Source organism: Sturnira hondurensis, unplaced genomic scaffold (genome assembly GCF_014824575.4).
Source record: "Sturnira hondurensis isolate 20B ecotype Veracruz unplaced genomic scaffold, ASM1482457v3 Scaffold0004322, whole genome shotgun sequence".
Lineage (NCBI taxonomy): Eukaryota > Metazoa > Chordata > Mammalia > Chiroptera > Phyllostomidae > Sturnira > Sturnira hondurensis.
The window spans coordinates 1845381-1973855 of record NW_028076953.1 but is presented as its reverse complement, the minus strand read 5'-3'; the positions used below and the strand labels follow the sequence as shown (position 1 = coordinate 1973855).

The 128475-nt window shown below is 42.3% G+C and overlaps 1 non-coding gene and 2 pseudogenes across 1 annotated transcript; all 3 read right to left on the bottom strand.

Annotated features, from left to right (window-relative positions):
- Positions 1 to 8540: 8540 nt before the first annotated feature.
- LOC118986570 (small nucleolar RNA SNORA73 family) lies at positions 8541 to 8742 on the bottom strand. Its single transcript, XR_005066410.1, has one exon. It is a non-coding gene; the product is annotated as a small nucleolar RNA SNORA73 family (small nucleolar RNA).
- A 14609-nt stretch (positions 8743 to 23351) lies between these two features.
- LOC118986553 (tubulin alpha-1B chain-like) lies at positions 23352 to 65923 on the bottom strand (annotated as a pseudogene).
- Positions 65924 to 91609: 25686 nt separating this feature from the next.
- Positions 91610 to 115705, bottom strand: LOC118986552 (activated RNA polymerase II transcriptional coactivator p15-like; annotated as a pseudogene).
- Between the last annotated feature and the right edge of the window lie 12770 nt (positions 115706 to 128475).

Here is a 128475-nt window from a genome sequence, read left to right as displayed (position 1 = left end):
CTCTGTTCTGGGCTCAAAATTAAACAAAAGTGAAGCACTTGGAGGATGAGGAGAACGTTCACAATGCCTTTAGAAAGTGGTTAGTTTCCTTCACAGGGAGTCACAAGCTCTGGGTGTGCGTTTGGACTAATGGGGTGGGTTGGGCTTGGCGCAACTGACCCAAATCTCACATGAGACGGAGGAGACGAATAATGGTGATACTAATGGCCACTGTGCCAAGGAGCACTTACGTCACACTTAAAAACCTATGCACGATCCTATTATCCCATCCTTACTACCCGTATTTTCAATTAAGGAAATTAAAGCTTAAGAAATGGCCCCCTTCCCACTATCAGCTGTATCAGACTTGCTGTAGGTTTGACTCGCCCCAAGCCTGGGCTGTTAACCACCACTCTGTGTCCCTTTGTGTCTTCACATCTGTCACTGGGAAAGTGTTCTGTGCGGCGGAGGCGTGGCAGGTTTGTTGTTTTCTTGATGTTCTAAGTGGAGTGCCCCAGCGAGGTCCTGCGGGTATGGGAAGGGCTTACTTAGAGGAAACATATATGAGCACCAAACAAAATCTCTTTTTAATTATTATCATTTTTTCAACTACAGTTTACATTCAGCATTACATTAAGCAAACTCCTATTGCCCAATGCAGTGAGGGAGTGGGCAGATGGCACTGCAGGCTTGGCTTTCTCGGAAGCACAGTAGTTCTCATGGGCCCAGGGGAAAAGCCAGACAGCTGATGTCACGACAGCGGCTCCATTAGAAGTGAGGCAAACCATGGAAATGAGTAGGTGCAGCTTTGGATTCTGACTGCTGCAACGGGCCCACTGGGGAAGAAAAGCTGGTGGAATCAATGAGACCGATTAGGTCGGACAGCAAGCTTTTTGATCCGAATGGATGGAAGGTGAACAGGATGGTGCACACCCATGGTCTCAGAGTCACTCGTGTATTTGAGGAAGGCTAATACTCAGAACCAGGTAAAGGTGTTAAAGGAAATAGAAATTCAGAGTGGAAAGAGTTCTGAGAAAGGAAAGGCCCCCCTCAGCTTGAAGATAACGATGCTCAGGTGGCAGGTACCCACAGTGGGGACGCAGGCCGCCCCACTCCTGTTTACTACCTTGTTTTTTCTGAGTAAGAAGACTGCTCATCAGAGTTGACTGCAAAGGGCGGAACAAGTATCTACCGGAAGGAACAGGAGGTCCAGCTGTTCTAAGATTCCACGTCTGAGTCTTTGCATCCCAAGGAAAGGTAATGTAATGTATTGATTGAGAAAACAGTGTGGAAGTCAGATAGACCTGCAGGCTACTTGGTCTCCTAGAAAGTTACCTAACAGCTCTAAATTTCCATTTTCCATCTCTAAAATTGGCACAGTAGTATTACCTCTTAGGGCCGGGGTGAGAGGTCAGTGTAAAGCACTTTAACGTAGCACCCGGCACAGAGTCAATCGTGCACAGTAGCTATTCAGCTTATCATTATTGTTGTTTTTTTTTAAAGATTTTATTTATTTATCTTTAGAGGGGAAGTGAAGGAGAGAAGGAGAGAAATATCAGTGTACGTTGACATTTGCCTCTCGTGAGTCTCCTGCTGGGAACTGGCCTGCAACCCAGGCCTGTGCCCTGACTGGGAATTGAACCACGATCCTCTGGTTCACAGGCCCGCACTCAGTCCACTGAGCTACACCAGCCAGGGCGTTGCTTATCATTATTGTTGTTATAAACTAAATAGTTGGTATGACATCAGAAATCTTTAAGAAATTGTGAAGCAAGAATAACTAAATAGTCGATAAAAATAGAACTAATTACATTAAACATAGTTTTACCAGTTCCCCAAGTAAACAGCAGTCTCTAAAGACAGTGCGGTTTCAGTAAGAATAAGTCATACCGACCCAAACGCATTTTCCCTTCTCTAGGGAGCTCTTGAGGGAGAATCAGCAGAATTTTATAGACAAAGAGAACCGTGACTTCACCGTGACTATCCCTGTGGAAGAACTGTGGCTGGTATTTATAGGTAAGAGGATTGCTAACTTGTGGAATAATCCGAACAATGCTAGTTAAGAAATTTAAATCCACAGGAAGGTTTCCAGGAGGAAAAACTTAGATTGGTCCCTCAGCCCTAACTGTCCAACATTCTCATCTAATACATTTAACGCTAATGTCTGCGGCATCATGATCAGTGAAAGGATGCCGAGTCACAAAATAAGGGTTCAAAAAAATCTTATGTGGCTGAAACAACAAACCAAACCAAACCATACAAAGTATGCCCACAAAAATCCTAGTCTTTTTTTTTTTTACCTTAGTTCAACACCAAACTTTATAAGCAGAATATGGGGCACATGTCTTAGGAGCTTGTATTTTTTAAAAGGTTTTATTCGAGAGCAAAGGCGGTGTAATTCAACCATGTGGCTCTGCTTCCACCCCTGGAGATGTTTAAGCAGCGAAGAGAACCACCCAACAGGCCCTCACTGAAGGGGTCCCACTGCAGATGAGCCAGGGCTGAGTGACCACTGAGACTATAGGACCATTCGTTTGTCAGAGCCTGGTGACTTGTCTCACAACTGAAACGTGGCCTGAGGATCTAAGAGGTGGTTCAGCAGAGTTCACTGTGATGAAGGTGAGTAAAAAAGATGCATCCTAAAGGAGAGACTGAAAGGCTAGCAGTGGGACCTTCCCTTTTACAGGTCAGAAGTGGAGTGGAGACGTGGCGCCTGCGGAATGCCGCAGGCAGCTCGGCCGTAACTCAGGCTGGCACCCTTCCGCTGCTTGGGCTGGGCGTGGGCCCAGGGGACACATCTCCACCTTGCCTGGGGGCTGGTTTGGGGTGTGAGTAGGGACCAGCAGCAGTGGTGACAGCAAGGAAGAGGCAGGCAGGGCTACCTGCACAGCTCCATCCCGACTTGAGTGGCCATCTGCTTGCCATAGAGTTGAGATGATCTTTCTCTTTCTTCCACTATTCTAAGTGGAGACTGGTTTGCACTTCAGCGTGAGCTGCATTTGACAAGGGGTAGTGTGTTGTTGATGACGAATGACTTCTCTCACCCTGGGGGGCCCTTCTTAAAACTGAATACGTATAAGCATTACTTGGGGATCCATGAAAGTGCAGATCCTGAGTCAGTAGGTCTGAGCTGGAGCCTGAGATTCTGAAATAAGATCTCAGGTGATGATGATGGTGACCCCAAACCCACAGTGTGAAAAGTAAGGAAGTAACAGGTTTAAAATTGCAACAGAATGGATACGGGTTAGTGGTTACTCACTAGAATCACCAAAACACCCACATCTGGGCCTGTAAAACTAAGGTTTGTAATTTATATATACATACATAAATTACAAAACTTTTTAGATACCACTATGTATGTATGAATTCTTATAAGTGTACACATATAATTAAACATAAAAATAACCTGAAGGAGCAAATTTTCATTTAATTTATACATATGAGGTCTCTCCAATAAGTGTCCACCTATATACTATGAAAAATAGAGACATGTATTAAAGAAGATACAAGATATAAGACACATTGTACATAGGGCAATGACACCACAGTCCCCTTCAAACTAGGCACCTTGGGACATCACACAATTCTTCCAGTTGCCATCAGCTGCCCCAGCATATTTTCCTGAATTTCATCAACAGTCTGAAATCTCTTTCCTTTCAAAGGTGGCTTTAGTTTGGGGAAAAGCCAGAAGTCACAGAGTATCAAATCTGAGCTGTAGGGGGCGCTGAGTCACCTGGGTGATTTGATGTTTCACTAAAAAACTCTACATGAGAAATGATGTATAAGCGGGCATGTTGTCATGACGAAGCTGTCAATCACCAGTTGCCCATAGCTGTGGCCTTCTGAATCATCCAAATAGTTTCCATGGAGGAATGTTCAAGCTTCATGCAAAATTTGATGCAGATTTGTTGCTCTATTTGCTCAGTCATTTTGAATGTGATGGCCACACAGTATAAGTGCTCACTCAATTGCATCTACCTGTCCCACTATTACAGTAAAGTCATAATTGTTCACACATGTGCATTTCAGTCACTCTCCTTGGCTGCCAGGTTATATCGATGTCCACAAAATCACTCTTGTTATATTAACAATGGCTGGACTTTTTCCAGCCATTGTTAATGTAATTTATGTTATATTTATCATATTTATATTATATTAATAACATGAAATATAAGTGTCAGAGAAGCTCTGAAATCACTCTCTGCTATTGTTGTAAATACACTCAGTAAATTAGTATCTAATCTACAATTAAAAAAATAAGTCATTCCAAATATGAAAACTTTTGTAGTATTAGACAGTGGTTCCTGTATATAGTATATTAAAAAATAAACCGGTTATACACCTTATGCTCATTAGGAATGATTACTACCAAAAGAAACAGAAAAGAAGTGTTGGTGAGAACGTGGTAAATTGGGGCCCACATGCACTGTTGGTGGGAATGTAAAGTGGTGCAGCCACTATAGAAAACACCATGGCTGTTGTTCAAAAAATTAAAAATAGAACTATTGTATGGTATAGCAATTACACTTCTTGGTACATATGCAAAAGAATTCAAAGCAGACTCTCAAAGAAATATTTGTGTACTCGTGTTTATAACAGCATTTTTCACAGTGGCCAAAAGGTACAGGTAAACTAGGTGCCTGTCGATGGATGAATGAATAAAAGAAATGTGATACACACACATTCATACACACTTATTCAGCCTTAAAAAGAAAGGAAATTATGCATGCTGCAACATGGATGAAACTTGAGGACACCATGCTCAGTGAAATGAACCGGTACTGAAGGACAAATACTGGTTGCACTTACATGAGGTCCCTAAAGGAGTTAAATTCACAGAGATGGACAGTGGAGTGGTGGGTGCCAGGGGCTGGGGGTGGGATGAGGGGTTGCTGTTTAGTGAACACAGAGTTTCGGTGATGCCAGGTGAAAACAGTGCTGTTGAACTGTACACTCAGAAATGGTTAAGATGGCAAATTTTATGTTCTATATATTTGATCACAATTTTAAAAAAGTAAACCAATGTAAAATTTTAAATATACCAAGAGCAACTTTGCACAGGAAGATGGAATCTATTACTATGAGATAGTATGTTTTAAAATTTTTATACTCGTTGTGAGATGCACCATACAGATATGATCTCTATTTTTAAAATGAAAGGCAACCAGGATCGGAGAGCTGAGAAGAGATTCCAGGGCTCCTGGCCCAAGGGCTGGGTGTCACTCCCTTCTGACTTCTCCCTGGCCACGCTTTGCTCCTAGTGCTTTGAGGAGGGTGTGTGTGTAATTTCCGTTATCTACATTAATATTGTGCTTGGATTTTTTGAAGTTATAAACATCTCAGATAGGTTGATGTGGTAGGGATGTTTGCCAAGCTGGTGACAATTTAATGATGGTGCTGTCAACCGGTGTCTTCGATGATCACGCACGTTTATCAGACAGTGCAGTCATTTCCACCAGGCCGGTCTTGTGCCCCAGAGGCCGAGCTGCAGGAGCAGGCTATCACTCGGACAGGCACAACAGGTCCCTGCTACCAAATCAGCAGCGCGGTGCTTTAGAAACCAACGACCCTGCTTCCCATCATTATTTTTCATGAGTGCTTCAGGTTTGTCTTTGTACCCAACAGCAGGAGACAATTATCTCACAATATTCTTTAATTTTTAGCACCTCTTAAATGGTTTTAAATGGTAAATGGATTATTTCTGTTGACCCCAAAGTAGAAGTCTGGGTGGTTTTATAGGGACATTAATAGAAATGGGTAGAATTGATGTTATATGCACACAAAATGCACATACCCTTTTCCTTTTCCATCTAATTATGTTGAAAAAAGAACAACCAGCCAGGAATATCGGAGTGGGTGGGAAAAGGAATACTGTCTACTTATCACATGAATTAAGGTGAGTTTTTCATGTTCCCTTTATGCTGTTTGGTGAGGCCATCAAAGTGGACAAACAGCTCCCAAACGTGGTCTCCTCCCTGTGTAGTGGTTTAAAAGGGAAACTCAGAATTCATAAAAGGAGAAATTCCTCTCCACTTGCCCAGCAGTACCCTCTTCTTCCCCTCCTCAAACAGGACAACCTTAGGGGGCCTGCAGGCTGGACCTGCTTGTTCTTATGGTCTGGCAAAGCCATTCCTGTACTGAGCCTGGATGAAATCAGACCCGGCTGGAGACTGGAGGACGCCACAGCTGCAATGGGAGGAGGCACCGGGGCGGGGGCGGGGAACGAGGGGGGGACAGGAGCGTTTGTTTACTGAGCAGGCAAGGGGGAGAGCTGGCTGGGTGTGAGGAACTGTGTCTCTCTGGCAGCTGAGAACCGTCCTCTTAGAGGTGGCTGCTCGCTTTCAAAACAAAAAGAAGCTTGTAACTGTAAAAGGCTACCAATGGATTTCTTGCTCCCCTACCCATTTAGAGGCGAAACCTATCTATGAGGCTTTATTAAGTGCAAATAAGTCCCCGGGCTGCATCCGAGAAACAGCAGCTGCTGAAGATGTGGTCATTTGCATATAAATGACATGATTTCAGCTCAGAAAAGAATATTGAAAAATATACATGTCGACAATGGAATCCTGATAGGTTCACACGCATTGAGGTCAGAGAGTGTGGTTTTCCAGGCTGCTGTATGCTGATGGCCGCATCATACCAACATACAACGCTATTTCGGTTATATGAGTTTTATCTTCTACGAAATGGAGGGTTTTTATTGTGAATTAATTAAACTTTTTCCCCCCTAAACGTGAGAACATTTAGGTCAATAAGCTAAATGCTCTACAAATGCATCAGCTCCACAACAGCCAAAGTTACCAACTGCAAACTTGGTTGACAAAGAGGGGTGTGTCTCCAGGGCCTCCTGGGGACAAGACTGTGGCACTTTCTCAATTTCAGTCTGCCCCCTGCAGGGTTAGCCTTTTCTTAAAGGGCCAAAGAAAGCTCCACTTTCCATGGTCTAAGGAGTTTCCTAACAGCCTGGCTAAAAGATTAGGGAGGAAATTACTATAGCCCAGAAATTCCCACAGATTTGCCAAGCGCCCACCTTACCCTGTGGCCTGTGGCTTGGACTTCACAGCTGGCCAGCCCAGGCCCTGGGGGGCTCCACCCTGCTTCCTGACAAGTGTCCCCTCCCTGTCTGGAGCAAGGAGATGGGTTCTTCTGAAATCTGCCCCGCATCTTGGCCCTGCATCAGTCGGGGTATTCCTGGCTCCTTCCCCCAAACGGAGCTTGTTTAGAAGCTCTTGTTAGATCTGGCTGCGGGAAGGCCACAGAAACGGTAACACTGGCCTTCACCTTGCCAACCGGTCTGGTTCAGCTCCCTTGGGGAGATCCCTGTAAGTGATCACTTCAGAGTTTCTTGTACAAAAATACTACCTTGTATTCTTTTAAGTAACAGACTCTGTTCATATCAATTCAGCATCAGATCACTGAATTATTTAAGTAAGTCAGGTAACTAATTCTCAACGTATTTTTAAGCCCTACACATTAACACTTTCTGGATGAATAGTCTTTAGTACACACACACTTTTTAAAAGAGATCATTAGAGAGGACTAATAAATAATTAAATAGCTAGCAGCAGAAAAGGAAAATTGAGAAATGCACCATAAATATACGTGTTTTGTAGAGACTTTTTGAGCCTTTAGTGAACATAGAGAATTTTAGAATCCCAATGTCGATTTTCTGATATATTCAATATATTATGGAGATACATATGATACTTTAGGTTTAGTAAAGAATTGAAGCTTTACTATAGTTTATTTTAAAACTATAAATTCTAAAAAGCTTAATCTGCCTTGGTTGGTGTGGCTCAGTGATTTGAGTGCTGGCCTGCAAACCAAAGGGTTGCCCGTTCGATTCCCAGTCAGGGCACATGCCTGGGTTGTGGGCCAGGTCCCAGTATGGGGGGCATGTGAGAGGCAACCACACATTGATGTTTCTCTCCCTCTCTTTCTCCTTCCCGACCCCTTTCTCTAAAAATAAATTTTAAAAAACCTTTTAAATTTTTCAAAAAGCTTAATCCTGGTAATTGATCAAATTCTGCACATAGAAGATCATTATATTATCCAAAGTTTGGAATCCCAGGATTAGAGAAGGATGATTAAACCACCCAGGGAAGGACCCGGGTGAGGCCTGAAGCTTATACAATTTGGAGGCCTCTCTTTAAGAAAAAGAATGATACAAAATTGGGTACAAGGTGAGTATTTATTTAGATTGAGGGAAAAATCCCAACAAATTATAAATTTCTTGAGTGTTTTTTATTATTTTTTAAGATTTCTAGAGACGGGGAAGAAGAAAGAGAGGGAGAGAAACGCCCATGCCTGAGAGATACAACATTGATCGGTTGCCTGTCACTCACACACAACCTGGAGACTGGGCCCGCAACCCTGCAGATGTCCTGACTGGAAATTGAACTGGCGACCTCCGGGTTCTCAGGCCAGCACTCAGTCCACTGAGCCACACCACCCAGGGCTAAAATTAGACAATCTTAAGGGAGAAAAGGCCTGCGCCTAAAGCCAGGTTCTGAATATTTTAGAAACTTTAGGGATAGCACCAGCCGAAACTGCTGTTCTAGAGATGTTTCCTGCAGAGTTTGTCTCAGTCATCGTCCAAAAAACTCTGAGAAGCTGTAGGAATACGCAGGTGCAGACCCAAGGCCTGGCTCTCTCTCCAACACTGTGGAAAGGGACTACATCACCCAAGGGCAGAGTCCCATGCTCCCCTATGCCACCTGGACAGAGCCCGGGGACAGTGGCCTCCCAGGGTATCCACATTGGTTAAATCATAATTTTTTTTAAAACACAAAGGATTACAAGCCTCACAAAAGCCACCCACATAACACGCTTTGATGAACTGGCCACACACCTCTGTAACGCCTTCTACAACTGACCATCTCTTTAGTCTGTCCTCTAACTGGGTTGACAAAAATTTGGTGTTTTTTTTAATATTCCCAGTTAACCAGATTGATACATGGGGATTTTTTTTAAAAGATTTTATTTACTTATCTTAGAGGGGAAGGGAAGGAGAGAGAGAGAGAGAAATATCAATGTATGGTTGCCTCTCGTGCGTCCCCTCCCAGGAACCGAGAACTGGCCTGCAACCCAGGCATGTGCCCCGACTGGGAATCAAACCGCGATCGTGTGGTTCGCAGGTCCACGCTCAATCCACTGAGCTACACCAGCCAGGACAAATTTGGTTTTTATTAATGATGGTTTCAAGAACCCTATTTCATCTCCACAACTGCTATTGGTAAGATCATGTAAAGTTCTGGGACAGTTGTCAAACTGGGGAAAACCTCCATTTCTTTCATGCGTGCGCTGTAACATTCCAGGGAATTTCAAGTTTTCTGTGGAGTGACCGAGCCCACACATCCCATGTCTTCCTAGCACCAGGGTCACAGGGCATGGCGGGCTCTGCGGCAGCGTGCTCTCAAGCACTGTGTTTTGGATCCTTGGAAATGGGGCTTATGAAAGTTTTCCCTATTTCAAGATGGCTAACAGTATCCGTGCTGTGTACAGAACTGACTGCAAAACATTTAATTAATGTATTCTCAGCTCAATTTTTGACACGGATGAAAGGGAAAAGTGTCTTCTTGGAACAAGCCCCCCCACCCCCACCACAACGATTTCTGGCCCTCTCTGTGTTTGGACAGGCTGGTGGTTCTTACACAAGCGGCCGTTGCTGAGTCCCCAGGCCCAGTGTCTGTGATGAGGGCAGGGGTGATGTGCAGGCAGCTGACGGCAGTTGAACAGTTTCCCTTGGGCAGCAGAAGCCCCTTCATGTTTGGGGCGGGGGGATGCTCTCTGTCCACAGTTCAGTTCAGCCAGAGTAGGATTAAAACCAGAAGATGCTACAAGAAATGGAAAGATAAGAGCCTCAAGCAGATGCCAGTCTCTCTGGGGTGTGATTCACTGAACACAACCAATTCTCTAGTGGATCAATGGCCCGCAGCTTCTGGAGGAGCTTTGCTAAAAGCCGCGCATCCCAGAGCTGCCAGAGATGAGACGGACACTCTGTTCTGTCCTAGAAAGAAGATGAAGCTGGTAGTTTAGATTGCTGAAAAACAATTTGAGATAAGCTTGTAGTTCCATAGAAATTAATCCGTTCCTCTAGATAGCACGTAAGCCTGTTGGAAAGCTTCTTCAATTCAAGCAGTTAATAATATATCAAGTCTTGTAGCTTAAGGGATACAATTTTCAAAATTATTGTGCTGAGGGAATCATAAATTCCACCAAGAGGAAGGTTGTAGTTCAGATATTTTATTTTCGATTTCCATCTAGGGTGCATTATGACACTCCACATGAAAGTCAAATCGTCCATGTAAAATGGTTTCCAGGTGATAAGTTTACCCCAAGGGGTCCAGTAGAGTAATACATTCAGAGTTATATCTGACTTTCACAATCTATAAAGACTAGTTATCAATTTTTTGAAAGATTTGATAAGCAGGAACAAAAAAATAGCTATGGATGCTGACATTTGTCTCATTAATGGGAGCAGCATAAGAAGTACAAGCTCCTTCTGGATTTGGCTGTAAATACGCCACTGACATACATTTTGGAAGGTTGCTGTTTTGTGCCGGTGGGAATGTGTTTGTCTAACCTTGCACTGACTATTACAGACATAAGGAAGCTGGGAGATTGCTGTCAGCCACATTCGGCTTTTTAAAACAGGGGCGCCCGCTCTGCCAATATCTGTCAGATTCCAGGCCGCTGCGTGTTAAAAATTATGTTCCATCAACACTGCCTGGCCTCGTGGAAGTTTTATTAGGAAATAATTCTCCTGTTGTGTTTGGGCAAGGGAAAAAAAAGCCCCACTTCACCCAATAGGATTCAAAGGAATAATTAATGTTTCTTCCAGCCTCAGAATAGGAATGGCGTTGACTCCTCTGGTGTTTCACGTGGAATTCCACAACCCCGCCTTGCAAGGGCAAAACTAATAAGCATATTAGGAACAGGCAGGAGGCTCAAGGACTAATTAACCACCAGTTCGAGTGTGGCCTATCATTGCATCATTCTGTGTATTGTAAGGCATTGTTTTCCTAAGTTATTGCCTCATTACCAGTGGAAAGGAATTAGATTCTTTTTTAATTCAGGATGATAAGATTGGTGAGTTTGCTGAAGACACTTATTAAAACAGTAAGAGTAATAACAAAGTGGGTACATTGGCTCTGCTTTGGTTAAATTTTCTAGTTGCAAGTGGATTCCTGGGAGGGTGCTGACTGCCCGCACCGAAGAACTGCTCAGGACTGCCCGCCTCTCCATTTGAGTGCACGAGGCAAAATGCAAGGAGCGGCTCCACTATTCATCTGCGCAGAGTTTACCACTAAACCACTCACCATGCACTCTACGGAGCATGCCCACATCTCTTCCCCGCTCCTCCCTCCCCCATCCCACTTTTCTGGCCTCTTTCTCTCTCCTAAGCTTCAAGGACCCTTCTTTTGTCTTTGCATCTTGTTTCCTGAGCTCATGTCTTCTGCAGCTCACTTCTACCTCTGTGACTTTCTAAACTTTCTCTTGTGGTTTGAGTCTTGGCTCTAATTATTTCTTAGCCAGAACTCAAGTATCAAGGTTGCTGAACCAAGGTCCGGTCTGACTCCACCGACCTAACACTTGGTGCTATAGGGCCATCCTTACTCACTGTGGGTCTGCTCCTGGCTACTGGAGGGCTAGCCTGGCCAGCACCTCACCCCGGAAAATGTGAACAGACCACTGCTGTGTCTCATAATTTAAAGCAGCACCATCCAGCACCCTCTGTGCATTTTTTTGCTCACTTAGCTATATAAATAAGTTTATTTATTTCTTATTACTTGGAAATGACTGAGCAGATTTCACCCGATTTGGAGGCCTGATGCTGCATGTTAACTTCTTCCGATGTTAACTTCAGGAAGACCTGAGGGCCCTCAGATGGGTGGTTCTCAGACTTGAGAGTGCATCAACATCACCTGAAGGGCTCGTAAAACACAGGTTTCTGAGCCCCACTCCCAGAGTTTCCGGTGGAGGAGAGAGTCGACAATTTCCATGTCAGACGAGTTCCCAGGTGAAGCTGATGCTGATGCTGATGTTGCCGGTCTGAGGAACCACACTCTGAGAACCACACTGCCTTAGGTAATCCAAAGCAGGGTGGGTGTTGTGAATTTGCAGGCAGCCAGCTGCATACATGTGCTGCTCAGTGGGCTAATGAGCTACCTGAGGCAGGCTGGGAGGCCAACTAGTTCCACTCAGCTAAAGCCTGCTGTTAGGAGCAAGTGATTATGCGCAACTTGATGCCTGAAAAGAATATCACCAAGGTGAGATGTAAGGCATATTTTTTGTAGGCTTAATGCCTTCTCACACATTGCCTTGTAAATGCAAATAGCTGGAGCACCCTGGCACCGCCAGTGCCTGCCCTTCTTTCCGGCTAAATCACAGTGGCTGATTAATTTAGGATTGGAGTGGGACTTGTGGTCTGAATTATTAGCTCCGAGGTAAAGTGAGACTCATTTACATTGTTCTTTTTTTAAAAAAGGTTTTGTTTATTTATTTTTAGAGAGAGGGGTAGGGAGGGAGAAAGGGAGAGAGAGAAACATCAATGTGCAGTTTCCTTTCACAAATCCTCCACTGGGAACCTGGCCTACAACCCAGGTATGTGTCCTGACTGGGAATTGAACAGGTGACCCTTGTGGTTCGCAGGCTGGCGCTCAGTTCACTGAGCCACATCAGCCAGGGCTCATTTACATTGTTCCTAATTTCCCACAACATACTTAGGTTGAGAAGAAAGCAGTTTTGTAACTATTTGCAAGCCAGAAATTGTGTTCATAAAACATTTAACTGAAGACTGCTTTCTTTAGAGACATCCTAAGCCATGTCTCTAAAATCTAAATCACACGTAGTTAATTGAAATTGAAACCAGCTTTCTAAGACCTGGGCTCAAGGCCCCGACACTCCAGGTACAGGTGGTCCAGGGAACTTGCTCACAGACCCAAAGATGTCAGCTGTTGCTGGGGGCCAGGCTTGTCCTGCCCACATCTCTGTGCTACCTGAGGAGAAATGTGCGGCAGTGAGAGCCCAGGGGGCCCTGGGGGCCAAAGGACAATTTTCAAATTGGTTGTTCCATGTGTTGCTTTGTTGCATGACTACTAAATTTAGGAGGAGCCTGATGCACACACTATTCTGTGTTACTGGCTTCACCAGGGTTGTGGTCTCCAGTGATGAGAGAAGAGAGCAGCCCAGACGGTTCTGACACACATCTAATGGACGTGGCTGGCCTGGGGAGTTAGCGAGTGGCAGCCAGAGAGCATAAGCCCCCGGGATTTCCTGAGATCCTGTGGGGAGGTCACTAGACTTCCCACAAGAACATTTGGCCCACAAGACTTGCCATGCTTTCATTTAAATAGTAAAGAAAAAGGTGACCTAGCAAGGGGACAGCCTATTGACAGACTTTGGGGTAATCTGAGGTTGTGGAAATCAACAAGTTGGCTTGGTTTTGCCTCAGTCTTTTCTCAGGTTTTGCCAATGGTCCAGCAGAGGTAACGCCTGCTTGAGTGTGACTGGTAGGGTAATAACATGGGTGTAATGATTTATAGTTTTAATTTGCACATTTTACCTAAAACATCATATGGTGTGCTTGAGTGTGATATTGTTATGTTACAGAATTACATGCTTATGATTTTGTAATCACGAAGGGGCATTAGAAGGGTCTAGTCAAGGAACATGTATAGAGGACCCATGGACATGGGTAACAGGGTGAGGACAGACCGTGGGGGTGGGGGGCAGGGGAAAGCAAGAGGGGGAAAATTGGGACAACTGTAACTGAATAATAATAAAATAAAATAAGGGGGTGTACTTGTGCCTGTATTTCCGAGGGGCTGCGGGGTGCCTGGCTGTGTGCCAGATGCTGAGCGTGTCGTGATGACGACAAAGTAGGCCCTGTTCTCAGGGAGCTCATTTTCCTCCCACGTCTCCTCTTCCTCCAAAGCCCAGTTCCATCCCGTCTGCATTCCACTTTCACCTCCTTCCTCTGTGCTCTCACCACTGATCCACTCCCAGGGCCCGCAGTACTCACCCGTTTATCAAACAACTGTGGGTCAGGCACTGTTTGGGGGAAGGGGAGCTCAGTAGTGAACAGAAGAAATGAAAATCCATGCCTTCTTGGAGTGGAAGGAGACAGACAACAAATAAGATAAAAATAAAGCAAACATAGTACTTAAAATATTGGTATGTTAGGCAGTGATAAAGGGAGAAAGAAGGAAGAGGGAATGGAGGAGTCTGGTGTGGGGTTTAGATGGGCCTCTTTGAGGAGGTCTGAATGTAGGAAGGAAGGACAAGGGCAAAACCCAGGGGCAGCAAGCTCATTCCTGGCACCATATGGAAGAGCTCAGAGGCTGCTGTGGCTGGAGCAGAGTGTAGGAGAAAGAGCAGGAGATAAGGCCAGAGACTGAGCTGAAAAACCAACTGGGTAGGCCTTGCAGGGCTAAGTTGGGACTTGGCTTTTTCTGTGTAATGTCATAGGAGGGTCTCAAGCTGAGGGTGACCTGGCATGTCTTAGTTTTATCAGGGTCACCCTGGTGAGATGCTGTATGGGGTCACCCTGGTGACCCTAGCAGAGTCACCCTGGCTGCTGTGTGGGGAATGGGCTGAAGGCGAGCAAGAGAAAATAATTTGGAGGCTACTTTGAGTCCTGGTAAGAGGTGATGGTGAGAAGTGGTCAAACCAAAGATAAGTTTTTAAGGTAGAGCCAATCTGATTTGTTGACAGACTATAGGATATAAGAGGAAGAAAGGACCTAGAGAACTTCACTAGACATTTTTCCAAAGAAGATGCACGAATGGCCAGCTGGCAGGTGAAAAGGTGCTCAACGTCACTAATCATCGGGGAAAGGCAAATCAAAACCACAGTGAGATATCATCTCACACCTGTTAGCATATAACTATCACCAAGAAGGCAAGAGATGGGTGTAGATGAGGATGTTGAGAAAAATGAACTGTGCATACTGTTGGTGTATTGGTGGTCATATAAATCGGTACAACCAGTATAGAAAACAGTATGGAATTTCCTCAGGAAATTAAAGATAGACCTCCCACATGATCCAGCAGTCCCGCTTCTGAGTGTATTTACCTGAAGGAAATGAACTCGCTGACTCGAAGAGGCACCTGCACTCCCGTGGGCACTGCGGCAGGATTCACAACAGCCGAGACACAACAAAAACCTGAGCGTCCGTGGACAGATGAGAGCACAAAAGATGGAAGTTTATTCCGTCACAGGAAAGGTAGAAATCCTGCCATTTGCAATAACATGGATGGAACCTGAGGATCTTATGCTAAGTGAAATAGGTCAGGCAAAGTCAAGTACCAATGACCTCATAAAAGAACAAAAACAACCTATAGACACAGAGAGTAGGCTGGTGGTTGCGGGGTGCTGGGGAGTGGGGGAAATGGTGGAGGCGGTCAGGGCACACTTTTCCAGCTGTGAGATGGATTCAGTCCCGGGATCCGAAAATGTACCGCACGGAGGCTGTGTTAGCAACACTGTTTATTGTGCACTTCAAAGTTTCTAAGAGAGTAAATATTAAAAGCCCTTACCACATACACACAAATGGTAATTATGGGAGGGGACAGATGTGTAAACTCACCTTGGTGTGGCAATCATTTCACAATATATACCTGTATCAAGTCATCATGTGGTACAACCTTAAACATACACAATGTCATATTGCAATTATATCTCGATAAATTGCAATATTGAGGGGTGGGGGGAGTTCTTAAGATGCAATAAGTGTTTTGACCTGAGCAATTACAAGAAAGGGCCCCATGTACTGAAACAGAGGAGACTGCAGAAGGATCGGGTGGGAAAGACCAGAAGCTTGATGTTGGACCGGAGTTTGAGAAGCCTGTTAGACACTCACATGGAGATGTCAGGTAGATGTCAGCTAGGTACCTGATACTAGCTCAGAAGTCTGGACTTGAGATGTACATTTAGAAGTAACTATAATGGTTGACCATGAACTTAAGTTGGGAAAAGAGGATATGAGGGGGTTGAGGGACAGTGAAAGGGGTAATGGACCAATGAGTGGGGCATGGGGGCACTACCAAAATAGGGCCACAGGAGAAGCACTGGCCTCAGAAAAGCAAGTTTCAACAAGAAGAGAGGAGCACTCAGAGAGCAGGTGGAGGATACAGGGATTTTACTGATGACTGATGGCGTTTTCAGACAGCACAGGGAAGAGTTTCAAAAGGAAAGCAGAGGTGGGAAATGTGGTCAGAAAATGCAATATACTGAATTGCATGTGCACCAAGTGTCCAGCGATGAGGACTGATCTTTGAGCTCAGAGAAAGACGTAAACAGGGAAAAATGGCATGAGAGGTCCCGGGTGACAGTGTGACTGTGACTGTGCACCTGGGTGCTGGAGGGGCATGCCAGGGAACTTCTCCACCAGACTCCCCGGCTCCCCTCTGCATTCTCTTTGCAGCCTTGGCTCTGGGCTGTGACGGTTTGCTTCACTGCATGTCAGCCTCCTGTCGGGGCTCTTTCTCTGCTGGACAGATTAACAGCAGGCTCCCCCTAGGCTCTGTCTGGAGCTGGGGTTCCTCTTTTGCGCTGCTTTAGAAACACCAATGCTTAGGGTGGGTCCTTCTTTGAACAGGCACTGCGCTCAGCCTTCTTCGAGTTGAGACTTGTTTGGGAGCCCAGGAATCTCCTAGTGTGTGCCCAGAGGGGCTCGTCTTTCACAAACCACCGAATTTCCCCAACGTCTTTATTTCTATTTCTTTTCCCTTATATGCACCCTTTAACCAGCCATAAATGAATCTGGACTTTTAAAAGTAAGTGTTTTAGTATGGTGGTTACTAGAGGGGAAGGAGGGTGGGAGAAGGTTGAAGCGGATAAAGGGCGTCAAATATATGACAATGGAAGGAGACCTGACTTTGGGTGGTGAGCACACGATGTGATATATAGATGATGTATTGCAGGATTGACATTTGAAACACATGATCTCATTAACCAGTGTCATCCCAATAAATTTAATACAACAGAATGAAATAAAAATAAAAGCATGTAGTCACCAAGTTTTTAAAAATCCAGTGTTTTGCATTCCTTATTTTGGATTTTTAGCTGATTTGATTTTATTTTTTCCCATCACCATTTATCATCCCATAACCTCTTCTATCTCCACCCACACCTTTCCCTGCCCCCACCCTGTAATTACCACTCTGTGGTTGTGTCCATGAGTTCTGTCTGTCTGTCTCTCTCCCCTAAACAATTCCTCCTTTAAGTATAAGATTGGTAGCCTCTGTCCCTTGGAAGTATTTATTTTCCAACAGAATCTTGCTGGGGACCTTCTATCTGGGGACGGTGGTCTGGCCACAGCATTTCTCTGGCTTGGAGTTTGTCTGGGTGCCTCTTCCTCACCTCCAACTTGGCACTGGCTCTCCAGGACCCTGTCTATCTTTGAGCAACACCAAATGCAAAAAGAGTCTCCCGGCAGAAGAGAGAAATGGAATGATGGTGTTTGATTTACTACCCACCCAAGAATGAGCACAAAGAGAAAAGGCTCATTGCACAATTGCTGTCAGATCAAAAATACAAGGGCGATTTGAAGGAGAGAGAGAAGAAACCCCTCTGGCGGCCTGGTTATTCTCTCTAAAGATGCAATCTTCTCTAGTTATTTTTTGCAGATGTGCCAATGGTTTTCCCATCAAAGATCCCAGGGCAGAATAAAACTAATCACCATTAAATGTTCATTAACAGTTACCACCAAGTTGGATGAAAGCAAGTGATTGCTGAGTTCTGGTTTTCACACAGAATTTGGTCATCCTCCCTGGCAGGCAGGCAATTGGGCCCGCGCCCTGCTTCTTCCAGGCTCTTCAGCACGTGCTTCTAAAAACGAGGGAGAAATACATCTCCCATGATGCACTGTGCATTAACTGCTTCAGTGTTTTCTCACATTAAACAGGTCCCCTTCTTAAGTATGACAACAATCCAAAGCTTGACACACTTTGGAAAGTCACCCACCCGCTTCCACGTGTGTGTGCCCATGAGCTGTGTGTGTGTGTTCTCCCAGAAGAGAAAAATCAACACTTGCTGTTTGAAGTATCTTGTCTTGCTACTCCTTTAAGAAAATAACCTGGGTAATAGGCAAAGGAGCCGGTTATACTTAGAGGTTTCTTAATATATAATATGAAAATGTATATAAAGTGTAGTTGACAAAGTAGATTAAAACAGAGCTTAAATTGTTTTAATTAACATTTATTGTCTACTATTTTGCAGGCACTTTGGATACAAGAGCTTGCTTAAACGCTATGACAGGCCCCAGTGTTAGGCATCGTTGACCCCATTTCACACGGAAGGTGAGGTAACCTGCTGAAGAATAATGCAGTTAATACGAGATAAAACAGAGGTTTGAACCCAACTCTATCTTATTCTAAAGTCCATATTTATGTCCCTACATCCTGATGACTTTTGAAGAGACCAATTGGCCCGTGTATAAGGTGAAAATGTCCTTTGTCTCTCAAGTAAGCAACAAAAGTTTACTAACTACTGACTAGGTAGGTAGCACTTGGCACATTAAAATGGGATAGAAGTTAATGCTCCTGAGTAACAGCTGAAAGAGTGGCTTGTCTGTTACTATACCAAGCTTGCTTCTCAGGTAGCAAGAGATAAAAACTGTTGATGTCTTTCTGAAGGAGGCAGAAAAGCACTAGGCACGTTCCACACGAGGAAAGAGCGACTTGGGGTACGTATCTGCGCTGAAATAAATGGTCCTATTCCCTGACACTGTGTTGGGCTCCGCTCAGAGGGCAATGCTAGTTGGACTGTATTCTGCCGGGAACACACTTTCCCTGCCCCTCACCAGTGCAAACCCGAGCAGGCGGCAAGGCCTCCAAGGCTCCCAGGTGTGCAGCCCTGCCCTGCGTCTGGGGCCAGTTGTTCCCGTCTTCTCCCCAACAGTTTGAGAGAGCCACCGCCACACCAGTCAGAGCAACTTGCTTTTTCCACAGGGAGTCTTCCTTGGAATATTTTCTCTCCTGCAGAATCTACTAGATTCAATATACCCTCAAAACAGACACTATGTATACATCTATATCTATATATCCATATATATAGATATAGATACAGATATGAATATATATATATATATATATATATATATATATCCTCACTCCTTCATTGTTTCCAATGATATAACTTAATGTGGAAATACTTCTGGCTTAGTATACAACATCTAAATAACTGTACTATATCTATAACTCTATCTACATATCTATACCTATATCTACACACGCCTCTCTCACCAGGCACCAGCCTCCTCTCCTGCTGGGCCTTGCTGGCAAACACTTTGTCTCCACCCACTGGATGCATAAAGGACACTTACTGCCTAGACCCCATTGTTCTGGCAGGGCCCAGCCAAGACCGTGGGGAACCTGAGATGTTTTGTGGTGCCAGATACCTTGCCAAGGCCACTGCCACCGAATGTCTTTGGGCAGCAACCCCAAACAACAAGCCAAAAACACAGGGTGGCAACTCAGAGGCAGAGAAAACACATGCCAAGATCCTAGAATTTGTCCTGTTATTAACCATATTTCCCTGAAAGCAGCCACCAGAGCATTTAAAATTCAAACAAAAGAGGGGCTGTGGACACACAGACCCCACACCTCAAGGTTCTGGAAAAGAGGCCCCAAGAGGAAAATAAAATTTAGGAGGTTGTTGAACCCGCTGTAGAGCTGATCCAGAATTTAAATTGATTCCATAATTTATTGCATTTTAATTAGCAATCACAAGAGACCAAGTATTGTTTACTCTCTTGTTAGGAGCTCGAGCTGCAAATAAATACCAGCGAGTCTTAATAAGGATGAGTTATATTTACTGTTTTCCATTTTACAGTCTTGTTATAATCATCACAAGAAGAGATTCATTTAGTGCTCGTCTGTTCTCGGTGTGACATTTGTTGACCACCAGGGTGACATAAAATCAGAACAAATCCCACTCGCCAAGGAAGAACCCCTCCCCCGGCCCCACGCTGCGCTCACTCCTTCATTGTTTGCAATAATATAATATAATGTGGAAATACTTCTGGCTTAGGTTAGAGGACGTGCGTTCCCATGTGTCATTGTCACCCAAAATGTATCTAATGACTGCGGGCAGTCATTTATTTAGAGCAGAATAAGGCTACAAACAGCAGACAGCCGAGCTAACGTGCACAGCCCCACACGGAAACACCAGCCGCCTCGGATGGTGGGGAAGCCGGGAAGCCCTCTGTCGGCCTCAGAGTGCGCCCTCGGCCGCTCAGGCCGCTCCTCCCAGGGGTCATCGCACTTGTTTTGTTTCATTCTATAGTTTTGTTTGGGGGTTAATAGAATATCAGTTCTCTTTAATGACATTTCCGCAGGGCCAGAGTTTGTGCAGTTTCCAAACAGCTCTTGCTATTTCTCGAGCAGGAAGAACTCTGAACTTGTCCTCGCAGGGCCGGACTCCGTGGGACAATGCGTTTCCCTGCGAGCACTCTGGCCCCGCCTCCTCGCCGGAACGTTGTAAAGTACTTCGTAAATCCCACTGCGTATTACTGCGGTGGTTCCCATGGGCCACCCCAGCTCTGCCGCCGGATTGGGCACCGTGGCTGGCAGTCGAGCCCATCGGCTCACTCTAAGGGACGGTTCATTACATGGGGCAGGAGGACCCGATTCTGAAAGGTCACCTTCAAAAAAGGGATGTTTTGTGTAACCGGAATACACATACCCCGCTGAGGCTTTTCATTCAAAATGGCCTTTTCCCCCCCCTAAAAGTAGATAAAGTAGGTGTCATTGTTTATTTACTCCTTTTTCTTTTTTTTAACCCAGTTTTTCTAGACAACTATAGAGGCACCAATCTGATGCTCAAGTTTTAATTAAACCTTGCTCCCTGTTAAAAAGCTCCTATTGTTCTTTTCATTCCAATAAGATCCTCCCTAGATCTTTAACAAGACCACAAAGGAGCAATAAATCTAAGTAATTGTTCTTATTAGAAAAAGATTATTCTCACAAGAGTGTAACAGTCACCAAAGTAACCAAACCCCTGTCTGCACAGCACTTACAGTATCCTCCTCCTTCCCAAATACAGAAAGGCCTCGTTAGTCACTTTCTTTGAAGCTCAAATTAAATTAGATGGCATTCTGTTTATTTTTCATACCCTTGGCTAACAGAAGGGAATTTTCCCTTTGATGATATCCATCAGGAAACCTCAGGTTCCATTGTACCAAGTTCAGGAAATGGAGATGACTCTTCTTCCCGCCTTCCTCCGCTGATTCTGGCTTCGGCTGTACCAGGCCCCCTGCTAGGCTTCAGCGGTTCAAAGGTGAAGGGCATAGTCCCCCGGATGGGATATTGCCCATTCATCTAATACTTACTAAGCATCTTCCATGTGCAAGTCACTGTAGTAGGGGCTGAGTTTTCAGAGGGGGAGAAAAGCCAGACACAGTCCCTACAGTTTTGGTACTTGAAATGTTGCAGGAATGTAGACATGAAGCCAGTAATTGCATAATTAATTAACTTCAACCACAGCAATAGTTATGAAAGAGAAGAACATGCTTCCAATCACCACATGAGTGCATTCTAGGAAGTTAGAAACAGTCCCCTCAGAATTATCCACTCAGTGTATTACAGTTGATCAGCCCTCCGCTTCCCTATACTAAAAACTGCCACAGGAGCTTTCTCATTTCCCCAGTTCCTAGGTAGGCAGTGTTTCCTGATGTGCTTGGGTTTTCTTGAAAACTCATGTTCTAAACTAGCCTCCCTTGCTTAGAGAAAGCTAACTTAACGTGCATAGAATAGAGATGACAAAGAAGTAGATGGCTAAGCTTTATTTATTTCAGTGTGTACACACGTGTGCATGTATGTGTACACGAGAGCCTGACAAGAAACAGATGCCTGAGGAGTTTGGGGAGGGAGCTTCATGCCAAGAGGGAGAAAATATGGGTTTCCAGCCTTCTTGGCCTCCGCCTTTGTTTTCAGATCTTGAGGACACAGCTTATATCAGCTCAGCTCTTATACACGCTTCATGTTGGGAGTGCTGTGATTTCTTGTTTGGGAATTGCTAATAAAAACTAATAAGTTTGTTGCTTCCAGAGTTGCCAGTAACAGAAATTGTGGGTGCTACTTGCAAAATTAATTCTTGGCACACAAAAGGGAAGCAACCTAGAGCTGTGCTAGATGAGGGTTGAAAGCTTGCCATTAGTAATGGAAAATATCCATCATATGACAGTAGGGAAAACGAGCTGCCTTTCACCCACCCAGCAGATGAAAAAGTTTTCTTGACAAGATCAGCAGTCCGTCTACTGGGAAACCCTGCCTTGCGGTCAGCACTACCTGTGTGGATGCCCATGGGCTGGTCTGGACTGCATCCCAGCAGATGCCGCACTTTAATCACCCGCTATAAGCAGACCCACTTTTGGTGGTAGAGACTCATCAGCCAAGTGGTGAGACTGAAGGGTAAAAGCAATGTGCCAGGGCACTAATTGGCAACAACAAGTAACTGTCAGAGGGACCACATGCTCAAAAGTTTACAGATGAGCACATTCTTTCTCTGCAGGTGGGCTGTAGGTCCGGGCCAGAAGATCGATTGTAGAGCAGAGAGAAGATTAAGGAATCAGAGCCGGAGTGCTGGATGGTGTGAATAGTCAGTGAAATCAAACCGATATAGACTGATGCTTCCCTCTGGCAAGTGGAGCTCAAAGTGTAGAATTCAACTGGCCTCAACCCCCTGCATTTATCTCCACATTACAGAGTGTTTGCCAGTGGGGTCTAGTGGCTCGGGTTGTTGAGTTAGATCCCCTTTAAACTGTGTGGATCTTCCCCAAACAGTGCTTTGCTATTCACAATAAAGAAATTGAAAGAGCAGCCTCCCAAGAGCCTTTTTAAGATATGAAATATAAGGCCACTTCCTCTTTCCCATGGGATAATTGTTTAGGAAAAAATCTTCATCTTAGAGTTGAGTATGTATGGTCAACATTTATAATTAACTTAAGAATCAACGATTGTTTTCCTGAACCATGACCTCTATAGGGTAAGATTCCTTCCCATGGCTTCCTATTGCGTTTGAAAAGCTTGGTTTTGTGGGGGGGTTTTGTTTGTTTGATTTAAGAAACAAGGTAATACAGTATTGTGTAACTAGGGAAAATGGAGGAGAGGGGACCTAAAAATAGTTGAAAAAAGTAAAAGAGAGGGGGAGGAGAGAGGGGACAGAAAGATAGAGGGAGAGAAGAGAGAACAGAAGGGCACTGAAGTCAAATGCACCAGTTTCATCACTTTGGGATCCAGTCCCAATTCCATTGTCTTCAAGATGCTTGGCTTATGCCATCAGCACACGTCCAGATTCCCTCCTCTCTCCAGGCTTCCAGGGCTGACTAGCTGCTCTTCAAGGGGATGTTTCTTCTTTTACACATGTTACGCGTTTGCTGCCTTGCTAGTGGAGATCTCCTTCAAGTGACTTTGCTTCTCCCTGATGTCGACCGTAGTGTTTGGCTCTCGAAGGGCAATCTGAGAGCCCGGTTCTTGGAGAAGTGGGGTGAGGTGGGCGAGTGGCATTCTGAAGTCCAAGTCCACACATAAAGGCGCTATCATCACAGCATATTTTCAATTTTGGCAGGTATCAGAATGCACGTGTGTGGAAACATACACTGACACTTCTCCTTCTGTCGTCTTTACGTTGAAACTGTTCGGAGATCCTCTGAAGTAACAAAGGGAAATGTTTGCATTTTCTCTTAGCTTCATAGGGTTCATTCTTATACCTTTGTCTAGGACAACTTGGTGTAATGGATTTTCAGTGACAATATTTGCAATAATGATCAGAAAACTATCAAGTGCTCTAGATCTAACCATATATCTCCAGCTAAAAAGAGAATGATGTTTTTAAAAGTTAAGATTTACCTGCAATTCAGGATATGCTACACGTTCTGTGCTTATTTATGGGCACCCAGGAAACATAGCGTGGATTAATCGTTCTAACACTTCCCTTCACAGAATTTTTGCTGCATATGTTGTTGAATTTCTTGGGTTATTAGATTTATTTCTTGACCAGCAAAGAGGCTGTCCTCCATTTTTTACCCTGTCCTAATACATAGAGCTTTCCTGGGAAGAAGATGGGCGAGTAAGAACACCTGTGTTATAAGGCCTCCGGTTGAGCCCCGGTCGGGTGGCTCTGTTGGTTGGAGCATCGTCCCACACACCAAAGGTTGCAAGATTGATGCCCGGTCAGGGCATGTATGGGTGGCAACCAACTGATGTTTCTCACATCAGTGTTTCTTTCTCTCTCTCACCCTCTCTTTCCCCATCTAAAATCAAACATATCCTTGGGGGAGAATTTTTTTAAAGTCTCTGGTTTAATGACTATGGATATATAAGAAAAATAGCCTGGTAGGTGGAATAGGAAAATTCCGGAAAGAATTGAAAATGATGTTTTAGTTTTAAAATTGTCCCCAGTGGAAGTGGCTCCCCTACTGTGTATGGTAGAGACTGTTGGTGCTCACTCAGACCCACAGGTGTGTATGCATCTCAGGGCCTGGCCCCTAAAATGCCCAGCAAGATCTTCCATGGTCCCTTGCTTCGCTATCTCCATGCCTGCAGCAAAGGACTCTGATGTGTCAGAGCCATGCACAACATCAGGAGCTGAAACCCCGAACTCATGACTCAGAGTCGTCCAACCAGTGACATTCACATTGGACTGTATGGGAATGAAGAACAACTTTCCTTGTGTTGAGCTGCTGAGATTTCGCAGTTGTCTGGTGCCACACCTGGCCTAGCCTAGCCTGGCTGTGGGAAGCAGGTGAGCCCAGTGAGTAAGATGCTGCCGATACGTCATGGGTTTCATCCTCAGGCACGTCTGCCCTCTTTGTTCTGATGCATGAACATGGGATGCACCTACCACCCAGGACATATTTTTCTCTGGGAATCCGGCCAGCTCACTGTTCTCTAGCACATTTGTAAATAATTTTTTTATTAAATAAATATTTTAGATGGAAGGGCTGATCATCTCTAATATTGCACTTCACGTTAGCTGGGGTCTGCTCAAGGTAGACTCTGTTTTTAAGGCTGGGTCTGAGCCAAGTGTAAGCCAGTGTCTGGTACATATCAGATGCTCTACAAACATTGACTGAGCCTCCAGATCCTAAGGGACATGCAAGAGACAAAGTCAGGACTTTGGACCTGGTAGAAAGTGTAGTGGGCAGGAAGGAGCAGGCGGAGAAGGGAGTGCTGGCAGGGCCATGCTGCTTGCATGGATGGGGAGGGAATGATTGGTGTATGGAGTGGCCCAAGGTACATGTTTAAAAGCCCAGTTAGGTTCACAGCAAAATCAGGCAGACAGTACGGACAGTCCCTCTATGCTCCCTTCTCCCACACATGCATAGACTCCCCATTACCAGCCTCCCCCACCAGAGTGATGCACTTGTTACAATGGGACCTAAATGACCCAACATCATCACCCGAAGTCCATAGTACACATTGCTGTGGACCCTCGATGTGGCACATTCTACAGATTTTGACAAATGAATAATGACACGTGTCCACCATTATAGTATCAAATAGAATAGCTTTGCTGCCCTAAAAGTCAGAAGTACATTTTTACAGTGGGCACAAATAAACAACTTGGTCCACAGCTTTCTCTTAGGAGGCATTTTCCCAGCTCACAGCCAAAAGACCCTGAGAATTCTTCAGATACCCACATGGGAAAGGAAAGCCCACCCAGGTTCCTGGCCATTGTGAATGGAGCCTGTGGCTCCATTCCCAGCATTCTCTGGAGTTTAGCTTGAGAAAATAATAAGAATCCTATAGGATCAGTGATCTCAATCATTTGGACTACAGTAAATCTCTTCTATATTACTGCTCAGCCTCTGAGGATATTATATTGGGTCTCATTTTATTAAAGAATGTTGTGCATACCCAGAAGTCGCTATTTAATTTTTAGCTGCAAGACACAATTTTGAAAAACCATTACCTAGAAAGTGCAATAATCAAACAATGTAATCAGGAATGTTAAACCTTCCTGGAATATTATTTTAAATGCGTGCCAGCTGGAAGCGAGAGTTGACAAGGAAGCATGTGACTCGGTTGGCTAATTTGTCAAAGCATCTGCACTTTCCAACAAGATATATTTGTGAAAATATGGTTCTTCTCTGCATGCTTGTTTTTGAAATGATCCAAAAATGCAAGATCCTTAAACAGAAAGATAGATTTGCATTTTCTATTCCTTCCAGCCTAAGATTTAGGATGAAATCACTGTGAGAGATGCAATTGAATCCTTTCTCAGAGGAGCCAGACGGTCCACATATATCACCAATTGCCTTTCTGGCTGCTCTGTGAGATCAGACTCGTAAATTTTGTGACATATGGAAAATATCAGAAAACCGCAGCATACATACATTTTAAAAGGGCCCAGAAATCAGGACTCACGCTGTTGTGAAACACCTTTGGTAATTCACCCATTCTTTTCCTCACTGGCCCATGCATCTCTGCGGAAAGGGCCAGCTGGGTATTCAGCCAGTGGCTGGTTTTCCCGGGGGTGATTCGGCTGTTTGGGAAGATGTGCCGCCCACCGGAGATCCAGCAAAGCCATGGCTCACGGTGCAGTGCCCGAGAAGGGTGTCCTTCTTTATGACTCTGGGCTTGGGCACATACAACTCCTCCCATCTGTATTACCCTTCTGTCTTGGTGAATTTCCTATCCCGTTCCCACACACTTCCTATTCACCCCTCTCCCAGCACTTGTTTCATCGTACTGTAACTTACATGTCTGTCTTCACTATGGGACATTGAACTTATGGAAGCCGGGGATAAGTGTGCCCACTCGCCTGGGGAGCCTAGGAGAGAGCAGGGAGTGGTCTTAGGTCCCGGCTTCTCTTATTCACGCAAGCTTCGTGGCATAACCTTTCTATGTCTAGTTCCTCATCTATAAAATGGGAATGATAATGGTGCCTCCCTCACAAGATGTGACTATCAAATGATTTATATAAGTAGGTATTATATTTTAAAGGATATCTTGCAATTGATAAATCTTAGCTAACACTATGAGCTCTCAAAAAATGTGAGCTGTCTCCTTATCAGTCAAAACGATGTCATTCCAAATGGCCAACCTGCATTAACTTCCCTCATTCAAGAATTCCGGGGCCTTCTCACCCTGGCAGACCAGCTAAGAAGCTGGGAAGAAAACACATTAGAAATCTCTGCAAAAGTGAACATTTCTTCCCAGGGAGAGGGAAACGGGGAGAGGGCAGACCACAGGTACCTTGCCTGCTTCACTCAGAGCAAACTGCAGCTGTCCCTGACCATCCAATCCGGCTCCCTGGAGAGGGAGGCTCCACCCCTCCGTCACCTCAGATCAGTGGGACCAGCTCTCTTCTGTCCCTCCAATGCTCCTCCAGTGAAGGAGCACACCATTAGGCTGGAAGGGACCCTAGAAGATCGCTCAGGTCAGTGGGTGGGTTGGGATTCCTGGGAAGAAAGAAATGCAACTGAGGAAGTTCTGTTTCTGAGGGGGAAAGACACTACGTGCCTTCTGAGGCCAAATGCAGAGCAGAAAATGGACCCCTGTGCTGTTGAGGAATTGACAATATATTCCAACCATTCTATAAACACTCCTTGAGCATCTACTACAGCCCCATGCCATGGAGAATGTTACAGTTTAGTAGAGGGAGGCACATGGTGAGCAGGTCATCGCAGCGTGATGTAGTTGGAGCCGTGCTGTCAGCGCTTATGGGGTGCTGTAAACGCAGAGGGTGAGGGTACCGGACAGCAGGGGGGCAACTGAGGAGGGTGCTTTGGAAGAGTTGGTGATGCTCGAGCTATCTTTCAAAGGGGAAAAAGGAGTAGCTCAGGGATGAATGGAAAGAAGCTCCCATCAGAGTGAAGAGAATGAACAAGCAGGGGCTAAAGTGTCTGCTTCCAAACAGTGGGGGCAGCCAAGGCCTGAGAGATGGGACCCAGAGTGGGCAGGACCTCGTGTGCGGAGGTAAGGACTTGAGCTTGGAGAATGGGAGCCATCAATAGGATGCTGAGCAGAGGAGCTATACAAATCAAATGTGGCATCTAGAGAAGCCACTGAGGGGCTGCTGGGTGGAGGACAGATGGATGCAGGCAGGCCTGGAGGGGCTTGTCCTGTTAAACTTCCTCAATGTTATCAGATGCTTTTCCTTGGTTCCTTGGTGAGCAGTAGGACCTCCCGGAGACCTAGGGCACCAGTGTCACACAGACAGTCCACGTGTGGCTAACAAACACCATACCGTGTTAACTGTTCTTAATCACCCCGGTATTCCCCACACTCCCACAGAGCCCATTGTACTACAGGAGAAACTGGATTGCTCTCCAGAGGCAGGAAGCTTAGGCTGCAGGAATGAGCCCAGCTCCACCTCCCCGGTCACACTGTTTGCTTTAGGAACGGGCAAGTGATTCCCTTCAGGCTGCTGAGACCCAAGGCAGAATTTCTGGGGGATTCAGAAGAGAAATGTGCAGGTATGAGGCCAGAACACGAGGGACAGCCACCCTAGGACACAGCTGGACAGCAGAGAGCATCAGAAAAACGGACCCAAGGCTTTTTGATTACAGGGTCAAACCAGATCAGACCAGATCTAAGGCATGTATCCCTCTCCCCAGAGCAAACATCTGAACTTTTCAGTTACACCAGCCAAAAAATTCCCTTTGTTTATAAACTTTTCTTGTCTTGGTCTCAAAAGCTCAGAGAGCAGGGGCAATAATCTAGGGCACAGTGGCCAGAACTGTTATAAAATATAAAAAAAATCATGAGGAGGTTTTCCAGACACCATCTTAGAACACTTAAAAACTTTTAAATTAAAACCATTTTGCAAAGCTCCCTGCTCACTGGGCCTTGCCTCCCAAAGCCACTCTACTCCGGGTTCCACTAAAGCAGTGGTGTGCCGCCACCTGCTGGTCACCAAGCAGAATGTGCCCAGAAAGTAAATTTAGTGTTAAGATGGAAAAGGCCTTTAGGATCAGCGTGTGAAATAGAAAACAGAAATTCATCCTATGCTAACATATATTTTTGAGCTGTTTGAATTTGGGTTAGCATATGTTATTTTTATAATAAGAAAAAATACATATACTCACTTTGGGAAATGATTATACTTCGCTGTTTTCACCAACACCTGCCGTTTCCTTGCAAAACAACAAACTACAGCAATGACACCACAATAAAAACCCTTCCTATTTTCTCTTTCTATGCACATCTGAAAATACACACACGCATGCACACACACACGCACACACACACACACACACACGCTGCCCCTACTAACTCTGCCTGGAGCAGCTGCCCCTTCATTATTCCTGCTTCCAGGGCAGTCAGCTGGCCCATTCTGTCCAGCCTGTTAGGTCTTCTAGGCAGAAGTCAGACCCCAGTCCAGTGTCTCTCTATTCAAGAAACACTCACCAAGGCTCCAAGTATTCTCCTTAGAGTGTCTCCCTGTGTTGGAAACACAGAGCAGCCACAGACCCCAGCCCCCACCCCCAATTCTAGGAGGGATGGGACTTGAGAGCAGCTCAATCAAAAAGTTCTTTTCTTTTTCCTAGTGGTTAAGGAATTTAGGAGAAGTTCTTGACACTACTTCGAAATTTCTGCACAGTGGTCCCTTTGGAATTTAACATCCACTATATTCATGCCTCAACCAAAACTAAGATGGTAAGAACCGCTTCACAAAGGCTGTTGTGAACTCCCTCGTGGCCTCCCTTTGAGGTGGCCCTGAGCAGGACCCGGAGACTAGCAGCAGCCTCAGCCCACCGGCAGGTGGCATCCCAGTCAGCCCTATTGCCAGGGCTCTACCTAAGATCCAGCTGGTTGTCCACCGCCACCTTCCCCACAACCCTCCCTCTCCTACAGCCCCCCTCCAGCCTGCCAACAGATCCACTCAGATGTTACCTGGGCTTTGGCTTCAATTCTCCAGTAAGTCGTGAGGCTCACAGAGGCCTTGAAATTGCTCTGCTCCTATAGACCACACCCTTCCCCAGAGATGTTTCCGTTACTCAGACCCCAAGCCCCACCACCTGGCAGGGGTGACTTGGTGGGGCACTGTCCTCATGGGCTTCCACAGCTATCTTCAGCTCCGCATTATAGCACCTGACTTACCACGTCCTCTGTAACGAGCCGGAATTTCCTAGGTCCATTAGGACTTGGCACCCTGGACAGTTGATCACCCTTGTAGAAGTTCACTATGGCCAAACTAGTTTTTTCCTGGCCCCTTTCTAGCTGATCCAGGAGCCTCTTTTTCTCTTGAGGCAGTGGGGAGTCCGCTCCCCCATATCCCTAATACACGCGCATTTATCGCCTGGAGCCTGCAAGGGCAAATATGATCTGGGCCCATTCAGCCTCATGCCTTACCCCTCTTTCCCCACTGAGGGCGCTGACATTCCTCTTTCCTCAAAGAGATACGTTCCAAGTTGCAGAAAACCATTCTCACACCTGCCTCAGGGCCTTTGTTCTGTCATTCCCTCTGCCTTCTGCACTCCAGCTCGTGTCCAAGCCTATCTTTGCAATCAGGTCTCAGCTCAAATGTCACGTCCTGACTATTCTCTCTAGACTGGACTGTCAACCACCATCACAGTTGGTGCTCCTCCCCTATTTTCTTCAAATACTTGACACTCTCTGAAATTGTCTTACATACTTTTTAGTCACTTGTGTATTATCTAGACAGATAATAAACTATACCCAGGATATAAAGCTCCATGAGGATAGAGACCGTGTCTATCTTGTTCACTGCAAAATCCTCAATGCCTAAAACAGAGCAGGGCATTAATGGGGACTCAATCAGTACTTGTTCATGAGTGAGTGAGTGAAGTGTGCCCCAGGCCACCTGGCCTGAATGTCATATCCTCAGCACCTTCAGTTCAGTTCATCTGCATAAAACATTGCTACATCATCTGAATCCAATTACCTTTCTTAGTCTCTGCCCTGTGCTTATTGGTAGAAACTCTGGTTGCCCTTGGAAACCAACCTTTCCACTATTTCAAGAGTCTTCAGCTTGAACCTGCTCAGCTGCCAGCTGGTACCTGACATTTTCTCTAGTCCAGTTCTGCATGTGGTGTCTGATGCTCAGGTTGCTGAGGCCCGCAGGCCCCTGAAGGTACCCAGGCCTTGCCACAGCTGCCATCCCCCTCAGATGTGCACCCATGTCAGGTGATGTTGGCCCCCGTGGTGTCACAACTCTGGGCACTGAGAGCTCAATGCCATGGGCAGGCCCCCCTCCCCTGCCTTGTGCTAAGCAAAGTGTCTTCCCCAGCTTATCCACCTCTCATCCTTTAGGTGTCAGCATTAATGACTGCTGTGGGCTAAACGTTATGCCCACCCCGCCCTCCCCCAATTTATGTGTTGAAATTCCACCTCCCAAAGTGACGGTGTTGGTAGGTGGGGCCTTTGGAAGGTGATTAGGTCATGAAGGTGGGGCAACCTCACGGATGGGGGTAGTGCTCTTAGAAACCTGCCCTGGGTGGAAAGCGCCGTCCCACAGAGCTCCCTGGCCCTTTCTGCCATCTGAGGATGGGACAAGGAGTCTGCCACCTGTGGAGGGCTCTCGCCCAGCCTTCAGAACTGTGAGCAATAAATTTCTGTTTGTAAGCCACCCAGTCTGTGGTATTTTGTTATAGCAGCTCAAATGGACTAAAACAATGACCTCTGTGAAACAGCCCCTGTGTTGGCAGGCATGTTCAACTGCACTGGGGGTGTTGCTCCTTCACCTTGACCCTGAGCTCCTCTTGCTCAGCCTCCTCACTGCTCCTGCCTCCTGATCCCCACATTGATCTCTGCTGGCTGGTTCTACCAGGGCCCTTGGAATCTCTCTGTTGTAGGGGGGATGAAGGGCACCTGTGTCCAAAATCAGGCTTCTCCAATCACAAGCACCATGAGATCTAAGGCAAGCAACCAAACCTCCCCCAGCCTCTTCTGTAAAATGAGGTTGATGACAGCCCCACAGGGGAGCCATGAGGCTCAAATGTGGTAGACAGCGCACATCGTATACCCACTCAGGGGCCCAGCGTGGAGGTGGCCTCTTGTCAGCGATCATCAACACAAACACCTCGGCTGCGCCCTACACGTCTCTCATGTCCGGATGGAAGCTCCCTTTGAAGACAGCTTCTTTTCCTCACCTTTCTATTACCAGCACTTAGAAGCATGCTTGATACACAGTTGGTGCTCAAATGTTGTTTTTTAATTGTATTGATTTTATATAGGAGAGGAAGATGGGGATAGAGAGATTGAGAGAGACAAAGATTGATTTGTTGTTCCACTTATTTAAGCATTCATTGGTTGCTTCTTGTATGCGCTCTGACTGGGAATTGAACCCACAACCTTGGCATATTGAGACCACTGAGCTACTTGGTGAGGGCTCAAGTGTTTGTTGAATTGAAGAATTTGATAGCACAAAGTTCTTTCCCCTCATTTGGACTTTATGTTTTTTAAGGATAAAAATACTGTGTTGGTTTGGGTTTTTCTTTTCTTTCTTTTTTTTTTTTTACAGCATGACTTATTTATTGTGGTACAATACACATAACCATTAAATTTACCATTTTAACTGCTTTTAACGTGCAGTCAGTGGCATTAAGTACACTCAGACGGTTGTGCAACCACGTGGTATTTCTTTTAAAATTCCTAACAGCAGCAGGCAACCAGGGCTAGCAGCAGAGCCTACACAGACTTAGCGGATGTGAATCGAGACCCTCCACCAGCATGTGGGCCTTGTTCAGGGGACATGGGGACTGTCCACGCAGCTCAGCACTGCTCCTCAACACAGTGGGTCAGTAGGTGCTCAATTAATGTAAAAAGAGCCACCAAGAGACGTTGCAAGCTGGCAGGAAAACAGGACAGGGCCTTAAGACATGTTGTTTGGGGCCCATGACAGTTTTTGTCTGGTTGGGTTTTAGTGTTTAACAAATGGTTTTGAATAAGCCGCGATCCCACACACACAAATGCATGTCGTGGAGTGAAAGACTGGCCACTTTGGACCTGCGCTGTGGGGTGACAGTACCCTGCTTTTGCTGAGTCACGCTGTCCCTGTGGGCGGCGTGTGTGCTCTCCAGGCCACAGTCATCCCTTCCATCGCTTCCCTGGACCTTAGGCATTTGCGTTTTGAACCCTGCATTGGAGTCAGATGAACTGGGCTTGCCATCCTCCTCAACCTCCTAGTCAGTCAGTCAGCCCTTTGAGCCTCCACATCCTCAGGTGGGAAAAACAGCAGTGTCTTCATGGGCTTTCTGTGGAGAGTTATAAACAACACGCACGCGAGTGTGCAAGAAAATGTCACAGCTGCTATATAAACACTCACCCTATGCCACTGGCCTGCTGCTCCGTCCTTCGCGTGCTTGCGCGGAGGAGTATGGATTCGTCTGCGGTTTGGCGCATGCAGGTTTTGTACATCAAATACCGGCCTGGAGAGACACCAGCATCTGGTCAGCACATGGCAGCTGACAGCTACACCCATCGCCTGTCACTCTTCTTAGGGCCATCGCAAAGGCTCTGCCTGTGCATGGGGCAGTCAATAGCAAGTCACCCAGGCACAGGCTGCCGCCAGCACCTTCCATCTGAGGGCCCTTCCCGGTGCTGGACAGCAGCCGAACGGGCCTTTGGCTCCACATTGCACACCAGAGCAGAGATAAACTACAAATGTGCCACATTTAAAATCTGCTCCTAGGACTTTTTTTTTTTTTTTTGAATCCTCACCTGAGGACACACTTTTAGAGAAAGAGCAAGGGAGATAGGAAGTGAGAAAGGGAAACGTTTATGCTAAACAGAAATAACAACTGGTTGCCTCCCCATCCACCTGGACCTGGGATCAAACCCACAACCCAAGCACGGGCCCTGGCCAGAATCGAACCCCTGACCCTTCAGTCACCGGATGACATTCCAACTGCTGAAGCACAACAGCCTGGGCTAGGACCCGAGTGTTGGCGTTAGAGTGCCTCCCATGTCCCCCTGCTTCCCCTCTCTTCAGAGGTGACACAGTTTCTGTCATCACTTTTCAGCTGCAGAGGCTGGAAGAAATCAGGGCTCTTTCCTAGTCCTTTTTACAAACTCCTCTCTCACAATTCACCTCAAAACTCAGGTCAACTGTATTTCATCTTGATACTAAAAAAGAGTTCAAGAGAGGCAATAAATAGAAAGGTAAGTCAGGTGATACGGTTTTGAAATGAAACAAGTTTGTAGAGTAACTGGTTCCAGATTGCCTTACAGTCTTGCTTGGCAGGTAGAGATTTATTCCCGATAGTGAACCAGATGTCACACTTGCTCTTCTAAGGCATTTGCTTTTATCTCCAGCAGTTCCTGATGGAATAGATAGAGAGAAAAAAGTAGAGCCTTGTTTAAACAGGGAGTAGTGTGTTTGCATCCTGACACCAGAGAGGATCTGACCATCTGAGAGCTTCCAATCTAGGTCTCAACAGCTTTCAAAAATCAAACATGTCAAAACAAAACAAAACAATATAAAACCCGAGTAAAAAACAGAAAGCACAGAGAGGCAGTCACACACTTGCAATCACGTGTAAGGCAAAAAGTGCCCGTGACATAAAAACCACCTGCCGCTTTGGTCCCGTGAGAAGAGCAGGGCCTCCCAACGTCGGCTCCTGGTTGTAAGGAAGACAACCAGTCGCTTGACAACGTTTCGTTGTCACCGTGAACCCAGAACTCCTGAGACTCCTTCCAGCGGGAGTGGCAGCCTGCTGCCCTTACAGCCCCTAGCAGCGTCCTGCCCTGGGCTTTTTCTGCCCCTTCCTCCTCTCCGCGGCGCAGTCCTGCTCGGCCTTGGTGAGTCAGCAAATGTAAGTGCTCAGGCTCTTGGGTGAGTCATACAAACCCACTGCAAACTGGTCTTTTTAAAAAATCACAGTCCTCAACGAAAACCCCAGCAGCACTGATCCGTGGACCTTCTCTCCAGACCTCTGTCGTTAACAGCCCGTGGTGGTTAAGGGCCCCCAGCCCCAGGTCCCAGTGTCTCTTAGCTCAAAATCTTGAGAGATGGTTTGCTGTGGCATGGCTCACATGTCCATTCTGTTCCAGGCAGCTCTGGCCAGGTGGAAAGGTCTCATGTGAACCTGGGTGTCAAGGCTCATCCCGAAGTTGGAGGAGTGCTGGTGGAGTAGGTCATGGGCTGGCAGATGCCCTGGGAGGAATCTGCCACGTCTGGGGACTTGGCTTTGATTTGTGGTTGTGGCCTGGGTAGAGGAAGTTCCGTGGAGAGTGACTGGCAGAGAAAGACATTACCGTACTTTGCTATGTATAATGCGTACCCACATTTTTGTGTGCATTATACATGGGATTATTATACCCACTTTTATGCCTATGGTATGTAATCATTATACCCATGTATAATGCACATCCTTATTTTTCCCTAAAAAAATTTGGGCCAAAAGGTGTGCGTTATACATGGCAAAGTATGTTTATGGGGAATGAGAGATTGCATGATAAACAGAGGGGCTGTCATGGGGGCAGGTTATATTACTTTTCTATTATTTTTTTTTAATGGAAGGAGACTTCCTTTTTTAAAAATATTTTATTTATTTATTTTTAGAGAGAGGGGAAGGGAAGGAGAAAGAGTAGGAGAGAAACACCAATGTGTGGTTGCCTCTCAAGTGTCCCCTACTGGGGACCTGGCCTGCAACCCAGGCGTGTGCCCTGACTGGGAATCAAACTGGCGACCCTTTGCTTCATAGGCCTGTGCTCAATCCACTGAGCTACACCAGCCAGGGAAGTTTTCTATTATTGAGATGACAAATTACCACAAAATTCGAGCCTTAAAACAGCACAAATATGTTTTCTTACAGTTCCGCACTGAAGAAGTCTGACAGATGCCACTGGGCTGTGAGTGAGGAATCAGCAGGGTCTTTCTGGAGGCTCTCAGGGAGCATCTGTGTCCCGCAGCCTTTCAAGGCCGGGCAAGTTCACACAGGATTCGGGCAGACAGAGGAAAATTCGTGGAGCTGTGGGGATGCCTGGCATGCCTTTATTCAGGGGTGGGGCGATCCCCACACCCCGCAAGTTGCGTGTCCCGCTGTGAAAAGTTCTGATTCCCTTATATATCAAATGTGCACAAAGCCAGCAGCGTGCTAAGAGATTACAAAACAGAGCGTGATTCTGTGCGTGCGGGCCGAGACTCACGGTTACATGAATACTGCTAAGTTATGGTTGCCCTGACATCTGGGTGAGGGAGACTGACTGACTCCATTTTCCCACAATCTGTTACTTTATCTTTTCTGGCTTCGGAGGCCACCAGTACTTTCTTGACTCGTCACACCTTCCTCCAGGTTCACAGCCAGCAGTATCGCCCTTCCTGGCGCCTCTTCTGTTGGTCACAACTCTCTCAATGACCACAAAAGGGGAAGGTTCTCCATTTTACGGGTCCTGTGACTAGATTGGGCCCAACTGCATAATCCAGGGTGGTCTCCCTACCTCATGGGTCCTAACTTTAATTTTGTCTGCAGAGTGCCTTGTTTTGGGTTGGACTGTGTCCCTCCCACCCCGTATTCACATGTTGAAGTCCTAACTAAACCGCAGAATGTAGACTGACTTAGAAATAGGGTAACTGCAGATGTAATCATGTAAGTCCTTAAGATGGGCCTTAACCCAATATAACTGAAGTCCTCATTAAAAGGGGGAAAGACACAGACACGTGTAAAAGGAGAGTGATATCAAGATACAGAGGGAGAAGATAGCCATCCACAAGCTAAGGAGGGAAGCCTGGAATATATCTTTCCCGTACATCCCACAAAGCTTGTTGCTCACAAACACCCTGAAAGTAAGTGAGCAGACGCAAAGCATTTGGTCTTTGCATGGGAACAGGGGACAGCTTCGGGCACACTGGCATTTATAAACCACAATGTGAAGGTGCTGGCATTTATTGCCATTTTTGAGGGGGAGACATTGTGTTTGCAGAATCCAGTAAACTAGACGTTGTTAGCTACTTAATTAGAACAAGAAAAGCATGGGATGTTAGCATTTTGATGTTAGCAAAATGTCAGAGCAGGAGTTTTCTACTGTATCCATCCCCCCGCCCCCCACCCAAGAACAGTGACTCTGACAACCACCTGGGGATGGGAGTGGCAGCCTGAGGGTTCAGTGAGAACTTCTGGGACACTGATGAAGAAAACAAGTCTGAGATTGGACACATTGAAGAGGATGAGGACCAGTTTAACCTCACTAGTTCACCCCTCCCCCAAGGTAGCACAGCTCAATGACAAGAGAGACCTTCTAGGTCTTTGATTGCTTTCCTGGGGGAGGGGGAGAGTGTTGAGTGAGCACCTGGCTCCCCGCAGCTGTGCAGAACACTGCCAGAGAGACCCACTTCTTTCTCGCCCTGCCTGGAATGCCCAGGTGTGCTGCGCCACTATGGGATGGAAAGGAGTTGGGAGAACAGACAGGCCTCTTGGAGGGCCTCAAGGGACACGGAGCCTACTAACTGCTTTGTGGATCCATCAGAAAGGCCCCCAACAAGATGCTAGATGTGCCTCACCTCCACCCGTGGCTAGTGCCCTGTGTGCCCCAAGAGTGGCGAGTGCAAACCTCTGCAGACGGCTAGTGCACACGGGCAAAAAGCTGCAGGGCTGGGTGAGAGCACACTCCCTCAAGCATTCAACGCCACCCTAAGGAAAACAAACAGGAGGCTGTTGGCACTTGGCCTGGCTTTAAAGAATCAAGAAAAGTGTACAATCTGAAGAATTCCCCCTAAAGAGGGAACGAGAAATGGGGAGCAAGGGAGTTCACAGCAAAGGTCTGAGAAAGCCTCAGAATCCCTAGTGGGACTGACAGATGGTCCTTCTCTCCCAAAGCCAAGCAGTGAAGACTGGAGGAGGCATCTCTGTCTTCAAATACAAGGACAGCAATGCAGGCTTCAAGGCACGTGAAAATGAAGGAAACACAACGTCACCAAAGGAACACAATAATTTTCCAGTAGCTGATCCCAAAGAAATGGAGACCTGCGGTCCTGAGTGTTCTCAGCACACACACAACAAGGCCAGTCCATGAGGAATGGACGTGTTTGTTTAACCTGACTGTGGTAATCGCTTCACAGAGTACACGTGTGTCAGCTCATCATGTGGTACACTTTAACTACATACAATTTTATTTGTATGTAGTTATACCTCAGAAAGCTATTATTCCATTATACCTCAGAAAGCTGAAAAATGTTATCAAAATCTTGAAATTGCAAAATCTGAGTAACTGGTTTTAAATATTCACCATATCTTCTCTGTTTTGTGTGTTTACAAAAATAAAATGTGGAATGTACTGAGCGGTGAGAGATGAGGTGGGAAAAGCAGGCTGGGCCCATCTGGAGTCGGCTTAAATGCTAGTGAGGAATTTGGACTGTATAAGTAATGGGGAACCACCGAGAGCAGGTGAATGACACTATCAACATGCAGGAAGCAAGCAGTTCCCAACCTTTACTGCTACAGGGAGAGAGACGTGGAGAAGCCAGGCGGGAGTGGTGGGGGGAGCAGGGGCAGGTTAGAGATACACTTGCAGCCGAAAGAGCCCATGAGTGCTGTGTTACCCTCCACTGTGAGGGAAGTTGACTCTCCCGTGCTACAGTGAGCAAGTGGCCCTTATAGCCCTGCGGACCCACCCCGCTGCCCACACTTGGACGAGGCTGACCTCACAAGGTCCCTCTCTCCTGTGGTCCCTGGGGCTGCTGGCGGGTTTAGGCCAAATGCTGGAGAGCAGAAACTGATGTAAAAGAATTGTCAGTAAGACATGAAAAAACATACATTAGCCAGAAAAGTAAATCTACAAGTAATAATAAAACAGCAGATTCATGTTCCCAGCCGCCTGCCTCCCCGCACCCCACCCCCCCAAAATAAGTGTTCAGATCGCTCCCTCCCTCCACCACCACTTTAAGCACATTCTTATCCTCTTGTATTTGGACCATGCAGCACTCCTACTTGGTTCCCTGTTTTTAGTCTCTTTCTTCTTGCTTTTCATCCTCTAGCTGCTGCACTGTCATCAGGAAACAGAAAAGTAAAACACAGACATGTGCAGAGACACGTACACGCAGATATGATCGTGTCACTCACCAGCTTAGGCTTGAAAGCACTCAGTGGCTTCCCATTGCTTGTAAAGCTCGAGTTTCTACCGTGTGATCCGGAGCCCGCTCCAGGTGGGCCCGGCCTTCTCTTCTCAGCTCAACTCCCAGTGCCTCTCACATCGGAAAAATGGAGACAACTGTGTTGAAAAACAATAAAAAATAAAGGTAAAAACAAAAAAGGAGTCTATTCCACCATTCTCGAAGTACGGCCCCTGAGCACTGGAGTTAGCCCTCTGGGATGCTTGTGAAAACCCCAGTCGCGAGTCTGAGTGTTTCAACAAGCTTTGCAGCCGTTTTGACGCACACATTGCCCGGGGCTGCTCACCCGGAGTCACGGGGCTCTTCCTCTGTCTCACGTGCCCTTTTCCTTTTCCACTCCGTTCGAGACCTTGTTCACATAGCATCTCCTCCTCATGCGCCAAATAAATTGCCCCCCTATATCCGTTTCCTTAGTACTCTATACAGACTCTCATGATACAGCTTCATTTTACAGATGCTTGCTGCAGACCCATCTGTTGGGTTATGAATTTCTTGCCATTAGGAATCACATCCTAGTCACCTTCCCCACCCTCCCTCCCAAGTGACTAAACAGTTTCTCTCTTTCTACAATGAGAAATGTGCAACTGACCATGTTTCCCGCTCCTCTTAGCCACCTAATGTGCTTAGAGTCAAATTCAGGCTCAGGCATCACAACGATAAAGGCTGCCATTGGCCGTGTGACTGTGTCCTCTTTTCTTCCTCAATGTGACTTGTTTCATTTTACATTTTCCTTGTCCAGAATATTAAAAACCTTTACTTGGCCATTCTGTTTTATATGTTTCTGCTACAAGCTGCCTCAGATCATTTCTGGAACAAGGTGAGAGAGATAAATTCATTATTTATCTCAGTATTCCTACCACTCAGGACAGTGTCTGGCAGACAGAAAATACTCATTAACTGTTTGTTAAATTTAATCAAAAGAAGGAAGTTATGTGACAGCTATTGACAGCTATTTTACTCATCACTCAGAAGACTTTAGTTACTTCCGTTTTTTTTTTAAGATTTTATTTATTTATTTATATTTAGAGGGGAAGGAGAGAGGGAGAGAAACATCAATGTATGGTTGCCTTTTGTGCGTCCCCTGCTGGTAGTTAGCCTGCAAGGAACCAGCCTGCAACCCAGGCATGTGCCCTGACTGGGAATCGAACCATGATCACCTGGTTCACAGGTCCGGGCTCAATCCACTGAGCTACGCCAGCCAGGGCTAGTTACTTCTGGTTTTGATCACAGTGTCCAAGAACTAGAGCTGCTAGAAGAATGCCTGATGGATAAGTGCCTGTTACTGCACAAACTTCACTTGGTTTCAGCTACATAATTGTCTTAATTTTCCACCTTGACTCCTGTGCAAGCCATCTTAGGGACTTGGGCTACTCATGAACTTCATAATCTGTGATTAATCTTTTTTTAAAACAAGATTTTAAAAATCTTTTAAATTAAAAAAAAAACCTTTTAAATAAAAAAGAAAGATTAATCAATGTGTGGTTGCCTCTCATGCACCCTCTACTGGGGACCTGGCCTGCAACCCAGGCATGTGCCCCAACTGGGAATCAAATCAGCGACCCTCTGGTTCACAGGCTCATGCTCAATCCACTGAACTACACCAGTCAGGCTATGATTAATCTTAAAAGATGGTGAACAGGTAGATTTCTGCCAAGAACTGAGGAGGGGAACAAGGATAATGCATTCAGGTGAGCAGGGAGAGCAGTGTTCAAATGAGACTGCACAAGGCTGGCACCAAGGACAGAACACGGGGAGGAAGGGATGTCACACAGGGAGGCAGCAGCAGACCAAGCGCCAAAGCCCAAAGGTAGAAGCAAGACTTCTGTCTGCTGAAGACACAGCATTGTAACGTCTCCGTGTGATGCCGGAAAGACGAGTGTGTTTGGGCACATGGTTAAAGATGGCAACAGCAAACCACTGCAAAATAAAACTGCAAAAAGTTAAGAGAAAATCTTGAGAAAGGGAAAAAATTTACTTTTATACTCATTCTTCTTCAATTTACATCTAATATTTCCTCAAGAAAAGCCATCTTTTCCATCCCTATGTATTATACCTGAAGAAATAACAGCAGCACCCAAGTCTCTTTCAACTGGAGATATTTTTTCCTAGGAAACACATGAGCATGTGTAGTCTTGACTTTCAGTTGTCACCTCAGCTTTCTAAACAAGTTCCTCATGCTTCCAGTTAGCTATTCTCAAAGCATCACTGGAATTTTTTTTCCTTTGAAGAAAAATAAAGTGATGCTAAGCTACCAATTGTTACATATAACCAACTACATGTAAAACCACATGTATAATTTAAATTTTCTTCCAACATGTTTGTTTCAATCAAAAATATCAATTCGGCCCTGGCTGGTGTAGCTCAGTACATTGAGCACAGACCTTCGAGCCAAAGGATCACAGTTCAATTCCCAGTCGGGGCACATGCCTGGGTTGCAGGCCAGTTCCCAGCAGGGGATGCACAAGAGGCAACCATACATTGATGTTTCTCTTCGTCTCTCCTTCCCTTCCCCTCTAAAGATAGATAAAAAAGCCCTGGCTGGCGTAGCTCAGTGGATTGAGTGCGGGCCTGCGAACCAGAGGATCGAGGTTCGATTCCCAGTCAGGGCACATGCCTGGGTTGCAGGCTGGTTCCTTGCAGGCTAACTACCAGCAGGGGACGCACAAAAGGCAACCATACATTGATATTTGTCTCCCTCTCTCCTTCCCCTCTAAAGATAAATAAATAAATAAAATGTTTAAAAAAAAGTTAAAAAAAATAAAGATAGATAAAAAAATCTTTTTAAAAAAATCAATTCATGTGTTTTCTCCATGATAACCTAGAGAATATGGGATAATCTTTGAACAACATAAAACAGGTGTTAATATTAAATAGATTAAAGTAGAAAGTTTGTAGGAATGGATTTGTTCACTTTTCATGTTACATACGATGTGACAAAAATCCTGGTCTGTTAAAACAAAATACGGCTCTTTCCCCCAAAAGAAATTAACAGAGGAACTGCCACTTACAGCTTGGTGTATCTAGTCCATTTGGCCAATATCTGGCATATCTGTTGTCCAAGGTCTGTGGGCTCTTAGTACTGACTGAGAGTTTGGTCTGGGCCTCAGAAGGTTCTGTGTCAGTGACAGGGCAGTCACTGAGCCAGCAGAGGCAAGTAGGCCTGGTTCTCCTGTGATGTGAGGACCAAGTGGCAGGTTATGTGAGAATGAGATCAGGGTCAGAGGTTATGTGCCAGCCCCCCTATGGCAGAGGGCCCTTGGTCAGCTGCAGTTGACAAGAGTCAACTGGAGAGTCAAGCGAATCTCCAGTTTGTCATCCCCAATCATAGCCCATGGACCAATACACCCTAACTTGCAGGCCTGGCCTTCCCACACTGTGAACCCAGTTAGTGTCTCAGTTTTCTTTGAACCTTTCTGCAATCCCCCAATTCCTGAAATCTTAGAACTGCTTCTGTTTCCTTTGTAACACTCTAGTTCCCTTTCTGGGACCTCAGCTCCTTTAACAGAAGTCCTGACACCTCGTCAGAGTTCAGCCAGTCCCCACTCACCCCCAACCCCAGGCCAACACAGAGCCTGCACCCTGACTTGTTGAAAAATTCTTAAGTGATAGAGCCAGGACTCAAATCCAGGACTGAAAAAGGACAAAAACTGACTCTCTATTGCTAACAATGAATTACAGACAAAGAAACCATAGAAGCAAGCTACAATCTTAAAGCCGTTTCATTGACATGGTTTGGTGTATTGTACATGTTCATGTACCGCTCCAAATACCTGTAGCCCTACCTTTTCCTCCAGCCACTGAAGAAACAACCAGTTCTGTGCAGGCTTTAATCAGCTTCATGCACAAGCAGCCTGGCAGTGTCTTACTTCAGCCTGTGTCTCGTCCTCTCACTTCCCTCTTCACGGCTTCTCTGAGGTTACACCGTGGCACAGCATCCCCACATGGACAGCCCAAAACGCAGAGGAGTTATCACCTGAGGCCACTGGCCACTAGGAGCAGATAAGAACCGATAAAATAAGTGTTTCCTTCTTTCATCCCCCATGGACATTCTGAAATGTGTTTCATATAGATCCTCAGAAAGTTCCTCAGAGTCAAGTCCTAGATGCCCATGCTGTGGTCATTTCAACAACACATGCTTATGTTGGATTTCCTTTCATCCTGTTGCTTTTCCCTTACTGCTACCCCTGGGACTACATTCCCACGTAGACTACCTGTGCTCCCGAGACAGACTGCCTTTGCCTCAGGCTCTGCTTTTAGAGGAGCCCAAGCAGGTGGACAGAGGAGGGACCTTTTCACAAGAAAGCCAATCCAACCACTCACATATTACTCTCTGCTAGTGACCACAGTGATTTTTCTCTCCAATTCTCTTTGATGGTTTTCATCCCGGGCACGTGATGGCACCCCCAAACCTCCTCCCTTTTCAAAAGTCACTACTGATTGAAATGTCCTGAAGAGATTAGGATGAAGATCTGACCATAGCTGAGTGCAGCCAGAAGTCTTGATCCAAAGCCATAGCAAGGGCAGGGCTTCCACGAGGCAGAAAAACCATGTGAATCTAGACAGAAGATAAAAGCTTTTCCCACTAGGAAGATAAAATCAGTGTTCTGGGAAGAAGATGGCCAAACACCTTTGCTTATCACACCAATGCAGGCATCTGGATTGGGGCTGCTGATCTATCTCCACGACTCTGTCCCCGCAGCAGTCAAGGGTCCAGACCCCTTGTTTCCTTAAACCTTCGCTCCTTTCGATCAATGTTGCCTCTTCCACATCTACACTGTCAGTGGGGAGGTCCATGCCCTCACTGTTGGCCTGAAGAAGTTCTGAGGGAAATCAGAAGGATGCAGCAAATCAAGAGAAGCCCCACTGCAGCCACACTTAGCACCGTGCCTCGGCAGCAGAGGCGAGCAGTCAACGCCCCTGAGAGCCCTGCTTGAAGTCCTTCCATCTTCGTGAGCACAGGCAGAACTGAGGAGTGCGCCTCCCCCTTTCCCAGCCCTGAAATGGGACGTATTCATTTGCCCAGATGTTTATTTAGAGCTGATTTTATATGGAGACTTTCTGCTAAAATAAGCTTTACCTTTTCAATTATTTTCATTCTGGTGATGCTTATTTGCTTTTAGATGCCATTCTTTATTCTCTTACTCTTATTTAGATGCAATCATTTATTCTCATGGTACTTATAATACATTGCACAAAGAAATGCCACTTCCTCTTTTTGCTAAATCTAATAATATTCTAATGATTACCTACTAGTATCCTAAACCTCGGTAGCAATAATGATCTCAATGGCCATTATCCTGCAGGCTCAGTCCCAGGACTATAGCCCTCTAGGGCCCATGGAGCTGATATGAGAGATGATTAAATCTCTTTGATGATCTCTCTTTTGTGTGTCAACCGTTATTTGTGGTCCAAATACTCAATACCTATTGCACACATATGTATGACTTTTTAGAATTATTTGTACATGCTGCTGTGATTAGTAAAATGCAAACCTATAGATTTACTTTTTAGCTGAACAAATATAGTGGTGAGGCTAGTCTTTAAAAATACTTTAAATCGAAGTCCTAGTGCCCCCAAATATTGGGCGATCCGTGTCATGGAAAGAAGTCCCAAGACAGGAGCCACAAAGACTCGGGCTCCTGTCCTAGCTCAGCTGTCGAAGGGCTCTGAAGGCTGAAGCAAGGCACTGCCCTTGGTAAACCTCAGTTTCTTCATCCGCGAGAAGATTACCAAGCCAACATCACGGAACTGTTATAAGAAATATAAATTGGATTGTGTTGTTCTTTCTCAAGCTTTTAAAAATATGTCTTCCCCCAAAGGCTTTGAGTCAAAAGTTATGTTGGTATCCAGGATTTTGTATTTAAAAGATCTTTAGTTATTATCCTGGCCAGGTAGTTCAGATGGTTAGAGCATCATCCTAATATGCTAAGGTTGTGGGTTTGATCCCCAGTCAGGACACATATAAGAATCAACCAATAAATACATAAATAAGTGGAAAAACAAATAGATGTTTCTATTTCTCTTTCTTTCCCCCTTCCTCTCTCTCTAATCAATAAATTAAAAAATTAAAAAGATCTTTAGCTAATTCTGATATAAACTACTTTTGACATATTCTGCAAACTAATAAAATATAAGTTAAATTCTTTGGAGTTATAAACTGCTATGAAAATAGAAAATATTATTACTAATAAGTAAGTAGGAAAACTTGAAAAATCTTATGAAACTAATATTTAAGGATTAGTCTCCCAGCAAAAGACCCTGTAGTGCCCTGACCAGTAGGCTGTGTTCGAGATAAGTATTTCTGCACCCCAGTTCTGTGTTCTTTGTCCAAGTGGGTAGAGAGGAAAAAATGGCTATGTTAGAATCAAGCACAGAGACAGGGAAAAACCACACCAAAGCACATCATAATCAAATTTCTGTAAACCAGTGATTAAGAGACAATATTAAAAGTAGCCAGAGATGTACAGTGGGAAGAGGGGTTGGGAAAAAAACTAAATGTAGAGGAACAAAAATAATAATTATAGCAGACTTCTCATCAGAAGTCTTTAATGGATTAGAGCAAGCCAGAAGACCAGGGAGCTTTAATGTACTAAAATAAAAACTATCAACCTAGTAATCTATACCCAGAAAGATTGTTTATCTGAAGAAAAAAAGGTGGGGTTTTTCTCCAGAGAAATGAAACTATTAGAACTAACTTTTAGCAAGGGTGTAGGATACAAGGTCAACAAACATAAATCAACTATTTTTCTCTTAGCAATAAACTATCAATAATTAAAACTAACAAAAAATGGCATTTAGCATGTCATCAAAATGATGAAACACTCAGATACAAATTTAACAGACTACATGCAAGATGAAATAAATAAAAACTATGTATCACTGTTGAGATAAATTTTAAAAAACACTTAAATAAATGGAGAACTATAGCACATTAATGGATTAAAAGACATAATATTGCACATTCTGCCCAAATTAATCTATGGCTTTAATATAATCTCATTCAAAAGGTCATTATCTGTGTCCTGGCTGGGTTACTCAGTTAGTTAGAGCATTGTCTGGATATGCCAGGGTCACCCATTTGATCCCTGGTAAAGGCCAATAAAGAATCAATCAATGAATGTATAAATAAGGAGAACAACAAAATTAATGTTTCTCTCTCTCTCCTACTTCCTCTCTCTCTAAAATCAATAAATAAAAAATTTTCAAAATACGATTGTCCTCTTCTGTAGAAAGTAACAAACTGATTCTTATTCATTTAAAAATACAAAGATTTATAATAGCCAAAACAATTTTGAAAAAGAACAAAGTTGAAAGATTTCATTACCTGTTTTTAAAATTTATGACGAAGCTACAATTATCAAGAAAATATGGTATTGGCATAAAAACAGACATACAGATGCCTTGGCCAGATAGCTCAGTTCGTTAGAGCATTGTCCTGATGTGCCAAGGTTGTGGGTTTGATCCTGGTCAGGGCACATACAATAATCAACCAATGAATGCATGAATAAGTGGAACAACAAATAGACGTTTCTCTCTTCCTCTCTGTTTTTAAAATCAATAAATAATTTTTTAAATACACATACAGATCCAGAGGAGAGTGGGGAGGGGAGTAATGGGGGAAAGAAGAGGAAGGGTCAAGTCAAGGGACATGTATAAAGAACCCACGAGCAAGGACATTGGGCAGGGGGAGGATTGAATGTGGGAGGTGCGGGTGGGTAGGGCAGGGGAGAGTAATGCGGGAAATGGGGACAACTGTAACTAAACAACAATAAAAATAAAAATAAAAATAAAAATAAAAAATACACATACAGATCTATGCAATAGAACAAATAGTCTAGAAATAGACATATAAATACAGGGTCAACTGATTTCTGATGGATGTACCAACACTACTCAATAAGAAAAAGATGATCTTTTTAATAAATGGTACTGAAACAACTGGATAGCCATACCATGTAAAAAAAGATAAAAGACTTTGATCCTATACAACATAAAAAACCTTGAAATGGATAACAGACCTAAATGTAAGAAGTAAAATTATAAAAATTCTAGGAAACATAAATAGAAAACATAAGATAAAATCTTAATTTGGGTTTGTAAAATACTTATTAAATATGACTCAAAAAGCACAGAATATAACAGGAAAAATCAATACTTTGGACTTCACCAAAATTAAAAATGTTTGCTTTTCAAACAGCAAGAAAATGGAAAGGCAAGTCATAGACTAAGAGAACTATTTGAAATACATATGTCCAACAAAAAGTATCTATTATATGAATACATAAAGAACTACAGTAGTATCAGTCTACTTGAAGTTCCCAAACAAAACACCGTACATTGGGTGGTTTCAACAACCAAAATTCATTTTCTCACATTTAGAGGCTAGAAGCCCAAGACTGAGGTGCAAACATGGTGGGTTTTGGTGAGGGTGCTCTTCCTGGCTTGCAGATGGTATAGTCTTCCCGTGTCTTCTCCCAGCAGAGAGCGATACTAAGCTCTCTGGTGTATCTTCTTATAAGGGCACTAATTCCATCATAAGGGCGCCACCTAAATGACCCTGTCAAACCTAATTACTTTCCAAAGCCCCATATCCAAATACTATTGCATCGGGAGTGAAGGTTTCAACACATGAACTTTGTGGGGGGCACAATTCAGCTCCTATCAAGTAGGAAGACAATGTAATTAAAAATGGGGGAAAGATTTGAACATTCACTCCAGCAAGAAGATAAAGAGATGGCAAATGAGGACCTGATGAGATGTTCTACATCATATTATGACTAACGTTAGACACAAATACACACTCACTACACTGACTGTAATTTTTTTAGAGACAATACCAAATGCTGGAAGATGTGGAGAAACTGGAACACTCATACATTACTGGTAGGAATGTAAAATGACACAGCCAATTTGGAAAACAGGCAGTTTCTCAAAATGTTAAGCATCAACTTACCCTGTGGGCCAGCAGTTTCACCCCTAGTTGTCTACCGAAGAGAAACGAAAAGAGGCCCACCCAGAGACTCATTCGTTAATGTTCAGAGCAGTGTTCTTCATAGTGGCCCCAAACTAGAAACAACCAAATGTTCCTGAACTTGTGAATGGATAAACAAATTGTGGTATAGGTATTCATACATTTAAATACCATTTAGCAATCACAAGGAACAGGCTACTGATAAATGAAAAACATGAGTGAGTGTCAAAAGCATTATGTTAAATGAAAGAAATGAGGTACAACAGACAACATATGTTTAATTCTAATTACATGAACTCCTTGAAAGAGAAAACGTGATAGAAGGGTGTTGCCAGGGGCTAGGGAGTGTTGACAGACTTTTCTGGGGTAATGAGAATCTTCTATACCACGATTGTGGTGACTGATTACTTACATGACTATGTTTGTGAGAAGTTATCAGATTACACAGTTACATTTTATTTTATGTAAATTATACATCAATAAGTCTGGCAGAAGGAGGAGGAGAAAGCGGGAAGGAGCAGGGGCCCTGTCACCGCCACCACCCCTGAGTAGGAGAGTTGCCTTTGAGTTCAAGACTTTCTACAAACCTGTGGCAATGAAAACAATGTGGCATTGGTGCAAAGAGACCTGGAGATCAGAGAAACATTGCCTGGCTACCAGGAACTCATTCCCACGGTGCCTGTGAACCATGGTGGACATATTAAGGACCACTGAGCACTATGTGTTCATTTCTTTTCTCTTTTTTTAAAAATATATTTTATTGATTATACCATTACAGTTGTTCTATTCCCCCCTTCATTCCCCTCCACCCGCACCCTCCCTCCCCCACTATTCTCCCCCCCCTTAGTTTATAACCACGTGTCTCAATTTCTTTAGATTCTATATTTCCCCCACTATTCTCGCCCTCCCCCTATCTATTTTCTACCTACCATCTATGCTATTTTCTGTACCTTCTCCCCCCTTCTCCTCCTCCCACTCCCCTGTTGCTAACCCTCCATGTGTTCTTCATTTCTATGGTTCCACTCCTGATCTAGCTGTCCTCTTGGTTTGCTTTTGTTTTAGGTGTGGTTGTTAATAACTGTGTGTTTGCTGTCCTTTCACTGTTCATATTTTTCATCTTCTTTTTCTTATATAAGTCCCTTTAGCATTTCATATAATAAGGGCTTGGTGATGATGAACTCCTTGAACTTGACCTTATCTGAGAAGCACTTTATCTGTCCTTCCATTCTAAATGAAAGTTTTGCTGGATAAAGCAATCTTGGCTGTAGGTCTTTGGATTTCATGACTTGGAATACTTCTTTCCAGCCCCTTCTTGCCTGTAAGGTCTCTTTTGAGAAATCCGCTGACAGTCTGATGGGTACTCCTTTGTAGGTGACTGTCCCCTTATCCCTTGCTGCTTCTAGGATTCTCTCCTTCATTTTAGTCTTGGCTAATGTAATTATGATGTGCCTTGGTGTGTTCCTTCTTGGGTCCAACTTCTTTGGCACTCTCTGAGCTTCCTGGATTTCCTGGAAGTCTATTTCCTTTGCCAGACTGGGGAAGTTCTCCTTTATTATTTGTTCAAATACATTTTCCACTCGTGGCTGTTTCTTTCCCCCTTCTGGTACCCCTATAATCCGGATGTTGGAATGTTTAAAGATGTCCTGGAGGTTCCTAAGCCTCTCCTCATTTTTTTGAATTCTCATTTCTTCATTCCCTTCTGGTTGGATGTTTTGTTCTTCCTTCCGGTCCATTCCATTGAGTTGAGTCCCAGTTTCCTTTCCATCACTATTGGTTTCCTGGACATCTTCCTTCATTTCAATTAGTTTAGCCTTCATATGTTCCTCCAATTTGTGACTGTACTCTACCAATTCTGTGAGCATCCTGATAAATAGTGTCTTAAATTGGGCTTCTGAGAGGCTGGCAATCTGTTGGTCGCTTAGAGTTATTGGCTCTGGGACTTTGAGTTCCTCTTGCGCCCTCTTTTGGGCTGTTCGTGCCTGTTAAGTAGCAGGATCGTAGCCCTAGGTTTTCACCAGAGCAGGGCAACACAGTCGCTGGGTTGTGACGTTGTATGTGGGGGCGGGGTCAAAGAGGGACATTGGCTTCCCTCCGCTGCCTGCTGCCGCGACCCCCACCAGCACTGCAGCCATCACCATCACCAGGCCCACACGCCTCGCTCCACAGCATGCGAGTGTGCCACCGCTGTCAGCCCTCCACCACTGGGTTCGCCCCCTGGAGCCTGCGTGGTCCGTCTCACTGCACAGGAATGTGCGACCTTGGTCAGTCTGCCCCGCACCCCGACTAGTTCTGGGCTGCCTGCTCTCCTAGGTCTGTCCTGCCCCACCCAGCTCCGCTGCTGGCTCCACCTCTCTTACCGTCCTCGTTGAACGGGTTCGTAGCTGTCGGACTTCCATATAATTCCGTTTTCTGGTCTCTGGGTGTGTCTTAGTTCTCCAAAACTTTTGTTGTATCCAAACTTGGTTGTGGGAGAAGGCACAGTGTTTCCACCTATGCCTCCATCTTGGCGGAAATCTTTTCTCTTTTTAAAATGGAGAATAGGAGACCTAACCATCATACTACCAACGGAGTCAAAGGTCAACAAACTCTTCTTGGCTAGAAAGACACACAGATGACAGTGACTATTTTGTTTACCATGCAAGGGTCCTGCCTGTCTAGAGCTGATAGGGTGGAGTATACGATGTGCAGACTGATCCTGAGAAGGAAGCCAATTCGCAGGGATGCAGAGCTAAGAAATGGAGGGAGGGACAGTTTCTTCTGTCAAATTAGTCATATTGAGCTTCTGGATCTAGATATACCTGAAACCATGTCTCCTTAGACTGCCTAATTATTTGAACTAATAAATTTCCCTTTCTGTCTAATCAGGTTTAGACAGAAAGGGGAATTTGGTGTCTGTTTCTCGTAACAGAGAGGCCTGAATAATGTATGTATGTACTCCAAGGTGGTATTAGAGGAGACTGGCTTATTCACATACTGGGTGGTTTCTCTCAGGCAGGTCTTTTAAAAGCTCTGAGCCCAGGTTTCTCATCTCTTAGTAGAAGTGGTTGGATAGGAGCAACAGTTTCTGAGAAGAGCTGCATGGAAGTGAGGCACCAGGGGTCCCTCAGTGGGAAATGACACAGAAGCACGCGGGGGACCCCAGCTGCTGCCTCAACTAAACCAGGAGTAACCTGCCTTTTAAAATTCTGTTTTACATATTAGAATTACACATGAAATTTGATTTGAACAAAAATAATTTCCTTTGTTAAAAAAGGCTCCGTGATTTCTTCCAATTCCAGAAATTCTAATAATCTCTGTTGATTTCTGAGAAGCAGTGTGACATTGGCCATTGCATTACAGCACATCAGACTGCCTGGTGACCAAATCCAGCTCCACCCCTTACTAACAGTGTGACTTTGAGCAAGTTTCTCTGTTGGTTGGTTTCTTCATCAGTAAAATAAGAGGACGATAGTGCCTGCTTCACAGGGCAGTTATGAGGGTTAATTGACAGTATATGTGAAACCCAGCAGTGTCTGACCCCTGGTATGTATGTGCTCAATAGCTGCTCGCTATGGGGGTGATGATGATAGGCCTGGAAGAGCTCAGTAAATCTGGTTTGCTTTTGTCCATTCCCTTAAGGAGCGAGCTGGGGAAAAAATCAGGTCACCAGCTTGTTCCCTGTAACTGTGTCAGTGTGTTGGAGGAAGTGAAAACTTTGGTCTCTGTTTTTTGTTTTCAGAATATAATCATTCTTTCAACTAATGACTAGTCCAAATGTTCATTTTGTGTGTGTGGTTTAAATTAAACTTTTCCTGATTATATAAATAGTACATATGCAATGATAAAACTTTGAAAATTAATTTAAAAATATGATAGCACCTGTAATCTTACTACCAAAATATAAATGTTATTAACATTTTGATTATTGAATGTTTCAGTTTGGAGTGTTTTCTTCTGGACTTTCTTTTATAACACTAAAAAGAATATATAAATTCATACAAAAAACTTTATAAATATATGTGTATGTTTGTATGTTTAGTTTTATGTCCTTCTTTTCACAAATAAGGTTATATTGTAAGTAACACTCCCTGACATTAAATATTCTTTGAAAACAACATTTATATGACCTCTTAGTAATTTGTTATTGTATGGCTCTACCATGATTTATTTGACAAGTTCCCTATAATTGGACTTTTAGTTTTTAGTTTAGATCCAGTATATAAATAATTCTGTACAAACATCCTCTTATATCAATCTTGAAATATACCTGACAAGGATCCTATACCTTGAGAAATCTCTGAGCCACCAAAATATGACCATTTATAAGGCTTCTGATACATATTATAAAATAGTCTTCCAGCAAGCTTTCACCAAGTTAAACATTGACCAGCATTATGGTAAATATCTGTAAAAAGCAATTGTTAGAAATTATAAATGCTGGTTTTCATTACAAGAACTACCTTGGGAAAACAAACTATTGAATGTATTGCCTTTGTTTGAGAAATTTGACTAAATTTAAAGTTTACAAAACTAGGCTTTAAAGGCCCAATACAGAACACATATTTCTTTCTAGAGCCCTTAAAGTTTACAAAATTCATTGTAAAAATCATTCCAACCACAAAGTGAAAAATCCTTCACATCACACAGTGATTCAGAGTCTTTTTAAGCTATAATATTTACTAACCAGAAGACAAAGAAGTTACTGTTGTTGTGGTCATCATTTTGATGGAACTATTACCCAGACCTTTCACGCCGTGCTTCGTGAAGGGGCAACATCCGATCAGGTAAATAGTACAGTGAAAGGGATTCCCCACATCACACTAATGCCAACTTCACTCGGGCCCTTGAACAATTAATTAATGCTCTCTGGGTTAGATTAGTGGCCCGTGGTTCATTAAACATGAACATTGGAATTTAAATGTGAAAGACAATATGAAAATATTCCTTACACGTTTTTCATTCAAGCCCTGGAAACTTTAAGTAGGAAAATGTTCCAAGGGGCACTGCCGTGACTAGAATACTGAGTTGTGGAAAGCAAGATGGCATCATCTAGAATTTAAAATAGTTTTCTCTAAAGGCCTCACAATGTCACTTCCCTAGAGCTACAGCTGTACTCTGACTGACATTCTACTTCTCCATGAGACCCGAACGTGCAGCTCATGTGATCGGTTCTCCTTTTTCTCAGTCAGTCTGAGCAGTATTAACTGCATTTGTAACCTGAAAGAAACTAACAGAGAAATGCATCTTGTCCAAATGCCAGCACGACAAACAGATTGCTAATAATCTTTACTCTACTATTTCAACTCTGCCATCCTCCCTCATCCTTCTTGCTAGTCACAGTGTTCTTTGGACCACCATTGTCTGGACCACCTTGACCTTTGGGACCTGGATTGATTATGTCCTCTAGAAGAGTCTTCATCCCTGTGCAGCCTGGTAGGTTTCACTCATCCAATCAGATTTCCCCACACATCTCCAGTCAGAGATGCTAAGACCAAGATTCACACTTTGTTAGGCTGTATTGGTTCTAAGAAATATAAATCTCTTCAAGTTACTTCAAGTAGCAGGGGTTTGTGATGAACATGTCTGATACAGGGCGGGTCACAGACAGGCAAAGAATCTCAAGGAAACCGAGGAGCAGCTCCTATTCAAGATCCAAGACAGGCCTAGGGTACAAGTGGTTTATCCCCTCTTCAGTTATAAAAGTCAAAGATCTCCATTCTGGTGTTCTGTTGTTATGGTGACTTCTGCTCTCACAGGCCCTGTGACTCTTTGTGTTAGCTCATTTCTCCCCCTGGCTCTCTGCACCTACACCAGTCTGTGCCATCTCATTCAAACGTACTTGAAGTCGTTTCCTGGGTGGGGCTTTTCAGAAGACCATAACAGAAGCAAGGATCCATGCCCTGGAAGGCTGCTTTTGGCAGATTCCCCAGCCTGCTCCAGTCCAGTGGCCACTTTTGCTTCAACCCCAGCCTAAGTCTCTGCAGTTGCCCTTAACAGGGGAGAAAGGGCAAGTTGGGCATCTTGCTAGATATGTCTGACACACCAAATTCCTCACTTTGAACCTAGGAATATTACTCTTGTGGATAAAAGATCTAGTATCATAGTGCTAATTTGCTTCCTCTGTTGTAAAGGAGAGGACTGATTCTCATCTACCAAGCACTGTCCTGGAGCTGTATCAGAGAGAGATTTTTTGAAAATTTGTCTTACCTATTGCTAGGACAACAAACTGTCACCCAGTGCCCATCATTCCCTAGCCTGTAAATGAGGCTTGTCCACTTACACAGGAAGCCCATGCAAAGCAGCCTTTAGGCTACAACACCACTGTCAACTCTTCAGCCACTCTGACCCTTGAGTACCTTTGATACCTGGTGCCTTGGCTTCTCTCTCTAGCTCCCTCTGTTGGCCTCTGGCTGTCCTCCTCCTTCCCAGGATGCACTCTGCTCACATCTTCCCACGGGGGTAAGAGAACCTCTGACAACGGGGATTCACCAGCATCCTCTCTCTCTCTCTACCCACCCCCTATTCCATCCCTTCCCCTCAATCCTCAAAAGAAGAGATTCCTAATTCAGGGCAAAGTCGGGGATTGCCTTTAATGAGCTTTTGGGTTGGACTATGGCTAGAGAACCAGCATATTCTACTTACCTCAGACATTTGTAGTAAGGACTAAATGAGGTCACACATGTCAAGTGCTTTGAACAGAACTGACAATTCTTATTACACCTCAGTATTTGGAATCCTCTTGGCCGTTCCCTCAGTCGCTCATCCTTTCAGAGTAGGATCTGCTCTGTGGCACAGTCCAATTTATGCAGAGCAAGTATATTCCCATGTGAAGGTGGTGAAGCATTTCAATTAGAAAAAGCCTAGACAACTGCTGGTAGTATTTAGTATTTATTGAGAGCTTATTAAGTATCAGACCCTACACTTGGTGCTTTGCAATTTTTATCTAATTTATCCCTCATGAAGTACCATCATCATCTCCACTTTATTCATGAGGAAACTAAGGCATGGAGAGATTAAGTAATTTAACCCAAGGTCATAAGTATCCAAGTCAGTATTCAAACGAGTAGTCTCTTCTAGAGTTTGAACTTCCTGCCATAGAAGCATGCTGTCTCCAATTAGAATGGCGGCTGTTGAAGCTGAAAATGGCCTTGGTAATCCTCGTGCCTCTAACCCCTCGTTTTACAGATTGGAAACAAAGGCCTAAGCAAAAGAGCTGATTTCCTCAAGACTGCAAATCTTGTTAGAGGCTAGAACCCATAGCAGCTTTCACTTAGGTGATTTTCCTACTGCTCCACTTCATGTCAATATTTTTCCAGACTAATTCTATTGGCATCTACAGAAATGCTAGCTTCAGATTAATTTTGCTTTGAAGGAGTTAGTTCTTCTTCCCATTTATCAAAACAAGCTTCCAAAGCTTGTTTGGTGTGGTTGCCAAACTTGGAGGTATTACATAATTTCTTAGGAATTAGTTTCTTAGGGTATTTTGTGTGGTAGTTGAGTTAGATGGGTAGTTTCTAGATTTTGGATTTCAGGGAACAGCAAAATTCAAAAAGCTTAGGGACCAGCATATAATTGCCATTTTATTTTTTACAGGCAAGGATTTTAAAAACACAGGTGCAAAAGAGAAAAAAACAAACTACCACCTAAAATACTATCACCATTCTGTAAAATAAAGAGTATTTCAACCAAAAAGTTAGGAAGACGACCTTAGAATGAAGAATCAGTCATTTCAAATGAGTAACATTAATTGCATAGAAAGACTCAAAAATTGGCCTGAGTGTCTTCATTCATCACATACGAGTGACAATTTAATCATGGATCAGCATCTGAGAATCTGAGTTAGATAACCTTTGAAGTTCTCTCTAGCTTTTAAATTCTGTGGTTTTGAGTATCACTTCTCCTTTTACAATATTTTAGAGGTTTCTTGCAGTTAGGTCTTTATAATTAATCCTTCTTAAGCTTATCCTAAAAGCTTTTTTACACTGTGTATGGAATGACTATTAGAGATTTTACCATCAGAATAGTAAAGCAGGGAAGTATAATTATAAGTCCCCATGTTAACACCCTTCAAGGCTCCAGTTTCCCCCTTTTCTACCCTGGGGAAACAGAGCAGTGATTTTTTAAAAATCTCTTTATCCTTTTTATTGAATCTATTGGGATGACACTGGTTAATAAAATTCTACAGGTTTCAGATGCACAATTCCACAACATAGCACCTGGACGCTGTATTGTGTGTTCACCTCCCCAAGAGCAATGATTCTTAACACTGACCTCTCCCTTCTCCCCAGGCTCCTTTAGACCAGAGGAGTCTGGCTCAAGCTGCGGCTGGATACTTGCTTTTTCTGCTGACTGAGAGCCCTCTGAGATTTGACTACTGCCCAGGGTCTAACCAGGGAGTTTTGCCAAGCCTTGGACTAAGAGGGAGAAATTCTTTAAGGAAGGAATAACTGTTTCCATGTTAACAGCCTAGAGGAGGAGAAGAAATCTGGCCCCAAATACCCCTTTGAATTTGCCCCTTTGAAAATTCAGTTCTTTGTTTTCTACTCTGTAGAAAACATTTTACACCTATGCGTGTGTTCGGAGTGAGGGTGAGGGTTGGGAGGAAGTCAGAGGACGCCAGGACGAGAGCATATGTACACCGAGGGCAGAGATGTGTCCCCCGAATCTGTCCCTGCACTCCTAGCAATTTGCCTGGCCGTAGCAAAGACTTAGCAAATGTTTGTCAAATGCTCCAAGTTTTAAGCACACTAATTTAATAGCAATAACCTTTTATTGTGTGCCTACTAGTGTCAGGAACTATAATTGATACTCTCGGAAAATTACTTCGAATTCTTGCTAGAACTATTTTTATTAGTGGGTGAATTATTATTCCCATTGCATGGCTAATGAAACTGAGGCACAAAGTGGTTAACAGGCTTGGCCAACGTCATAGAATTAGTGACTGAGCCGGATAGGCTGCCATGTGCCGAGCTGCAGTGCCTGCACTTCGTCAAGTCGTCAAGCTCCAGGGAGAGCAGGGGAAAGGCAGCCGGCATCGCCTTCCAAGGGCTTAGCAGAGGCCTTTCCTGGCCAAGTCTCTGCATCGGCAGAGGGCCAGTTGTGTCATCATCAGAGAGGAAGGAATCACTGACCTTCTTTTTAGACTCTCAATCTCTGAGACCATTAAGGTCCATCAGGAAGTGAGGGGTAGAGCCTAGTCCAGGACCGGCTCTCCTGACTGCCTACCTGTTCCTTTACCCACCGTGCAGGCACCAGCAAAACCCAGAAAAGCCCCTTGTACCCATCAGGGTAGGCAAATTCCTACAACCACTACCACAAGTAGCAGTAACTTGACAAAACAAGAATTTGTTTCTAATTTTTGTCACAGTCCAATGTAGATAGGAGAGAGCCTTTTTACTCTGGGCTGGCTGTGCTCTTGGTGTTCTCTCCATAAAGCCAGCAAACAAAGACAGCAAGGATTGTACCTGTGAGGGTTTAACAGGCCAGGCCTGGAAGAGGCCCACCTCACTTCTCAGGTCCAGACTTCAATCCAGTGATGACATCTAATTGCAATGGAGGCTGGGAAATGTAGTCCGAAGTGTGCTCAGGAAGCAGAGCACTCATGGACACCCACACATTCAGGAGCCTCTTCTAAGAGCAGCAGCTGTCACAGGCCTGACCTCAGTGTGCAGTTTTGTCCTTATTTTACTGTGGGTATTTGAACGTTAGGCTCCTATACTTAAATATAACATATTTATTTAAGTATAGGTTTGTTTGCTTGCTTGTCTTTTAGGTCACTGCAGCTAGCATTCTTGCAAATAAGGGTGGAATGGAAGGGAGCAGTGGCAGTGTTAAGCAGCTAAAAAATTGAACATGATCCTTCAGAGTTTCCTCTTTTGTTTTGTCTTTGTTGTTTTCTTGATTGGGTTTTGTTCTGTCTTGCTTTGTTTTGCTAACAGGTGTTGTATTCTTACTAGGTGTTATCTTTGTACATCTTCATAGCAATCCTGGAAGGTAGGTGCTATCATTATCCCCATTTTCCAGACATGAACATGGAAGCATACCGAGACTGAGAGAGAGACTGACCAAGGTGAGGGAGCTGAGGTTTTAACCCGGGGCTCTTTCTTTGCAGACCACATGCTATCCATTCCATTGTCCTCTGGCTGGCAAGCGTCAGGCCAGAGCTGGAGCCCAAACTGAGCCTGGGACAGTTCTCTGAAGTCTGCACATCTCTGATACATGCCTTCCATTGGCTGGCACTCTGATGTCACCACATGTCCCCTGTGTGGATGGAAACATAGAAGCTCCCATAACATGCTGAGCACACAAAGACATGTCAGTGTTGCAGTGACTCTTCCCTGCATATAAAACAAGGCCTTTCACATGCATACATTTTTGGTCCACATTTTAGAGACTAATTTCACCCTGAATAAATTAATTTATGCTCAGGATCCTGTCTCCTAAATACTTTTTTATTCAGTGAAATATTTCAAAAGGAATACTGTAGCAGCTCTCTTAAACCACCACAGTTACAGACTAGTCAGATCATTTTCTACATGCTTTTAAACACTTGGAATGCCCTGGGAGTGAAGCACTGGATCAATTAGGGCAAACTGATGAAAGGTTAATTTAACAGAGCCCTGAGCAGATGCTCTGCCTGTCCTTGCAGCTCCGTGGTCTAACAAGCTGAACTACTCTGACTGTGTAAACACCATTAAAAGCATAACTTGACCTGGGTCGGGTACCCACCCCACCATTAGAGAGTAGCTTAAAGAACCCTATTAGAAAGAAACCGTTGGGTGGGAGTGTGGGGAGCAGAAGCAGGAGAAAGGAGTTGTTGAGCTATTGAACTCTAATTGAACTATAAACAAGGGCTTATTATAAGCACTGCTCCCAGCACTCTCAGCATGTGACCCCCTCCGGGAGTTTCATTGTAAGCAGAATTTAATCACACACCTGTCTTTCTAGGGTATCACGTCCCTCTACTTGCCTCTAGTTCAAGTAACTGAAAGGCGTGAACAACAGATTTTGAGATCAAGTTAGATTATGGAAGGAGCACTCAAGCAGCACAAGGCTGAGACCACTCAGAGGTGGTCCCATGGCTCAGGAAGCAGGAGTGGCACTGGTTCCAATCCCATACACTCTTCTCTAGTCCTGACAGCCATCATTGTGACTGGCAGCCATATGTCAATTTCTCAGGGACGTATTGCCTGGTTTTCAAGTATTCCTGCATGAATGGCTGAGTCTCCTACTCCCAATCTACCCAAAGGTTCTGTGTTCTGGCTGTGTATCAGAACTGCCTGGGCACTTATTAATATACTGATGCCTGGAGCTCTCCCCAGAGAGTGCATTTTTAGCAAGCTTTCTGGGAGGACCTAATGTGCCTCCTGAGCTGAAACCACGGGTGTGGCCCCCACCCTCGCCAGCAGGGAGGAGTGCTCTGGTTTTGGACTCCTTGGATACAGTAAGTAAGAGGGAGGTGGGCCTGAGAGCTGCTATCCATGGCCACCAGCAGCCACTGGGTAGGCTGGCTGTGCCGAAATGACACAGGGAAGATGGAGGGGCTGTAAGTCCTAGGTGGTCATCTTCCAACTCAAGTCCTCAGCCTTTCCTTTTTCCTGCCACATCACCTTACTTCTTGCCACATGACTTTACAAACATTTATCAGATGTGCTGGGCTGGACACTATAGAGAGAAAAAGAAGAAGAGAGAGACATGGTCCTTATCCTCAAAGAGCTTACCAACCTCTGCCAGGGAAGCAGAGGCAAGTATGGACATCAGTTTCCTACTTATTAATGGCTCTTATTAGAAGTTCCATGGGATGAGATAAAAACAGAGAATTTTATAACATTATCAGGGCTTATTGGTGCTTTTGCCCATTATAGAGATAATTAAGAATTGTCGATGTCAAGTCCCTCTCTCCCTCTCTCTCTCTCTCTCACACACACACACGCTTGTGCACACCTTCCTCAGAAACAAGAAAGAACTAAACATAGATATTTTAGATACCAGTCATGAGCATGCTACCTTTTTTATCTGGAACCTGTTTGTAAGTTTAATCAAGGCTCCAGAGTCCTTCTAGTGAATCCCAAATCAATAAGTGCCCTAATCTAAGCTCAATGGGCCTTTGCACATGGCTTCTTCAGACTCCCACATTCATTCAGTCAACTAAGACTTGAGACCTTTTATGGACCAGACAGCACACCAGACACTGAAATCTAATGAGCCAAAAGGCTGTTCCTATTCTACTGGTGCTTAAAATCTAGTGAGGAAGACAGATATCAATGTAAAATTACTATTGCGATAAGCGAAGATAGATGTACATGAGCTATGTGAGAATATTAACTTGGAAACAAACCTAGGGAGTCAAGGAAGACTTGGTCAGTTCCTGACCTTGAGAACTTGGTCAGGAACCAGGGCATCACATCTACAATGCAATGGCCTGGGGAAGAGGTTTGGGGGTAGCGGTGGTTCAAGCCAGAAACAAAAGTATGAGTCAGTTAGTGAGAATGGGCTGGACTGGTGGTTCTCAAAGTGTGGTCTTCAGACCACTGTGGGTACCAGAGATGCTTTCAGGGGTTCTGAGAGGTCAAAATTATTTTCATGATTACATATTACTGAGATTTCATTGCCCCCTTTCACTGTATTGATATTCACAGTAATGATATAAAAACACTAGTGAGTGAAATTGTGAGGGCCTTAGCACAAAGCAAGTCGGTGGCACTGGACTGTACTCGTGGCCACTGTCTTCTTACTCCACGCACTTGCAGGGGGGGAAAGAGCCCGCTCCACTTAGAGATGCCGTTGATCGAGCAGTTGAAGTTATTTCTTTTATTAAATCAATACCCTTGAGTATACATCTTCTTAATATTCTATGTGGCAAATAGGAAGTATGCATAAAGCACATCTACTATATACAGAAGGACAATGGCTGACTTCAGGAAAAACACTTGTTTGATTTTTCAAATTATGAGTAGAACTAGCTGCTTTTACCATGGAACACAGTTTTTACTTTTAAAAAAGCTACTGAACAACCATGGTTATTCAAACTTAGTTTCTTGGCAGACTTTTTTTAAAAAAATTTAAACGGAGTATCGTGAACCTGTCACTTCAAGGAAAATCATTAACAGTGTTTGCTGCCAAATATAAAATTGAAGCTTCAAGCAAAAATTAGAGGTTTAGAAAACTTGTAGCCCTTACCATGAGCTTGACAGATTCCAAATACTTAAAGATTCCAACAAGATGGATGCTGATAGCAAATAATGCAATTTTTACTTACATTGTATGATGAAGTATGTCAACATTTGGAAGACCTGTGTAACTCAGTGAACAAATCTTTTCCACATAACCAGAACACAAGGTTACAAAACCACGTGTAGGTGAGAGATCCACTCAAAGTGCAAGATTGCCTAATGGATTTTCAAGTAATAGAGCATGAAAAGTTCATTAACATGGTTTCAGGTTACAAATTGTAACTAACTTTTAAGAAACTACCACTCGTCAACAAGTTTTTACAAGGTATCCAAAAAGAACATCCACGGTCATCAAAAAAGACCATTAAAATACTCCCCTATGTAACTACATTTCTGTGTGAGGCCAGATTTTCTTCTTGTACCTCAACAACAGCAACAAAACAGATTGTGGCTGATTAAATGCAGAAGACGAAATGAGAACCCAGCTGTCTTCAATTAATCCAGAGATTTGGAAAAATGTAAAATTCTGTCATTCTCACTAGTTTATTTTAGAAGCTAGCTGTTTTTTCCCTAAACATATATTATTTATATTAACATGGAATGGTTTGATTATGTTTTTGAAATTAACTAACATATATACACTTTTAAAATTTCCCAGTTTTAATCTCTGATATGGAAAGGTTGCTAGATCTGATTCACACAAACAAAAGCTCTTTGGGGTCATCAATACTTTTTAAGTTTTAAGGGGTCCTGAGACCCAAATGTTTGAGAACTACGGGGCTAAATTATTGTTTTCTCAGTAACAAAATTGTCTGGACTCTCAGCCACTACACAGAACAAATGTTTGTTTCCCTCTCATGCCCAGACAAATCAGGCAACTCTCTGAAGACAGCTGACTCAGCAGCCAAGTCACCCCCATCTTGTGGCTCTGCTGTCTCAACACATGGCCTCCACAACTGCAGCTGCAGAAGAGAAAACTGGAAGAGAGTACATCAGCTCTTAAATCTTCTGCTGTGTGTCACTTCTACTCACAGCTCACTCAGCAGAACTCATCACGTGGCCCCACCCAACGGCAAGTGGCCTGGGAAATGTGGGAAAGTTTCCGAATATTTGGTAAGCAGCAGCAAATGGCACTATCCAACGTAGAACAAAGAACTTGTGTGAAGAACTTCTGGTGAGAAACTGAAGTTTTGTGCAAAGAGGTGACGGGGTGTGTATAGTGACGTGGAGCACAATGCAAGAAAAGGCCAGGGAGATCTGGCCAGGGGGGCCAGACTGTAGGGGCCAGACTGTGTGTGCTGGCCTCAGAAGCCATGGCAAAGATTGTGGTCTTTTTCAGAGCAATAGGAAGGCATTGGGTGGTTTAAACAGCCAGTGACAATGGTCAGCTTTATCTGTTGATGGACCACTGCATCTATGAGAAGAAAAAAATGTAGGGGGACAGAAGTGGAAATAGTGAGGGACAATGCCAATAAATCAGGTCTTCGGGAGAAAGAAAAGTCTCAATCTGTGGCACTTACCAATTTCTGTAGTGTAAATACTCCCACCATGGCCAATTTCAAGCTGATCAATTCCATACCACTTGAATGCAGTTAGGAAAAAACATCCACAGTCAGCTCTTGTGAGGCAGCAGAGCAGGCTTTTGATGAGATTGAGGCAAGAAAGCTAGTAAGGAGGCTAATCCAGACAAAAGATGATGGTTGTCTAAATTTCCCTCTTGGAACACACAGCTGCAGCTAACCCACAGTCTATGTGTGTCAGTGACTGAAACCTCCTACCTTCACACCAAATATCACCAAGATTTTTCAATGATTATGACATATGAGGGTGAGGGATATGACTGTCTTCCCCTATCTATCCACAGGCTTACCTCCAGTATAGAAGTATGGGCCTAGATCTTTGAAGAGAAAGCAAAGAACTATCTCCTCCACTTTTAGCTCATCTACCCAGAGCCAGGATTGCAAACATCCTCAGATATTCTGGCAGAACATTCCTCCCCAACTGTTCCAAGGAGGAGACAGCCCAGAAGGTTGCCAAAAAGGCCCAGGATGGGTTTTCAGCCTCCTCTGATTTAGGTGGAGATTCACAAGAATCAAACAGTTATAGTCCACAACTGTAGGTTACAAAAAAAGGCTTTGCAAGCTTGTCAATGGGGTAAAAACCTTGGCTTTGGCTGGTGGGCTCAGCACTGAACTAGATGACTGAGGAGGATGCAGAACGGAGTGAGGGTTTCTACTCCAGGGTGCTCTCGCCCCAGTCGCCAGTTACCTGAGGCTTGCAGCCTCATCTACCCAAACTGGGCTTTAGCTAGCTCGCCAGCCTCTCCCTTCTCCCTTGCTCAAGTTCCTGGAGCAGAATCACAGCTCGTGTGTGCCTGAAGAGGTGCCCGGGGTGCTGCTATTTAAATAGCTCTGCCTCAAAATACGACAGGTGCCGCTCACCATCTAGCTCCCAAATTTTAAGGATTTTTTTTCCTCCAGAGGAATATATGAATTTTTAATTTAAAGACCTTGCCTGGCTCAGATAGTCATCCCCTTCTTCCTTTCCTTCCCTCTTTTTCTCCCTCCCTTTCTGCCTCTTACTTTCTCTTTTAAATATAAAACCACAGGCCGAAGTGTTCCTCAGCACCATCATCCACCTGTCCTGCTGGTTCTGAAATTTTCTGACCCTTGAGCCCGCCTTGCTGGCTCCAAAGTTTCCCTCCGCTGGCTTTGCCTGCTGGACAAACCTCCAAAACAGGAGTGAGAGACTCCAACCAAATTCAGTCATAATATCCATGTCCCTAGTAAAGGTTTTATATAGCCTGAGTCACCAGACACTGGACTATTCAAAGAGAGGTGACAAAGATAGACATGTTAGGCAGATGGGGAGGAAAGTGCCACAAAAAACTAGATGTTGCCAAATGCTAACATTCTCTCTTGGGACAAATTAGAAGTGTGAGACGAACAATACAATTTTAGGTTTTAGAAATTTTAGGTTTTAGTACTAAATTCACAGAGACCACTAACCAAACAGAAGACCTGAAAGCAAAAGAGGGTATACCTCTTCACTTCGCTGGACTTACTTAATCAAGACATTTGTGCCTGTGTAGGCACAAATCCTGAGTGACTAGATTAAGAGACCGACTTCTTACACAGCTAAATAAGGACCTATTACCATAATTTAATATATATTTGTTATCCTCACCCAAAAACATGCTTATTGATTTTAGAGAGAAGGGAAGGGAAAGAGAGAGAGAGAGAGAGGGAGAGAAACATTCATGTGAGAAACATCGATTGGTTGCCTCTCATACAAGCCCCAACTGGGGACCAAACCCACAACCCAGGCATGTGCTCTGACCAGGAATCAAACCCACGACCTTTTGGTTTATGGAAACACACTCCAACTGAGCCACACTGGCCGGGGTTCCATAAGTTGATATTTTAACATTAAATATTTCAGTGAATTTAGTATGATGAAAACTTACTACATTGTCTTTTTTACCTAGCAATGGACTAATGAAAATTATAGTCTACCTAACAGCATTTGAGAACCCGACTCTCAGTGCACCCAATGTGATCTAAGAGAAAGAGACTGCATTTCCTGTGTATCCTCACTGAATCTGTAGACAAGTGAAGTTTCAGAAGGTTAAACAATTTGCTCCAAATCACATAGCTAATAACATCAGAGCTAAAAATCAAACCCAAGACAAGCCCAGGCTGGGTAGCTCAGTTGTTTAGAACATGGTCCTCGTATGCTAAGGTTGTGGGTTCAATCCCTAGTCAAGGTACATACAAGAATCAACCAATGAATGCATAAGTAAGTGGAACAACAAATCAATGTTTCTCTCCCAAAAGCATGCACTAGTGACCTCTGCTACAGAAAGATGTTCATGGTAGGCTTTCTCAAGAGAGATGAGAGGGGCATATGTGGCCAGAGGAAAGTTAATGCAGAGCTAGGGCATCAAGTTGGTCTGGAATTTGTTCAGACCTACATTCAGGGCTCCATCAAATCTGAGGGAAGCAGTGATAGAACACAATCTGGCTAATGAGGTGTTTAAGGCTAGTGTAGGTTGGGCACTCAGTACAGGGTGGAGCAAAAGGAAGTCTACAGGTCTGAGTATGTGAAACAGAGTTTATTCTTGCATTATTGCTTATTAATTATTGCATTATTTTTTATATGAACAACGGTAAACCTACTTTTGCCCCACCCTGTATTGAGGTTTCCATGACGGGTGTCATACATGGCCTCATTGTCAACCATGAAGGCACAATTAGAGTGCTCCACGGTGGTGTGGGTGGTAAGGATAGAGTTGTAGGGGTCAACTACTGCTATGGAAACCTGGGGAGCTAGGTGAATGGAAAACTCCACCTTGGATTTCTTGCCATAATTGACAGAGAGACATTCCATCATCAGGGAGGTGAACCCAGAACAAGTTTCCCCACCAAAGGCATGGAGAACCAAGAAGCCCTGAAGACCTGTGCATTCGTCAGCAAGTTTCCAAATTCGGTCTAAGACAAGGTCAAAGATTTCCTTGCCAATGGCGTAGTGTCTGCAGGTATAGTTTGTAGCAGCATTCTGCTTGCCTGTGATAAGCTGCTCCAGGTGGAAGAGCTGGAGGTAGTTACGAGTGCAAACTTCATCAATGACTCTGGGTTTCAGGTCTGTAAACACTGCCCTGGCACATGCTTGCCAGTACCTTACTGAAGAAGTCCTCTCCTTCCAGTGGTCTTGTCACTTGTCAGTAGACCTCCCAGCGGGCTTTGCCGATCTGGACATCAGCCTTGCCAACATGGATGGAGATGTATTCATGCATGTCTATGGGTTAGCAGGTGCAGGTAGACAACAGGAGTAGACACTGGGCCCTGATTACTGTTCCCAACAAGTTAAGAGTCAAGGTAAGTAATGAACTCAACGCTACTTCACCTTGAGGAGTTCTCAGGCATGGGTGAAAGGTAATTCATGTAGCTCAATAGAGCACAGTATCCTATAGCAAGCACTAAGTGGTAACATTATCATAGATCTATATCTACTGCCTGATCACCTTCATTCATTTAGGAGTGTAACCTCAGCTCATGGCCTGACAATGTCCCCAGAGGGGGCATGTTTCGCACTGAATTAGTCAGCTATTATTAGCACATTGCCTCAGATCTTTTCCTCCTCTTGTGTCCCAAGGACTCAGATCTTGAGGTGAACTCTGTCAATCAGGACTGTGCCAATGTTCCCAGTGGGAGTGAACTTTGGGTGCTCCCAGGGCTCCCAGTCCCAGCACTGAACAAGGAAGAGGAGAGGGGAGGGGCCCACCTCAAACCAGCTTGGCTGGGGTCCAGGGTCTCACCCAGTGCCTCTCCAATAGTTATATCACCTTGGTCTCTATCCTTGTGTCTACAGAGAAAGCCAGTAGGTGGCAGATGCCATTCATTCCATCACCTCCACCCTGCTCTTCCTCCCTGTCCCGTACCCTGTGGAGGCTTTTCCTATCTCCTGCTCTCAAGATTTGTCAGGTGGGTGCAGGTCAAATTCATGCTCCCCTCCTATAGCACTAGTGTTGGAGTAGTGAGCAGTTCTGTGGGAAGGGAACTAAAGGATAAGGGAAAGAAGAAGAATTATTTTTTACTATATACCCATTTGTACAGTTTGAATATTATACTAAGATCATAAAATGCCTGTTCAGGCCCTAGCTAGTATAGCTCAGTGGATTGAGTGTGGGCCTGTGAACCAAAGGATCATGGTTCGATTCCCCATCAGGGCACATGATATTTCTCTCGCTCTCTCCTTCCCTTCCCCTCTAAAGATAAATAAATAAAATCTTTTTAGAAAATGCCTGTTCAGTAAATAAATTTTTAAAAACAAAATTTAAATAACTTTAAAAATCATCCCAAGGAACCTACTGAGCTGCCTAATCCTTAGAGATTTTTTTTCTTTTAATGTGTATTAGACACCATTGGCAAGATTCTGGTCAAAATCATTCTTTCTGTACCTGTCTATAGTCACTTTGGGTGGTCGGCTTTGAAGCCACTGAACATGTCAGAGGAGAAAAGAGTTGGAGAGTTGGAAAGAGGACGGGATTTAGAGCAGGAGTGTTCGACCACGGCCTGCAGGCTGCCTGGGGCCCAAGGTGGCTATGAATGTGGGCCAGCACAAAATTGTAAATTGATTCAAAACATCATGAGGGATTTTTGTGATTATATGTCTCAATGTCACATAAAATAAATGTATGTACAATAATGTTGTATTACTTAGAGATGTACATGTTCTATATTAGTGATGACAAACTTGGGACCTGTTCAATGACTTTAAAAGATTATTGAAAGGGCTGCTACATAATTAGGGTTATTATATGAGAAGTTTTTTGCTTATCTGTTGTGGTGGATATCACAAAAATTATGCACAGACCTTTTTTTGCTCCTCAGTTTTCCTCAGTGTTTGTGTATTTAATGTGTGGCCCAAAACAACTCTTCTTCTTCCAGGGTGGCCCAGAGATGACAAAAGGTTAGGCAGCCCTGATTTAAAGTCAAGCCAACTTAAGATTGAGTCCTGGCTCTACCACTTACTGGCTTGAGCAGGATTCTTTTTTCTTTTTTTTTCTAAGATTTTATTTATTTATTTTTATAGAGAGAGGAAGGGAGGGAAAACTAGAGGGAGAGAAACATCAATGTGTTGTTGCTTCTCACACCCCCTCTACTGAAGACCTGGCCTGCAACCCAGGCATGTGCCCTGACTGGGAATTGAACTGGTAACCCTTTGGTTTGCAGGCTGGCACTCAATCCACTGAGCCACACCAGCCAGGGCAAGTTGTGGATTTTAAATGAGATGCTACATAGGTCGTCCTCACAAAGTAACCTGCATAGGAAAATAGTTACTAAATTGTCTCTCTATTATAGTGTGTGTGTGTGTGTGTGTGTGTGTGTGTGTGAGAGAGAGACAGAGAGACAGAGAGAGACAGAGAGAATAAAAGAAGATAAAGTTCCTGGTGCTCAAAAATATTCATGTGCATTTTTAATATTACTTTTCCTCTAGGTTCTTTTTCTTCCTGGAGAGATTCTTTATGGGAAAGTCTCTCCTTTCTGGCCTTTTTAACTGCTCTCTGAATCAGCTAATCCACTTTTTTTTCCTGGTCATTATAATGGTCTTATATGAAGAAATCAGTCAGGATAGCAAAAAAGTGAGGACTTAAAACTTCTCTAAAGTTGGAAGATTCTTTGAAGTTTCATTAATCCATCCATCCTTCCACTGAAAATGCTTGGTCCTGAAATTATAGAATGGGCTAGCACAAATGTGGTACTTCCTCTCAGGGAGCTTCCAGTCAAATACGAGGAAGGCGTGAACCCAAGTCTGTGTTGGGCTGAAACTTCTTTGCATTCCCAGACCCAGAGGCTTATAAGAAGGCTGCATTTGTGCTCACCAAGTACCCCTAAGCCTGAGCTGGTTGTCCCCAGTATAGACTCCAGTTGAATGAATTACAGTTCTACGGACAACTGTGGGAGGGACGGCCCCTTTAACGCTGTACATTTAGGAATCAATCTTAATCTGTGGGAAATGATGCAATTCCTCAGAGTCTGTATAACATATAACAAGTTACTGGTTTCCTTACTGGTTTCCTTATTGGAAGCCTCTTCAGGCTCCTTCACTCTCAGGCAAACATTCACCCTGCAGGAATACTAAAGGCTGAATGTAGCCAAGCAAGTGAATGCATTTGGAAATAGCAACAGGCCATCTGAATACCGGGCATGATAGCCACTGCTGCTGAGGGTGGGAAGGAGCCCAAGCTTCTTGTGGCTTTAGTCTGGGTTTCTATGACTGGAGCTGGATGGAGGTACACCTCACCCACTCAGCCAATTGACAGTGACAGAGCACCCCTCAATGCAAGGTGCTGGGACCATCTCTGGGTAAGAGAGACAAGTCTCTCCAGCCAGAAAGAAAGGGCACTATGAGCAATTACACAGGGCATGCTGGCAAAGCAGAGGACCTTCACCTATGACGCCTAAACTTACCCAAAGTGGGCTTATACAGGGTGTTCTTTGTCTATAGCTATGCTGCCGTAATTGTCCACAGAGTTAGTCAGAAAGGCAGCATGATGGAAAGGGGGCACAAGGACTCAGAAACACATGGGGTCCAGTCAGAGCACCCGATGACACATCACTGCACCTCTCTTGATCTCAGACTTTTCAGTTAAAGGAAGGATTTTTAAAAAGGAAAAAAGGGTATCTAAGGAATGTGCCAGTAGAAGCTCTGATCTAGGAGTCAGAGAACTGTCTCGGCTGAGTGGGCCCTCCTGCACGCTGAGGTTTCCTTGGCTGGCTTTTACACACACACACACACACACACACACACACACACACACAATTGCTCCAATGTCCTCAAAGTGAGGATGCATCAGTCACTTTCTTCCAGTCCTGTCTGACAGCCCAGTATTACTAGATGTCAGCTAGGGATCTCCTTGACCCTCAAAATCCAGGTAAAATTGTCTAGCATCGGCACATAAATCATGTTCCAATTCCCATAAGCTGCGGAAGCTGGAAGCCCTCCTGAATATTTCTGAGAACTTAGGGGAGTGGTGGAGTGATGTCCTTCTTCTCAGCACTCTGGCTCCTAAACTCTGAGGTACTGGGTAGGGAACCCCATTTCCTGAGTTTGGCATTGCCACTGCAAATGCCACATCCTAATACATGTGCCCATGAGTGATTCTCTCACCTGGACTCCAGAGCAAGAGATTGTGTCATATTTATTTTCCTATCCCTAGTACAAATACACCTGGTACATAGTAGGCGTTCCATATTATTAGGTGAACAAATAAAAGGAAGAAAGGAATACTGTCAAAGGTGTCACTGAGATTACATTGAAGGCAGGTCAAGGCTAGTTTAGGAGAAAAATATATTAAAGTCAGCAAACATTGCTTCTCATCCAGGATCATTCCTGCCCTGCCTGCTTCTGGTCCCCTTTGGGGCTGGAGGGACACAACTACAGGCTGTTGAGATACTAACTGGCAACGGCATTGTTAATTGATAGTTCAACACGTTTGCTCCCCTGGCTCAGCCTATTTGCTTTTTTAATTACTTTTAAATATATTTTATTGATTATGCCATTACAGTTGTTCTATTTCCCCCTTCATTCCCCTCCACCCTGCACACCCCTCCCCCACCCTTCCCCCCTTTAGTTTATGTCCACGTGTCTTAAGTTCTTTAGATTCTATATTTCCCCTACTATTCTTGCCCTCCCCCCTATTTTTTACCTACCATCTATGCTACTTATTTTCTGTATCTTCTCCCCCCTTCTCCTCCTCCCACTCCCCTGTTGCTAACCCTCCATGTGTTCTTCATTTCTATGGTTCCACTCCTGATCTAGCTGTCCTCTTGGTTTGCTTTTGTTTTAGGTGTGGTGGTTAATAACTGTGAGTTTGCTGTCCTTTCACTGTTCATATTTTTTATCTTCTTTTTCTTAGATAAGTCCCTTTAACATTTCATATAATAAGGGCTTGGTGATGATGAACTCCTTGAATTTGACCTTATCTGAGAAGCACTTTATCTGCCCTTCCATTCTAAATGATAGCTTTGCTGGATAGAGCAGTCTTGGATGTAGGTCTTTGGATTTCATGACTTGGAATACTTCCTTCCAGCTCCTTCTTGCCTGTAAGGTCTCTTTTGAGAAATCCGCTGACAGTCTGATGGGAACTCTTTTGTAGGTAACTGTCCCCTTATCCCTTGCTGCTTCTAGGATTCTCTCCTTCATTTTAAACTTGGCTAATGTAATTATTTTTATAAGATTTTTTAAATTTATTTCTCTTTAGAGGGGAAAGGAAGGAGAGAAGGAGAGAACTATCAATGTGTTGTTGCCTCTCATGAGTCCCCTGCTGGGAACTGGCCTGCAACCCAGGCATGTGCCCTGACTGGGAATCGAACCGCGATCGTGTGGTTAGCAGGCCTGCACTCAATCCACTGAGCTATGCCAGCCAGGGCATAAACTTGGCTAATGTAATTATGATGTGCCTTGGTGTGTTCCTTCTTGGGTCCAACTTCTTTGGGACTCTCTGAGCTTCCTGGATTTCCTGGAAGTCTATTTCCTTTGCCAGACTGGGCAAGTTCTCCTGTATTATTTGTTCAAATAAATTTTCCACTCGTGGCTGTTTCTTTTCCCCTTCTGGTACCCCTATAATTCGGATGTTCAAATGTTTAAAGATGTCCTGGAGGTTCCTAAGCCTCTCCTTATTTTTTTGAATTCTTGTAACTTCACTTTTTCCTGTTTGGGCATTTCTTTCTTCCTTCTGGTCCACCCCCTTGATTTGAATCCCAGTTTCCTTTCCATCACTATTGGTTTCCTGTGCATTTCCCTTCATTTCAATTAGTTTAGACTTCATATGTTCCTCTAATTTGTGGCTAAAATCAACCAGTTCTGTGAGCATCCTGATTATCAGTGTCTTGAATTGTGCATCTGAGAGATTCGCTATTTCCTGGTCACTTAAGAGTTATCGGCTCTGGGGCTTTGAGTTCTTCTTGAGCCATATTTTGGACTGTTCTTGCCTGTTATGTATGAGGAGCAGAGCCCTAGGTGTTCACCAGGGCCGGGTGACCCAGTCGCTGGGTTGTGACGCTGTATGTGGGGGGCGGGGCCAAAGGAAAGCAATGGCGGGCACCTTTTGCTTCCGCCCGCCGCCACCTCGGGCCAGGAGATTCGTCCCACTGCTCTCGAATGTGCGACCGTGGTCAGCCACTGCTGGGTTTGTTGCTGGGGGCTTCGCGGTCTATCTCACTTCTCACTCCCGCCGTCTGGAGCCCTCACTGGGTCCGTCCGACACTACCCTGGATGCCTGGGCGCCTGGGGTCGGGGGATCTTTCCTGCCCAACTCTGCTCTGCTGCTGGCTCCGCCCCTCTTACCCGTCCGATAGAACGGTTCGTTGTTGTTGGACTTCCATATAGTTCAATTTTCTGTTTTGTGGCTGTGACTTTGTTCTCCAAACCTTTGTTGTATTCAAACTTGGTTGTGGGAGAAGGCACAGTGTTTCCACCTATGCCTCCATCTTGGCGGAAGTCTCAGCCTATTTGCTTTAAGAGGCTACCTGCACCTCTGTCCCACCTTCCCAGCTGGATGGAATAACATAAGTCCTTCCCACCTGGCTACTTCCTCAGTTTGCCAGCCCCAAAACTGATTTCACAGCTCTCTAGCTGGACTCCCCCGACAGTTTGTATAGAACCTGGTTCTGGAAACATAGGAAGAGTCAGTAAATGTTCACAAAATGAATAAACAATGAAAAATAGAGTGTGGCTGCAGTAATTTTGAAGGTCAATGAGCAAAAACAGCGAAAATGCTTATAAGCAAATGAAAGGGGAAAGTCAAAATTTTTTCACAGAAGAAAAGGTGGAATGTGTATGTTCAGCAGTATTGGATAGATAAGTCATTTGGCAAAGCATGCTGAGGAAGAACTGGGTTTTCTAACCACAAACCCATGGTGCCTTTATCATCTCTGTCACATTATTTTTGTTTATGTGTTGCAGCCTGTTGGGAATTACAACATCAGTTCATTGTTTGCTGGATTTCATAAATCTCACTTGCCACCAAGAACATTCCATGAGGAACATATAATAATTGCTCTTTATATATCCAAGAATTTAAATTATATTTTGTTTTGCAAGTTTTATGACACCCCTCAGAGATAACTGGAAACACCTGGGGAGGTTGCACAACTAGGCTTAAGAGCAGCCTCTTCACCATGTGCTCAGCTGGGCACTGCAGTTAAGAGAGAACACGCAGTTCCTACTTCCCTGCTGGTGGTGTTCTTTGCTTGTGCTCCAGCTCCGGTGCTTAAATTCTGAGTCAACTCAGCTGGAACCTGGGGACAAATGGCAGGATGGTCCAAATTATTAAGGAGTCAAAAAACTATGCAGAAGTAAGTCCTTTTACCAAAATTGTCCATTAATTTAGGTGAAGAGTTTTCACTTCAGCTATCAAACTGTTTCTCTTCTATACTTGGCTATGTGTAGACATGTGGCATCCAAAACCGGAGTTACTAGTCACTTACAGGTACTGAGCACTTGAAATATGGCTCCTGCAGATTTTGAAGATTTAGTAAAAAATAAAAACAAAACAAATAAACCTCATTACTAGTTTTAACATTGGTCGCATTAAAACAATATTTTACTAATATATTGACTAAATATAGTATATTATAAAAATTAATTTCACCTGTTTCCTTTTACTTTTTTAATGTGGCTACTAGAAAATTTTATATGACATGTGTGGTTTGCATTATATGTCTGTTGGGCGGCTTTGGTGGAGACAGTGCCTGTATATATTCAGTAGACGAAAAGCATAAAGGTTGGATTACCGACAGTGAAAGGAGATTCCCCCCCCAAAATAAAAAATTCTGGGGGGAAAAGATAGTTTATTTCAGGTGAAAGCAAAACTTTGCTTGAATTATAGATTCTTCCATAATTTCCATTTCACAGTGAAATCTACTAATGAGCTAATGCTCAGAGTTTGTAGTGATGGAAATCACTTCTATATTACAGCATTATTGGGCACAGTAAATGTACCAAGCTGTCATTTCCTCCTGAATGAAACACTACACCTAAACCTTTGGATTATCATGATTGCCTTAAATATTTTCCTCCATCATCTCTGGACTGTAAGCTCCATGGGAACAGAGACATTGTGTTAATCATCTGTTAAAGTGACTAGCCATTCTGATTTTCCCAGGACATGGGACTTTCAATGCTAAAACCAGGACGGTTCCTAACAGGATCTGATTGGTCACCCTAGTGGGAAGAAAATGCTGCAAACACTTCAATATTCCCTGTGCTTAACATGTAATAAGTGCTCGCTCAATAAAAGCTAGTTAAACTTGTACTAACTACTGTGAACTTGTGCTAAATGTTTTCCCATTTGTTTACAGACCTTCCTGATTGAACCAACCAAAGTGCCTTCTAAATCATAGAAGGATTAGTATGAGGTGCATTTTTTGTTTTTTTTAATTTCCTTTCTTTGGGGGGGTGGATTCTGTATTTTTAAAGTACATTTTAACTATGCTATTACAGTTGCCCTATTTATTTTCCCTTTGCCCCCTTCCCTCCAGTACTCCCATTTCCTTCAGCATTCCCCCTCCCTCAGTTCATGTCCATGGGTTGTACACAAAAGTTCTCTGGCTTTTCCATTTCCTATACTATTCTTAACCTCTTCCTGTCTGCTTTATACCTACCAATTACTTATTCCCTGTACCTTTCCCCCTATTCTCCCCTCTCCCTGTCCCCACTGAAAACCTGATCTCCATTTCTGTGATTCTGTTCCTGTTCTAATTGTTTGCTTAGTTCATTTTTGTTTTTGTTTTTTTTAGGTTCAGTTGTTGATAGTTGTGGGTTTGTTGTCATTTTACTGTTCACAGTGCTGATCTTTTTCTTAGATAAGTCCCTTTAACATTTCATTTAATAAGAGCTTGGTGTTGATGAACTCCTTGAATTTGACCTTATCTGAGAAGCACTTTATCTGCCCTTCCATTCTAAATGATAGCTTTGCAGGATAAAGCAATCTTGGATGTAGGTCTTTGGATTTCATGACTTGGAATACTCCTTTCCAGTTCTTTCCTGCAAGGTCTCTTGAGAAATCAGCTGACAGACTTATGATAACTCATTTGTAGGTAACTGTCTCCTTTTCTCTTGCTGCTTTTAAGATTCTCTCCTCATTTTTAATCTTGGGTAATATAATTATGATGCACCTTGGTGTGGCTCTCTTTGGGCCCAACTTGTTTGGAACTCTCTGTGCTTCCTGGACTTGTTTGTCTATTTTCTTCACCAAATTGGGGAATTTTTCTTTCATTATTTTTTCAAATTTTTTAATGTCTTGCTCTTCCTTCTCTCCTTCTGGCACCCCTGTGATTCAGATGGTGGTACATTTAAAGTTGCCCCAGAGGTTCCTAAACTGCTCCTCATTTTTAAAAATTCTTACTTCTTTCTGTTCCAGGTGAATATTTTTTTCTTTCTTATATTCCAAATTGTTGATCTGAGTCCCAGCTTCCTTCCCTTCACTGTTGGTCCCCTGTATGTTTTTTTTATTTCACTCTGTATAGCCTTCACTTCTTCCTTTACTCTGCAGATGTACTCAATCATTTCTCTGAGCATCCTCATTACCATTGTTTTGAACTCTGTATCTGACAGGTTGGCTATCTCCTAGTCACTTCGTTCTTTTTCTGGAGTTTTGCTTTATTCTTTCCTTTGGGCCATATTTCTTTGTCTCCTCAATTTGTCAGTGCACCTGTTACATTGTAAGGGCAGAACCTTAGGTATTCACCAGAACGGGGCAACCTGCTTCGCTATGGCAGTCTATGTGGGGGAGGGGTCAGGGAAGGAGCAATGCCGCTTGCTCAGCACCAGTCCCACTTTCAGTAACTTCCCCCACTTCCCACAAGTGATTAACACCCTTCCAGCTGTTGCCCTGGTACTTATTTGCTGAGTGGGTGGGTTTGTGTACATTCTATGGCCCCTGGGCCCCTCCAACAGACTCTTCTGTGAGATGGCAGATTCTCCCAGCACTGCAACCCCCACAGGTTTTTATAGCCAGAGGTTATAGGGCTTTATTCCTGACACTGGAGCCCTGGGTTGCATGCACCATCTGCCTTGAGGCTGGGATTACTCACTCCCCTGTTGTCCCTCCTGGTTTTTATCTGCACACAGATGTGGGACCACCCGTTCTGCCAGCCACCACGGCTTCACCACTGTGGGTTTTTCCCCCTCAGCTGCCCATCTCCACCCTTCCTACCAGTCCAGATGAATGTTTCTTCTTTAACTCTTTCATTGTCAGACTTCCATACAGTTATATTTTCTGGCAGTTCTGTTGTTTTTGGTTGTTTTTTGTTTTTAGATTTGTTGTTATCCTTCTTATGGTTATGCAAGGAAGTGAAGCATTCCTACCTATGCCTCCATTTTTGCCAGAATTTATTTTGTTTTTGTTTTTTAAATAACATAACAATTGACCAGAGCTAGTATAATTGGGATTGCCTTCCCAGGCATCAGCACTGAGAGAAGTATCTTTTGTCTCTGTCAATGGACCTTCATCTCTTCCCCTTGGCCCACTCCACCAATTCCACCAAGCTCCAATCTGCTCCTGATGACTTAAGGGGCCCCAGCCATTGCCAGGGACCATACTCAGGTCCCTGTTACTACTCCTGGCCAGGGGCGACAGCTAGTTCTTTATGCTGAAGGAGTTCTAATATATGTATATTTGTCAAGCAAAAACAATACAGTTGTGTGTTTGAGGTGGGGGAGAAGCTGGGAGAATATGGGAAGACTGGGGAGTTAAAGGTAAGAAAGAAAAATTTCCTGATCTGCTACTGGAGTATATATATATATATAATTTATATATATATAATTTATATATATTAGTATACATGGTACCTAGATTCTGTGACATCAGTTCAGAAACTTTTTCACAATAGAGGCAATCCCAAGAGTGGTTAAGAGCCTGGGCTCCAGAATTAGTCTTAGGTTTATTTTCTATTTTTTAACCTTAACTTTTAAAATATTTATTTAATGTTTTAGAGAGAGGGTAAGGGAGGGAGAAAGAGAGGGGAAGAAACACTGATCAATTGCTTCTTGCACACACCTAGACCAGGCTCAGGCCCACAACCCAGGCCTGATTGGGAATCAAATCAGCAACCTTTCACTTTGCAGGACAATGCCCAACCAACTAAACCACACCAACAGGGGTGGTTCTAGGTCTAAATCCTGGCTCTGTAAGTTGCTGAACTTCTCTGTAAGTGGTAACAAGAGTGCTTATCTCACAGGCTTATTCTGAATGAGCTGGTGGATGTAAAGTGCTTCCTGCAGTTCCTGGCACATAGGAAGTAGTGGATGTAAGTGTCAACCACAATTATACTGCCACTCAAGGTCAATAGAAAAAGTTGATACAAGGAAAGAGCATGAACTTTGGAGTCAGACCTGGAAATATTTCCGTTCAGATCCATACAATTGTGGTCTCAGACAAGTAATTTAATCTCTCTGTGATTGGTAAGGTAGAACTCTGCCCTGTAGAATTGCTATGAAAATTAAATGGGACATATAAGTATAGTGTCCAGTATGTGGCAATCAATCAAGATAATTGGAAAAATCCTTTGTGTTCAGCTCATCTTTGTCTCCAATCTAAGCTTGAGAGGCCCAGCAAATTTCCTTTTACCCAGCACATTCACACATCCCGCCCCCCACCGCCCACAATGCATGTCTACTACCTCTGAAATGTTAAAATACTGCCTAGCACTCAAGATCTAGCCAGAGGCCACCTTCTCAAATGTCCCCTCCTCTCTTCTGGCAGAGAAGGTAGCTCTCTCCTTAACCAATTATCCTCTCAATGAATCCATTCTAATGCATCACATTGCATTGCCCATGTATAAATTCACTGTTCTATACCAGTAGTTCTTCAAAATGGCAACATAGAGAAAAATAATAACAGAGTGAGTTTCATAAACCAATGCACATATTCTTCCTCCTTTTTGAAATTAGTGTTAAAAGTTTCTTGTTTTACACAAGCATGGTGATAAAGGTGCTACTTACTATGTTTCAGTGTCCTTACTTGGCAAAATGAAAAGTAGGCAGTTCTATGCTGATCACCAAAATGTTTTTGGTTTTATTTTGTTGTTGTTGTTATTTTACTGATTGGACAAAAAAATACACACACACACACACATACACCCATACCATCTAGGAACTACTTTATAGTGTACAGTAGAAAGGAGATAAAGGAAATGGAGAAGGAGAGATATACAAGGGGCTGGTCAGAATCTGAGTCTTCACGTGGTCACCTTCTGCTGATTGAATGGGGGCCCCAATGAATCTGTCCAGGTGCTCACCAGGCACTCACATAAAACAGGCTGCAGTTAAAAGTACATTTATTTGCTAGAATCAGTGAATGAACATGTCTTTCTAATTCCAAGTGGCAACAGGTAAGACTGGCTCCACCAGTTTTAAAGCAATGATTTTCAAACTTCAATGTCTGAAAAGTTAGTTAAACTCTGGAGTCTGTGGCCCACCCCCAGGGACTCTGAGTCAGTCCATCTGGGACATCTGCATTTTAAATTAGCTTCCTGGGAATTGCTAATGCAGGTGGTCCTCAGGCCAGCCAGACACTGCAAACACCAATACTGACCATTCTGCTCTCTCCTGCATATCTAAAAGCTCACCCTCCCCTCACTTCTATCCTCTTTCCTAATATTGCATCTGCTTTCATATCTGTGCCACTCTCAGGTGTCCATATGATTTTTTTCCTTCTCGGAACCTTAGTAGTGATATGGTCTGAGGTGGGTAAATTCCCCTGAATCACAGTGAAGTCTTATTTCAGTTTTTGGCAGCCTATTTGAAAGTCACAGATATTGTGTGTCCCTAGGTCCTGAGACAACACAGCATGCCTTCTACCTCCCCCATCACTTCTCCCAGTTCACTCCCTGTGAGAGGCAACTGCATTTCCTTTGCACCACTGGTGCTGTGTGAGAAGCAGTAGCATTCTGTTCCTTAGGGTAGGTGCCTACAAGTTTGCTGATGATCAACTATCTGAATTCAGTACAACCAGGTTTCCAGATGCCACAGGGAAAAAAAAAATGTGACTAAGAGAATCTACCTAATCTGGTTAATTTAGAAAAAGCAGAGAGAAGCTTATGTGGAAAGTGGCTCTTTTGTTTTATCAAAATCACTAATTTTTCACTGACTTCACCTTCAACCCACATCCATGACATTTATCCACTTTCTTGTTTTAATCACCATTTAGTGTTGCTGTCATATTTTAATCATCTCTCCAAAACTTCTGACCACTATTCAGGCAAAGAGCCCCCAAAGAAAGAGAAAATAACCTTGAACATGTGTGTTGGGGCGGGGAGGCGCTTTGGCAGCATGCATCCTGGTGTTTATTCAGAATGGCAAAGACTTTTGAAGAGACTTCACAGGTGGAAAAAGCTCTCAAAGGGGTTGATGTACCAAATGCCAGCGAGGGCCCAGCCTCACTCCTAAAAGGCTTCAGTTTCTGGAGGAGTGAATTTTAAGGTCCTAGGAACAAAGCCAGATTTGGTAGGCTTAAGGATAGGTAAAGCAAAGAATTCCTTTGCTTTGCACACAGAAGAATTGAGAAAGGACGCATGCGGGCCAGGAGTGTGGGGGAAGGGTGTTTATTCCTGTGTTGAAAGAACAGAAAAGGACCATATTTTGCTTTTTAATTTTTTTCTTTTCTTTCTTTTGGTGTAAGGCAGATGGACTGTTGATTGACACTAAATCCTTGAATAAATGAATCTCTCTTGCACTGGGGAGGCGATTGCGAGGAGGGAGCGGGGCATGGTGGGAAGTGGCTTGTGCATATGGAACAGATAACTTTTTAAGGAAAGGGGGATTAAAAGCAAGAACCCAGGGCATTTAATAACTGTGGCATTTTATTTTTGCCTCATGTGTATTATTGGGGATTATCGGCTAAAAGCAAGAGCTGAGTCTGGTGTAACTGTTTGACTCACCCTTCCTGTCCTCTCATTTAAAACCTTCTGTCTCTTCCATGGCTTTCATTTGGTTAACAACAGACAGATCTGGAGTGCGAAAAAAGTTTTCCTATAAATGGAAGGCTCTCCACAACCAACCTTCCCTAAAGAACAGGAATGGGTTTTAGGGTCAAATTCAACCTTTATAAAATCATAAAGCGCAATTAGAAGGATTGAAAAGTAGATCCATAAAAGACTTTTGCGGCAACTGCCGTGGTCTAAAGTGCCAAGCTGCAGAAGCTCAGGAGAGCCAGCCAGCAGGCAGACTGCGGGCTGCAACCGCGGGCCTCTGCAGGAGAGTTCCAGGTCGTCACTGCACCGCGTCCTCTCTGCGGGTCGTCAGTGACTCCTGCTTATGAATCAGGCAAATGCTTGTGCTTTGCTTCAAACATTACATATCGCCTAACAGAGAAGCTATATTTCAAAAGGAAAGGTCTTTCCTTGGCCTTTGTGGAACCAGAAGGAAAGGACATTCTAAACTGAAGCCCAGCGTGGGGAAGTTTTAGCCTCCTAAGAAGTTTGGTCAACAAAACAAACAAGTGAGCAAAACAGAACCAGAGACATGGAAATAAAGAGCAGACTGACAGTAACCAGCAGGGAGGAGGGAGGAGAATAAAGAGAGAAGAAGGGGAAGGGTCGTCAAGGAACATGTATAAAGGACCCACAGACAAAGACAACAAGGGTTGGGGGGAGGATTGAATGTGGGTGGTGGGGGTGGGTAGGGCAGAAGAGAGTAATAGAGGGAAAATGAGGACAACTGTAATTGAACAACAATAAAAAAAAAGCTTAGTTTGAGATTATCTGAGGTTAAAAATATCACAGGAGTCTCAGGAATGATGACCTCATGGAAAATAGTGATGGGCTTTGGAGCCAATTCCAAAGTGTGGATTCTAGTCCTGATCCAGCTACTCAAGGGTAGTTTGACCTGGAACAAAGTATTTAAGTCCTCTAAATCCAGTATTTTTATTTATATAACAGGAATAACAACATCTCTCTAGGGGTGTGAGTACTTAGAGCACAATACACTGAAATCTCCTTCTTTCAGTATACAAATGCTCACTAAATATTATTTTCACTTCCTGTTCCCTCTACTTTCCTTCCACCCACCCACCACCAAACTCCTTATCCACAGAAACTTCTCGCTGCTGCTGTGCCTTGATGCCTCTGGAGGTTATTTCAGCGTCACAGGAGAGTAAATTGGTGAAACCTGCTTACATCGGGGGGACGTTAACAAACACATTGGCAAGGCCTGCAAGCTCTGAGGGCAACTTGTTCAGGTGATAAGCATGATTTGCAGTTTATCTGAAGTGTATCATCACCAGAGAAACTGCCTCACAGTCTTGGCTTAGGTCCAGCTAGAAACAAGAGAGAGCGCGTCCCCAGGGAGTCTGCAGTCAGAGGGTAGAGAGCTGGTCAAGAGAAAGCAGCCAATGAGATGGAGGCGGGGTGGGGATGGGGTGGAGCCTAGAGGAGGCAGAGAGTTAAGTCGGGAAGGAATCCAGGCCAAGGGATGAGCCAGCGGGGAGGACAAGGAGGATGTTTTGATTTGAGAGGCAAAGTCAGAGGAGGAGCAAGACTCTACAGGTGTCTCCAGTTCTGTGGCAGGGACTTGGGGACAGCACTCTTGCTAAAAGCGTGGTTTAAAGCTATGTTTCTATAGCACTATGTATTGATAAAGTTAATTCGTAAACTGAGACCCCCAAAATGGAGGTCACCCCAGTGGCCCAGCCCCACTACAAATCTAAACCCAAGACAGTCTGAACTTAAGGGAAATACCTCACTGTCAACTTAGCTTTAGCTAGCATGCCTCACGCTAGAAAACAGTAGCTGCTAGCCTTATTGGAAACCTCTGACCTTGCAGCCAGGCATGCTGAGTCTCCTGATAACTTCTGCTCACTCTGGGCCCCAAATCCCACAGGAAGAGTGTGCTTTGCTGCTTGCGAGGCACCATCCCCCCCAAGCCGTGCATTGTTTTCCCCTTGAATAAAAGACATCAAACTTGACTAAATCGTTTTTTGTTTGATCATTTCTGACAGTATAAAAGTGGGAAAATTTGTCAATGAAACCTAACAAAGATGATAGGAGAAGTAATGGCGAAGTTTAGGGAGGAAGGGGAGGGGCAAGGTGGCAAGTCCAGGGATGCTGAGACAGGAGCCGGGGAGGGGGGGGGCGGGGAATGAGCCAGCTCAGTAGGAGGGAGGTGGGACAGGGGGTGGGGCCTTGAGCACAAGGAGAAATTTGGCCTGAGAATCTGTATTTTTTAAAGCTTCCCCAAGGATTCGGTTTGGGAGCTTGTCCACTAGTGGTGTCATGTTCTGCATGACAGTGAGCCAGCAGCACTGTCTGCCAGGTCCCCGCTTCTTCTCTCATTGTTGTGCAAGCCCACGGCCTGCTCACAGTTTTCTCTTCTGCAGGGACATGGCTGGAAAGTAGGAAAGAAAAAAATTTTTTTTAAGATTTTATTTATTTATCTTTAGAGGGGGAGGGAAGGAGAGAGGGAGAGAAACATCAATATATGGTTGCCTCTTGTGGGTTCCCCGCTGGGAACTGGCCTGCAACCCAGGCACATGCCCTGACTGGGAATCACACCTTGATCCTTTGGTTCACAGGCCTGCACTCCACTGAACTACACCAGCCAGGGCAGGATAAGAAAATTTGAAAAATTAAAATTAATAAATTTTAAAAATTGTTATTCTGTTACAGTTGTCCCTGTTTTACCCCTTTGTCCTTCTCCACCCAGCCTACCGCCCCCCCACAGTCAATTCCCACGCTGTTGTCCATGTCCATGGGTCATTCATGCACGTTCGTTGACTAGTCCCTTCCCCTTCTTTCCACCATTATCCTCCTTCCCTCTCACCCACTCTGGCCACTGTCAGTCTGTTCCATGCTGCCATGACTCTGGTTCTATTTTGCTGGTTAGTTTACTTTGTTCATTAGATTCCTGTTATAGTTGAATTGTATGGTATTTGTCTTTCACCAACTGGCTTTTTTCACTTAGCATAATATTTTCCAGTTCCACCTATGCCATCAAAAAAGGTAGGAATTTTTTCTTTCTTTCTGCTGCATAGTATTCCATTGTGTAAATGTAGCACAGTTTTTTGATCCAGTCATCTACTGATGGGCACTTAGGCTGTTTCTAGCACTTGGCTATTGTAAATAGTGCTGCTATGAATATTGGGGTGTATAAGTTCACTTGAATTGGTGTTTCAGGATTCTTAGGGTATATTCCCAGCAGTGAAATTGCTGGGTTGAAAAGTAGGTCCATTTTTAATTTTTGAGGAAATTCCATACTGTTTTCCACAGTGGCTGCCCCAGTCTGCATTTCCACCAACAGCGCACTAGGGTTCCCTTTTCTTCACAATCTCACCAGCACTTGTGGTTTGTTGGTTTATTAATAATGGCCATTCTGACAGGTGACATCTCATTGTGGTTTTAATTTGCATCTCTCTGAAAATTAACATAGACAAAAGATAAAAGGTGCTGTTGAGCATCTTTTCATATGTCTATGGGCTATCTGTATGCTTAACTTTATGTCAGATATGACTCAGCTCGTATTTTGTTATATATAATTATAGTCAAGTATTTAAAATTCTGTTCTTCAGTTTTTGTCAATACAATGGGTATCTAATAATAGTATTATACTTTTTGCATAGGTAATTTTTTAATCTACACTTGACATTATTAGGAATAAATATGATGTTTTATGTAAAGAACTACATAAGGGCCCTGGTTCACAATATGACAATATAATGTTACGAATGATGTTTTTAATGATAATGAAGATGAAGACAATGACCATGACAGCATACATTTCCCACATAGTAGATTGAAGATTTCTCTGTATACTAAGCACTTATGACATTGATACTCTTCTCTCTAAAGTACACTGGCATGCCATTCCCAAGCCAAACCACAACTCTTTGTAAATAGTCTCTCACCTATATGGCCTGGTGTGGCTGGGGAGGACGCGTCATGTGCTCTCAAATCACAAAGTGCACCAGGAGTTTTCACACCCATAATCTTCCAGGTAGGCAGCGAGGGCAGAACAATGTAATGAAGAGTACCAGAGGAGTAAGGCTTGAGTCCCTGTGATTTCCAATGAGTTTTTAACCTTTTTTAGGCTCAGTTTGCTCACCAGTGAATCAGGAGAAGATTCCTGCTTCGTGGAACCCACAGTCTTATGGGAACCAAAAAGAGACTTGTATGTCCAAGTGCTAAACCACAATGCTCACATGCAAGCATCTGATCTGCTCTTATTTTTGGAGCTAAGGAAACTAACATTGACAAAAATGACCTGACATGTACACACTCTCTCAGTTTACAAGAGGGAGAGGCAGGACAGGAAATTGGGTAAGTGTGCCTTTCTTCACACAGCATAGCTTCCTGAACTGCTAACATTCCCTGCAGACCCTTCACCGCACAGGCAAAGTAAGGAAAGATTCAGGTCACACAGACCCCTGCGGTCAGGGCTTTGTAAAGCAGATTCCAACAATAGATCACTGCATTCCGGGACCCATAGGTCAGGCCATCACCTCCCTGTGGGAAGTGTGGCTTCCTGTATCAGCCTCTGTGCCAAGCCAAAGCTATAGGGGATATTTCCCTCTTTGCTACATTCCAATTTGTACTAAGGCAATGAGGTGTGGTGGGTCCTAAGGTTCCTTCTGATGCCCTTAAAGCCTGTATGACTTGGATCATTTATTTCTGCTTGAATTCAAGATACCAATAGCTATTCTTCTTGAGTGTTTCATACTGGTACTTTACAACCATGGTATCTCATTCAGCTCACACTACAGCTCTCTGAGGCTGTAGGTGCTATTACTATCCCCATCCTTCGAGTGGAAAAATTTAGGCCCTCGAATGTTAGCCTACACTGCCAAGGTCATGCACCTACCTATGTAGTCTGTCTCAGAAGCCACTGCTCTTAATCACCCCATTGTTTCTTGAGAAATGGCCTGAAGACTACATATATCAAAAATTGCCTGATGTCCATTTCCTCCCCCAACCTGCAGAATTGGATGGGGGTGGCTGGAAACAGTGGGAGCCCATGAGTTTGCATTTCAATAAGGTCCACAGTTGATTCTCATGGACATCCAAATTTGAGAACCCCAGCTGCACTCTCCAGCCTTCCAGGTGCACTCTGTCAAAAGACAGGCAAGGAAGGGAGCAAGTTGACCTTTAATACTGAAGGAACACATCTTTGGCGTCATTGTACAAAAACAAGCCATGTCGGTTTTCCCTCACATTTAGTGAATAACCTACACAACTTCTCTTTAGTGGGTCTGGGTGGGACAAGGTTGTTCCTGTTGATTGACAAAGATTTTAACATGAATATTTAATGGGCAGGGCAGCGGGTACACTTGCCTAATGTAATATTTCAAGCTACATTTTCACACTGAAGGGATTTTCTCTCCCTTAATGCATGTCTACATCCTGAGCCAGTCCTTCAACAGCATTTTCCATACAGATAATGTCAGTTCAGGGAACCCCTTTTCCCCAGCTCTCAGTTTCAGATAGCATTCACTCTTATCTTGAGATAAAGGTTTTTTTTTTGTGCTGAGGAAATGCCACTGGGCATTCTCTAGATTTTTATTACCTGTTTTTATTTTCTATCCAGGCCTTCCCTCTATGTCTTCTTGGTTAAAACCCACTGATAGAATTAGCTTGGTTGATGTCATTCCGATGAATCACTCACACTTTACCCTTCTGTCTCTACCTCTATTTCTGTATTTCTCCTTACAGCCTCTGATGTTTCCCAACCTCCAAAATATTTGGGTCAGATATTGTTCTTGGGGTTTATTTAAACCCATGGGAGGAACAAAGGACTCTGCCATTGAGATATACAATCTTGTTTGCTGTATTTCTGAAACTTCTTGAACAGTGATTTCATACAGCTAACATTATGTGTAATGGCAAAAGATGAAATACTTTCCCCCTAAGATCAGGAGCAAGGCAAAAATGTCTCTGCTTGACCCTTCTGTAAAGCAAATAAATAAATGCATTAAGATTGCAAAGGAGGAACTAACATAAAGGACACATGGCCAAAAACTAAGGCGGGGGGGAAATGGGAGGGAGGTGGGGAACACTGGGGGAGGTGGACTGGGATGGGAGTAAAAGACAGAAAACTGTACTTGAACAACAATTAAATAAATAAATTTAATAAAAAAAAGATCGAAAAGGAACAGGTAAGACTGTCTTCACTCACAGATAACACAATATTGTATGCAGAAAATTCCAAAGATGCTACAACAAAATATTAGAACTAATAAACAGGTTAAGTTGCAAGATATAAAAAACATACTCATTATTACTATACAATTGCTGCTAATAAAACAACCATACACTGTAAAACCTTTTCTACTACCTGAGCATTTTTTGCCATTACATAATTAAATATTTTAATATATTTTATTGATTATGCTATTACAGTTGTTCTAATTACCCCCTTGATTCCCCTCCCCCCTGCACACCCCCTCCCCCACCATTCCCCCCCCTTTAGTTTATGTCCACGTGTCTCAAGTTATTTAGATTCTATATTTCCCCTACTATTCTTGCCCTCCCCCCTGTCTATTTTCTACCTACCATCTATACTACTTATTTTCTGTACTTTCTCCCCCTTTCTCCTCCTCCCACTCCCATGTGATCTTCATTTCTATGGTTCAGCTCCTGGTCTAGCTGTCCTCTTAGTTTGCTTTTGTTTTAGGTGTGGTGGTTAATAACTGTGAGTTTGCTGTCCTTTCACTGTTCATATTTTTTATCTTCTTTTTCTTAGATAAGTCCCTTTAGCATTTCATATAATAAGGGCTTGGTGATGATGAACTCCTTGAATTTGATCTTATCTGAGAAGCACTTTATCTGTCCTTCCATTCTAAATGAAAGCTTTGCTTGCTAGAGCGATCTTGGTTGTAGATCTTTGGATTTCATGACTTGGAATACTTCTTTCTAGCCCCTTCTTGCCTGTAAGGTCTCTTTTGAGAAATCAGCTGACAGTCTGATGGGGACTCCTTTGTAGGTGACTGTCCCCTTATCTCTTGCTGCTTCTAGGATTCTCTCCTTCATTTTAATCTTGGCTAATGTAATTATGATGTGCCTTGGTGTGTTTCTTCTTGGGTCAAACTTCTTTGGGGCTCTCTGAGCTTCCTGGACTTCCTGAAAATCTATTTCCTTTGCCAAATTGGGGAAGTTCTCCTTTATTATTTGTTCAAATAAGTTTTCCACTTGTTGCTCTTCCCCTTCCCCTTCTGGTACCCCTATAATTCGGATGTTGGAATGTTTAAAGAGGTCCTGGAGGTTCCTAAGCCTCTCCTTATTTTTTTGAATTCTTGTTTCTTCATATTTTTCTGTTTGGTCATTTTTTTCTTCCTTCTGGTCCACCCCCTTGATTTGAATCCCAGTTTCCTTTCCATCACTATTGGTTTCCTGTGCATTTCTCTTCATTTCAATTAGTTTAGCCTTCATATGTTCCTCTAATTTGTGACTAAAATCAACCAGTTCTGTGAGTATCTGATCACCAGTATTTTGAACTGTGCATCTGATAGGTTGGCTATTTCTTGGTTGCTTAGAGTTATTGGCTCCGGGACTTTGAGTTCTTCTTGAGCCATCTTTTAGTCTGTTTGCACCTGTTACATATGAGGAGGGCAGCCCTAGGTGTTCACCAGTGCGGGGTCACCCAGTCGCTGGGTTGTGACACTGTATGTGGAGGCAGGCAGGGTCAGAGAGGGGCAATGGTGGCCCCTCTGCTGCTTCCCGCTGCTGGGGCCTGCGCAGTCTGTCTCACTGCTCGCTCCTTCGCTGGTTTATTTGTGCATGAATGTGTGACTGCGGTCAGCTTGCTGCCTTGCACCCTCACTGGGTCCACCTGTTGCAACCCCACACCTGGGATCTGCCCACAGCTGCCTGCTCGCCTGGGTCGGGGGATCCTTCCTGCCCGACCCTGCTCCACTGCTAGCTCCACCCCTCTTACCGGTCAGGTTGAATGGTTTGTTGTTGTCAGACTTCCGTATAGTTCAATTTTCTGTGTTTTGGCTGCGTTTTTGTTACTGAAACTTTGTTGTCTTTAAACTTGGTTGTGAGAGGAGGCACAGTGTTTCCACCTACACCTCCATCTTGGTGGAAGGGTGGAAGTCCCTATATAATTAAATATTTTTTAAACCAACAAAAAACCCAATGTATTGATGCTGTCACAGAGATAGTGATAGACTGCTGTGGGAGAATTGAAGAAGAGTAACACCCAGTTAGACCAACTTCAAAGTTTGAAGGCACAGTCCTAAGCCTGGATTCATCAACTTCAAGTTTGGAGGTTCCCCAAATCACCCTTAAATTCTATATTCCTTAGAGCGAATTTGAACTCACAGAAAGCAATTATTCTCATGGTTACAGTTTAATTACAGGCAAAGGATATGGATAAAAGTCAACAGCAACAAAAAGACGTATAGAGCAGAGTCTGAGAGAGTTTCGCAGGAGACGTTCCCAGCATCCCTCATCTGTGGAGCCAGCATCAGTGCCTGGCAGCAACATGGAGTAGGTACCACACGCCAGGGAAGGTCACTTGAGCTTTGGTGTCCAGAGTTTTCACTGGGACTTCATTACACAGGCATGACTGACTGATGGATTGATGATTGATTGATCGCATGTGGGTGCACTCTGTCTTCAGTGGCACCGCAGGATCCCAAGTTCTACAGACAGTCTTGCTTATGCCGCCAGCCCCCACCTAAGACTGTCAGACGTGGTCGGCCTTATCTTAAAATCTGGTGTGGCCAGCCCCTACCCGAAACTAAGATACTCCTATGACAAAGTGCCTCCGAGAAGCTGAGGACAATGGCCAGAACTTCCCTTGGGATGAAGCCAAATTCTTTAGTACACAGGACCTAACCCAGATTTGGAAACCAGCTAAGCTTTATAGTTAGGGTTGAGGTAAGTTAAAATCTTACTGAAGTCTGTAGAAGAAACTGGCAAAAGCCACACTGGACTGATTTGTTATTATTATTTTATATGTTTTTAGAGGGAATACTATTCTTGAATATTTGAATATTAATGGAAATAATTTTTAGCTTTAGACTTCTGTGTCATCCACTTCTTTCTTCTTTTTCTGTTACCTCCTTATGAAAATTTCATGTTTTCCCAAAATTAGAATGTTTTTAAGGGTTGTAAGAAAAACTGAAATGAGGGTTAAAAGCACACATTTTACTTGGAAAAAAGTAAAAAATGTCCAAAATCAGATTTGGGATTTTATCTGTTTTCAGTAATCTATGCTTTAGTCTACTCGTATATTGCTGTAGGTAATTGAAAGTTGTCTGCAACTGGTTTTTGTAAATGCTTAGTTGTACCTGACTTTTACAAGGTAGTCACTTAGCAAAAGAAGTGTCTAAATAATTCCTCATTTCAGCAGTAACAGGCAAGAAAAGAAGAGCTAATCCTTGAACTATTTACTTAGATGAACAGAAATACCCTTTTTTGAAACAATGGATATGCAAGATTTAGCCACTAAAGGGTTAGGGTGAAAGAAAAATCCTCTCAGTAAGAGTTGAAATCTGAGAAAATCTTCCAAGGAAATTAAACACTTGATCAAAAGGAGAAAAGGGCTATTGGCGAGAGCTGAGATTAAACAGCAGAGTTGTCTGAGAAGAGGCCTCAATTCTAAGAACCAGGCAGTTAATAATATCCTCTCTAGGATCTGCTTTTCCTCAAGATATCTCTTTGGGGAAATACGATAGACATTGTATCGTATTCATTTTCTCTTTGCTAATATTGGAAAAGGTGTCTTACCTTTAAAAAATGTGAAGAAAACGTCAAAGTTTTGAAAAAAATCAAACCAAGAAGAAACAATTTAGAAGTGTATTTCCAGTATAAGAGAAAGTACCACTCCAAATCAGAATCTAAGACATTTTAAAAATAGCCCTGGCTGGTGTGGATCAGTGGGTTGAGTGCCAGCCTGTGAACCAAAAGGTGGCCAGTTGGATTCCTGGTCAGGGCACAGGCCTGGGTCGTGGGCCAGGCCCCCAGCTGGGGACGTGCAAGAGGCAGCTGATCCATGTATCTCTCACACATGGATGCTTCTCTCCCTCTGTTTCTCCCTCCCTTCCCCTCTCTCTAATAAATCAATAAAATCTTTTTAAAATTTATAAAAGGACATTTAAAAATATACTTCCATTAAATTTTATTTACTTAAATGGAAGCATACTTTCATTTAAATAAAGCAAATAACAGTGATTTACACTTCTTGCATGAAATTAAGCACTTCCATCATTTGAGCACTTTGGTTCCTAGGAACACACAAATCCCTGAAATGGTCACTTATTTGAATCCTATCTTATTAACTCATCACATGAACCCGAAGAGAAAGAACTACTTTCCCGTGGTGTATTTCTCTATGGAAAAGAATGAGAATAATGTAGTCAAAATAATACCATCATTATCACCACCTACCATCATCATTATCACCACAACTGCCACATATTAAGTGGCAACCATCTGCAAGCATTATACCTATACTTTCCATATTAATTTAATTCTTATTAAAGCACTAAAGGTGAAAGTGCTATTATACTCACTTCATAGAAAAACTTAGCACTCAGAGAATTCACAGAGTTAGTAAACAGCAGAGTTAAAACAAGTTCTGCAGGGCTTTAGATGCCCCTAGTCGTTCACCCTGCCCCCGCGGTTCAATTGTTTAGTGTTTCCTACAAGTCATTGTATCTGTACTGCAGCCTGTGTCCGGGACTGACACTCGCCATGCCTGTGCTCAGGGTCAGCTCAGTGCCTGGAAAGATAACAAGGGCCCTGCTGTGTCCCACTGCCTTAGGTTAACAGAGGATGGGTTCCCACAACTTGATAGGGAATGGGCCACATTAAGTAGATCATCTTAACTTGGTTATGAAGATAATTCTGATTTACCCGGGTCCCAGGAGCAAGTTGACTAATCCCTGAGCTGGGTTGAATGAACCGCTTGGTTCTGGTCCAATTCCCTTTCAATAATAGGTACTTAATACTTCATGATATTTGAAGTTCTAATATTATTTCAAGCCCAGCATGCTTTCTTTTTATTACAGCACACTTACCTCTTTTCAGGTAAGTATACAAACAGAAAATATTTCATTGATATATTTAGTCAGAACTCTTTGGTTGAATGAGACAAAACCCCAATTTTTGCTTAAGAAAACAAACAGAGCTGTTGACTCGCACAGCGAAATCCTAAGAAGGGCCAGATTGAGCTGGTCCGAGTAGAGACTGCGTCTGAAGTCTCCGGCACTGTCAGGACTGTCTGCTTCCTGAAGGGCGGCACTGGTGGCTGGCTCCAGGCTCACACCTTCAGAGGACAGCAACCCGAAAGGAGAAAGTGTATGTGAATCTCTATAGCTCCACTTTGGCAAACCCTGAGAGAGTGGTGATATTATCGCATGGATCATGGGCCAATGCCTTGGGCAATCACTGGGACCAGGGAGGCAGTCATATGAGAAGATGGCATCCCCATTGAGACCACAGCGTTACAGTGCAGGGAAGACAGCTTGTTCCCTTAAAGAAGGGGAGAGAATTTCTGGCAGCCTCCCCAGTCCTAGACCCCAAAGGGTCATATCTGAAGCAGGCCCTAGGTTTTAAAGTCAGCTGGAAGGTGCAACATCTTTTGTCTTAAAATCATCCTGGAAAATTGTCTAAAATGAGTATACAGCTTTAATTTTTAGTCATAGGACTGAAAAACTGAGCTTGGTTAAATAAAAGTACAAAATAAAGGTCTACAGGCTGATGTTTGGACATTCAAATGAGCTTTTTTTTTAAGATTGTATTACTAGATTTTGTTTTATACTAGGTGGTGGATGCAAAGCAATCCTCCTTAATAAAGTGGACAATTAGCTTCACTCAGAGCATTTTTAATAATGCACATTTAAAAAAGCATTCTTACAAATTGTCCTGCAATCCAAATATGCAATAGCTTGCAAAACAACGTTCTGATAACAAAAGCCAATGTGAAAAGACAGGTTTAAGCGAAAAGACAGGTTTAAGCGCCTTAGAACAGCACAAGTTTTGTATGGCTCTGATTTTACAGCTTTCTTACTGCACCGTCAATGTCAAAAATCTGTTCCTTCAACTGGCTCCACTGCTCGAGATTTCAAGAAATACCGTTTTGTCCTGGTTTCATTTCACCTCTGCATCCAGCCAATAGTCTCTAACACCAGTTAGGGCTTTTTCTTTAATGTCCCAAACCCGGATGTACCTCATTTTCTCAACCTGAAACATGCTATCATCTCTGCAGCTGCTGCCTTGCTTAGAAAATGACAAGGCTCTTGAAGTTTTACCAGTCTTTTGCTTCTTTACCGGTATTTCTGAAGTAACTTGTTTTTTCCTCTTTCACTTTTTGTCAACTTCACTGTCAGAATTGCTGCCAGAAGAGCTTGAAGAAACACGTTCTTCTGATTTAGGTGTTTGCTCCACACCAGCTCCCGAATGGCTCTGTGCTCACTCACAGCTCACCCAGAGGAGCTGGCTTTTAAGGTAGTAATCATATCCCTTTCCCAAGAAGAGGAGACACAGACAACATTCTAAAAGTGTCCCTTTTTAAGCATAGGATATAATTCATTTGAAATTTTTTTTGGTTTTGATTTGAGAGAGAGAAAGAGAGATTTTGTTGTTCCACTTATTCACGTACCATTCCTTGGTTGCTTCTTGTATGTGCCCCAGGGGTCAAACCTTGGCATATTGGGACAACACTCTAACGAACTGAGCTACCTAGCCAGGGTGAGTACAATCCAGTTTTTTTTAAATATGACATTTTTATTACCTTAGTTCATATCAATAGAATCATTTGTTTTGACAACAGTTATGTGAAAGTATATAGCACAGGGTCTGATCATAGAAAGTACTCGATAAATGTCTGCTAGATTTAAATGCAAACATTCCTTGAAAGCAAAAATAAGTTTTTTGTTTGGGTTGGCATTTCCTGTGTGGCGCCTCCAAACAGCAACCATTTCCTGCTAATTTGGGCTTGGTCTCCTGACCATGATGGAATCACAGGTTGCAGAAGTTTCTTACAGCGTGGGTTTGTGCCAGGAGTGGCAGCTGGAGTGGTATGAAACACACTAAGATGGTTTCAGGAGCCCGAGGTCTCTACAGAAATTAGCCATGAAACTTGGGCAAATCTTTTTATTTCTCTGGCTTCAATTTCCTCATTGGCAAAACCTGGATGCTAATATGTCCCTCTCAATAAAGCTGTTGAGGGGAGATTAGATTAGATAGCACACAGCTGACAAGCTAGCTCACATCAAGCACCAAAGTAATGGAATTTCTGTCCTTTCTGGGAAAAGATGACATTGTGCCAGACCTCAGGACAGCAATACCCGAAGAGAAGGTACAGCAGCCGCTGACTCAGCTGGCATGAACTAGTTCAAGCAACAACTGACTCAGAAAGAGAAAGGTGGGATGCAGTTCTTCATTGGCCTTTTTTTAGGCAACACAGCTAGCTTCCCCCTGCTTCCATCAAGTGGCCAAATTATTATTTTCAAGTACGTTGAGTTGTGCCTACAAAGAAAAAAAATCACTTTTTCAAAATTTGGACTTCTGTGTGTGCATGTGATGAGATGTTGGTAGAGATAGTCAGCTACTGAGGTAGGAAAGCCTGTGCTTTTAAAAAGCATTCTGGACACACTGCTGACTGTTACATATATTCATTTATTCATTCATTTATACTTTACCACTTGTCCTAGTAATTTTTTAATGTTTCACTGTTGGTAGTTGAATTTCTCCCTTTTCCAACACTGGCATTAGCCCCTTTAATGTTTCCTTATTGATTGCTCCAAAATAATTCACTGTTGTCCATTATATTGTAGTTCATATTATATGTTTAAGGCATATTATGATTATGAGTACCCCTTCTGGCCTGTCGAAACCCACATAAAGCACAATATTCATAACACATGGTCCTTGCAAAATACCTGGCCTGGAGATTGAGCCAGCATGGGAATAATCTGATGTAGTTCAATGTCTTGGAAACAATGTCTAATATAATTGCCTTAATATTATATTACTAATTGGTTAATTTGGATAAAAATAATTTTTGATACATGTAAATGAAACTCCTATATATATCTTACAGGAGAGATTAGGTTATTCATTTCAGTTTAATGGCCTTTCAGGACCCCAGGTCTATTGTTGGTGAAATACAGAGCTGCCCAGTAATTTGACACCCAGGATTAATGAGTTTCTTGGGGAAATTATTACATATTGTTAGGCATAGACCTAACAAGCAACCCTCGTTTTAAAAAACATGTATCATGTGGTATTTATTATCTTGGGCCGTGCAGTCCCTATCATTGCACATCATCTCTGAGGCACACGTTCTCTAGAACAAACAGAATGTTCACAATCATTGGATATGTTAACACACCCATGCACTGGAGCAAGGTCCAGCATGGCTCTCCAACCTGTGCTAAGATCCTATCACAATGTGAAGTGAGAATTGCTGTGTTGTTAATTTTTTGAGGAACCTCCATACTGCTTTCCACAGTGTCTGGACCAAATTACATTCCTTATGCCAACAGTACGTAAGGGTTTTCTTTTCTCCACATCCTGGCCAACACTTTTTATTTTTTATTTACAGTTTGCATTCAGTATAATTTTATATTAGTTTCAGCTATACAGTATGATGGGTACAATGTGATCTCCCAATATTTCTAGTACCCACCAGGCAACATACATAGTTATTTTTAAAAAGACTTTATTTATTTATTTTTAGAGAGAAGGGAAGGGAGGGAGAAAGAGAGGAAGAGAAACATTGATGTGTGAGAGATACATTCACCAGTTGCCTCTAACATGCCCCTAACTGGGGACCTGGCCCACAACCCAGGCATCTGTCCTAACCAGGAACTGAAGTGCTGACTTTTGGTTCACAGGTCAGCACTCAATCCACTGAGCCACATCGGCAAGGGCTATCTTTGACAATTTCTTTCACTAAAGTCTTTCATCAATTTCTTCCCATAATTTTCAGTGCACAAGTCTTTCACTTCCTTGATTAAATTTATGTCTAAGTATTTTATTCTTTTTAATGCTATTTTGAAGAAGACAGTTTTATTTTTTTTTCAGATATTTTATTGTTTAGGCCTGGCCCAACTATGAAAGCAGTGATAGAGTACCATTATGCCAGACAGAGTACGTGTGATCACGCCTGCTTCTGATCACGTCCTTCTGCTTCCCGTCAAAAACCATGGGAAAGGCCTGTAGTTCTGACTTTTCAAAGGAAAGTGCCGTTTTAAACTACAGACATCACACTACCCCTCTATTTGTTTCTATTCCTTTCCTTTCATAGCAGAACATTAAGAAATTATCAAATTGGTAGGAGAAAGAATCACTACATTTTTAAAAACACAAATATCATTTTCCTACAAAGGTTCACAAAAATGCTTTCACTATTAAGCCTTGAATGAGAAAAATAAAATCATTTGTGCAGAGTTTTCTCATAAATTAAATGTATTCTTTTTAAAATGACTATATTTTACTCAAAAATTCTTTTCTTACTATTTTTCTGAATTTAAAATAGCTTTCTTTTATGAAATGGTGTTGACAGTACCTGGTAATTTCTCTCCACTGCCCTGTCTTGCCAACTGTGATGTTTGCCTTGCCCATAAGCCCCATGCCCGGCTTCTCACCTCCCACCATAATTTTACCTCTCTGGAAACTGCTGCACTAACATATGCCTTTTTCTTCTTATTGTTAATAAATTTGCTTATTTCCCCCCTAGAGTCTCCTCTTTTGCTTGTTACTATTTATAAAACCTGATCAAATATAATAAAATCTCCAAATGTCCTTACAATTGCAACCGTAGCCTACCTAACCAGGCAGGATTTTTACAAACAGGGAAATACTGATAATACAACCACTCTTCAAAATATTTTCCCTGGAAAGAGTAAAAATGCTGCCTGATGAGGTACCTCACACCAAATGTGATTCTGCATCACACCTGGTCAGAATTATAAGCCAAATGGCTGCCATTAATATGTTAGCTCTTTGAAGGAAGTAACTTTCCAATACTGGAAATGCGTACTAAACAGAATTAAAACAAAATTATTCTTGTACCTTATGCAGAGACTTTTAAGAAAAAAATTTTTTGGCTAGTTTATTTAGTAAGCTACTTGAAAGAAGAAACTTAAATGCAGGCCTTCATTCCTATAGTATAATTTTAGAACCAAAAAAAGCCTTCATTCCCAAAGTTATCTCCCTGCCAACCTGTAACAAAACACAGCTCAGGGAAACTCTGAACAGCAAGTCTCCCAGCTGGATTTGCTTCTGTAGAGGTGACCTTCTTCTGACATTATGCAGGGGCCCAGGTTTCCTGCCCTGGGACTCACATTCATTCTCCCTGCTCTTCTGCGGCAGCATCCTTCTCCCAGGCTAAGGCAACCTACTCCATCAGACCTGTATAGATTGCTTACATTACAGTGAGAGAAAACGCAAGGCTGCAAAATAGATATAGGTGTGGTAACTACTCCAAGATGGAATTGTTTGACTTTTGGTTCATGTCCCACCTAACACCCCCATCCTTTCCCCAGAGTCAAGCTTTTCCAATCATTTTCAGCCCCCATTCCTAGTGAACTCAGGCTTCCTCTGCCAGGCCCAGAAAAATCCACCGCCAGGAAAGCAATCTTATCATTTTTGTCTCGGCTCCCTCCCCCTCAACCCTACCCAGCCCCAATGTTTTTGCTACAATCAGCGACAGGCTGGAACTAGCTCATGCAGTCCCTGAGAGAGCTGACTATACAGTTTTCAGGAATTTTGCACACTAAGTTATTAAAATAATTATTAAAAAATAAATTGTATAAACCAATGCCCTAGCTGGTATAGCTCTGTGGATTGAGTGTGGGCCTGTGAACAAAAGGGCTGATGGTTTGATTCCCAATTGGGGCACATGCCTGGGTTGCAGGCCAGGTCCCCAGTTGGGGGCATGTGAGAAGCAACCACATACTGATGCTTTTCTCCCTTCCTTCCCCTCTCTCTAAAAATAAATAAATAAATTTTTTTTAAAAATCAAAAAAAGTTATCATGAAGAAAAGTATGTAGCCCTGGCTGGTGTAGCTCAGTGGATTGAGCGAGGGCCTGTGAACCACACAATCACAATTCGATTCCCAGTCAGGGCACATGCCTGGGTTGCAGGCCAGTTCCCAGCAGGGGACTCACAAGAAGCAACCATACATTGATATTTCTCTCCTTCTCTCCTTCCCTTCCTTTCTAAAGATAAATAAATAAAATCTTTTAAAAAAAGTGAAAAAAGAAAATTATGTAAAACAAAAGTAATAAATAATCAAAACTCATTACTTCTTAATTATTTTACTCATTTTAATATCTTCTAGGTACTTAAGGCTCTTTAAGTCTATTATGTCTGTATGGTGGGAAAACTATATAATAGTATGCCATTGAGTTCACTGAGTGTGCCCCTCAGTCCTGAGACTGAGTTCAGGGACAGCACATGGGTGTCCTGAAGGCCGTCATGGTAGGAGTACTTATACCACTGCTACAAATCAAGGTTCCTCCCCTTGTACCCCCTAAGGTAGTTCTGAAGTACTTAGCCACCCATCTTTGTGCAACAGGATGGGGAAACCCAGCTAGTCCCTCCACAGTGCCTGGAGAAAACCACAGAACTTTACGTACCTGTACCAATATACATTGTTACATACCTGTACTGGTATACATTGTTACATACCTGTGCCGGTACACAGTGTTACATACCTGTACCAGTATATATTGGGAGTGGTCAGTTTCAGCAGGGCCCTCAGCTCTGCTTTGCAACCTTATGTTTCTCTGTTCACTTTTCCCCTCCATGATCCAGACACTCTCTTGCTGAGCTTTCCCACTTCCCTCCAATGTCTAACTCTCTCCCACCTTCCTTCTTATTCTCAGAAGACAACTTAAATTCTTACTTCACGAGAAAAAACAAGCTGTCCAAGAAGGGCTTCCTCAACTTCCTGGCTCCAAATCTGTAAGTGAATCTGTGTCTGCACTTGCTTTTTCCTGTCACCGTGAAACAGGTGCCCCTCCTTCTAAGGCTTACCTGTCCACCTGAGCCCTGGTCCCAGCCTTTGCTGCCTCTTCAGAAGCTTCCCTTCTTCCATTATATCCTTTCTTCTGTATCTTGCACTTTCCCTCTCTATTGCCTCCACCCCATCCACTATTTTAACTTTTTAAAAAGATTTTATTTATTTATTTTTGCAGAGAGGGTAAAGGAGGGAGGAAGAGAATGTGTGAATATTTCTCTCATACTGATGTGTGAGAGAAACATTGATCAGTTGCCTCTTGCACTCATCCTAGTGCCCCAACCTAGAACAGCCTGCAACCCAGGCCTGTGCCCTGGTGGGGAATTGAATCTGCAACCTTTCACTTTGCAGGACAATGCTCAGCCCACTGAGCCGTGCCAGGCCAGTCAGGGCTGATATTTTAACTTCTACAGTTTTCCCCTTGCTAACCAAACAAAACTTCCTAATCTCATGGCCTCCTAGATCTCCTGCTTATCTCTTCCCTTCCCTTCATAGCCAGACTTGGAAACATTTGTCCAGACTCCTCTGGTCCACCTCCTTTTCTTCCTCTCTCTCCCCAACCCATTGCACACTGGTTTCCCACCCAGTCCACTGAGATGCTGTTGCTAAGGCCACCAATGGCCTCCAATTTACTAAGTCAAGTGGAACATCCTACTTGATTTCTCTACAACATTTGAATCTAAAATATTTTGTTCAATGCTCTAATATATTTTGATAGCTCCATCTTTGAAATTCTTTTTACCCTTGGCCTCCAGAACATCGCCCTGCAGTGCCTTTCTTCATACTGCTATGGCCACTATTAATCTCCGTTGCAGTTTCCTTTCTTCTTTTTGAGAGGGAAAGAGAAAAGATCTAGAAAACCAAATTGCCTTGATAAAGCTGGCACTGAGTTTTTTATATTGCTCTTCTCCTTACTGTGATTATCATCAGCAACAAATGAACCACCTGCCCTTCCACACGCAAACTTGGTAGAAGGGACAAAAAAATTCTAAAATATGTCTGTATTATGAGAAAGTAATGGAATGAAGCAAGGAAGGTAAGTAACATTTATTGACATTTATTATTACATATCAGGCATTATGTTAGACAGATTTGTATATTTTATTTTGTTCAATCTCCATGGTTATACTGTAAGGTGAATATTATCAGCTTCATTTTACAGATGACGAAATTGTCTCAGTAGTCCATAAACACCAAGCTAGTAAATAGAAGAAGTGGAATTTAAACCTGTCTCTTCTGATCCCTAGGACAGTGCTCTTTCCTTGTTTGCTATTGCTCTATCCCTCTTTCCAGGGATAGAAAGAGGGATAGATTTGCTCTTAGTTTATGTAGATTCTGAGGAGAGCAATTAAATAGTTCTCTTAAGTGTGCTAGCTTTGGGTGGACATGTCCTACAGTTGTTCGGAAGAAATGGGTTGGTGGCCTGACTTGATGGCCTCCAGGTAAGACTTAGCAGTATGGCAGTAACTCACAAAAGACTTCACCTGCAGGATGTGGTTTTCAGCCCAGCAACCTGAGAAACAACGATTCCTTCCAGAGCACCGAGAAACAAGTACTATCTAGGGGACAAACTCATACCATGGGCCTAAAAGACTGGTATATAAATCAGAATGCCAATTTATAGAACTATCAAAATTCTGGTATTTACTCACTAATTTATTCTGAGCCTGTAAAAATATCTCTATGAGAAATAAATTTTTAATCAGCAGGTTATTGAGCAATAAATTGGGTAAGAAATCAAAGCCAGGTGAGTTACACTGATTATATGTATTTTAAAAAATCCTCACTGAGGATATGTTTATTGATTGGAGAGGAGAGGGTGGGAAAGAGAAGAGGGGGTGGAGAGAGAGAGAGAGAGAAACATTGATTCGATGTGAGAGAGAAACATCGATTCGATGTGAGAGAGAAACATCGATCAGTTGCCTCCCATAGGTGCCCTGACTAGGGATTGAACCTGCATCCTTTTTTGGTGTACAGAACAATGCTCCAACTAACTGAGCTACACAGCCAGGGTTGCTTATGTTTTCTGCTGGAGCAATTAAACTATCACCTTGCTCACCCAAGGGATGGTGGGGAAACAAATGTCAGGTACCCTTTACCCTGGTTACCCTGGCAAGTTCTCACTCTGTGACCATCCGTTCTCCCTTCTGCTTACATGATACAATAGTTTTACACTACACAGGTGTATAAATTGGGGCTGAAAAAATAGCACAAATGCCAGCTTGTGGCTATAAATTCTCATACAAGGGTCCTCCCCTTTTCCCCAACTGCTCAGAACCAGGGTAACTTTCCTTGTTTGCTCTTGCAGTGAGGGTTGGAGGAGTTGCTTCTGGGTCATCCTACCCCGGGGTCTAGCCATTTTGAGTCCCAGCTTTATAGAGGGTTGGGGTTTGCCATTAGACTCCCTGACTTGAATGTCCATGGCCAAAGCTATGAAAACTGCCCCTCAATTCTTCCTCTTTCAGCAAGCACTATTATAGTGTAAGTAGCTTTAGTTCTCAGCTGGTCTCAGGATTCCCCCCTTCGCTTAGATTTTGGCCTGATAATTTCTTACCTAATGTTAACATGCTTTTAAGATGCTTTAAAAAAACATATTTCATCCATCATTTTAGTTGTTTTTAGCAGGATGATTAGTTCAAATAGTACTAATAGCAGCATATAATAATTGCTCAAAAGTCCACGAATATCTTGCCTAAATGGATACATGCTCAGTCGAACCTGAGTGCCACAGAATTGGACTTGTTCAGTGGTTTTTCTGGAAGTGTGCTCTTGCACTGTCTGTACCCTTTACTAGAAATACAGGTTCTGGAGCCTATTCTTGGCCTACTGATTAGAATTTGGGACAGCAAATTAGACCTTCATTTTCATAAGCTCTTCAGGCAATTCTTACAGGCACTGAAGTTTAGGACAATTGAACTAAGGCATGGTTCCAAATTAGATTGCATACGTTCCCAGAAATACCTCATTTCTAGAGCCCTCTCACATGGAATGTGCATTAGCAAAGCATTTATTTATAAGAGAGAGATGATTTCTCAGCACATCTTTTCATTTTCTTCATATTTATAATACATATTCAATACTTAGATTACCATAAAAAGTGTATCAGACCTTAAAAATCCTAAGAATGCCTGACAGTGTAACCTTCATAAAACTCTGGAAACTGGAAATCCAATTATCAGTTGAATGGGGGAATTTAAACCACCAACTGTACTTCACATCACAAACCCAGTATTCCTAATCAGCATAAACCCTTTTACAGTTGCAAGAAAATAAAACAAAAACAAAAGTAACAAAAAACAAAAGGTACCTTTTGATAGATTAAAGCATTATAGAGCATTATTTTAAAGCATTAAAGCATCTATAGCTTGTATTTCTCTATAATAGTATTTTCCTTTGTTTATTTAATACCACAAATACACCCTTAGTTTCTTTATTGAGGTCTTATGAAAATCATATTCATATAATCTCTGATTCCAACAGAAGTCTAACTTTGGAAAGAACTACAAAAATGGTAATTTATTACAGCCTAAAAATATGCTTATTAGCACCTATTTTTTTCTTAGTTTGGGAATTTGTATGAGTAGATATGTGACAAAAATAGCATAGAAATATTAATAGTAGGATCTGGGGAGCAGTATATAGGTATTCACTATAATATTCTTTCAATTTTGCTTTATGTTTGAAAGTTTTCATGACCAAATTTTTATGATAAAAGGGATCAACAGCCCCTCATACCTAATCCCTGCCTATTGGTTCGTGGTAGCTCTTCCCCAAGTCTGGCGGTGACACACTGCTGCCTAGCCCCAGGGCATCCATCCCCTCCCTTGCTCACCAAACTAAAGTCTACACTACCTTCAAGACTCAGCTCAAAGATCAGGACTTTTCTGGTACCCTACCTCAACACAGATCTGGGCATGGTCTCTTTCTTCTGTACTGTTCCTTCTGCCTCCCACATTTGTAGCTCTTACCACTTTGGGTTGAGGTCAGTAGTTTCTATGACCTAGATCCCTATTTAACTATAAGCTTCCTGTGGGCAGGGACTGCGTCATTTCACCCTGTATTCCCAGAGACCAGATCAGATCTCAACTCAACTATGATTTCCTCTGAGAGATCCTCCCTTCCTGTCCCCATAATAGGTGAGTTGCCCATTACACACTTTTATAACATTCTGTACTTCTCCAGATCTCAGCACTGCTCACACCTTATTGTAATCTTTGGTAAGTTGTTTTTCTTTCTTATTAAACTATATAATAGTTTAGTATATAATAGGCTCCAGAACCTGCACTTCTAGTAAAGGGTGCCTTGTGGGGGCATGAGTCATAGCTGCCATTCAACCGTGGGGTCCCACATGAAGCATACCACAGAGTTAACCTCCCATACGTAGGTGCTAGGTATACGTTTGTTAATGAATCAGTGATTAAGTGTTGCTCTCTAAAAGAGATCAGGCAAGAAAATAGATGGCAAAACCCATACTACACCAATGGTTCATATTTTTTTTTAAAGTTTGTAAAATAAAGGACATGTTTGTAAATTTTTTTGTGTTAAAGGAAATGAAACCATCTATGGTTTTTTTTATGGACATTGTTTTTTTTTAATTTTTTATTTATTGACTTTAGAGAGAGAGAGAGCAAAACAGCCATCTGTTGTCCCACTTATGTGTGCATTCATTGGTAGACTCTTGCATGTGCCCCGACTGTGAAATGAACCGAACCAGCAACCTTCGCACATCGGGATGATCCTCTAACCCCAGCCAGGATGGGACCAGTTTTAAGTCAAACAATAAGATAGGCAAGTAACTTTTAAGTTCTAATGTAAGGATTTTCATATGCTGATTATATTAGTTTCCTGTGGCTGCTCTGACAAGTTACGTACTTGGTGGCCTAAACCAACATACTCTGTTCATCTACAGTTTTGAAGGTCCGAAGTCCAAAGTCAGTTTCACTGAGCCACATCAAGGTGTTGGCAGAGATGATTCCTCCTGGAGCGTCTGTCAAAAAATGTGTTGCCTTGCCTTTTTTCAGCCCCCAGTGGCTCCCTGCATTCCTTGACTTTTAGCCTCTGTCTCATCTCCCAAAGAATATCACTCCGACCTCTGCTTTCAGAATCATGTGGCTTTTCCTCTGTGTGGTAAAACTTCCACTTCCTTAAAGATCTTGTAAGTCTTACAAAGACACACAATTATTATATTTAGGGCCCACACTAATAATTCAGGATATTCTCCCTATCTCGATATCTTTAATTTAAACATATCTACAAAGTTCCATAGATGGTAATTCACAGGTTCTGGGGATTATGATTTGGATATCTTTATTTAGCCTACCACACTGATCTTTTTGTAAAAGTAAAAATACAGGCATGGTAACTTCATTCTGAAAGTTTACAAAACTCCAAATTTTTCATATTGTTTTTGATACATGTATTTGCAATGTGGACAAATAATAATACATACATTACAAACTATAGATATGGATGGGATCGAATGGACATACCTATATCTCAGAATGTATTGTGAGCCTGAAAACACAGACAGAATTTTAAGATCAGGGTGTATATTAGGCCATGATGCCCTTCCCCCTCCTCTGCCTGCCTCTTGTGCTCACACTCACACGCGCGCGCACACACACACACACACACACAGTACTGTCCTCCCTCAACAAGAGTAGCTCCTATGGCCACATTTAGTTTGTGAGACTTTACCCACAGTTGATTAGGTGATAAATAAATATATCAAGCAGGACCAATCAGACTCTCTCTGTGAAGGAGTACAGAATTTTCCTTTCCGAGATGCTCGTGTTAATCACTCTTAGCTAATACCTGAAATCAGGTAGCAATCTCTCACCTTACGTATCAAAAAGCTGAGAAAAAAATGGCCTACGAAAAGAGAAGAATGCAACAGATGCATATAATCATCCAACCACTCCCTCCTCTCTCTCCCTTTTCTTTTTTTTCTTTTCTTCCCTTTACCTCAGCTACCTGAGTGCACATCTGCTATTTGCAGTGAAAAAACCCTTTACTGAGACAGGGAAGAATCTTCAGGGACACATGCGACCCCGACACTAGCACAGGGACAATGTTTGCAGGGCTTTGCTCTGAAGCGTAAAAGTAGCTTGTGGATGGAATCTTAGCTTTAATGGAACGAACTAATTCATACTCGAAGTTTTTCATTTTTTAAGTTTTTCAATGAATTTCTAGGTAGAATTGCATTTTGAAGGAGTAAAGTAAGGATCCAAAAAGGGGAATTACTTTCTGTACTTTTAGTATTATTTCATCTTCTGAACCAAGGATATATTTTGAAAATCTGAACCAAGGATATACAGGTTATGCTATTAAACTATCCATTGGTCTACAGCTAAGTGGGTTTTTGTTTTCCTTTGCTTTAAAAAAGTGACATTAGATTTGGGAGAAACTGAATTTTGATGTTTTTCTTTTCTCTGGAGATTGTTTCAAAGTTTAGCTGTCAGTGGAAAAGCTTTCTCCAGATTTTATCTCTTCATTTTGAGCACCAGAGTTTCATGAAAGATCATTTTTAAAGTTGCTTTTCTTTGGCTGGTGTGGCTCAGTGGATTCAGCCTGGCCTGAGAACCAAAAGGTCGCCATTTGATTAGGGGCACATGTCTGGGTCAAAGGCCAGGTCCCCAGTTGGGGGCCTGTTAGAAGCAACTGATGGATGTTTCTCTCCCTCTCTTCCTCCCTCCCTCCCCCTCTCTCTGAAAATTAATTTTAAAAGTCTTTAAAATTTTTTCAAAAAATCGTTTTCTTCTTTGAACACTATTCAGGCACAAAGGACATCTGAATGATCTCTTCAAATAATCATTATACTTGTAACTTATGAAAAAATAGTTTTTCTGTCTAGAAAATATAGTGGGGTCTCAGGTTAGTCCCATTAAGTTTTACAGGTTATAAAAAAGTGATAATAAACAAAACTTGAGATTTTAAAATGTTTTTATTTTTGCTATTCTGTAGGACTAGCAAAATTTTTTCTATTGCAAAGGCCTACAGATCCTTTCTCAAAGGCTTGTATAATGCAGAAAGTCTTAAATATATTTGGTTGAATAATATAAAAGTACTTACTGTCTACTATTTTTGACTTATAAAAATGGCAACTCTATATTGTTCAACCTGAAAGTTTCCTCTTTTAGTTACATATAATCTTGGTCTGTTTGAGAAGTACTTTCCATTGTTTTGTTTTGTTCTATGTATCTTTTCTTGGACACGTTTTATGTGATGAAATGTTGACGGTCATCAAATATATTTTCTTCTTCATAGTGGTAAAGTGAACAAGTTGTTCTGCTTCTCCTCTACATTCATAAAATTATTTTTGAAAAATGTAAGCTATATGTGTTTGTGTAGATTATAAGCCAAAAGATTACTTTCATTTTAAAAACCTTTCTTAAACCAGTCCTATTTTAGCTTCCTTCTCTGTGCTTGAATGAGGGACATCTGTTTCTGTTTTCAGTGCTCTTTTGTTACACAACGAGGTCGAGTACCACAGTTCTCCTCTTTCAATAAGGAAAGAATGCTTTGGTTTTGTTTTTTATTTCCTTTTATTTATTTTCAGTTTTAAGGATTATAAATATCATACAAAAAGGATGAATGGCTCCCTGAAAAAATCCAAACAACAGGAAGTACAAAGTAAAACCCCTTCTCTCATCTGCTCGATCCCTACACCTGAAGGGCAACCACTGATGAGAACAGGTGTGCATCCTTCCAGACCTTGTCCTAGGCGCATGCCTGTGTATGTGTGAATGTATGTACCTGTATGTCTGTATCATTAGAAATGGAGTCATATAAATAGATTGTTATACGGCCTGATTTTTAGCCGTTAATAAACCATGAATACATTTCCAAGTTTGCATGCACAGATCTACCTTTATTGATAACCATCGTATGACTGTGGCATCATTTATACACTCCCCCATTGCTGGAGATTTAGGTAATTTCCAGTATTTTGCTACCACATCAAATGCTGCAGTGCACATTGAGATACATGTTTCCATTCTTTCTGCCGCATAGATTCCGAGAGATGATTTAAACTGAGTCAACAGTCTATATATTTAAACCTTTCCAAGGTGCTCCTAAATTGCTCTCCAGAGAGGAAAATGTACCAATTTACACTGCTTCCAATACTGTATGAGAGAATTCTTTGCCTTTTACTCTTGTTTTCATTACAAATTCTCAGTCTTTAATATTTTAACAAACCTAATAGGTACAAATTTATATCCCACTGTAATTTTTCTGTATTGTTTTCCTAATCACTAATGAGAGTAAGCATTTTTAAAAATGTGTTTGTTAATCATTTATATTTTTCCCCTATAAATTGCCTGTTTATATCCTGTATTAGTATCCATTGCTGCATAACAAATTACCCCAAATTTAATGACTTATCACACATACTGATCATCTCCTTGTTTCTTTGGTCAGAGTCTGCACATGGCTACGCTGAGCCCTCTCCTTCCAGGTCTCTCACAGGGCTATGCTCTTATCTGAAGGTTTATGTGAGGAAGGACCCACTTCTAAGCTCAAACGGTTGTTGACGGAATTCAGTCCCTTGAGGGACTCAAGGGGGACTCAATTCCTTACTGGCTAGGAACTGGTCATGAGCCACTCTCGATTCCTTGCCACGTGGGCCTCTCCAGCATAGCCGTTCCATTCATCAAAGTGTTCAAGCTGAGAGGCAATCCAGAGTCAGCTAGCAAGACAGAAGTCTCAGTCCTATGTAACCTAATCACAAAAATGACTTCTCATCAACATTGCTATATTTTATTGGTTAGAAGCAAGTCATAGGTCTGCCCACACTAAAGAAGTTACTCAAGGGATAGAAATATCAGGAGATAGAAAATACTAGATACCATTTTACAGTCTTTCTACTACAGATGGTTTGCCCATTTTACAGTTGAGATGTTTGTCTTTGATTTGTTGATTTCCCAGAGCTCTTTATATACTATGGATATTCAGCAGTGGCCAAAAATAGGTTTACAGTTGTGAATACACAAAACACAATTTATTTTTGTATTATTTGTTAATTATTGTATTATTTTCCATAGGAACAATTGTAACCTACTTTTGCCTACCCCTGTAATTGTGGGGTGGTAGGGGGTATGCATATCTATATGTCTATGTGTGTGTGTGTGTGTGTGTGTGTGAGAGAGAGAGAGAGAGAGAGAGAGAGATGGAAAGAAAGGGAAGGGAGAATATTTTCTCCCATGCCTAGATATTCAATTTTTATATATTCAACCTTTTTCTTTATAGCATCTGATTCTTTAAGGTCATGCTGTGTCCAATACTTTTTAAAAATTATATATTAAAAATTTCATTTAAAAATTCTAAGAATTTTTGGTTAAGGAAATATCAATCAGTTGCCTCTCACACACCCCCAGCTGGGGACCTGGCCCACACCCCAACCATGTGTTCTGAATGGGCATCGAACCAGCAACCTTTTGGTTTGCAGGCTGGCGGTGCTCAAGTCACTGAGCCACACCAGCCAGGGTAGTAAACAGTGTGTAGTAGTGCTACCTGTTCCACTGCTCCCACTTGATTCCTCCCTTTTCTTTGCATTTGGGGATTTGAGGAATATCCAATACAATTGCCTATGTTTCACACGATAATAAAATGCTCGGGTTAAATATAAGGTAGGGTCCAAGAATCTTAATCCTAAATGAAATCCTTTTGAGTGATTACCCAAACCCAAGCCTGTGTAGGGATAACTACATTGTCAGACAAGGGGTCCTACCATTTTGCACAACTCTGGGAAGCACACCACTGACACTCTCTTCCACGTGCACTGGCCTTGTGCATGCCAGTGGTTCTTTAACTAAAGTATAGGTCTGGGGACAGAGTCCCATTTGTGAGAATTCTGAAATTGCAATAATGTGTTCACACAATTTTATTCTAAAATATTATGTTGTGCTTTGAATATCATTCAACAAAACCACATTTTTGGAGAGATTGTTACACCTGGCTGGTTAACAGCTGGAACCCAAGAGACCAGTGTGCTGAGTTTAGATTCCCTCCTCTATCATTTATTATCTTGTATCTATATGACCTTGGGCAAGTTACTTGCCTTCCTATAAAAATCAGGAAAACCGGATGTTAATAGTATTAATACCCTGTAATGTTTCTTGTGAAGATTAAATGAGTATGTATGATAGAGGTATAAATGATTACATATACTTCTATCCCTCTCTACCTATTGAGAGAAAACTACTATATAAACAGCACTGGGTATATATAAAGGAGAATACAGATAAACATAATTCCTTGCCTCAAAAGCTTACAGTCTTTTGGGAAGACAGTCATGCAATTATAAGACAGTATTATAATTGTTGAATCAGAGGCCTCTACAAAGTACAGTTAGATCATGGGGAAAAGTGCCTAAATCTAAATACCATCTATATGCTTATAACTTCAAGTTTCACATTTTTAACCTTGACCTGTCTCCTGCTCTAGGCACATGCCCACAGTTATTTGACATTTCCTCTTTGGTGCCTAACATGCATAAATTTAATATATGCGAACAAAATTCTTGATTATTTTTTACCCCAAAACTGTTCCTCCTCCTGGCTTCCCTGTCTTAGTAAATGGTACCGCCCACCATCCAAACTATAACCTTGAAGTCAGTTCCAAGGAAAGGAGTCAAGAAATCAAGGAGAAGGATTCTTTTTTTTTTTTTAAGATTTTCTTTATTTTTCTTTTAGAGGGGAAGGGAAGGAGAGAGGGAGAGAAATGTATGGTTGCCTCTCGTGAGTCCCCTATCAGGAACTGGCCTGCAACCTAGGCATGTGCCCTGACTGGGAATAGAACCGTGATCGTCTGGTTCGCAGGCCCTCACTCAATCCACTGAGCTACACCAGCCAGGGCGAGAGAAGGATTCTTTAGTACAGTTTATCCCCAGGCCAATCTATCAGCAATGTTCTTAATTTCACTTCCTGGATATCTGTGCAGTTGTCCGCCTTTCTCCTTACACATGACTCTCAGCCAGGCCTCCACCTACCTTCTCCTACTGTGGGGCTGGCCTTTTGATGCCTCTTCATGTTCCAATGCTTACAGTTCTACAGTCTATTAGTCCCAGAACAGGGGGAATGAGGCCTTCACATGTCAGTCAAATCATGTCCCGTCCTGCTCAAAACCCTCCAATGGCTTTCCATTCCACTTAGCATAAAATTTAAACTCCTCTCCACAGCCTGCAAGGCCTTGCACCATGTGGCCCTGGCCTGTATCTCTCTGGCTTCACCTGGGTCAACAGTACCCCCCAGCGCTGCTCTCCCACTCCACTGTCAACTTTTCTTTACTTGGAACATGCCAAGTTCCAGGAGCTTTCACTCAATGTTCCTTTCTCTGGTCTGCCCTTTCATGCCTTTTCTCTAAGGGCCAACTTATTCTTGTCCTACAGACCTGCCTTCAAAGCCTTTTCTGGCTACCTAACCTAAAGTCACTTCTCCTGCATCAAAACACTATCACATCAACAGCCTATTGATTTCCATTTCAGCACTCATCACGATGTGAACTTAATTATGTATTTGATTGCTTATTTACTATGTGTCCCCCCCTCCTCTCTACCAGCATGAAAGTTCCAGGGAATGATGGATTTTTAATGTCTTGTTCACATCACCTAGAACAATGCCTGGCACATAGTAGGAGCTAAATAAGTACTTATTGAGTGAATACAATGGAAGCTGCCTGGGATAGTTCATGAGATCTTCTCAGAGGAGGTAGCTTCTAGTCAGGACTTAAATAATAAGCTGAAGCCTGCCAGGTTGACTTGTTCGGAAAGTGAGCAACTTGTGTTCAGAGGATTGGGGCATAAGGAGGACAGGAGTGGGGAAGGAGGTAATGTTGGGAGAGCAAGCCAGAGGGGGCAGATGGGAGCAGAGAATGATGACATTTTTATACCATGCTAAGGAGCTTAGATTTTATCCTTGTGTAACTGGAGCCCCTTGTTAATTGAGCATCGAACCCTTGTGTATTAGCTTCTGTTGTTGCCATAACAAATCACCACAACTTAAAATGATACCCATAGGTTAGAAGTCCAATGTCGGTTCCATCAGACCAAAATAAAGTTTTCCAGGAGGCTCTGTTTCTTACTGGAGGTTCTGGGAAAGAATCTGCTCCCCAAATCTTTCACATTGTAGGCAGGATCCTATCCTTTATGGTTATAGGACAAAGGTCTCCATTTCCTTCTTGCTGTCACGGGGTCGGGGCAGGTGCTGTCCTTAGCTCCTAGAGGCCCCTCTGGTCTTGTTCACAGGCCCTAGGTCTCAGAGCCACTAGCAGCATGTCAAATCCCTCTCTTACTAGATGTGTCTCTTCTTCCTCTTCCACTGTATCTCTCCGACTCCAGCTGGAGAAAGTACTCTACTTTTAAAAGCTCATGTAACTAGATTGGGCCCACACGGGTATTCCAGGACAATCCTTTTATCTTAAGGTTTAAAATCTTAATTACTTTGCTATGTAGTGTAACAAATTCAGAGGTTCCAAGGATTAGGGCACTTTTCAGGGTGAGCGGGGCGGTCTTTCTCCACATTTTCTTAGCAGGCTGTGTGAGGTAAACTAAGTTGAATAGAAAGGGGTAAGACTAGTAATTGAGTAGCTATTCCAGGTCAATAATGATGAAGGGCTGAAAAAAATAAGAAAGGCTGGAGCTAGAATATTTAACAGATTTTTATCTGTTAAAATTTTACTAAATTTTTATCAGTTTCAGGCTTCAGAAACTGATTAGCTGTAGAGCTGTGGCCAGAAGGATTCAGATATTGCTGTAAAGAAGGGCCATTTGGTGGGACAGTGTAAAACAGCAGGCTGGAGGGGAAGCTGATAGATTTCCTGGGGAATTTCAGGGACTCCTGTACTTTGCCGAGGGTCATTTATGATTAGCAAATTACTCAAATGGTTATGTTGATGACTTTCAACATATACCCTTTATAGGAATTCTTAACATATCAAAGATTATTTAAAAATAAAATTGACAGTATTTACTCACCCCTTACCAAACTTTCACAAACATTAGAGGTGCTAACCACCTTGGTGGGGGGTTTGTTTTGCATAAAGTTTATAAAATCATTTTTTCTAGATATTTGTAAATGGTGCTGTATAATGTTCTACTTATATCCTCTATTTAGGAAGACAGATGATTGCAATACCATGGAAATTATTGAAGAGCACATAGGTGGTATGAGGGGACAAGGCAGTCCTTCCTGGCCTTGATCTCTGGTGTGGTCTTTGATGGGCATTACAGGTTTGCATTATATGGCAGCTGATTAATCAGAACATACTTAAAGCTGGTCACTGTAGTTCAAGGGAAAAGCAAGACAAACCCAGAGAAAGTGCTTGATGTAAAAGTGACACTGGTGTAGAAAAAATCAGGACACATAGGTTCTAGCACAGGTTTGTTTGTTTTTAAGAATAGCTATATTTTATTGAACAGTTACTCCTAACAAAACATCTCACTTAATTCTTACAATAAACTGGAGTTTTACTGTTCAATAAAATATTGAACAGTATTTTAATATTTTGAAATATTGTTTTACTGTTCCCATGTTCCAGAAGAGGAAAGTAAGTCTAAGGAAGGCTACATAACTTGTTCTAAATCCCATTGGTAGTAAGTAGTAGAGATAGAATTCAGACCCAGTGCTGATAATAAACTTTATATTCTTTTCACAGAGCTCTAAGGCCTCACTCTCGGAAACCCAGGGGAAAAAAGGGACTTTCCAAACCACTATTTATATGGCTTCACCTTGGGGACTTTCCTTGATCTACCTGGCCATAGCATTTGCTTCTTGACACAGCTGTAGTTTATTTGTGTAACGAATGTCTATCTCCTCCCACTAGTCAATAAGTTCCATTGACTAGGTACCTCTTGGGTTTATGTTTACTCTCGAATTCATAGTTTGTAACTCAGGGCCCAGCACATAGTAGGTACTCAAAAATTATCTGTTCAGTAAATGTATGCATAGAAGGAAGGAAGGAAGAAAGGAAGGAAGGAAGGAAGAGAGGTGTTTAACTTTGCTGGACCACCAGTCTGTCATCTGTAAAATGAAGCAATCAAGACAGATTAATTCACTCATTCAAAATATTTTTGTTGGCTTATGAAATTATCTGTAATTTTCTTCACAGAGACAAAATATAGTGAAAAATTATATCTAGTAGAAATATTATATATGTTTATATCTATCTATCTCCTTTATGTATATAACATTTCTTTTTCACTATAATTGTTAATTGTTATTGGACTATTAGGTAAACCCTTTAATGTTGAATAAATTACTAAATGTGTAGAAATACCATATTTGAACTCTATAATATGTTCTACTATTAGTAGCATTATGGTAGTTGATTTTTAAAAATGTATTTATTTATATTTGTGGGAATTTTATAGACTTATGGATGTAGTTGTGTTAGCTTTATATCTTTTTCTTTTTTTACTGCAAACTCTTTTTATATTTGCTTTGTAATTGATGCTGATAATATGAAGCATTGAATATAAGAGATATATAGTGTTTATATTTGTTGTGTCTCATTTATTTCTTATTCTGCAGTTCTGTAACTGGAGCTACAGAGTGCTACATTTTATTTTCTGTAGGCTATTGCTTGCTCTTTTTTTTAATTTACTCTGACTTTGTGTCTTAGTGCAAATGTATTTTGCTTCTTCAAATAGAAAAATTGTAAAGAAAAAAATTTCACTCTGTATAAGGAAGGTTTGTTGTTGCTTCTGTTTCATTCATTTTACATCTAGTATTTTTAATATATTAATAAATAATAAATAACATTAAAATTTTTTCACTAGGTTTAAGTATTACAATTTTTTAATATTTGGATTGATATTTGAGTGACATTCTTTAATGTAATTAAGTTGTCTGGTTTGGATAAGAAGATTCATGTCAAGATAATTTATCAACAAAATGTGGCAAGAAAAGTCTCAAGACAAACAATGATTTTTAAAAAACAGAAATATTTTCACATAGTATTCTTCATGTATTGAAAATGCTATCATAACAATTCTTTTGAATTTTCTAGTGATTTTTCAATGACTGAAAACTATGCAGTACTTGAGTACTTATTTTCTATATGATTATATACTTATTATTAATGAAGATGGACAGATTAAAATGGTCCTTTCTTACAAGTATCTTTAACTAGTGGAAAAGAAGCACAGCAGAGAATGATTTTGATTCATTGATTTCTGCAGCCCACTCACCACGCTTCACTGTGTCTCTTTTTTCATAGTAAAAGACAGATATCAGCCATGTTCCAGCTTAGGGTACTTTACTGAGAGCAGCACTCCCATCAGCCAGTGATACTTATGTTTACCTGGAACCAGTAACTATAGGAGAAATCCACTCTTATTTAAGAATATGAACTACACCATGTTTAAGAATTGGAAGACTAGCCCTGACTGATGTAGCTCAGTGAAATAAACACGGGCTGAGAACCAAACGATTGCCAGTTCAATTCCCAGGCAGGGCACATGCCTGGGTTTCGGGCCCGGACCATGTAAGAAGCAACTACACATTGCTGTCTCTCTCCCTCTCTTCCCCTCTCTCTAAAAATAAATAAATAAATTCTTTAAAAAAAGAATTGGAAGACTAAATATAGTTAGTTCTCTCCAAGCTGATATATAGCTTTCCTGCAGTCCTTAACAAAATCTCAGCAAGCTTTTTTTTTCCCTTTTGGTGGTAACTAAAACTGATTTTAAAATTTGTGTGAAAATGCAAAGAACCGAGAATAGAGAAAACATTTTTGAAAAAAGAAAAAAAGGAACACCTTGGAGAACTTTTATACCTTATTTCAGAACATACCATAAAGTATATTAACAAAATCAATATGGCTTTGGCATAAGGATAAACATATAGATCAATGAAACAAAAGAGGAAGTTCAGGAATAGATATAACATATTAATTATTTTTTTGACAAATGTGCCAAGCTAAATTAGCAGGAAAGATTTTTTCCAAAAAAAATGGTGCTAGTATAATTGGACATATTTATGCAAACAAAATAAAACCTTGGCTCCTACGTCACCCATGCACAAAAATTAACTCAAATTATATATTAACTCTATAATATATGATACTCCTAAATGTAAGAGCTAAAACTATGGAAATTTTAGAAGAAAACATGGGGAAAATCTTTGTGACTTTAGGTAAGCAAAGATTTCTTAGGTATGACAAATAATAAAACTTTAGAATTGATAAATTTAACTTCATCAACAGTAAATATTTTTGTTCTTCTAAGAACACCATTTAAAAAATTAAAAGACAAGCCACAGTCTGAGAAGAGATATTTACAAGATGTATTCCATAGAGGAGTTGTATCCAGGATATAAAAAGAAACCCCACAACCCTACAATGAAGACAAACAATCCAGTAAAAGACGTGGGCAGAAGACTTCTTTAGTAACTTCACTCAAGAAGATCTACAGATGGCAATAAGCTCATGAAAAGATGCCCAGCATCACTAGTCATTAGGTAAGTGCAAATGAAAATCACAATGGGATACTACTATATACCCGTAAGAATGGCTAAAATCTAAGAGTGATAATTTCATGGATTTGGAAAACCTGGACCCCTCACACATTGTTACAGCCACTTTGGGACAATTTAGCTGTTTCTTCAGAAGTTACTATATACACCAGGAAACCTACTGTTAGGTATCTACCCAAAAGATGTGAAAATGTATGTCTTCACAAAACTTTTTTTTACAATAGCATTATTAATAATAAGCAAATATATTCACACAATGGATAAATTAAAAACTCAGCAATAAAAGAAACACACTATGTTTATATATATATATATATGTATATATATATATATATATATATCTGACCACATAAATGAATCTCACAAATACCCTGTTATATGAAAGAAGCCATATATATTGTATGATACCACTTTAAAGAAAATTTAAAGAGGGCAAAACTATATAAAGCAGATTGTAATTTTCTGGGGCTGACAGTGAAAGAGGAGGTTGGTGTAAATAGGCACAATATTAACTTTTTGGAGCTAGAAAATTGTTCTAAAACTTGATTGTACAGACGTTTGCAAAATTATACAAATTTACTAAAACCCACTGAGTTGTGTACTCAAAGTGGTAAATTTCATGGTAGGCAAGTTAAAACTCCATAAAGCTATTAAAAATAAAGGACACAGTTGAAAGAAGTAACGTACTGTGAGAAAATATTTATAATATACAATCAATAAAGGATTAGTATCCACAAAATATATAAACTTCTTTAAAACAATATCAAATAGAATAATGAATACTTAAAAATTAGATAGATCTAAGGGAAAAAATATTCTCATACCGTTATGAATATTTTATCACATTTCTTTGCAGTCTTATTTTAGTGTATACTTGAACATATTGAAATTATAAATTTGTATGCCAGATATATTTTGGGGAACCTGAAGGTTTATTGGAACTATTTGGAATTGCACTGATAAATGTAGCTAAGGATTTAGTAGTGACCAAGAAATGACAGCCTTTCAAAGTCTCTGTCCAGAAGGAAAGCCAGGCATTGTACAACTAATTATAAAAAATTAAATTATGCCCTGGCTGGTATGGCTCAGTGGATTGAGCACCAGCCTGTGAGCCCAACGGTCGTCAGCTCAATCCCAGTTGGGGCACGTGGGAGGCAATCACACATTGATGTTTCTCTCCCTCTCTTTTTCCTTCCCTTCTCCTCTCTAAAATAAAAAATAAAATCTTTAAAAAATAATTAAATTATTACAAGTTTTGAGACTAAATTTGAAATCTGTGTTCATTAGTCAATGTCCAATGTATACATAAATTATATATATATATATGTATACATATATATATACATATATATAAGCCCACCCTTGACCTTATATCTTCTATGCAGCATCATCCTCATACAGTTCTATACTTCTTTGCCCCCTACCTTCACCCCCTTGTTCAGTCCTTTTCCCAATGCCCACCTTCTAAAATCTTCCTCATTGACATCTGGAACTGCTTCAATATCAGTGGGCCTACATTTTCAGATTCATCCTCCTCAAACTGGCTATTTAATATTGTAGTTCGTTGATACTCAGGCCTAGCCTCCTTCCCTTCTCTATAATCTCTCCCCAAGGTGAGCTCTTCCATGCCCATGATAGTGATGTATGTGATGACAGCTCTTCAGTTTCTATGTCCAGTCCAGGCTGTACCCTTGAACTTCAGACCTGCATTGCCTACTTGACATTTCCATACCACATCTTAAAGTTATCTCAAACTCAGCAGATCCCAAATTTTGAGTTTGTGAGTTCTAACTGCCCCATCTGAAAAAAGGAGGAGACAGGAAGGGAGGAAGGAAGGATGGACGGAAGGAAGGAAAGAAGAAAGGAAGGAAAAAGAATATAAAGTATAACACCATGTCCTGGCTGAATAGTTCAGTTGGTTAGAGTGTTGTTCTGATATGCCAAGGTTGCAGGTTCAATCTCTGGTCAGGGCACATACAAGTATCAACCAGTGAATGCATAAATAAGTGAAACAACAAATCAATGTTTCTCTCTCTCCCCCTCTCTCCCTTTCTTTCTTTTTCTGAAAATCAATCAATCGGCCCTGGTGTGGCTCACTGGATTGAGTGCCAGCCTGAGAACCAAAGGGTTGCCAGTTCAATTCCCAGTCAGGACAAATGCCTGGGTTGTGCGCCAGGTCAGGCCCCCAGTGTGGGGCATGCTAAAGGTGACTATACATCAATGCTTCTCTCCCTCTCTTTCTCCTTCCCTTTCCCTCTCTCTAAAAATAAAATATAAAAAGTATAAAATAAATAAATAAAAATCAATCAATCAATCAAAGACTGGCAGCATAACCTATGCATTTGTATAAGCAAATGCATAGAAGTCATCATGGTTCATTGTCTCCTCCCTGCCTCAAACTCCATCTGAGATCTGAATAAATAAGTAGATTAAGAGTCAGGAAGATAGAGATCTATGTGTCAATTTTATTACTGTTGAAGTTGAAGGCCAGGTTGAAGAATATGACATGTATGAAGCAAAAATGAGTTTTCTAACTGTATACCCCAGCTTTAGGAAGATTTAACACCAGAAATGAAAATTTGTACCCACTTTGAGTACACAACTCAGTGGGTTTTAGTAAATTTGTATAATTTTGCAAACATCTGTACAATCAAGTTTTAGAACAATTTTCTAGCTCCAAAAAGTTAATATTGTGCCTATTTACACCAACCTCCTCTTTCACTGTCAGCCCCAGAAAATTACAATCTGCTTTATATAGTTTTGCCCTCTTTAAATTTTCTTTAAAGTGGTATCATACAATATATATGGCTTCTTTCATATAACAGGGTATTTGTGAGATTCATTTATGTGGTCAGATATATAAACAGATATATATATATAAGAAATATATATATAAATATATATATAAAAGAAACACACTATGTTTATATTTATATATATAAACATAGTGTGTTTCTTTTATTGCTGAGTTTTTAATTTATCCATTGTGTGAATATATTTGCTTATTATTAATAATGCTATTGTAAAAAAAGTTTTGTGAAGACATACATTTTCACATCTTTTGGGTAGATACCTAACAGTAGGTTTCCTGGTGTATATAGTAACTTCTGAAGAAACAGCTAAATTGTCCCAAAGTGGCTGTAACAATGTGTGAGGGGTCCAGGTTTTCCAAATCCATGAAATTATCACTCTTAGATTTTAGCCATTCTTACGGGTATATAGTAGTATCCCATTGTGATTTTCATTTGCACCAGGTAACACCAGACCACTGAAACCCTCTCAAAAAACTTGAGCCTTGAGCCCAGTGCAGACCAAGAATACATGCTTCTTGCAGGCAGTCAGTACTAAAGAGAAAGCAGGGCCAAGCCTTGCAGGCCCAGTTATTCTCCCAAACTCCTCAATTACATGGAAGGAGCATGAGATGAAGCAAGAAGCCAGGAATCTTTAAGGAAAATTCTCTTTATTGAAATCAGAGGACTAGGAATGCATCCCTTTCCCAATACAATGCAACACCAAGGCTTATTGACTTCATGTCCAAAACATCCTAGACAAATTACCTCCTCTCCTTTTATTACCACCTCCCTGATCAAAGCCATATCTCTCACCTAGACCTCTGCAATAGCCCTTCTCACCATTTTAACTATTGGAAACATTCATTCTCACTTATTTGACCTCTGTTCTCCAAGCATCATTCGCAGTGGTATTTTCCCAATGCAGATCTGCTTTTCCACTTACCAATGGCTCTTAGCATAAAGACCTAAATCCTTTGCAAAGCCCTCAACACCTTTCAAAGTCTGGCCCCACCTCCTACTGTGGATCTTATAGGTGTCCCTTTGCTCTTTGTTCTCCAGTTACACTGGCCTTCTTTCTGTTCTTGAATGCATCTAAATCCCTCTGTCACAAGGCCTATGAATGATATGCTGTCCCTCTGCAGGAAACTACTGCCTTCTTTCAACTCATGGTTAACTCCTATTCCACCTTCAGCTCTAGATCAATCAGCATTTCCTTGGGGACACTTTTCTGTCACACCAAATCTTTTCAAAGTATCATGTACATCTATTTCATAACACTTTTCACAGTTACAATTTTACATTTATATGTGATTATTTGATAATTTCTGTCTCTCTCACAAGACTTTGTGCTTTATAAGAAAAGTACTATCTCTTTTTCCTCACTAAGATATATTCCTAGTTCCAGACACAGTATCTAGCCCACAGTGGGTTCTTGATAAACATCTATAATAGTGGAACACCTGACTAAGAGGGGAAGTTAGACCCAGAGCAAGGCATTGTAAAGGTTTCAATGAGGAAACAACCTTTAAATGAGACCTGAAGGTTGACTAAGACTAGTTAGGTGAAAAGAAGAGGAACAAAGCATTCTTAGCAAGGGAACAACTTGTGGGAAAACTTATGAGGCAATCAATCAATAGACTGGGTAGTGTGTCCCAGGAAACAAAAGTTTCAGAAAGATTGGAGCTAGGAGAATAATAAGAAAACAGCTTGGTAGAGAGTTTGGGATCTATCCTAAGGACAATGGGAAATCTTTGAAGGGTTTGAAATAAGGTACTGACATGGATAGATTTGCACTTTCTGGCTTCTGTGTGGAGACTGGAGTGGGTGGGAGTGAAGTAGACTAAATGTGGAGAGACTATGAAATCTAAGTGGACTATGGTCGTGACAATGAGGATAGTGAAACAAATAGACTAGAGACATCCATATCTAAGAGGTAGAAGGAACAGACTTGATGACAGATTAAATGTGGTGACTGAGTGGAGGGTGGAGTCAGAAGTGACTGCATGGCTTTTTACTTGGACAGCGCTTGAGGAGATGGTGGGGCACTCATTGAGACAGGGAACACTGGAGGGAACTTTGGAAAGGAGGTAAGTTAATTTGGGGCATTCTAATTTTGAAGTGTCCTTAAAACAACCAAGAGAAGATTTTCAATAAACAATTGGAAATAAGAATTCCTGAGAGATTGGACATGAATATAAAAATGTGGGAGTTATTTAGACGGTAATTGAAATCCCTAAGAAATTATTGGTAATGGATGAAATACCTAAGGAGAATGTGAGGAGTTAGAAAAGCATCTCAGACAATCTTGAGGAGTTCTAACATGTAATGAATGGTAGAGGAGAAATATCCCACAAAGGAAATTGAGACAGACCTACTAGAGAAATAAGGAAAAAACCAGGAGAGCCTAGTACTGCAGAAGTCAAAGGAACATGGTGTTTTTATGAAGAATTAGCCTCTTATATTGTAGTCGAGTCTCTACCACCTACATCTCAGTTTCTAAGATAAAATGGATCTGAAACATTTTTCATTTACTGAGCCTTGCCTGTTCCATGTTCTGGAATATTCTCACTTCCTCTTTCTGCTTTGCAAAGGAGGAGGAATGTTTTACTCTGTCACTGTTTTCTAGGGCACCTTTATATGTTTTACTACAGTCAGTTGCTTTCCTGACTTTCTTCCCTGTTACATCATGACAGGCACAATACCTGGCACGTAGTGAGAATTCGATGAATGTTAGTTGGCCAAATGAGTGAATCAATTGATATAAATAAGATTATCTATCATTTATTGAATATTCCCTACTTCTGGGAACCTGTGATAGTGCTTGATTTATAATAACTCTGTTAAGCTTTATTAAAGCCCCATAAGGGGGCATGGTTATCATCATCTTATAGATGAGGAAACTGAGGGTACAAGAGAGGAGTCAGTTCTCCAAAGTTAGTAAGTTGCAGAGCTGCTATTCACAAACAAGTCTGCCTGATTCCAAAGTTCATGCTTTTAAACACCACCTCTCCCAAGAGAAGTAAACATTCGCATTTTCCAGATGTCTGTGGAAGAGACATTTTTAAATGGGCAGCTTCCCCAATTCATCTCAAATCATAGCATATAAGCAATAGCCTGCTCATGTTCCAAGAATTGAAGGCCAGGTCTCACTGAACCCCCGCTGAGCTGCCCTCTCTACCTACAAAACAACAGGTTTTTTTTTCATAGTTCCCTCACTTAAACTTGTCTGCTGAACAAACTCTGGCTTCTTAAATAGTAGGTCTCTCTTAGGATCAATAGCCTAAGTTTCTTTTCTTTTTCCTAATAGTCACTATCCCATTTAATTCATAGAGTTACCTAAGAATCCTTTGCTTGAAGTACCAGAATAGTTTCTTACACATCAACACCTAGTGTTGACCTATAGCAAACACACTAGAATGTAAGCTTCATGAGGGCAGGAACCTTGTTGATCTTGTTCACAGAATTTTGTCCAGTGTGATCCCTGCACTCAGTAGGCACATGATAGATGATAGTTGACTGAATCAGTCTAATGGTGATGTAGCCCCAAACTTGGCTGTCATGGCAACACAGACATGCTGTGCCCTGGCACTTTACAGAGAGTAAAATTTAAAAACTCATGGCTGCCAAGTACCTATCAAAAACTCACCTGAGAGCCTTATAACCGTAGACAGAAGAAACCACTTCGCCACAACATGACTAGTAAGGAGTGTAGAGATGTGAGAGGGCTGGCTGAGCTCCTACAGGAAGCAACTGAAGTTCTGGAGGGATATTTCAGTGGCTGGAGGTTCTTCCTGAAAAGTGTTGTGTCTAAACCCCAAGCTGGGTTCCCCAGTACCAGATCTAGAAGAGAATGCAGATAACGTCAAACTGTGAAAAGCAGCAGATAGCTAGGGAGAGACTGCTGGAAACTCAGAGAACCTGTTAAAGGGCTAATGCATAAAATTCCATTTGCAGCCATTTACCCTGGGCTTCAGCAGAGGGAGGTCAGAGTGGACTAGGGGAACTTGAAGAGAGACTGGGGTTGGTGGCTCTGGGGAGAGAACTGAAGGGACAGCACCAGGATCCCTGTGCTGAGTCATTTCCCATTGTGCAGGAGCCATCCCTCTCAAAAAGAGCACACCTCTCTTAATGGCATCTGCCTTAGGGGAAGCAAGGCCCCTGTCTCCACAGATTACTCTGCCCCACCTTGTGGTGCTTAAGCCCAGGCTGCTGATCACAGCTTGGTTAGTTTAACAACTGATCAGCTTAACAGTTGATTAACAACAAAAATGGGAAATACAAAGAAGAAGCCAAAATGGGAAGACAAAGAAACAGATCCCAAATGAAAGAACCAGGGAATTCTCTAGCAGAGAACTAGATGAAATGAAAGCAAGCAATTTATCAGATAGAGAGTTTAGAGTAATGGATATAAAGATACTGAAAAGCATAAAAAAATACAAACCATGAAAAAGGACCAAACAGAAATAAAGAATCCGATATCTGAAATAAATAATATACTCGAAGGAATAAACAGTAGGTTAGATGAACCAGGAGACTGGATCAGTCATTTGGAAGACAAGGTAGAAAAAACAATCAGGCAGAGCATCAGAAAGAAAAAATAATTTTAAAAAATAGGAGACCTTAAGAAACATTTGGACAAAATAAAGCAGAACAACATCCATATCATGCGACTACCAAAAGGAGAAGAGAGCGAGCAAGGGACTGAGAATCTATTTGAAGAAATTATGACCAAAAACTTTCCTAATTTGGTGAAAAAAAAAAAGACACACAAGTCCAGGATCCTCAGAGTCCCAAATGAGTTGGACCCAAAGAGGCCTACATCAAGACACATCATAATTAAAATGACATATTATACTTAAAATTGCAAGGAGAGAATCCTAAAAGCCACAAGAGGAAAGCAGGTGGTTACATACAAGGGAGCATCAATTAGACTGCCACCGAAAAACTAGTATTTTCAGAGCATTTAACCCCAAAGTAGCGGAATATACATATGTTTCAAGGGCACATCTGACTTCTCAGCAGAAGCATTTCAGGCCAGAAAAGAGTACTGTGAAATATTCAAAATCATGAAAAGCAAGGACCTACAACCAAGGCTATTTTACTCAGCAAGGCTATCATTTAAAATCCAAAAAGAATTAAGGAGCTTCCCAGACAAGAAAAAAATTGAATGTATTCATTAACACAAGACCAGTACTGCAACAAATGTTAAAGGGCTTGCTTTAAGAAAAAGAAGAAGAGGTCTTTACTAGAGACTTCCGCCAAGACGGAGGCATAGGTGGAAACACTGTGCCTTCTCCCACAACCAAGTTTGAATACAACAAAGGTTTAGTAAACAAAGACAGAGCCAAAGAACAGAAAATTGAATTATACGAAAGTCCGACAACAATGAACCGTTCAACCAGGACCAGTAAGAGGGGTGGAGCCAGCACCCGAGCATGGTCAGGCAGGAAAGATCCCCCGACCCAGGCACGCAGGCAGTGCAGACCCAGTCGGGGTGCGGGGCAGACTGACTGCAGTCGCACACTCGCACACAGTGACACAGACCGTGCAAGCCCCAGTGGGTGAATCCAGTGGTGGAAGGCTGACTGCGGTCGCACATTCGCGTGCAGTGGGACAGAACAAGTGGGCCCCAGTGACGGTGGCAGCTGTGGTGGGAGGCGGCAACGGGACCGCCATTACTCCTCTCTGACCCCACCCCCATGTACAGCGTCACAACCCAGCAACTGAGTTGCCCTGCTCCGGTGAACACCTAGGGCTCCTCTCCTGATATGTAACAGGCACAAACAGACCAAAAGATGGCTCAAGAAGAACTCAAAGCCCCAGAGCCGATAATTCTAAGTGACCAAGAAATAGCCAGCCTCTCAGATGCACAGTTCAAAACACTCGTCATCAGGATGCTCACAGAACTGGTTGATTATAGTCACAAATTAGAGGAACATATGAAGGCTAAACTAATTGCAATGAAGGAAAATGCACAGGAAACCAATAGTGATGGAAAAGAAACTGGGACTCAAATCAGTGGAATGGACCAGAAGGAAGAACGAAACATCCAACCAGAAAAGAATGAAGAAACCAGAATTCAGAAAAATGAGGAGAGGCTTAGGAACCTCCAGGACATCTTTAAACATTCCAACATCCGAATTATAGGGGTACCAGAAGGGGGAAAGAAACAGCCACGAATGCAAAACTTATTTGAACAAATAATAAAGGAGAACTTCCCCAATCTGGCAAAGGAAATAGACTTCCAGGAAATCCTGGAAGCTCAGAGAGTGCCAAAGAAGTTGGACCCAAGAAGGAACACACCAAGGCACATCATAATTACATTAGCCAAGATTAAAATGAAGGAGAGAATCCTAGAAGCAGCAAGAGATAAGGGGACAGTCACCTACAAAGGAGTTCCCATCAGACTGTCAGCCAATTTCTCAAAAGAGGAATTCCAAGTCATGAAATCCAAAGACCTACAGCCAAGATTGCTTTATCCAGCAAAACTTTCATTTAGAATGGAAGGACAGATAAAGTGCTTCTTAGATAAGGTCAAGTTCAAGGGGTTCATCATCACCGAGCCCTTATTATATGAAATGCTAAAGGGACATATCTAAGAAAAAGAAGATGAGAAATATTAACAGTGAAAGGACCGCAAACTCAAAGTTATTAACAACCACACCTAAAACAAAAGCAAACTAAGAGGACAGCTAGATCAGGAGTGGAACCATAGAAATGAAGAACACATGGAGGGTTAGGAACAGGGGAGTGGGAGGAGGAGAAGGGGGGGAGAAGGTACAGAAAATAGCATAGACAGTAGGTAGAAAATAGATAGGGGGAGGGCAAGAATAGTAAGGGAAATATAGAATCTAAGGAACTTGAGACACGTGGTCATAAATTAAGGGAGGGAGAATGGTGGGGGAGGGGGTGTTCAGGGTGGAGGGGAATGAAGGGGGGAATAGAACAACTGTAATTGTATAATCAATAAAATACATATATTTAAAAAAAGAAAAGAAGAAGAAGAAAAGAAAGAAAGAAAAAAACAGAGAAAAACAGTTTAACAATAAAATGGCACTACATACATATCTGTCAATAATCACCTTAAATGTAAATGGCTTAAATGCTCCAACTAAAAGACATAGGGTAGCTGAATGGATAAGAAAACAAGACCTATGTATATGCTGCCTCCAAGAGATACATCTCTGATTGAAAAATACACACAGACTAAAAGTATGGAAAAAGATATTTTATGCAAATGGAAAGAAAAATAAGCTGGGGTGGAAGTACTTAATATCAGACAGAAGAGACTTTAAAACCAAGGTTATAGTTAGAGACAAAGAAAGACAATACAAAATGATAAAGGGAACAATCCAACAAGAGTATATAACACTAGTAAATATTTATACACCCAATGTGGATGCATCTGAATATGTAAAGCAAATCTTGGTGGACATAAAGAGAGAGATCAATAGAAATACAGTCATAATCATGGATTATAGTACATGATTGACTTCAATCGACAGATCTTCCAGACAGAAAATTAACAAGGAGACAGTGACCTTAAACGACACACTAGATCAAATGGATTTAATTAATATTTTCAGAGCATTTCACCCCAAAGCAGCACAATATACATATGTTTCAAGTGCACATTGGAACGTTTTCTAGAATAGACTACATTTTAGGACACAAGACAAGTCTCGATAAATTTAAGAAGACTGATATCATATCAAGCATCATCTCTGACCACAATGCCATGAAACTAAAAATCAGCCACAAGAAGAACCCTGAAAAACTCACAGACATGGAAGCCAAGAACATGTTATCAAACAGTGAATGGGTCAATAATGATATAAAGGAACAAATCAAAAGATACCTCGAAACATCACTAATCATCACAGAAATGCAAATTAAAACCACAATGAGCTATCATCTGGTCTCTGTCAGAATGGCTATCATCAATAAATCAACAAACAACAAGTGCTGGTGAGAATGTGGAGAAAGGGGAACCCTTTTGCACTCTTGGTGGGATTACAGACTGGTGTAGCCACTGTGGAAAGCAGTATAGGAATACCTTAAAAAATTAAAATGGATCTTCCTTTTGACCCAGCGATCTCACTTCTGGGGATATATGTGGAGGAACCCAATACACTAATTCAACAGAACATAAGTGCCCCTATGTTCATTGCAGTGTTATTTACAATTGCCACGATAAAGAAGCAGCCCAAGTGCACATCAGTAGATGAGTGAACAAAACAATCGTGAAGCATTTACACAATGGGTACTACTTGGCCTTAGAAAAGAAGAAAATTTTACCCTTTGTGATAGTATGGATGGACTTAGAGAACATTATGCTAAGTAAAATAAAGCAGTCGGAGAAAGACAAATACCATATGATTTCACTCATATGTGGAATCTAATTAACAAACTGAACTAACAAGGAAAATGGGGACAGACTCATAGATGGAGAGCAGGATGACAGCTAGTTGGGGGAGGTTAGGCAGTGTAGAAAGTGAACTAAAATGGAAAAGGACTCATGGATCTGGACAACACTATAGTAATTGAAGGGGACTAAAAGGCAATGTAAAAAACTACAATAAAGATTAAATTAAAAAAATAAGAGTATAATCACAAGGTCAAAAAATAAAAATGACAAGTGACAAAAAAAAGCAGTCAACCAAGAAAAACTGTCATCATAAAGGTTTGCCTATGCTCTGCAGGCCTGTGTGTTTAGACACACACCAGGGAGTCAGTGAGGGGACAAAGAGCAAGTGGTCTTAGGAGGGGGGGAATCCTCAACCTGTCACCATAGATAATTCATGAAATACACTGTCTGAAACACAGTTTAGAGTTGTTCATATGAATATTATCTGATTATCTAAATAGAAATACTGAGAATACATTACCATATTAAGCTCTGAAAACTCCTTATCTCAATAGTTAAGGTTCCAAAAAGCTGGGAGGATTTATGAACTCCAGCACCGACCTTCTTCATTTGGTGGGGGCGGTGCTGATCAAACTGTAGTAAATTTATGTGTGTTCTCTTAATTTCTGTTACCATGTCAGCAATTCCTTCTGTCAACTATACTTCTGGGAAAATGTTGAAGAGTTGGCTAGATGTCACCTTTCTGCCTAATTATGAATAGCGACCATCCTGGAATCTCCACCCAGGTTCCTTATCATGGGTGGCTGCATGATAAATTCATACATTGACCTGATTTGGGGAAACATCTGGCACATCAATTACTTTTTTTATGTAAAATTCATTCTTACTCATAGAGATAGAGTAATAGTTTATCTCTTTATGGATATTTTAGGCAGAAACCATTTTCCCCACTTTGTTCCTCAGGAAAATTTCATTGAGACAAGAAAGCTTTCCTCAGGGATTATTATAAGACCACTTTGTTTTCTTGTATGATTCAAAAAGTTGTTGCTTTTAGGTCCTAGTGCTGCTTTGCAACATTTTTTTCTTATTAGTCAGGTTGGCTGCTACTGCTCTTTTCCAAAGCGTACTGCCAAACTCATCAATTTCTAGTCCAAACCCTCAGGGATTCATTTTTCCCTCTTTCACTAAAAGAAACATCCCTTGTGCATCTGTGGATATTTTTAATTTTAAGGTTTTGGATTATGACAGTAGAGGAAAGAACATGCCCATGTCTTTTTATACCTTTGTTTTTCTTTTATTAATATTTAGACCTGTCTTCTGATGGTGCCCTTACAAACAGAGTATTGACAGTCAGTTAGATGTGCACTGTACACTGGATTCTGGCCCAGAACTATAATCTCATATGGGATTTCTTAGTGCTTTGAAAGAAAGACTTATAAAGTTAGAAAGAAACTCTTGCTTTTCTCTCTCCCCTCAAAGCAAACGTAATGTAATTTTTAATTCAGCATTCCATTAATTTAAATGCACACTCATATGTAGTTGACTATTATATGTGATATCTGATGTGTCTTTTAAGAAGATAAAGAAATAATTTAATGTGTCAATTCCATTTGATGCAGTAGTGCTCTGTTATTTGATATGTAAAGCTTTCTTTAAAATCTGTTATCCAAACTGGGTGAGACAGCAGTTTAGCGTTTATCTTTAAGCTTTGACAGTGCCCTTAGGTGTCTGTGCACATTTCCTTTTGCCATTGGGTCTCCAGTTACAGAGCCTAGGAATTCAGTGTGGGCCACACACTTCTCAGCTCACAATACTCACACTAAAAACAAGGCACATGACATGGGGCCAGTTTGACGATGGGAACATACAATGGAGCCACCTTGATTATGGGGGGCCAAGTGATCTCCAGTTCATAGGGGTCCCAAGGGTGACTGTAATTAGGAAGTGTCTGTGCTCCTGAGGTCCACAAGGGATCAGGGTGGAGCCTGGGGAGTCAAGTTGTTTGTTTAGGTGTGGAAGCCTGAAAGCACGGACCGTTCTGCCTAGACTACTGCATGTTCAGTGCCATCAGATACTTCACACCGAGGCTGAAGGGGCTCAGTAGGTAGGTATTGGATGAAAGAATGAGTGAAAAGCTTTCTTGATTTGTCCGGTGAAATGGTGGAGCAGATGCCATAGAAAATCTGAATACTCAAGGATTGAAGAAGCTTCTGAAAAATAAAATGTGTTCCGAGAAATGAGAAGACTGTTCCTTCACTTGCATCACTCACTTGTGCTGTAGAAGATTACATAATGTTTCAGAAGTGATGTCACTACAGATTCTTGGTCCCTAAGATTAACAGATACATCAATGCTGCCAAATGCTGAGGCCAGGCTCACCCATTCTCAACAGCAGCTCTTTCAAACTTGTTTCTCTACCCTCTAGTTTTCTGCCTCTTTCCAGTCACTTTGTGCTGAGAGGTTTACTGCCAACTTCACAGAGAAAATGGACAGCATCTAGCAAAAGAAATAATGTCAAATGGGAGTGAGTGTTAATACTTCTTCCATTATGTTTCTTTTTTAAAAATTCTAAAAACAGTCTTACAGAAGTTCTTTATTGAAAGTATTATTGAAACAATTAACTGCACATATTTACAGTGCACAACTTGGTGAGTTTTGACACACATCTACAACTCTGAAGCCATCATTACAATCAAGATAATGGACATATCCATCACCAGCAAATATATCCTAATGTCCCTCTGCAGTCTCTTGCTGTCTCCTCTTCCTCCCCCACAATGGGGTACTACTGATCTGCCTTTGGTCACCGTAGATTAGCCTGCATTTTTTAGAGTTTTATATAAAGAGCCATACAGTAAGTATTCCTTTGGGTTGTTTCCAATTGAGGCCCATTACGAATAAAGCTGCTGTAAAACATTCTTGTACAAGTCTTTGTTGGGATATATCTCTTATTTTGTGTAAATATCCAGGAGCGAAGGGGATGAATTATATTCACTATATGGTGTGTATGTTTAACTTTTAAAAGAAACCGCCAAGCTTTCTTCAAGGTTGTTGTACCATTTTAGATTTTTGCATTCAATGTGGGATTCTAGTCACTATACATCCTGGTCAACAGTTTCATGGGCAGTCTGGTTAATTTTAGCCATTTTCACGTGATATCTCATTGAGATTTTAATTTGGATTTCCCTAATAACTCATGAACATTTTTTCTATGCTGACATCAGTATATCTTCTTTAATGAAG